This window comes from Sarcophilus harrisii, chromosome 1, assembly GCF_902635505.1.
Source record: "Sarcophilus harrisii chromosome 1, mSarHar1.11, whole genome shotgun sequence".
Lineage (NCBI taxonomy): Eukaryota > Metazoa > Chordata > Mammalia > Dasyuromorphia > Dasyuridae > Sarcophilus > Sarcophilus harrisii.
The window spans coordinates 666,340,646-666,484,490 of NC_045426.1; the positions used below are offsets into that span (position 1 = coordinate 666,340,646).

At 42.9% G+C, this 143,845-nt stretch overlaps 2 protein-coding genes across 4 annotated transcripts; both read left to right on the top strand.

Annotated features, from left to right (window-relative positions):
* The first annotated feature begins 8,568 nt into the window (after positions 1-8,568).
* On the top strand, positions 8,569-10,912 carry LOC116421435 (retinal homeobox protein Rx-like). Its single transcript, XM_031950990.1, has 3 exons — positions 8,569-8,692; positions 9,019-9,188; positions 10,439-10,912. The coding sequence occupies exons 1-3, from the start codon at positions 8,569-8,571 to the stop codon at positions 10,910-10,912; spliced, it is 768 nt and encodes a 255-aa protein (XP_031806850.1).
* Positions 10,913-17,384: 6,472 nt separating this feature from the next.
* Positions 17,385-116,232, top strand: ATP8B3 (ATPase phospholipid transporting 8B3). Of its 3 annotated transcripts, none has more exons than XM_031948135.1 (29): positions 17,600-17,664; positions 29,799-29,953; positions 44,885-44,940; positions 46,329-46,420; positions 47,942-48,055; positions 54,783-54,881; positions 55,890-55,951; positions 59,133-59,205; positions 59,718-59,788; positions 62,581-62,663; positions 66,089-66,247; positions 66,700-66,788; positions 72,334-72,527; positions 75,479-75,687; positions 77,047-77,078; positions 78,991-79,147; positions 81,024-81,212; positions 83,211-83,323; positions 92,164-92,328; positions 92,945-93,056; positions 100,937-101,012; positions 102,067-102,184; positions 102,897-103,179; positions 103,837-104,060; positions 109,059-109,142; positions 109,507-109,746; positions 112,563-112,701; positions 113,759-113,886; positions 114,631-116,232. In XM_031948135.1, the coding sequence occupies exons 3-29, from the start codon at positions 44,886-44,888 to the stop codon at positions 114,859-114,861; spliced, it is 3,591 nt and encodes a 1,196-aa protein (XP_031803995.1). In that variant the 5' UTR covers positions 17,600-17,664; positions 29,799-29,953; position 44,885; the 3' UTR covers positions 114,862-116,232. The 3 variants fall into 3 exon arrangements, with proteins under 3 accessions (XP_031803994.1, XP_031803995.1, XP_031803996.1); XM_031948136.1 differs by lacking the exon at positions 17,600-17,664 and adding an exon at positions 17,685-18,071; XM_031948134.1 differs by lacking the exon at positions 29,799-29,953 and having other exon boundaries at positions 17,385-17,664.
* The last annotated feature ends 27,613 nt before the right edge of the window (positions 116,233-143,845 follow it).

The following is a 143,845-nucleotide window of genomic DNA, read 5'->3' on the forward strand; positions in this document are numbered from 1 at the left end:
ATAATAGATAAAAAGGAAGAAAGAAAAAGGAATTAATAAGGTAAGTAGAACTCCAGAACTAGGGAAAAGAATAGCAAATGGGAAAAAAGAGGACTTGCAAAGAGATCTGAGTAGAGTAAGGTTGCTTTAGGATAAATGAAGTAAAAATAACTGAAGAAACAAGGTAATTTTCTTTCATGGGAAAAGGAATTTTTTTTAAATCCTAATTTTTTTTGGGGAAAAATATTAGAGCCAAATGGTGGAAAATACAAACCTAACTTCCATAAATTTAAATGTGAATGGATTAAACAATCCAATGAAATGAAAAATTGAGAAATTGGATTTTTAAAAAACCCAATAACTCATAATCTATTGTATATAAAAAATACACCTAAAAACATACCTCTTTTTTCAACAGCTGACCTAGTCTTCAGGTATGGAGGGAGAGGAAGAAAACCAGTCTTCAAAAATAGCTTTATTTACCAGTGCTATCTTATTCGATTGCCAAAGAACTGGAAGCGATCAATGATTGTAGCCTCTTGGAGCCCAAGGATTTAGAGACTGATAAACAAGCAATGGTTTTAATTTAAAATTCCCTTCTGCATTACCCCTCATTAAAAGTGTTAGGCAATCATTAAACACTTTAAATCCAGGTTGACTTTTTCCTTTCTTAGAAATGGAAGTTCTAGAAGGCATCCTTTTATAAGAATAAGCCTGTTTTATTAGTATTACAAACTTGTTGATCAACGTATCTACTTTATTCAGTTACTTTCCTCAAAACATCAAGATATTTACCAATTATACTCTTATCTCGTATTGGCTAACTCTGGTAATTTTAACATTATACAAATAAATTTGATTTTTAAAGCAATTGAACCAACTAGTGATTATCTCAAAAGTCCTCTTGCCCCCACTATCCATTTATTTCTATTTTTCTTTCACCATTTTAAATAAACTTGAAACTTTTGAATGAACGTCTATTTGGCTAAGTGGAATATGCTTTCAATTGTAATCTCCATTTCCTTCTCCAGCTCATTTTACAGATCAGGAAACTGAGGGCAATAGCATTAAGTGACTAAGTCACATTGCTAGTATCTGAAGCTGGATTTGAACTCAGGAAGATGAATCCTCCTGATTTCAGGCCCTGCACTTCATTGTATTTCCTAGATGCTTCATAACATTCATACTATCAGTTTTATAAAAAAAAAAAATTTTTTTTTCTTAATTTAGTAATTAGCATCTTTTTTTTTAAGTACTGGCAATGTTTCCTTCTGAGAAGGATTTTGAAATATTCTTCCTTCTGTCCATTTGTTAAAGACTTTTTATAAGAAATTTAACAGAATAGCTGTTAAATGATAGTAGGCAATGGCATGGCATATTACCCACAATAGACAAGGACAGAGTGATGAAGTAATAATTTATTATAGAGTTAGACATGACTGAATGACTGAACAGCTAGCTTGCATTAATTGAATTCTGACATGCTAAAATGCATGCTTTAGCTTATTAGATTTGATTTGCCTTACCTTATTAGAATAGAAGCTTCTTGAGGCCATGGATTGTCTTTCTTTATCACCAATGCTTGACACAGTGTCTGGCACATAGTAAGTGTTTAATAAGAACTTGTTGAGCTTTTGGCTTGATTTGTCATGGCAAATTTGCAAGATTTGAGGTGATGTCTCAGAGTTGTTTTGATTTGCCACAATGGTACAAAAGCAAACAAACACAGTTAACATAGTGTTTGATAAATCTGAAGACTGAATTCACCATTTGACAAAAACTGCAGGGAAAAGTAGAATGCAGTTTGGCAGAAATTAGGTAAAGATCTGTATCTCTTATACATCAAGAAAAATTCCAAATGAGTATATGACTTAAACATAAAAGATGACATCTTAAGGAAATTAGATAAGCAAGGAAGAAATTATCTTTCAGATCTATTAATAGGGAAAGAATTCATGAATAAAAAAAGAGATAGGAAGAATCATAGAAGATAAAATGGATAATTCTGATTATATGAAATTAGATAATTTTTTCCACAAACCTAATGTAGCCAAAATTATAGAAGGGAAAGGTAAAAAGGAGAATTTTTATTACATAAAATGTAAATTTTTTTTTTGTTTTTGCACAAACAAATGCAAGGTAGCTATGATTAGAAAAAAAACAGTTAATTTGAAAAAAAAAGTCTTTACGATAAATTTCTTTTATAAAAGTCTCATTTCCAGGATATATAAAGAACCAATTCAAATTTATAGGAATAAGAATCTTTTAACAATTGATGAATGATCAAAGGATATGAAAAGATAATTATTTCTTAGGGAAGAAATCCTTGCTATCTATAGCCATTATGAAGAAAAATGCTCCAAATCATTAACTAGAGAAATGCAAATTAAAGCAACTCCAAGATCTACTTCATATATATCAGATTTGCAAAACTGACAAAAAAAGGAAAATGACAAATGTTGGAGGGATTATGGGAAAACAGGCACTGTTGGGGCTGTGGATTGGTACAGCTGTTCCAAAGCAATTTGGGACTGTGCCCCAGTTAGTTACCAAACAATATGTATCTTTTGATAGAGCACTACTACTACTAGAACTAAACTCCAATGAGATCAATGAAATTAGAAAAGGATCCAAATGTACAAAAATGCACATAGCAGTTCTTTTCATAACTGGAAACTAAGAAGGTGCCCTTCTATTGGGTAGTGACTAGACAAATTATGGCATATGAATGCAATGGAATGGTATTTATCAATGGAAATGATAAAATGGACAGTTTCAGAGGAAACTTGGAAAAGTTCTATGAATTGATAAAGAGCCAAGTGAGCAGAATTTGTACAATAACAATCACGGTGTAATAATCGTAGCAGAATAGGGAAAAGCAAACTTGAAAGACTATAACTTGGATCAATATGATAATTCCTTAGTCCAAAGGACTGAAGGTGAAACTTGTTACTCCTCTCCCGTCAGAGAAGTAATAGATTTAAACTGCAGAATAAAGTATAACATTTTTGTACATGGTTAAGGTGAGAATTGGTTTTGCTAAATTGCATAATTATTATGAAGGCTTTATTTTCTTTTCTTCATTCTTCAGTGGGTTTAGGGGACAGTGGGAGGGAGAGGTCATAAATGCTTGTAAAATATATATGTATAAAACCTATAATGGCTCTTAGGAATCACTACTTCCCTTTCTAAAGGCCCACATACCATCCCTTTAAAAACAAAGTCTAGAATTTTGCCAGAAATCAAGGTAAAGCTTACTGGTTTGAAACGACTTAGTCTCTTTCCTTTTTTGAAATTCAAAACATTTGCTTGTCTGAAAACCTGCCTATTGCTATTCTCCATAAATTTTTAAAAAATATGTTCTGTGACTGAGCATTCCATTCTTTCAGTAACCTAGAAGCGAATTTGTCTGGGGCTAATTCAGGCTAACTTTTTATTTCTCTTGGCTTTTGACTTCCTGGTAACTATTTCTGTCCTACCTTTCCTAGCCCAGAGATCATTCACCTTGGAAGAGAATACAGAAGAAAAATAAAATGTGAGCACTTTTTTTTCTTCCTCTATTTTGTCGTATCATCTACCCTGAATAATATCCTATCCCTTCTCCAATCTGCCTCTTGCCCCGCAAGGCTTTAAAAAACATTAAATTAAAAAAAAATTATGACCATCTTTGGATGACTGGGCTTTAGTACTATTAACATTATTCTCATAGGACCAAGTCCCACTCCTTCCTCAAATACTTCCTAATTATATGATCCTGGGCAAGTTACTCTTAGCCACTCTTGGTCTCAACTTCCCAGTTTGTAAAATGGAGCATTTACTTCACCGGATTGTACTACTACAATCTAAAACTAAACTAAAAAAGTTTAGAAATTCAGAAGTGCACAAAATATATTTGGTATCTCAAGGTCTTTTTTTAAAGATACTCAACAAATATTCATTCATTGATTCATTAAGCACATGGTGCAATAACCAGAAGGTTGTATTTTTTAAACTTTCAAGACATGTACCAATAACATGCCAAAGTCCTAAATATGCCAGTAGAGTTTACACCAAATTCTTGTGCCTATTGTATATTTTTATTAAAGCTTTTTATTTTTCAAAACATATGCATGGATAATTCTGCAACATTAGCCTCGAGGTCTCTTTTAAGGACTTTGAAGTTGATTGCATGACATGGGAGACACGGGCACAAGATCGCCCAGCATAGCGTGCCCTCATAAAAGTAGGTGCTGTGCTCTAGGAGCAAAGCAGAACCGAATTAGCTCAGAAGAAAAGCGAGATATGCAAAGTTAGAGAAGCTGCCCCAAATGTTCCTATGGACCTGTGGCAGAACATTCCGAGCTGATATCAGGTCTGGTGAGCCACGGTTGGACATGCTGTAATTTAATTCTAAAGCCATTTTGGTTCTCTTCAGAAACGGGCAACAACCATAACCATAGTGAAGGGAATGGGAATTTGGGGGGAGTTTTGTAGAAGCCTCAGACAATAGATGAAGGCTAGCAGCTGTGGCAGGATAGGTTTAGAAACTCAGAAATGTATACAATGTACATGGTGTTATAAAATGTGAACATATTTTAACTTTTAATAGCATCATAATTCAGACTTCTTTTCTGTTAAAGAGGGCCAAGAATTTTCATGTGGATTTTCCAGATCGGGGAGGAAAAGGGGGGCTTTCCTAACCCCTGCGATGTGGAAGGGATAAGTGTACATTTGTGAAGGCTTTGTGAGCCCTAAATCACTTTAGAAGTGCTAGCTAACACAAATCCCATCCAGGTGCTTAGCCTAAGCCTCCAAGTTGCACAGAGAAGGTGCTGACCTGCATTCACAGAGGAGCTCTTTGGAGATCTTAGCTTAAAAAGCCCAAGGTCTCCCCCTGCATCCAGGGCCTCGGCGTTCTGATCTATCTCTGGCCCCCGGACTTCGATGGCTCTGGAGGGGACCTGGCCCGGCCGCCCCTCACTGAGGCTCCGTCTCCCCGAGGTCATGGGCCTTTGGGAAGGAGGACAAATAACCACAATAACCATCCTTGTACTAATGACAGCCGAGGTTCCTCTGTCCCAGGTACTGAGTTCATGCACGGGGAGACCCCCATCCCCTCACCCTCCGCGCCTGGGTTAAGGACCAAGGTCTGCTGCCTCCAAGTCCCTCTTTGCTCACTTACAGAGCCCCCCGTCTTTCTTGTTTTACAGATGGGGAAACTGAGGGGAAGCACAACCGACTGCCTCTGACAGGTGAGCCCGAGCTCCCTCCTCTGGGGGCAAAGGACCGGGCGGCGGGTGGTGGGAAGAATCCGCTCCTGGGGGGAGGGGTGGCGGCCTGCTGATTATCTGCCAAAGGCAGGAGGGGTCGCAGGTCAGTGGGGACGATCGATTGCGGCTTCTAAAGAGCCTTTAACAGGTTTTCTCCGTCCCCAAGCATGCCTGTGAGGGCCCCTGCAGCTCCTTTCTCTGGGGCTCGCCCCAGGCAGGAGGGATGGCAGGCTGGGGCTCGCGGCCTCCACATCCCCCATCGATTGGACCCCTTGGAGGGGGCAGCCTTAAGCTCCTTCTATCATGGCCCCTGCCCATCTGTCCACTAACTCCTCCTGGCCCTGCCCTTGAGAGGAGGTGCTCTGGGAGGACTGTCTGGAGCCGGCCGGGGGAGAAGGTGGTGAGCTGGAACCCAGGCGTTCTGCCTCTCGCCTCTGGCAAAGGTGACTCAGGAATCCCGGGGGTCCCCAGTGTGTCTCTGGGGCACAAACAATGGATTTGGAATCAGGGCCGTAGGTTTGCATCTGTGTTCTGTTACTGTGTGCCACTGAGCAGATCAACTGATCTTTTAGACTCTGGATCCATTTCTGTAAAATGAGAGGGTGGGTTAATGGTCCTCAAAGTCCTTCCAGCACCAAAGCAATGAGCCACGGAAGGCAGATTGGGGTGAGGGGGAAAGGACATTGTGCATTGTTTCTGAGAAAGGGATTCTGGTATAATGGAACCATGAACATCGGGGAGACTTGGGGCTGAAACCTGCCGCAGGTACTTACTAGCAGTGTAATCCTGGATAAGTTTAACTTTCACTAAATCTATTACTTCATCTCAAAATGGAAAAAAAAAAACCAGCTGCTCCTATTTCACAGTTGCAAATGAAATAATGTATGGATTTTGCAAAGCTTGAAAAGCTATATTTTATTTCTTAAACAAACAATTAAACAACCAGAGGTCCATTATGGGCAGGGAAGGAAACAATTCTAAACTGATACAACTGGGGATCATGTCTAGATTTGGGAGGAGAGGAGAGATGGGGCTGGAGGGTCTCTCCAACCTCACAGCCTCTGTTCTACTCCCCTGGGAAGCCCTGGGTTTCTCTCATTCATCCCCTCTTCTCCATCTTTTATAAATACTATGTTAGCTTGAGCTTTTTATACTCCAAACTGGGACACTGCATTAATCTCCTTACTGGACTTCCCAACTTGGATTCCTTCCAGTGCTGAATAGGAGTTCTGAGCCTTTTTTAAATTTTATCACAGCTCTCCCCCACCTTTGACAGTCTGGTTCTGATGCTCAGAGTCATATTTTGAGATGCATAAAATAAAATACATAGAATTAGAATTCTACCAAAATATAGGAAGTGAATGACTATTTTTGAAAATAAGTTCATGGACCGCAGGTTAGAAACTGTAGTCCAACCCCTCATGTCATAGAAAAAGCCCAGAAAGAGGGAATGCTTTGCCTAAAGCCTCACATCTAGCTAAGGAAAGTGACAGGATTTGAACCCATGTTTTTGTTCCTTTTCCCAGGAGCCTTTGAAGGAACTTATCATAGATCTATCTCCTCCACCCTTGACAGTCTAATTCTGATTCTCAGAATCATATTTTGAAATGCATAAAATAAAATCCATAGAATTACAACTATAACAAAATACAAGGAGTGGCTTACTATAGTTCAAAACAAGTTCATGGACTAAAAACTGTAGTCCAACCCCTCATGTCATAGAAAAAGCCCAGAAAGAGGGAATTCTTTGCCTAAAGTCTCACATGAAGCTAATGAAGGTGACAGAATTGGAATCCATGTTTTTGGAGTCCCAACCCAAAACGGGGGTTCTGTGTGGAATAAAGTTGAGAGGGCAAAGGGTACTGAGGGTGGGCCAGGCTGGAAGTGGGAGAGGCCCTAAGAGATGAGTTTCTACTTTTGGAGACTGTGAGAGAACCGGGAGTGATGGAGAGGGCTGTGATCTACTAGCAAGGGTTTTTTTTCTGGAAATCTTTGCTAATCCGCCCCCAGCCAAGCCTGAGGCCTGAGGCCTGAGCCCCCAGGCCCTCTAATCCCCTCCAGGACCTGCCCCAAACTGACTTGTCTTGGCTGGAGGCTGATAGCCTATGACAGCCATGGAGGGCCAGGGGCCAGCTCGCCAAAGGGGAGGAGCTGGGAATGCAGGAAGGCTCCCTGTCCAGGCATTTGCAGCCCGGCCCTGTCCTGCCCTGGTTTGAGAGCTGAGAATGTTGGAGCTAGAAGGAACTTTAGGGATCATCTCTCCCAAGCTCCTTATACAGATGTTGAAGGCCAGTCCCAAAGAAAAGTGACTTAGCTAGGGTCACACCATGGGTAGGGGGCGGGAGTGGGGGTCCTGACATGCTCAGGGAGGTGAGGGATGGGGTCCGGGGGAAGGATATAGGGGGTAGCCTGGGGATACCTCTCTTTCCCTGGGCACTGCATCTGTCTCCTGGAGTGATTCCTGATGGAGGGGGAGCAGAAGGCAGGGAGGGAGTAGCTTTGGTGACATAAGCTAATCCAGGACTGACAGGGGAAGAATAGCCCCCCCTCTGACTCCCTGCTGTGGGGCTGGCCTCGGCTCTGATTGCACCCCCTACATACACACCAAGTTCCAAGTCCCAGAGGGTTTGGGGCCAGGATACTCTTCATTGGCCAGTGGCTCAAAGGAACAGGTGGGGCCCAGTTCTAGGAGCTTAAATAGCCAAGGCAGAGGAGGGTACTTGGGGGCTCATCCTGGCCAAGGCTGCCCAGGAGGAGAAGCTGAGAGACGGTGAGTACTCAGAGCCTGGAGCTGGGTGGGAAGGGGCAGGGCTAGAGGTGCCTCCCTCCAGCCAGGAGCTGGGAGAGCATGGGGTACGGGAGGGACAGAGCTTGGGGGACCTTGCCTCTTGCTTCCCGCTCTGGACCGAAGGTTCTGGTTACTAAGTCCTGCTTCTTTGGGACCATGGACACCCGCCACTTACTCTCTGGGCCTAAAGGAATCAGGAGGTGAAATGCTTTAGAACTGGGAAGGACATTTTACTGCGGCCAAGGGAAGAGAATCAGTGACAGCCTGGAAGTCTTGGGCCTGGGCTGTCTGAGGGGAAAGGATGATTTGGGATTCCCGGAGGACCAGCGCTCCCTCACTCCCAGCCAAAGCTGGGAGTGTGCGCCGGGCTCTATGCTTGGGCTGGAAGGGCAGCTTCTTCCATTGGGGCTCAGCCCGGACTTTCTTCTTCTGGGCTGGCCCATATTTCAGATGGAGATGGTGAGAACCAGAGGCTGAGGAGCAAGACACATGGAAGACAGACACAACTCCCCAAGTCTCACTGCTGAAAGCCTTCACATCCTTCCAGAGGGCATGGCCCAGACTCCCGCCGGTCTGTGGCTGCTGGGCCCAGGGGGGCCTCTCACCCTGCTTTGTGTGTCTCCCCCTCTGCTGCATCCACCTTTCCAGCCCCAACTAGGGGTGGACCACCTGGCAGGTGAGGCAGGCGCTGAGGAGGGAGGGAAGGGGAGGAGCAGGCTGCAGACCAGCCCTCTGCAGGACAAGAAGGAAGAGAAAGTGCCTCCCTCAGCCTCCCTTTCCCGAGGTTAGCCCCCACTCATCTCCCGTGACCTCCTTATCTGGCCATCAGCTTCTGGATCCCCAGAGAGCTTTCCCCCTTTTCCCAACCATGTTCAGCTTCCCACTTTCACCTCTCAGGGACTCGGATTTGAGATGTCTTAAATCCCTCAACTAGGGCTTTAGGCTTTGCCACAGAACCCCCCCCCCCCCACCAAGATCCAGCCTCCCTCTGACCTCTTTCAGCAGAGCCGTGGGGGGCCAACCCGTACCTGCCAGCCCCGCGGAACCGAGTTGCCTTCACCAAGCCGCAGCTGAAAGCCTTGGAATGGGCCTTCCAGCAGAGCCCGTACCCGGACCAGGGAACCCGGCGGCAGCTGGCCGGCCTTCTCCTCCTGCCCGAGGCCCGAGTCCAGGTGAGCAGTGCCCTGCTCCCAGCCCCGGTGGGCTCCATCAGAGCGCGGCCCCTCCTGCAAGAAAGCTGGCTCCTGATGCAGGGCAGGACCCGCTGCCCCCTCCAGCAGTTCTCTGGGACCCTGTACCACCCAGAGTGGGGAGGGTATTCTTGTTAAACTTCATCAGGATTTGCTGAAATCAAAGGCCTCTTGGTTGGACTTAAGAGACAGGATGTTAGAGCAGCAAGGGACTTTGGAGCCCAGAATGTCCCATCCAGGAGAGACCTTACAGAGCTGGGTTTGGAGGCAGAGAAAGACCCAAGTGTGAATCCTGCTTCTGGCACTTACCAGCTGTGTTACTCTGGGGCACTTGCCTCATTTCTCTGTGCTCTGACTTCCTCTGTAAAATGAAGGAATTGGACTTAATGGATCCCAAGGTTTCTTTCAGCTTTTACCCTAAGAACCTAGAATCCTATAGAATATCAGATGTGGGAGAATGTTGGATCTGAGGGGGCCCATAGGACATGGAATGTCAGAGCTGGAAAGGCCTTAGAATGTAGAATATGAGAGACATAAGGTCCTTAGGACTTCAGAGTTACAGGAACTCTTATAGAAGGTCAGAGCTGGGAGGCCCCTTAGAACCCAGGAGGTCAGAGCTGGGAGGGCCCTTAGAACCCAGGAGGTCAGAGCTGGGAGGGCCCTTAGAACCCAGGAGGTCAGAGCTGGGAGGGCCCTTAGAACCCAGGAGGTCAGAGCTGGGAGGGCCCTTAGAACCCAGGAGGTCAGAGCTGGGAGGGCCCTTAGAACCCAGGAGGTCAGAGCTGGGAGGGCCCTTAGAACCCAGGAGGTCAGAGCTGGGAGGGCCCTTAGAACCCAGGAGGTCAGAGCTGGGAGGGCCCTTAGAACCCAGGAGGTCAGAGCTGGGAGGGCCCTTAGAACCCAGGAGGTCAGAGCTGGGAGGGCCCTTAGAACCCAGGAGGTCAGAGCTGGGAGGGCCCTTAGAACCCAGGAGGTCAGAGCTGGGAGGGCCCAGAATGTCAGAGCTAAAATGCTAGATCTGGGAACCTTGTGGCCAGTAAGGGGTTTGGTGACCCGCTGTCCAGGTCTTGGTTGCCTCTATCCTCAGGGGACAACTGGCCTCCTGGGGCTCTGGTTCCAGGTCGGGGTCTGTTAGGAGCCCACAAATGCCACTTGGGAGAGAAAGGGGGAATAACATGAGAATCTTTTCTCCCCTAATTCAAATCTTCTCCCACCTTCTTCTTCTTGCCCAGGTGTGGTTCAAGAACCGGAGAGCTAAACTCCGCCGGGGACAGCGGCTTCAGCAGCCCAAGGAGCAGAGATCCCTGGCCCCGGATGGGACCAAAGTGGCCGCCTGCCCACGTTCAGAGTTTCTGCCCACTGCTTCTGGTACCAGACCCCCAACTCCTGCCCCAGAGCTCTTCCAGAGACCCAAAAGTCAGAGCCAGGGCTGTCAGGGGCCTCCGGGTTCTCCATGGAGTGGAGGTCTAGGCCTGGGCTGGGGCGTCCCCTGGACGTGGATGGTGACTCCCAGATGGGGGACCCTTCCTTCTCACTGGTTCTGCTCACCCCCTGCTCAGTCTTGGTCTGGCCTTCCTGCTACCTACTCCCCCCTCTATGGACTAGCCATGGGTCTGAGACCCAACCTGACCAACCATCCAATCAACAGCTATTTCTTATGTCCCCCCTTCGTGCCTGGGTCTGTGCTCAGTGACATGGTGGGCTAAATAAGAGACAGAGGAAACCAGTGCTCCAGAGAATTCCCAGTGTGCTCGGGGAGTTAAGGCTTAGACACAAGAATACATCCTCCTATAGATTTGAGGGCAATGTCTGATTTTTTTTTTTTTTTTTTTGTGTGCTTTTGTATTTCGGGGTAGAAGATGGTTCGTGGCTCTGGGTAGAACCTTCATAAATGTTTGAGTTGGAGTCCAGGTGCTGGAGAGGGCAGACAGTTATGGTCTGAGCTATCCAGGGCCTTCGAGGCCAGCTTATCCAAGCCCCATGGGGCAATTAATCATCATGAGAACAACCCAAACCTTCACATGCTATGGTTTTCATGGTTCAGTGCAGTCTTGAAATGGCACATTTGGGAGAATTAAGGGGAAGGAAAGAGACAAGAACTGAACCCTGTAAATGGACTGGGGAAGCAATTTCTCAGGGGGTCTAGAATCCAAGGACTTTTCTTCACTCTTCTCTGCACTCTCCCTGTTCTCCATCCTCCCCAAACCCCTGAGACAGCAAATCTCTGAATTGTGGCTCCCTGGAGAGGGACAGAGCTTGCTAAAAGTCCAGGTAGCGAGAGGCAGTTAAGTGGTGGATAGAGGCTGGATCTGAGATCAGGAAGACTTCATTGAATCCTGCCTTAGATCCTTACGACATGAGCAGGTGACTGCCTTAACTTCCTCAACTATAAAATGAGGATAATAAAAACATCTTTACCAAAGGAATGTTGAGGATCAAATGAATTAACAGATGTGCTTTGTATACCCAAAAGCAGATGTTGTTCTTCTTGTTTTTGCTGTTATTATTATCCATAATTTTCTCTTTTGTGGCCAGTTAGTATCTCCAAACTTTTCATAGGTAGGGGGTTGCCTCTGTACCTCAAAGGGCCACTCCCTACTCACTCCCAAGCTCTTAGGACTCTCTTAGGACATTGAACTTTTCCCCTTTGTGCTAGCAAATAATAAGCACTTAATAGTTGCTCAGTTGCTTAGGATCTGGCAGAGGGTGAGGTCAAGAAAGGGAGTCAATGGCCGCATTGGGACGGACACTGCTCAGGAAGCTGAGTTGCCCTAGCCTGGCTCCTTCTAGGCCAGCGTTTCTGGAGGATGTTGCTGTTGGAGCCCTTAGGGGAGAGGGGTTCCTATGCAGGCCCCCCTTGCTCAGGCACTTTGGGGAGAGCAGGGATCAGGAAAGAGCAGGTCTAGGGGCCTGCTGAGCTGAGAAATTGGAAGCTGGACTTGGGAGTTACTATCCAAGGTCCCGGACTCCCCAGTCTGGCCACTTGTCTAGGGAGGAAAGGAGGGGGGTAGGTTGAAGAACTGTATGAGTTCTAGCTTCCCGCAGCCCCCAATCCTGCATGAACACACTTCTCCCTCAGCCTTCTCCAGCTCTTTGGCCTTCCTGGGCAAGGAACCAGTGAATGGGCCCCGGGAGAGCAGCCTGGAGCCACTGGGGGCGGGTGGGTGGTGATCACAGGAGAAGGCGCCCAGCTTGTTCCCAAATCTCTGGACCGTGTTGTTCCGTGACCACCTCCACTGACCCTGAGGCTGATCTTGTAGAACCTGAAACTGTGGGTGTCGAAAGGAGCTAAAACTGCAAAGCAGGATACAGTGCTGAGAGGGGCGCGGGGGCATCCATCAGTCCTCAGAGCTGGGAGGTCCTAAGGACGCTGGACACAAAGAGTTGGGACTGGGAGGGCTCCTGGAACCCTAGTGGGAGTCCGGAGGTCCTCAGAACATAGGTCAGAGTTGGGAGGGGCTCTCTGAGACAAGTGACTGGCCCTCCATAAAAGGGATGAGGTGATCCTCCCTCATCCAGGTCTGGGCTCTTAGGGTCCTTCATCATCCGGATAGTGAAAAAGAGAGGGGACGTGACTTCCAGGCTCACAGACTTTGAGGCCATTGAGTCCAACATTCCCATCCCCATTCCATTTTACAGGTGAGGAAACTGAGGTCCCAAAGAGGGGTGGAGCTGAAGTTCAAACCCAGGGCTTGTGACTCCAAGCCCACATATCCAGTCAGTCTTAGATTTCACTTTTGGGGGATCTTGGAGCCCTTTGATGAGCAGTAAAGTGAAATCTCTACACCCTTTCTTAGAATCCTGTTTTTAAATGCATAAAGTCAAATGCAGAGGGTTTTAAAGAAAATCAATTATATTGAAATATAATCATTAAAATATTTTTTTAAAAAAACAAGGTGGGGATGTGGGAAGGAAGAAAAAACAGAAATTTACATGCTAACTTTGTTGTATGTTTAAAAGGAATAGTAAATTGTACATGGATTTGTATTTTCATGTGCAATTTTTTTATTATACTGTTATGGAAATGCTTCGATAAATTATAAATTAAATAAAAATTTAAAAACCAACAAGATTAAGAACTGGTCTTGACTAGGATGGCAGGTCTTCTTACTTTCAGTCCCAGACTCCATCAATGAGCCACTACTAGAATTTTTAGAGTGCCTACTCTGCATTAGGCATTGTGGGGGTTCTGAGGATACTTCCTTTCACTCTCTGAACTGAACTGACCTGGAACCCTTGGGAAAAGGGAAAGGACTGCTGGAGAATTTGGAGATGGGAGGAGGAAAGATGACAAAATGGGGTGGTATCTCCCCCTTTCTTCCTCCTTACAGAGGAATTACTAAGCTTTCTTCCACTCTAAAATTCTACACGTTTGCTGGCCAATGGTAGGCATTCCATAGCAGTTTGCTTGGTTAAGTGGTGCAGGGGTTAGCTCTTGGAGTAAGGAAGTTGTTATTGTTCAGCCATTTTCAAGCACATCTGACTCTTCGTGATCCTATTTATGGTTTTCTTGGTGGAGATACTTAGTTTGCCATTTCTTTCTTTGGTTCATTTTACACATAAGGAAACTGAGGCAAATGGGGATAAGTAACTTATCCAGAGTCACACAGCTCAGAAAATTAGCTTTTAGATATAATAGTTTTTTTTGCAAAATATATGCAAAATCTGTTTCAACATTCACCCCTAAAAAATCTTGTGTTCCAAATTTTCTCCCTCACTCCCGGCTCTCCCCTCCCCTAGACAGCAAGCAATCCAATAGAGACTAAACATGTGCAATAAAGATGAGTTTTCTTGACTCCAGGTACCACATAGCTGCCACCTGGTTTCCTCAAGATAGTGAGGAAAATAAGTTCAAATCCCGTATCACTCACTAACTATCTGTGTGACCCTGAGCAAATCTTTTCTTTTTTTCCTCCTGAGGCAGTTGGGGTTAAGTGACTTGCCCAAGGTCACACACAGGAAGTATTAAGGGTCTGAAGTCAGATTTGAACTCAGGTCCTCCTGATTTCAGGGTCGGTGCTCTATCCGCTGTGCACCTAGCTGCCCCATGAGCAAATCATTTAAGCCCTGTTTGCCATGGTTCTTAACTATAAAATTGGAATAATGATAGCGTCTCCCAGGGTTGTTGTGAGGGTCAAATGAGATAATATTTTCGAATGCTTAGCACAGTGCTTGGTATATAGTGGTTGCTTAATAAATGCTTGTTTCCTTCCTTTCTAGATTAAATTCCAGAGCCCCTTCCTTCCTTGGTGGGCAGAAATGCTGGGGGTCCTAGGAGACTGGGGATGAGTGGGGAGTGGAGTACAGAGGCAGCCCCTTCCTCTGGGAGGAAAGGGAGCATTGGACTGGATTCAGAAGTCCTGAATGTGAATCTCACTTGTATCCCTCACTCTTTGTGTGAAACTGGAAAAACTCTTTTCCTCCACAGAATCATAGAAGCTGAAGTTTGGAAGGAACCTCAGGGGCTTTCTAGTTGAACCCCTTTAGGAAGGAAATTCCCACCCCAAGTTACCCTACAAATGAAGACAGATCTTTAAGGGAGAGTCCATTGCTCTCAAACTCCATTCCCATGGGGTTGGACTGGCTGATTTCTGAGGTCCTGCCCAGTTCTGGTCATCCACGCACTTGTACATGTGGCGGCTGGGACTAGCACAGGACTACAGAGGGCACTGTTCTCCCAGTCTGGCCCAGAAGGTGCTTAGGAGCTATCTCAACCCCTGTTAGAGGAAGGAGGAAGTTGCAGGTCTCTAGGATGTACTTGGTAGTCAGAGCCCTTTTCCAGTCACGTCCGCACCTTCCTTGTAGCCTTCTTCCTTCTTCCTAAACAAACCAGAGACAGGAGGCTTGGGCTGGAGCTCAATCCAACCTGTGCTACATGGCCCCAGCCTGTAACTTGAGCTCTGAATGTCTGCCTGACTGGGAAGACAGGGTGGAGGAGGTGGGGGCCCAGCTCTTGGACCTGGCCCAAAGAGGGAGATGGGGTCCCCCTGTGCCTGCAGGAGAGCAGGGCCTTACTTCTGGGGTTTTGCCTTCTCCCCAGGTGACCCCTGAATTGAGCTTCCCAAAGGCCGGCCTTGCCTCTGCTCTGAGCCCTGAGAGCAGGTATACATGTGAGACTGGGCAGGTAGAGGTCTGGATGTTCTCATATGTTTGAAAAGTCAGGGCCTGCACCAGGGGCATTTAAGGGTTGGAGATGGAGAGAGAGTTAGTAAAGATGACCAGGAACTTGTAAGGTGAGTCCCCTCTACTTCCAGGAAGTTTGTCCTGGATGGCTCAGGTTAGACTGACCAGAATCCTACTAATCTGCCATGGACTCAAGAAATGTCAGAATGTTAGACTGGGAGGGCTCTTAGAACCCAGGGAGTGAGCTGGGGGTGGGGGGGACTTAGAACCCAGAAAGTCAGAGCTGGGAGGGCCCTTAGAACCCAGGATGTCAAGGCTGGAAGAAACATTTTTAAATGACAAATGGAAAAACGAAGGCCTCAGTGTGAGTGGTCTAATCTGTAGCCTTTGTTTCCATCCTGTGTTGCTTTATTCTTTAATTGTTCCATTTGTAAATCTACAAAGAGGTTCCCCCACAAAAGGAACAGAAGATCCAAGCATGATCCTTAAGCTCCCTCCTCTGTCCACATATTTTGCAGACCTGGGCTTCTTAATTTTTTGTTCCCCCTCCCCCATCGGGGGCCTCTGTGGGAGGGCTCTTCATGTCGGGTAGCCCACCTCAGGCAGTGAGTGTAGGGAGTGGCTTTCCTGTTTCTGTGTCCATAGGTGTATCTCCACGTGTCTGGGGGTAAGGCCGTGTTTGTGGGTCTGTGTCCAGCGTATGAGTGTGTGCATGGCTTGTGTGTGCACTTCTATATATGTGTCTCAGTGTATCTGGTGTTTCTAGGTGTCTGCTGGCACTTGGCAAATATTTATATGTCCATGTCTGAGCGCACAGGCAGTTGCTGCTGCTACTAATACCTCTCTCCTCTCTCTGTCTTTCCTCTTCCTCTCCTTTCTCCCTTTCTTCTCTCCTTTTTTCCTGTCTTCTCTCCTTTCTCACATCTCCTCTCTCTTGTCTTTTTCCCTTTCTTCCTCTTTTTTCTCTCCCCTCTTCTCTTCCTCTCTCTTTTCCTTTTCTCTCTGCCTCCTTTCTTTCTACCTTCTCTCCTTTCTCCCTCTCCTGTCTTCTGTCACTCTCCTTTCTCTCCTCATTCCTCTCCTTTCTTCCTCTATCCTCTTTTCCTATGTTCTTTCCTCTTCCATCTCTCCTAACTGCATCTCTCTCCCCTCTCTTCCCTCATTCATCTCTTCTTTCTATGTTCTCTCTCTTCTCTTTCCCTCAGTTCTCTCCTCCTTTCTTTTCCTCTCTCTGTTTTCTTTGTATCTCTGTTTCTTCTCCCTCCCTCCCTGTTCCATCTTTCTCCATCTCTTTCTCTCCCTGTTTTCCTGTCTCTCCCTCTTCAGTCTCCCTGTTTCATTCTCTCTGTCTCTTTCTCTTTCCTCTTTCTCTGTCTCAGTCTCTCTCTGTCCCTTTCTATCTCTCTCTCTTTGTGATGCTGTTTAGCTATGTCACTGTCTCAATGTCACTGTCTCCCTCTGTCTTTCTCCTTTCCTCTCTTTCACCCCTCTTACCCCCTCCCTCTCCCTTCCTCCTCTTTTTTCCTTCCCTCTCCTTCCCTCCCTCTCCCTTTCCTCTCTCCTTTCCTCTTTGTCTCTCCCTCCCTCTCCGTCTCTGTCTCTGTGTCACTATCTCTCTCCCCCTGTCCCTTTCCCTGTCCCTTCCTTTCTTTTCCTCTCTCCCTCTCCTTCCCTCTCCTTCCCTTCCTCTCCTTCCCTGTCTCTCCTCTCCTCTTTTTCTGTGTCTCTCTATGTCTCTTCCTCTGTCTCTCTGTGTCTATGCCTCTATCTGTCTCTCTGTCTCTGTCTTTCTGTCTGTCTGTGTCCTATCTCTCCCTCTGTGTCTCTCTTCCCTTTCCCCCTGTCTCTGTCCCTCTCCCTGCCTTTCTTTCCTCTCCCCCTCTTCCTCGCTCCCTCTCCCTCCTTTCCTCTTTTCCCTCTCTTTTCCTCTCTGTCAGTGTCTCTTTCTCTGTGTCTCTTCCTCTATGTCTGTGGCTCTGCCTGTCTGTCTCTATCTCTCTGTCTCTGTGTCTCTCTGTCTCTCCGTGTCTGGGTCTCCGTCTCTGTCTCTCTGTCTCCGTCCGTCAGTCCGTTTGTCCATCTCCTCTCTCGCCTCCTCTCCCCCGCCCCTTCTCTCTCTCGCTCGCTCCGGGGCGGAGCCGGAGCTGAGCCATCTCGGAGCTGGTCCGTCCTCCTCCTCTTTCTCCTCCTTCCCCCGCCCCCCCTCCCCATATTTAAAAGTGCACATGCCGCGCGGGCCCCTCCAGATGCTCCCTGGGCGGTGCGGACGCAACCTGCTAGGCACCTCGCCCCCCCCCCCCAACCTGGTGCGGCGCCGGCCGGACCCGGAGAGCAGGTGAGCGCCCGCCCCGCGCTGCCCCTCGCAGGCTGAGCTCCCGGGGCCTCCTTCTGGAAGTGGTGCCGGGAGGAGGACGGAGGGAGGGAAGGAAGGGGCCGTTCCTAAAAGAGTCCCAAGGAAGCCCCTCTCCCCCACCTCTCCGGTCCCAACAGGTGAGGCTCCTTATTCCGGATGGGGATGGAAAAACGGCCGGCCCGGGGAGGGGGGCCGGGGGAGAGGAGCGCCTTCTCCCGTCCCCGCCCCCCTCTTGGCGTGTCTCCCGCGGTCAGCCCGAGTCTCGTCGGACTTCAGTCCCAAGCACTGTCTTCACTCTCCGGGAGCGGGATGGATTTGGGGTAGAAGGACGGGAAGGGCTTCTTTCACTTTTGCGATGGGAACACTGAGTCCGGGAGATGGAGATGCTGGTAAACATTAGGAGCGTCTTTTTGTTTGGCCCTGAGACCTTTCTTTCTCCTGAACTTGGCTTAGAAGGGGGATGCCGGGAATGGTTGCTGGGCTGGCAGACGGGATAGCAGCCCTGCTATCACCACTGATCCAGTATGGGCCCCCAGATAAGTCCTTCCTCGTCCCTCGCCTCGGTTTGCTTATCTCTCAAGGAAATATCTGATAGGAAGTGATCTCTGAGCTCCTTGCTCTGATCCTAAAGGCTCTCTAGCTTTCCCCTGTTTTGAGTATCTCTTTCGGGCTGTAAGATACCCAAGGAAAGTGTGTGGCCCCTCTGCAATCTACTGCTTCTCCCTGGGGAGCTTAAGGAGGCCCTCCAAAGTGTGCAGGCGGGCTGCCAGGCTGAGCCCTGGAAACCCACCGGGCTCCGTGCCAATCAACCCTGCCAGGGCAGAGAGTGTGAAACCCCTTTGACAGATGGAAGAAAACGGGACACACAGGACTCAAGGAATTTAGAATCCCAGGATTTTAAAGCTGGGATGGATCTTCACAATGATCTTGTCTAAATCCTTCCTTTGACAGATGGGGAAACAAGATCAGGGAGATTGAAATGTTCAGAGTGGCTTGTAGCAGAGTGATTGGAGAGGAAGGGGAATAGGGGATGTTATACTTAAGTGTTTGGACTCTAGATCCAGTGCTCTTTCCATTATATGTACCATAGTTCCTTTAAGGGCTTTCTCAGGTCTGAGATCTCAAGTTCTAAGGATATCTTCTGCTCTGATCTTCCATGTTCCAAGAGCCTCCCCAACTCTGACCTCCTATGTTCTAAGAGTCTCCCCAACTCTGATCTCCATGATCCAAGATTCTTCTAGCTCTGATCTCCCATGTTCCAGGAGCCTCTTATAACTCTGACCTCCCTTATTCTAAGAGCTTTCCCGGTTCTGGCCTCCTATGTTCTAAGACTTCCTTACTCTGACCTCTCATGTTCCAAGAGCCTCCCCAGGTCTGACCTCCCATGTTCTAAGACTCTTCCCAGCTCTCACATCTTATAACCAAGGGCATCTCCTAACAGGAACTGAGTATTTCTAAGTCTTTTGGCATCGAGCCCCTTCTTCCTTTCCTCTAACTGTCTCTTTGTCCCTTTTTTGTTCTATCATCTGAGGAATAGCCATCGGAAGTAAAGCTGTGGGGATGCCTAGGGATCACCATTCAGATTGTTGTCTAAGAGCCTGGTTTATAATTCTGTTTCTGGGTTTATAATTCTATAATTTCTTCTGAGTTTGCCTGTGTTTTTTTAATCTTCCCTGCTGCTTCCTCCACCTCTCCTTTTCTCCTCCAGTCCTAAGGTCCCACTCTCAGATCAGGAATCCCACTCATCTCCCCATCAGCCTATCTCCCCTCCTCAAACAAGTTGAACCTCAGGAAACTGGGCAGATTAAGGAGGCTCAGGTAGGAGCAACTTTTGCACAGGTAGCATAAAAGGGAAGATTGGACTGCCACTAAGGAAATAGGGTTTGAGGAGGGGGGACAGTGCTGGCTGGTGGCTCTGGCACTCTCTTTAGGAAGCCTTTTCCTATCTTTGCCTCTTAGGCTCTTCTTCTATAAAAGAAAGGGGTTGGACTAGGTCTTTAAGGCCCCTCAGTCTGGTTGTAACCTTATAAAACACAGCATTCAATCTCTGAGTCTGGCATTTCCTTTTTCTGAGTTATCTATTTCTTCCTTTAAAATAATGAGGAGAAAGCAATGGATGCTCCTGGAGCCCCCAGTGAGGTCCCCTCTCTACCCTGTTTGCCACTCAGATGCAGGCAAACCGATCTCTCTTTCAAGCTAGAATGAGGGTTGGAGGGAAGGAAAATAAACTTTCCTGGAGGACTAGAGGAAGGCTCCTTTGGCAGGAACTTTAGAATTCTGAAGGTCAGAGCTAGAAAAGAACTTAGGACATGGGATGTCAGAACTGGGAGGGTCTTTAGAATACAGAATGTCAGAATTGGTAGTGACCTTTGAACATATGGCATGGATTATGAGAAGTAGAAAGAACTTAAGAGTTCTTTCAATTTACAGGTGAGGAAACTGAGGCTGAATTGCTGAAGGTCACATAGAAAGTCAGTAGCTGAAGTAGCATGAGAACCTAGTCTTCTGATCCCAGTTGAGGACTCCTTTCAGAATACTGACTTTCTTGCTTATTCCCACTTTAACACAGTAGGATCCCAAAGTTCCCAATTTAGGGGCAGCTGTCTGACAGGACTTCTTCAATATTTATTGGCTTGGAGGAACAGTCACCTTTCATCTTAGGGTGGACCTTTCTTTTTGGCTCAGGAGTTGGAAGACTTAGGTATGACTCTCTGTGGGATCATGGGGAAGTCCTTTCACCTCTTTGGGCCTCAACTTCCTCATCTATAAAATTTGTACAATCTAGCTCCTGTGGCTATTGGAGGGAAAGTCCTTTTTTGCAATCCTTAAAAAGTACTACATGAATATAAGTTATTTTTATGTAAAGTGCATTGTCAATCCTAATGTGTTATATGGTTGTTAGTAATGAAAACAATGCTGATGACATTGTCTCCAATAGAGTTAAGGATGAAAAAAGTGATCTGTGAAAGTGTATGTTTTTGGTTGTCTATTAGGTCAACCTAATTGAAGACCAATTAGATCTTCAGCATTTTATTTCTTTTTTTTAAAAATTATATAATATTACTTTATTAAACCAACTTACACCTTCACAAGACCACACTCCTAGCTTTGCAGGTATCAGAATTCCAAGGTAGTAAATGCACCATTGATCATTGAATATGATACAACTCCTGGGTTTTAAGAATTCTACGGTATAATGGAAAGAAGAATGGCCTTAGAGTTGATAGATTTCAGTTTAGATTTCAGTTTTAACACTAGTTTTGCCACACCTAATCGTTTCACAACAGAACTAAACTACCATTCTTCCCTACCTTGGTGTTCTTATCTGTAAAATAGGAATGATAATATTTAAAGTAACTATTGTCTATGGCTGCTGTGAAACAAGTTCTGTGTAAACTGTAAGATGCTATATAAACTCAATTGTTATATTGCAATTATTATTACCATATGAATACTCAAAACACTTAATAATACATTATATGAACTATTTTCTTAGTTTCTGTTCTTCCTTTTAACTGGAAGTTTTTTTTTATTTACAGATTTAAATTATTTTTAATTGTTCTGAACTGAAACATCAAAGTAAAACAGAAATCGCTATTGTTTATAGCTTGCTTTTTCTTTTTGGGGGGAGGGAGGGAAGCAGTATTTTATTTCTTATTTTTCATAGGGAATTCTAGCACCCCATCTCAAACAGGATAGGTACTTAAAGATTTCTTGAGTTTAATTTTCCATCAAACTTCACTCCTCCCACAGAAGTTTGCTCATTTGTAAAACTGTAATAAAATGTCTTCCTTGGTTTATCATAGGCTTCTTATTTACCACCTCTACAAAAAAAAAATAATTATAATAACTACAATAACAAACTATAGCTAACATTTCCAAAGCATTTTAAAGCTTGCATAAAGCTTTACATAGTGGAGTCAGGAAAACCTGAGTTCAAATCCTGCTTCAAACTCTTCCTACTTGTGTGACTCTGGGCAAGTCACTTAATATCTGTTTGCATCAGTTTCCTGAACTGTAAACTGAAGGTGATAATAATAGCATCAGTTTCCCAGAATTATTTTGAAGATCCAATGAGGTAATAATACTTGTAAAGCAATAAGCACATTATAAGGGCCTATAAATGTTACCCATTATCATCCCGTTGGATTTTTACAGCAATCCTGGAAAGCAGGATGTTATTACCATCTCCTCTTTTGCAGATGAGTGAAAACTTTGTCATACCTCTTCTCTGGAACTAGGTCTTTGGTGGGGAATATGGTAGATAATGTCAAGAGTTTTTGATATCTTGAATAGTTTTGCTGAACTAATTTCCCCTCTCCCTGCTTTTCTGAAGAATGACTTTCTAGGGAAAGAGGGATAGACTGGGAAATATAAGTGATTAAACAAAACAAAACAAATAAAAATTATTTTAAAAGAATATCTGCCCTGTTTATTTTGCAGGACTATGGCTGGTCCAAAGAATTCCCAGATCAACTTGATAAGCTTGAGGTGGAAGGATTGGGAGTGTTTGGGACTTTGAGAAGGGAGAGGTTATTTTTGTTAGGCATAGCTGCTTTTGTGTGTGTGTGTGTGTGTGTGTGTGTGTGTGTGTGTGTGTAAATAGGTGGGGAAAACTTATATGGGAAGGGCAAAAAGGGAACAGATTAAATCTGATTTCTTGGTTTTGTACCAACTTTGGCTGCATACCACCTTGTTCACCTGTCATCCTTCTTCCTTCCTCCCATTTATAAATCTGTGCTTACCGGGACCATGGAGAACTTGGCTGTGATCATAGCATGTTAAACTGGGAACAAGGAGGTGGGGAATGAATTGTTTGAAGCAATCAATCAATAAGCATTTATTAAGTATCTATTTTGTGCCAGATACTGTGCTAGGCACTGGATCCCTGCCTTCAAGGTGCTTACATAGCATCCTGGGAAGGGGGTAAAGGAATTCATATATATTTACATTTAAATCATTTGTTTATTAGCATGTTTTCTTTTTAAATTTTGAGTTTTGAATTTCCTTTTTCTCAACCCTCTCCCACCCACCGAATAGGCAAGCAATATGATATCAATTATACATGTGAAATCAGATAAAACATATTTCCATATTAGTCACTTTTCAAACCTCTCCCCCAAATAAAGAAAGAAAATTATATTTCAATTTGCCCTCCCAGTTCTTCAGTTCTCTTTCTGAAGGTGGTTTAACCAAGTCCTTTGGAATTGTCTTGGATCATTGTATTGGTCAGAATAGCCAAGTCTTTCATGGTTGGTCATTACAACACTGCTGTTACTGTGCACAGTGATCTCCTGGTTCTTCTTACTTCACTTTGTATCAATTCATATCCACTTTTCTGACATCATCCCCTTTGTTATTTTTTAATAGCACAATAATACTTTATCACAATCATATACCATATCATAACTTGTTCAGCCATTCCTCAGTTGATGGTCATCCCCTTGATTTCTTGTTCTTTGCCACCACAGAAAGCCACCTACTCTAAGTACTTTTGTACATGTTGGCCCTTTCCCTTTTTCTTTGATCTTTTTTGGGATAAAGATCTAGTTGTGGTATTGTTGGGATATACAGTTTGCCCAGTTTTATAATCTTTGGATCCTAATTCCAAATTGTTCTCCAGAATGGTTGGACTAGTTCACTATTCACCCACAGTTCATCCCTCTTCCCCTTCAGCATTTATCATTGCTGATGGGTCTAAGGTGATATCTCTGAATTGTTTTAATTTGCCTTTTTCTAGTCAATAGTGATTGAGAGCATTTTTTCACATGGCTCTATAGATATTTGAGAAATGAAACCTTTATTTTCCATATTACTTCATTGCCTATGGTGCCTTTTGGCAAAATGTAGTTTCCCTGATTATCTTTTAATTAGGTCTATTTTTACTTTTGCTTTGTCTGAGATCATAATTACTATCTCTGCCTCTTTTACTTTAGCTGAAGCATGTTAGATTCTGTTCCAGCCCTTTCTTCAATTCTATGCCTGTCTTTCTGTTTCAAGTGTGTCTTTTGTAAGCAACATATTGTTGGAATCTGGTTTCTAATCCATTTTGTTGTCCACTTCCTTTTTATGGGTGAGTGCATCCCATTCACATTCATAGTTATGATTACAAACAATGTCTTTCTCTTTATCCCATTTCCCTCTGTTTCTTCTTTCTTTTTATCTTGTCCCTCCTCAAAAGTCTATTTTGGCTTTGATCATTGCTTCCCTTAATCTACCCTCTCTTTTGTCGTCCCTGGTACCTTTCTATTATCCCTTTCCCCTCCTATTTCCCTATTGGGTAAGTTAGATTTCTATACACAACTGAATGTGTTTGTAGTCTTCCCTCTTTCAACTAATTCCATTGAAAGTGAAATTCAAGCATACTCCCTCCTCTGCTTCCCCCTTACCTACCCTATTGTAAAAGTTCCTCCCTTGTATGCTTCTTCTTTATTATTTAGTGTGAGAAAACTTTCCATCTTCTGAGGCAAACTTTTTAAAGATATCCTGTAAAATCTATACACTTTGATTCAAGATATTATAGGCTTGTTATGTGCAAAGCAGTGGTTAGGTTCCAGGGATACAAAGAAACATAATAGTCTATACTTTCAAGAAGCTTATAATCTTGAGGGAACAGAACCAAAAAGAAGCAAGAAAGTAACTATAAATTACAAATTTATATTTATATAGATAACAAAATCATATACAAATTATAAATCATATACAAATGGATATAAAATTTAATGAAGAAGGACAGAAGGTTAATGACTGGAGAAATGAGGAAAGAATTCCAGATGACCTCTGTAATTTATAGCTTTGGATCCACTAACATTTTGCGGGATAGTGGAATCTCTTCATCCAAAGTCTTCCAACAGAGACTATTTTTGAGGTGTATTGTTGGGGAATTTCTGTTCAGGTATAGACTGAGCTGCCAAATTCCTTTCAACTAAGAAAGTCTCTATATGTGTGATGTACAGAAATGGGCTTAAGTTCTCTCTATGTCAGTGAAACTCTGGCTTATGAGATTTCCCTTATAAACAACATTCATTTTCCATCTCTAGCCTTTGACTAGCTTGTGCCCTAATCCTAGAATATTAGCTTTCTTTACCTCTGCTTCTTGGCAATAAAACTGCATTAAGACTTTTGGGACATCCTATATTTTGGTTTCTTTATCTACTGTGTTGTTTCTGCCAGTAGAATATAAATTCTTTGTAGGCAGGGACTGTTGAAGGTTTGTTTTTGTATCCCTAGTGCTTACTTCAGGGCTAGGGAGAGAGTACAACTGTGATTTCACTGAACTAGAGAACTCTCTCGTGGGGAAATTGGCTCTAACAATTCAGATAGGCACTTTCTATGTAATTTATAGTCTTAGAGATTTAATGAATACTTATTGAATTGAAGTTCCCTCCTCATGGCTACTTGCCTAAGGTACACAGATGGTAATGTGAGACACTCCTGATGCTAGAAGGACAACTTCGGATAGAAACTGGGGGCTGCAGGTCTTGTTGAATCCACCTGACTTGTGTTCACTATGTGCCTAACCTTATGCTCTGTATGAATCAAAAGGAAGTGAGATTCCTATTCCCTGTCCTCGAGGTGCTTACATTTAATCAGACAAGTCTTAGATATGAGAACAAGAAAGTAAAGAATGAGAACTGACAGTTCTGTGGGATTACAAGTCAGGGCAAGAGAGGCTCTAGCATCATAGGTAATGGTAAGGGAGTACTTCTTGGAGAAGGAGGGGGTAAGATTTGGAGCAGCTGAAGGGAGAACAAAGAGCATTTCCACTAGTGATGTAAAGGCAAAGGTGTGAGAGCTGGAACTAGGGATTCTGGCAGGTTGAGCAAGGGGGTCTGGGTGAGAGAGACTGTGTAGCCCTGTTACTCATAATTTAGTCTCCATCCCCTCTGCTCTCTAAAAGCAGATCTCTGAACTTAAAAAGGCAAGAGCACTCAGGGTGGATAGGGATAATTATCTGCATTAACTCCTGGATGTGACAAGTAGCAGATATGTCAATGGGCCCATTGCTTCCCTAGTGTGGGACATAACATTATCACCAATGGTGATACTCATGTGGCCCAAGGCAGTCACATGGTAAATTCAGATGTCTGAGTCTTGGAGCCAATGGAGAACCCTTCTAAATGTTGCCTCCCTAAGACAGATTCCCCACTCTACATAGCTCTGTGAGAGCTCTGCCTTTCCTCTCCCACCAAACTTTAAATGCCAAGTTTTTAGTAGATTTTTAGGATTAATTTAGCCTAGTTCAGCTGTCATGATAGAAAGTCAAAGGGACAGTGGATTTGGAATTAGGAGTACCAAGTTAGAAGGTGTTGCCTCTGGCTGCTTCCTATCTCTAGAAGCTTGGGCAATTGGCTTCCCATCTCTGTGACTCAGTTTCTTCATCTGTAAAATGAAAGGATTAGGGTTGATAATCACAGTTATGTCTTCTGGCCCTTTCTGGATCCTCCCCACTTATCCCTAGCTGGGACCACCACCGCCAGCACATTCTCTCTTCTGCAAGAGAGAAACAAAACTTCAGCTTGGACAAATCATTTAACATCCTTTGGCTTCAGTTTCAACATTTGTGAGATGATGGCAGATTCCTAAGGTCTCCTTAGGTTTATGATTCTGGGTGCCTAGAATTCCAGTATCCAATACCTGTGTATTCATGCATCACTTTCAAACACACACACACACACACACACACACAGTCACCTGAGCCTAAGTAGTAGTCTGGTGGCTCCACAGACTTGTTCCAAAGAACCCTTAGAACTCAAAATAACAGAGCTGGGAAGACCCCTAAAACATGGGATGCCAGGGCTGGGAGGGCCCTTAGAACCCAAGAGGTCAGAGCCGGGAGGGCCCTTAGAACCCAGGAGGCCAGAGCCGGGAGGGCCCTTAGAACCCAGGAGGCCAGAGCCGGGAGGGCCCTTAGAACCCAGGAGGTCAGAGCCGGGAGGGCCCTTAGAACCCAGGAGGTCAGAGCCGGGAGGGCCCTTAGAACCCAGGAGGTCAGAGCTGGGAGGGCCCTTAGAACCCAGGAGGTTAGAGCTGGGAGGGCCCTTAGAACCCAGGAGGTCAGGGCTGGAAGGGCCTTTAGAAGATAACTATACCTTAGCAAAGGAAGTCATTTGCCCACGGGTGTAAATAGTCCAGTGAATAGACTATCTTTTCGGTCAATAGATGATTAGTAAGACCAGTCAATGTTTATAGTCAATGCCACATGAGTAGGACACGGTTAAGGAAGCTCAGTGAAAGGAGACAGATCTCTGCAGGGTGTTCCAAGAAGGCTTCCTGTAAGAGGTGAGACTTGACCTGTTTCTGGAAGGATGGCAGGGATTCAGCTATATGGATAGGAGGGAGAAGAAATCCTGGGTGAAAGGGAATAGTATGAGCCAAGGTATACAAAAAGATCATGTAAGGAATGGTGACACCTCTTTGTTCACATCCTGAGCATATGGTGGAAGATAAGGCTGAGAAAATAAGGTAGGGAAGGGCCTTGAATACTAGACAAAGGACATTGGGTGCCTTTGATTGTCCTTGAGTGAAAGAGCCAATCAGAGCTAGGTTTTAGATTTTGCAGGGTGTGTGACTGGGACTGCAGGAAATAGGCCAGTTACATTAGTCCCTAGTGATCCAGGGTACCTTGTCTGAATTTAGGCCCCACAACCTTCCCTGGCCTCTGGTCTCAACCCTTCCTCTGGCCTTCCCAGGAGCTCTTCCAACTAGGTTCATGTTTCTTCATTATCTTGGTGATGAGTGAGAACAGCATAGCCTGTGAATGGAGCTCTGCCTCTCTCCTTGCTCCTGCTTCTTAGTCAGACTCCCCTCTGTCTCCAAGGGGATGGATGTTCTCCCTGCCCCACATTGTCCCAGGTCCTAGCCAAGGCCCAGGGTTCTGTGGGATTGTCACCACCTGGTGAAAAGCCACTATCTCAGCACCCACCTTGTTCCAAGTTTCTTCTGTAGTCATTCCTGATCTCCAGGTAACAAGAATTTGCTTTTATTTTACCGTCTGTCTTAAAGAAAGCTTCCCTGATGCCTTTTTTTTTTTTTTTTTTTTTTAATATCAGAGTCATTCCTGGAAATGCCGCCCTCTTCCCCACCCCACTCCCAAACTAAACCTCCTCTTCTAACAAAGAAAAGCTGTTAAGACAAAATACCCAACTTTAGCAACTTCATCTGTATACAACATTCTGCCCTAATATTTCCCTACTTCCCTGATGAAAGGAAGCTGGCTTCTTTCATTATGTATTCTATAAGATCATTATTGGTTTTTTAGTTATTTAGTGACTCACTTTTCTTGGAGCTTTTAAAATTGGAAACAGTCCTGAGAAGTTAAGGTGCAGGATGATGACCAACCCATATTTTACAGTTTAGCAAACAGAAGTTCATCAGGGTTAAAACAACTCATCTCTGGCCACATACTTAGTAAAGTAGGATCCAAACTTAGATTTTCTGATTCTAAGTCTAGCGCCCTTTTCACCAACTTAGACTACCTCTCAGATGTGGGCGGAGGACTTCATTTTACAATTACAAGCTGCTTAGCCTCCAACTGACTCTGGACTACCCTGGTCTTCTGGGTTAAGGTTCAGACAAGAGCTTGGGCTCATAGCACCACAGATTTAGTCCTGGAAGGAACTTCAGAGAATGTCTAGGCCTGTCTCCTCATTTTATAAAGAAAATTAGTTCCAGAAAAGGCAAGTGACTTGCCTAAGATTATTTAGGTTGTAAGCAACTGAGCTGAGATTTAAACCCGCATCCTCTGTCTTCAAATCTAGCACTTTTCCACTTTAGCACACTGGCCTCCTGTTCTTTTTTTTTTTTTTTATTTAATAGCCTTTAATTTACAGGATATATACATGGGTAACTTTACAGCATTAACAATTGCCAAACCTCTTGTTCCAATTTTTCACCTCTTACCCCCCCCACCCCCTCCCCTAAATGGCAAGATGACCAGTAGATGTTAAATATATTAAAATATAACTTAGATACACAATAAGTATACATGACCAAAACATTATTTTGCTGTACAAAAAGGGCCTCCTGTTCTTAAACCTGGATTCACATAGGCTTGTGGACTTAGTAGGTAATATTAAATAATTGGGGAATTGATTTGAGATCAGCCCAAGGACCTGAATAAAGAGTCTAGCTCTGAAATCTACTGTCTTTTTGACTCTGGGTAGGAGTCCTGGCTCTATAAATTTTCCTTAAAAATGAGGGGATTAGACTAGATTAGGGTCTCTTTTCCTAAGTCCATAAACTTCTTTTAAAAAAAATCTTGAAAACTGCATTTCCATGGAATTTTTATCCTTGGCAACCTCCTTTTTTTTTTTTTTTTTTTTTTTTTAAATACATTTAAAGATGTTATTCTGAGAAAGGATCCTTAGGCTGCACAGGACTGATTGTCCAAGGAGCCAAAGAGGCAAAAAAAAAAAGGAGAAAAATCCCACTCTAATACCCCTTCAGTTTCTTCTAGTTCTTCTCATTAATGGGATGGAATGGAATTCTTTGCTTGTATGAAGAGACAGCTGGAAGGACACTTAGAACATGGAATAGCAGAGCTGGAAAGGTCCTTAGAATATAGAATGTTAGAATTGGGAGAGTCCTTAGTACAAAGAATATCAGAGGTAGAAGGGCCATTAGAATCCAGAATGTCAGAACTGGGAGAAACTTTAGAACATAGAATGTCACAGCTGAGAGTGTCCTTAGAATACAGAATGTCAGAACTAGAAGGGTCTTTAGTACAGAGAATTTTAGCGCTAGAAGGGCCTTGGAACCCAGATTGTCAGAGCTGGGAGGGCCTTAAGAATACTGCATGTGAGAATTGGGAGATCCTTTAGAGACTATTTTTCAAATGAGGAGAAGGGAAGGATCTTGTCCAAAGTCATACAAGATTATTGATCCCAGAATTTGAGCTCCTTAGGTGCCTGGTATTGGGGTCAGTAATTTACATGTCATTCACTGATCCCAGCCCCCATGCCTTTCTCCAGTCCATGAATAGTTTCTTTGTCTCAGTGGAAGCCAGGAAAGCTCCAAAGGAGAGAGAGCTGGAAAAATACTCCTGTTGGCTGTTGGTGGGAAAGTCATTGGAAGATCCCAGTAATAACTGTGATTTCAACTTCAATTCACTTTAGAGCTTCTGTGAGAAGAGGAGAGACCTCATACAATATGAAAAGAGAGACAAAGTGACCATATTGAGTCTGCAACTGAACTCTTAGAGGCCCAGCAAAGCAATATACCAACAGAAAACAGAACTAGACTGCATTAGCAGAAGGCTTCTGAGCCTGAGGTCTGTAAACTTGTGAGTTGTTTAATTTTTTTTAATAACTATAGTTCAATGTAATTAGTTTCCTTTATGATCCTATGCATTAAAGAAAAAACCAAGATTGTGAGAAGAGATTCATACATTGCACCAAAGGTGATCCCCTCAAAAAATAAGAGGACCATTTGTTGTGGAGTTTAAGCTCCTTGAAGGCAGAATCTGTTTCCTTTTTTTATTCTTTTGGTTGTTGTTGTTTCCCTAGCACCGGGAACATAATAGATGCTCTCTAAATTTTTATTTAATTAAATTGTTCTGTAATTCAGTTTCTGAGCAACAAGCTGGAGCATTAGACGTTTTCTCTGATTCCCACGATATCTCAGACTTTTCCAAAACAGAAACTTTGCATCAAAGATAAAGAAACTTCAGTAGTTTTCAAGATCTAACTCCCCAAATTAAAAAAAAAACAAACCCATCAATTGACACTGAGCTCACTCACTTCTTTTACTGGCAACACAGCTTCATTTAACAGACCCAAGCACCTTATACAGGCTCACAAGTCCATTCCAAAGCTTTGTTGCCTTTTTCCAGTACTGTGGAAACTCCAGATCTAGGTTGTGCAAGTTTGCTCAGGTTGCAACAGCCAGCCAGAATAGCTGTAGCTCTTCAGAAGCAAAAGAATGATGGGGGCCGCAGTTCATTCTTTAGCCTTGCCATTGTGCAGACAATAATATCACATGCAGCATCAGGGTAGCAGCAATCTGAGCTTCCAGTGCTGGAGTGCACAGTCCTGGAACACTGGCAGGGTAACTTTCTGAGCTACCAGGGCCAGGTCAGGGAACTAAGGCACAGTGGGAGTGGGACAAGATTCCACCTATGTGGGGGGCTGCGCTGCTGAGGGAAAGAGCATAGCATCCAGCTAAGGTCAGTTCAGATCATCTCAAATCACTTGAGGCAGAGACCTAGGTTAATGATCTGTAAATTACCTGGCACAGGAGAAGGCAAGGACGCTTTGAGCTCTAATTCCCAAAAAAACCACCATCAGAGGAGATAGAGCAAGCAAGTAAACTGGGGAAAATCAGGAAGAAAATAAAGACTGAAATTATCAAAAATCTCAGAAAGAAGAAAACTCCAAGGCCTTGAACATAGGCAGATCAATCATTAGGGAAAACATTAACAAAAGAAATAGATCCTCCAAATCTAATGATTTAATTTAGGCATCTAAGAATAAATGCTGCGCAACAAAATAAAAAATGATTCAATATTCAATAAGGTAGAGGATTCTGTGGAATGTGAGGAGAACATGGAACCACAGCAGACTGTTTCTGAGTGATTCAAAAGAGAAATCAAAGTTATAAGAGCAGAATTTATAAAATGCACAGCAAACATGATGGACAGAATAGAAAATATGAAATCTACAAGGGTAAGTCTCACCTAAAAAATGAGATAATAATAGATTGGGAATGTAAATGCACAGAAGTAAAGAACAATTTAGAAGAAGAAAGCAGAACTCAAACCCAAATCAAAACCAATAATATTAAAAGAAAATATGCTCACAATGAAGAAAAAAATACTGATCTTGAAAACAGGGACGCATAGAAATAATCTAAAAATGATTCAAACTAGTTCCAATTGTCCAGTAATGAAGAGAGCCATCAACACCCAGAGAGAGGACTATGGGGACTTTGTGTGGACCACAACATAGCATTCCTACTCTTTCTGTTATTGTTTGCTTGTACTTCTGTTTTCCTTCTTGTTTTTTTGTTTTGTTTTGTTTTTTGTTTTGTTTTTTTTTTTACTTTCTAGATCCGATTTTTCTTGTGCAGCAAGATAACTGTATAAATATGTATAGATATATTGAATTTAACATATACTTTAACATATTTAAGATGTATTAGACTACCTGCCAGTTAGGTTAGGAGGTGGGGGGAAGGAGGGGAAAATTTGGAACAGAAGGTTTTGCAAGGGTCATTGTTGAAAAAATTGCCCATGTATACATTTTGTAAATAAAAAGATATAATAATAAAAAAAGAAGTAATCTAAAGATTATAGGACACAACAGGACAAAAAATAACCCTAACACTAATAATGCAGAAAATAATAAAAGAGAACTTTGCAGAATTCTTAAAAATAGAAAATGAAATACAATGGAAGCAATCCATAAATCACAGCCAGATAAAATACCTGCATATAGTGGTCAAATTAAACAATGCAATTCAAAAACAAGTTCTGCATGTGATCAATTAAAGTAATTTTAAATACAAAGGAAAGAAATTTTGAATAACACAAAACTAGTTTGTAATCGCCAGAAAACATGAGGCAATGGAATGATTTGTTCCAAAGAGCTCTAAAGAATAAAGCTCAGGAAGCAGCCCAATGTTCAGCTCTGCAGATCTAAGCTTAATTGTAAATGAAAGAAAAATAGAGGCATTTGATTTGAAATATTTGTAGGAAAAAAACCCAAGAAATTATTTGCTTCTTGAATACCCGAAACAATAGAAATACAGTGAATAAATGCGTCAGTTAAGGACAACAACAGCAATGGAATAACAGCAAGAAGACCAGTAAGAGACCTCTTTAAATGTACACAAAGAGATAAGGGTAAAGTCAGGCTTCTGGTGGAGGTGACAGTGAACAGGTGGGCATGGGGCATTATGGTCAGAACTTGGGTGACACCTTGCCTACAAGTGAATAAATTTTTTTTCTAGGACTATATTAGAGCTTGGAAGGGTACATGAAAGAGAGGAGGCTACCGGGAAAGAAAGAAGAATGTGTGATATATATATCAGGGTAAAATCAAAACTAGCAATGAGGGGAATGTGACCTCTATATTTGAAGAAATAGAAGAACCTATAGATGAGTGGGTAAGGAGGAGAGTGTTGAGGACTGAAAAGAGAGGAAAAGGAAGGAGGTCTTGCTTTATTTGGGGGAGGTAGTTCTATTGATAAATTCTATGGTGAAGAGAGATCCTCTGTGAAGAGAGGTGGGTATCTTGTGCTAGGTGGGGCCCAAGGGATCATCCTACAGGAGAGAGGGGAATTAGAACTCCTGGGGGCAACTGACACTTGGGAAAGTGGAAGAACATGGACCCAGAAAGGGTCTAAATCAGTGGTGGGCTGCATAATCAGGAGCTTGGAGGAGGAGAGATCAGGTTCTACTTCTCTGACAGCTATTGTAATCGATATTGTTCTGGGAGTAAGGCAGGATGGAAAAGGAGAATCCATAGGCAAATTCTACTAGGCAGTGGCAGAAACTGCCTGAAGGGCAGGAGAATACAGATAAAAGAGAAAGTGGATAATTATAGGGAACATGAATCAGAGAATGAGGGTCTTGATTAGACAGAAACGATGGATAACAAAAAGAGGAAAATAAATCTCTTTTGGAAAGAAAATTTAAAAGATGAATGAATAGGACTAGTTGAAGGGAGAATCTAACTAATAGGAAAAAAGGGGTGGAAAATGTTATATTTCAATAAAAAAAGGAGAGAAAAAGGAATCAATAAACAAAACCCCAAAGGGAAAGAAGTAATAAATTAAAATAAAAGGTTGAGGTGAGGGGAAGAAGGTCAGGGAAAACAGTACCACCTTAAAAAACAAGTTGAGGTAAGTTGACTTAGGGTACATGGTGATGAGGTCCTGGATAGTTAAGTTTCGGTTGGCAGAGAGAACCTAGAGCATTGATGAAATTGTTCCCTGGGGCAGGCAGAGAAAATGTTCTGATAGAGATCAGTTTAGCTTCATGGTCTTATGCTCTGAGGAGGTAGTCCATTCAGAAATCCAAGCTATGTCAGATCCCTGAGGCCCACTCTCTTTGGGAGTCATGAGCAGTCTCACCTTGCCATGTCCTGTCAGAAATCCCAGTCATGTCCCTGAGGTTAAATTTTCCCTATAATTCCCTATAAAATTTCTCTATAATATTCCCTACTTACTGCCCATGCCATTTTTGCTGCATTCCTTTGGGTCAGTCTAACACGACTCCTCGTGGTGTCTTTCCCTTTACCTCTCTTCCTTGCCATGTGGTATCTCTTCGACCTCCACTATGTCTTATGGTGTCTCTCCTCTCAGATCCCATTTCTCCTTATTGCTAACAAACTCTTTTAGAGTGCTAAATCTCTTTGAGGATTTAGTCTGCCAACTAAGGGCACCCTTCAACCTTATGAGGTATTTCCTTTCTCCTGGCCAGTTGCAAGTTCCATGAGGGACTTGTCTTTTCCATTTGTTAAAAATCCTTTCTTGCTAACTATATGCTCTGCCACTCTATTTCATATTTACCATTCTAGGTATCTATTATATATCTTCATTTTGTCTATAACCTCTTCTCCTAAATAACCCTACCTTTTGCCAAAGAGAATAGTCATTGTGAATTCTTCACATGACTGAACCCCAACATTTGGTGCCTATATCAGCCATAACAATAGTAGTGTGGTTATAGCAAATGAGGGAGGAAAATCTTGGGGAAAAAAAAAACCTCCCAATAACAGAGACAGATGGAAAAATAGAAACTTAACTTTCAAAACTTTATATGTGAATGGATTAAATGATCCAAAAAATGAAAAAGAGTGACAGATTGGCTAAGAAAACAAAACCCTACTTATAAGAAACATTAAAAACACCCAAAGACATACACAAATAGAACCAAAGGAGTGGAAAAAAGTGACTATTAAGTAAATCCAGAAAAGCAGGTGCTGAGATCATGCTATCTGACAAAGCAAAAACATTCAAAAAGTAAAAAAGGGATAACTATGGAAAGTACATTGTGTTAAAAAGGAACCATAGATAATAAACCAATATCAGTAATAAGCTTATATGCTCCAAATTCCTTAGCATCCAAATTCCTAAAGAAAACATTATTTATACATAGAAGAAATACATAGTAGTAGAATAGTGACTGGAGACTTCAATACCCCTCTCTCAGTTTTAGATAAATCTAACAAAGATAAAGAAAAGAGAAAATATGGAATTTAACAAATAGCTGGAAAAACTAGAATTAAAAGACTTAAGACATCTTCTAAATGACAGAGCAAAAGAATATCCATATTTCTTATCACCACGTGAAACAACAAAAACTGACAATGTACTAGGAGTACAGAGATATTGCAAACAGATACAAAAAGACAGCAATAGTTAATACATCCTTTATAGATCATAAAACAATAAAAATAGTCATTAGTTCAGGGATTATAAACAAGAGATACAGACTCATGTAGAAACTTAATAATGAAATCCTAAATAATGACTGGGAAGGGGGGGAACAGATTATAGAAATAATTAAAACTATGTAAAAGAAAATGGTAACGATAAAACAATATACCAAAATCTCTAGTATGCAGCTAACTCAATACTCGAGGGGAAAATCCTTTCCTTACATTAACAAAATAGAAAAATAAAGGATTAGTAAACTGACTATATATTAAAAAAATAGAAAGGCAATAAATAAATTTAAAATAAACCCAAAAAAGAAATATTAAAAAATTTGAGGGAAAATAAATAAATTGGAAACCAAAAATACATAGAAATGATAAATAAACCTAAAAGCTAGTTGTTGTTTTTTTTTTTAAATCACTAATAAAACTGATAAGGCTTTAGACAATCTGATTAACAAGAAGAGAGCAGAAAACAGAATCATTAAAATAGCAAATGTGCAGGGTAAAATCACAGCAAAATCAGAAGAAATTTTTAAAAAATAGAACATATTATGCTAGCAAAACTGAGAACACACAAACACACAAATAAGGAATTTATCACTCGCTTTAAAAGGAAGAAACCTGATCCAAAAAGAGCTAGAACTTGCTTAAGGTTACACATATTAAGAATTTAATAGGGGTGGGGTTCAAACCCAGCTTCCTCATTCTCTGTTTTAGGCTTTGCCCCCCTTATTACCAAACTGTTTCCTGTTGGCATATTCACCCATATCACTTTCAAGACTTCTTCACCTTTTGTATTTTATAAGTCCAACAGGGAAGTCTTTGATTCTGTCTTGAGCCTCTGATTACATAAAGGTAATAAGAAACAAAAATCAAGTCTTTGATTTCCAAAAGTTTTTAATGAAAAGGCATTACAAAAAAAAAAACCAAAAAACAAAAACCTTACCTAAATCTAAGAACTCCAACCCCAATATCCCCAACCAAAAAACACCTGGATCTGCTGGGGTATTTTTGTGGCTACAAGTTCTTAGAGTTATCTTTGGTGACTTCCCTCAACTGTGGTAAGAAAGTCGAGGGACTTAAGGAGAACTAATCACTGAGTCAAGACTTGCTGTCATGCTTTTCCTTAGTTAGCCAACAACCTATGGTTTTGTGGTGGTGGTTGTTTTTAAAGGTGAGAAGGTCCTTTGAGGGTCAGTCTTTTTTTGTGTGGTGTCTCAATTGAGAAAGAGAAGTGCTGGAGCTCTAGGCTAACCCCTTCCAGGTTACTAAAGAAGCTACTGGGCAGGTGCTCAAAGGGGAAAGAGAATGGAGCTCCCAATACTACGAAGAGTTTGTGAGTTGCAGGTGTCCTAGGCTAGCCCCTTTGTTGAGGTTCAGAAGGGATCCCAAAAGGTTTCAGTCCCAGACCAATGTTGTGAGATGTCTCAAAAGAATTTGCAGGCTTGAACCCATCTCCAAGTCAAGGGGCAAAGTTTATTGGAATTGTAACACCAATTGAAGCAGGTTGAGTTCCAAAAGAATTTAGCAAAGGACCCAAAAGAAAAGAGAGATTTATAGGACAAAGTTGATCAGAGCTTCATGTTACTTACTTGCTAATTTTATGGCTTACAAATAGGTTTGAGGGGTGATCTATTCACCATTGTCTCAGGAACTTGGTTATCACTGACCAACAGATTATCTATTTGACAGTCTGTAATGTTTGTAGGACTATTCTAAGGCCAGAAGACTGAAATCATTGACAGACAGATTGTTAGAACAATAACATTCTAAGGTTAGAGGGCCTCAAGATCACTAATATATCTTCCCTAAAATCTAAGGGAAGAAATATTATATTCCTAGGCCAGAAGACTTTTACAATCACAGGTTGCCAGAAGACCTTGGGATCACAGATTTCAAAGCCAGAAGACTTTAGAATCACTAATAGATTGTTAAAACAGAAGTATCCAAGGCCAAGGCCAGGGGAACCTCCCTAGTGCTATCTATCTCCCCTAGAAGCTATATTCCACAAATTTCACTGTGTAGTCTTTAAGGATTTAGAAGGTTGAAATTTGGAAGAGACTTAGAAGATCGATAGTAACAGAAACTGACATTTTTGTGCTTTAAAAATTTTTAAAGTGTTGTAAATACATGATCTCATGGAGAGGCAGCATGTTGGTGTAGGTAGGGCAGTGGACCTTGAGTCAGGAAAACATGGATTAAATTCTGCCTCAGATATTCACAAGCTGGGCAGGTCAGTTTAGGATCTGAGCTCAGGTCCCTCTGTAGAATGAAGGGATTGGACTTGATGGACTGTAAGGTTTCTTTCAGTTCTAAATCTGGGATCCTATGATGGTTTGTCTTCACAATAATACTGTTGATTATCTTGATTTTACAGCTAAGGAAACTGAGGCTCAGAAAAGGTAAGTGACCTGCCTGGAACCACATAGCTATTGGAGGGAAGATTCAAATTCTGCTTTTTCCTGATTCCAAGTCCAGTTCTCTCTGCTATGCTTTGCTATCTCTTCACCATGTTCATTTTACTGTTAGAGAAACTGAAGTCTATAGAGGTTGAGTTCTCAGGGTGACAGACTGAGAATCTCTACCCAGAACCCAGGAAAGCTGGAAGGCATCTGGTGGATGGGGATTTCCTGTGGGCTTTTTTCCCTGCTCCTTAATTACCTGGCTCAGATGTTCCTTAGGAAGAGTGAAGTTATAGGATCAGTTTTAGATTCAGAACTGAAAGGGACTTTCGAGGCCATTAGGTCTATAAGGACCTATATGTGGGGAAACTGAGGCTTTCTCTAGATTGCACAGCTACTAAATGTTTGAGGTTTTTCTCACTCCAAGCCTAGAGCCCTTTCAACAATGGTGCTCTGTGGGCAATCTCAAGTTCATCTTTCCAAGGTTAGTCTTGGTTATGTAGTGTAAACAGCAGGGGCTTTGAGTAGACAATCACCAATAGGGATCTTTATCTGGCCATTTTAGGACGAACACTGGCCAAAAGTAACTGGGGTGTTCATAGGTCTGGTGATCTGCATGGATCCAGAGAGCAGAAGCAGGAGCTGCAGAGGGGACAGATTTCATTAGCTAGAAGGGAAAGCTTCCCCCTCAATCCGTAGTTTAAGAATACAAAGAATTTGCTAGTTTAGGGGGCAATTAAGTGCATTGAAGAGACCGCTGGAGGTCTGGAATCAGGAAAACCTGAGTTTAAATACAGCCTCCAACACTTCCTGGTTGTGTAATTCTGAATAACAAACCGAGTTTGTATTTTATTCATAGGCAATGAGGAAATGTTGAAAAATTTTAAGCAATTAAAAATTTTAAGATGAAATAACATGTATTCATTAAATGGGCTGGAGACACTTCCAGACTGTTGACACTTGAACTAGAAGGAATTTTAAATAAAGAAAGCACACACACACACACACACACATTTAGACATGTAGAGCAATCTTTTGCTAAAGTGTAGAAATGTTGAGGTCTAGATTTAGGGTACCTAAATGAAATTAGGGTTTAGTTGAGGTCTAGTGGCAGGTTTGGGGTACAGGGAGTCAAGCAGAGCTCCCCTGCAACCCCCTTGGATTCAGCGCAAGGATACGGAGGTAAATGCGGTCTAGTAGCGGTGGCGTGAGTTCCCAAGAAAGGACTTTATTGGCCAGAGAGCTAGATTGATAAAAGAGGTTTATTATTGGGTTTGGAAGTAAGGAGATAGGTGAAGGTAGAGATAAGGAGGGCACTGGACAGAGGGTCCAGTGGACAGAGAGTCCTCATATGGCTGGCATGTTTGGAATCTCTGCAAAGAGGGGGGGTCCCAGCGTGGCCCTTTTATAATAGGAGACTTAGCTCGAGGGACTTTTGGGTGCAGCCCCAAAGTTGGCTCAGATCCGGATGGGGCTGGGACAGGTCGGGATCTTCTATTGGAATTCAAAGGGACCAGGATTTGTGAGTTAAAGGGTAATTTACATTATTAACTACGAAGGGGTGGGAATCGAGAAAGGAATCTTTCCCACATCAGAAACATAAATATAGATCTGTCTGAAATAATTAACTTCTGTCTGCCTCAGTTTCCTCATCTGTAAAATGAGGATTGTAATTGTACCTGCCTCACAGGGTTATGGTGAAGATTAAATGAGATATTTGTAAAAATCCCTTAGTACAGCACTTGGCAAATTTTTATTATTTCTAAGTCTTTTTCAGTCCTGTGTAGCTCTTTGTGTGACCCCATTTGGGGTTTTCTTAGCAGTGATACTGGAGTGGTTGGTTATTTCCTTCTCCAGCTCATTTTACAGATAAAGAAACTGAGGCAAACAGGGTGAAGAGAGTCTCACAACTAGTAAGTGTCTGGGGTTAGACTTGAACTCTGGAAGATGAGTCTTACTGACACTTAATACATGTCGGTTCCCTTCCTCTCTTTCCCCCTCATTGGAGAGCTTCAAACTGAGAGGCTGGATAGACCCTTTGGGGGGATGTTATTGAGGGGATTCTTATTCAAGTGTGGGTTAGACTAGGTGCTCTCTGGTCACTTTCCCATTCTAAGATTCTGTGGTTCTGAGAATGAATAGCCAACGGGCCCCCAAGCAGAACGGGTGGCCACCTGCCTGACACATCCTCCTGAGGGCAATCCCACTTGCCTGCGGGTACCTACTTCAAAGATTGCCAGTTTTCGAGCTGGGAAGTCCCTGATATCTGGGTGGATAGGTGCTTTCCTGCTCTTGGCGCTGCTTCCAAGGTGTCTGGTTTCATCAGTGCAGTCGTTTCCTTCAGGATGCAGACCCCAACCTTCTCTGCCCAAGTTGGGCTGTTGTGAGCTGTTGTGGCCCAAACAACTCCTTCCTGGTGGCCACAATCTCCACTCTCAGGCAGGATGGTCTCCTGAAAACAGAGCCAGGTCACTGCTGGCCCGGCTTACAGTGAGCTTGTCCTGCCGGTGGGCTTTGAGAACCCAGGACCGTGTCCCTGCTCCCTGAATCATCAGCGGCAGGCTTAATGTCAGAATCCACTTACTTCTTCATTCCTTCAACAACCAAGGATTATGGTCCCGCTGTGCACTGAGTGATGTGCAGGTGCTGGGGGAGACTTGGGTTTGGATAAAACCCAGCCCTGTTCTTAGGTCTTATAAAGAAGACAAAACATTTCAGGGTACCCATGACAACCATGCTCTCCCCCAAACCTGCCCGGAGCATGACTCTTAACCCACTCTCCACCTCCACCTCATCAGGGTTCTTCTTGCTCTGTAACCACTTCCATATCAAGGACTCCTTCTCTCAGAAGGTGCTTTGGGAAGCATCCTCCCTCAGCAGCCCAGGCCCCCCCAGAAATGCTTCTCCACCCCATGTCCCCAGACTGGTGCCCTCCACCCTCAGCCAGACCCCAGCACAGCTTCCTAGGACTTTCCCATATGGTCCCCCTGGATAGAACATTAGCAGCTTTCTGTTGTCTGACTGTTTGTTTGTGTGGGTATTCTCAGCACTTAGCAGTTACTGACACATACAAGGCATGTGTATGTAAACTAATAGTTTCTCCCTGTCTCTCTGTCTCTGTCTCTGTCTCTCTCTCTCTCTCTCTGTCTCTCTGTCTCTCTCTGTCTCTCTGTCTCTCTCTCTCTGTCTCTGTCTCTCTCTGTGTCTCTCTGTCTCTGTCTGTCTGTCTCTGTCTCTCTCATTTCCTCCCTCCCTCTCCTTTTTCTCTCTTTCCTTCTCTCCTCTCTCTGTCTCTGTCTTTCTCTCTCTCCCTCTACTTCCTCTCTCTCTTCTCCTCTATCTCTGAATCTGTCTCTTTGTCTCTGTCTCTGTCTCCTCTCTCTGTCTCTATCTCTGTCTCTCATCTATCTCCTTATATAGATTCTCTCTCTCTCTCTCTCTCTTTATATATATATATATATATATATATATATATATATATATATATTTACTTCTCCTTCTCCTCCTCTTCCTCTTCACCCTCCTTGTTTTCCTCCTCCTCCTTCTTCCTTTTCTTCTTCTTCTTTTCTTCCTCCTTTTCTTCTTTCTCCTCTATCTTTCCTCCTGTTCTATCTTTTCTCTTCCTCCTCCTCTCTTTCTGAAGAATCTTACTTTTCAGATGACAATTTTTGAATTTTGTTGATTACCCAGTTGTAATCTTCTTCTGAGATCCCAGCAGAAAGAGGCCTGATGTGTCCAGGATTTTAGGTCTTAAAAAAGAATTAGGAGTGAGGTAGGGCCTACAGCCCCCTGAGGTCTGGCCAGCTTGCAAATGGGTTTTCATTTGCTCCTTAGGACAGTTTTCTGAAGGCAATGCTATTATCCTCATTTTAAAGGTGAGAAAAATAAGGTTCAGAAAGGTCAATTCTAGGTACAAGGGATGAAGTGGGCGAGGTTATGAAGGCCTTAAAAACTATATCAATGTTAGTTATTGATATTGTTATTTTATTTTATTCTTTGAATCTCTACTGCCTGACATCTATTAGGCGTTTAATAATAATTGCTTGTTGATTGACTGATTCTTGTGGTCCCACTAGGATTGTGTTCAGAACTCCCTTGCTTCATCTGACTTAGCTTGTAAATATGATAAGCAGGAATCATTCTGGGAATTGCTGAAATGAGAATGAAATTTGTAATTAGCATCCTGACTCTTTGTAAATGAGTGCTCTTGAAGTGGTTGGAATCAAGTTGTTCTCTTAAGAAACCTTCCCTCCTCCTATACACTTTTGTGCATTATGTCCAGTTTCTCATTAACCCATTTGAGATTTTCTTGGCAAAGATACTGAAGTGGTTTGCTATTTTCTTTTCTGGCTATTTTACAGATGAGTGAACGAGATGAAGTGAGATCTTTCAAGACAGTTGTGAAAATCGAGTAAGGCATCCATCTATTTCAGAGTTGGAGTAGGCCTGAAGGACTTTAAGCATCAAGTCAAGGGCATACTTAAGTTCCCTCCCTGCTATCCCCTAAGGGCATTCTTAAGTCCCCTTGCTATCCTCCTATGATATCAGTGTCTTTCTGTTAGGTCAAATATGGGCAACTATGTACTTAACTGGTCAAGTTCAATTTCTTGGGTAGTTCCCGCGTTTAGAATGTAAGATCTTCAGCCAATAAGGATGAGGGTCAGTGGTGGGAGGGGGTATTTGCATTAGGGATAAAAAGTGTTGACCCTGCCCCCTACGGTGTTTCCTCCCTTCGATTGTCTGCTCGATGGGTGGGCACGATTCTCGGAGTTAGATTCTCGAGAATGTATAATAAACTTCGCTTTGCTTCTAGATATCTCTCCAGCTTTTTTTTATTAAATGCTGTACCACACATGAGGAAACTGAGTCAAACAGGGTTATGACTTGCTAAGAGTCACACAAGTAGTAAGTGTCTGAGGCTGGATTTGAACTCACAAGAGGAGCCTTTTTGACTACAGACCCAATGCTCTACCAGTGTACTACTTAGCTGCCCATGTGCTATACTAGGTTTGGACAATTTATGAGAACAGGGTTTGCAAGGCAAATCTCAGAACAATCTCTGCCCCAGGCTTCCCCAATTCTTTAAGGAAGAGACAGAATGATATTAGTGCCTTCTTTCTGTTCATTATCCTGTAGAGATGTTGTTCATAGCTGTTTCCTTGTGGTTCCCTCCATTACACTATTAGACACCTCCATTAGTCCCCAGTTAGTCCTCCAGGGTGGGGCTGTCTTTTATCTATCTTTCTTTGTATCCTCACCAGCATTAAGCACAGTGCTTAGCACATAGAGAATTAATAAATGTTTACTGAATGACTGCTGCCCAAATGATACTCCTAATATGTGAGTTTTCCCATGACACTCCTGTCCTCAATAAACTTCAATATCTCTCAAATAAAAAACAAGTTCAAAGTCCTTTAAACCTGGTTCCAACTGACCTTTCCAACCTTATTATATATTATTCCCCTTCACAGTTGTATATTATTATATATCATTTCTTATTATGTATTACTCCTCTTTACTCAGATCAAACTGACCTTTTTGGTATCTCCCATATATGACTTTTTTTTTTTTTTAAATTTAATAGCCTTTTATTTACAGGATATATACATGGGTAACTTTACAGCATTAACAATTGCCAAACTTCTTGTTCCAATTTTTCACCTCTTACCCCCCCCCCACCCCTCCCCTAGATGGCAGGATGACCAGTAGATGTTAAATATATTAAAATATAACTTAGATACACAATAAGTATACGTGACCAAAACGTTATTTTGCTGTACAAAAAGAATCAGACTCTGAAATATTGTACAATTAGCTTGTGAAGGAAATCAAAAATGCAGGTGTGCATAAATATAGGGATTGGGAATTCAATGTAATGGTTTTTAGTCATCTCCCAGAGTTCTTTTTCTGGGCATAGCTAGTTCAGTTCATTTAGGGTTAGTCCATTAGAAATGATTTGGTTGATCTCGTTGCTGAGGATGGCCTGGTCCATCAGAACTGGTCATCATATAGTATTGTTGTTGAAGTATATAATGATCTCCTGGTCCTGCTCATTTCACTCAGCATCAGTTTGTGTAAGTCTCTCCAGGCCTTTCTGAAATCATCCTGTTGGTCATTTCTTACAGAGCAGTAATATTCCATAATATTCATATACCACAATTTATTCAGCCATTCTCCAACTGATGGACATCCATTCAGTTTCCAGTTTTTAGCCACTACAAAAAGGGCTGCCACAAACATTCGTGCACATACAGGTCCCTTTCCCTTCTTTATAATCTCTTTGGGATATAATCCCAGTAGTAACACTGCTGGATCAAAGGGTATGCACAGTTTGATAATTTTTTGAGCATAGTTCCAAACTACTCTCCAAAATGGTTGGATTCGTTCACAACTCCACCAACAATGCATCAATGTCCCAGTTTTCCGCATCCCTCCAACAATCATCATTATTTTTCCTGTCATCTTAGCCAATCTGACAGGGTGTGTAGTGGTATCTTAGAGTTGTCTTAATTTGCATTTCTCTGATTAATAATGACTTGGAGCATCTTTTCATATGACTGGAAATAGTTTCAATTTCTTCATCTGAGAATTGTCTGTTCATATCCTTTGACCATTTTTCAATTGGAGAATGGCTTGATTTTTTATAAATTAGAGTTAATTCTCTATGTATTTTGGAAATGAGGCCTTTATCAGAACCTTTGACTGTAAAAATATTTTCCCAATTTATTGCTTCCCTTCTAATCTTGTCTGCATTAGTTTTGTTTGTACAAAAACTTTTCAGTTTGGTATAATCGAAATTTTCTATTTTGTGATCAGTAATGATCTCTAGTTCTGCTTTGGTCATAAAGACCTTCCCCTTCCACAGGTCTGAGAGGTAAACTATTCTGTGTTCCTCTAATTTATTAATAATTTCATTCTTTATGCCTAGGTCATGAACCCATTTTGACCTTATCTTGGTGTACGGCGTTAAGTATGGATCAATGCCTAGTTTCTGCCATCCATATATGACTTTTCATTGACTTCCCCCATGCCAGAAATATATTCTTATCTTACTGTCACCTGTGAGAATCCCAAATTGCCTTTAAAGTCAAGAGGTCTTACCTGACCATCCTCTCAGCCCCTACTACTTCTTGCCACCTCAAGTCTCTATTTGCTCACTTGTAAAGTAGGAATAATAATAGGACTTACCTTACTGAATTGTTATTAGGATCAAATGAGGTAACACCTAAAAAGAATGGGGAAAAGTCTAGATACAAGGGAGGAAGGGGACCAGCTTATGAAGGGCTTTAAAAACTATATCAATGCCAGTTATTAATGTTTTATTTTATTTTATTCTTTGTATCTCTGGTGCCTGACATATAGTAGAGACTTAATAATAATTTCTTGTTGATTGACTGATTCTTGTGGTCCCACCAGGATGAGTGTTCAGAACTCCCAGGACAATTTTGGAAATGAAAATGAGAAGGAGCCAGGTGGGTACAGGTTGGGGCTTGAAGTTAGCAGGGAGGTGGGTGGGATTCCAGGGATTGGTAAGATCAGGGAGTCTATAAATATGAACCAATAGACAAAAAATGGGAGCTCTCAGCTTTCATTCAGAGAAGTATCATCCTTGACACTGAGAGGCTGAAATCAGATTGTGGAGAGCTTTGAATGCCAAACTGAGGAGTTTATATTCTGTCCTCCTGGCAGTCACTGAAGCTTTTTGGCTAGGGGAATGGGATTGATTGTTTGGAGGCTAGGAGACACTGAAAGCAGGGTCAGTTGGAAGTAAATAATCCTCTTGTCCCTTATCTGGAGCATTTTTATATATGGTCACTGAGCTTTTCTTCTTTTGAAAAATTACCATTCACATGCTCTGATCATTTATCTATTGGGGAATAGTTCTTGCTCTTATATATGTGATTTAGTTTCTAGGCAACTTTCTAAGACTATAGATTACAAAGAAAGTGCCAGTTTGTGTTGGTAAAGGGACTTTCTCCTTCGAGGACTTCCCTTTACCAGTGAAATCACAAGTTCTGTCCCTATTCCTCCTACACAGAAGGCATGGCACTCTTAAAGCTTCCAGTTTTCTAACTCCCGCATAAGGGGTAAATAGAAGGTAATCTCAGAGGGAAGGTGTGAGCAATGGTGGGAAGATGAAGACCTGCAGAAGACAAGGGAGATTTAAATAGAGCAGGAGGGACAATTAATGAAAAGATATGGAGTTAGAATATAGGGTCTCCCCTCCTATTGAGGAATAGGAAGGCCAGAATCTCTGGACAAGGTGGTCAGAGGGGGATAAAATCTAATAAAAGGTAGGAAGGGGCCAAACAGCCAAAAGCCAAACAGAAGATTTAATGAATTTTTTAAAAGTGAATTTTAGTAAATAAGATGGGGGAAGGAGATAGCAATCCATAGATTATCCATGGTAAGACCATAGCAATCCATGGTAAGCAATCCATAAGCATTTAGTCTGTGCTAGTTTGTGGGGACACAAAGCTGCCCCCAGGGAGTTTATATTCTAATGGAGGAGACGAGTAAATAAATTTGAAGGAGGTTGGGGAAGCTGGGAGGGGAGGAACCCCTGGGAGGGAGCTTGTGCTGGAGGTTGATGTGATGAGAGGAGAAGCTTTAAGGGAGCTCGGCAGGATTCCACTTTGTTTATCCTTGCCATTGAACTTCAGCCAGGGCACACCGCCAGCGCCTTTGCTCAGAGCACCTTCCCTTCCCAGAGGGGATGGCGGCTCGTTGCTCAGAGCATCTTCCCTTCCCAGAGGGGATGGCGGCTTCCCTCCTGGGGTGTAGTTAGGCCGTTTTCTTGTTAGTGAGCCGGGAGCTTCTGGGTGAGAGACAGTAAGAGGGTGCTTTGCTCTCATTTCAGATTTCACTTGGGAAGTGAAAGCCAATGACCGCGCTTACCACAGACAGTTCAAGAAGAAGGTTTTTCTGTGCTGGAACAGAAGGAAGTATGCGGTGAGCCTTGGACTCGGCAGCCCTAGGTCCCAGCTGGGCCTGGAGGGACTTGGGGAAGGGGATTGGGAAACCTGGGCTTAACCTGCGAGCTGAACTGGGTTCACACCTGGGAAAGAGATTGTAGAGGGACCCTATGACCCCTGAATTAATAATAAGAGTGAATCTTGATATAGATGTAAGCTTAGCAAAGGGTTTTCTATATGCTTTCTTTTTGGTCTTCATTTAAGGAAAGTCTCATGACTATTTCCATTTCCCTGATTAAGGTTAGGAGAGAATAATGATTTATCCAAGGTCACACAGCCAATCAGTGTCTGAAATGGGATGTAAACACCAGTCTACTTGACTAGAACCACTAAGTCATCCAAGAGTCCAAAGGGCTGGGTTTAAGATAGCAGTTTTGTCTAAACTTGCATTATGGCATTGGGCAAGTAATTTCCCTTTCCTTGGGTCTCAATTTCCCTCTCTATAAAATGAAAAGGCAGTGAAGGGGACAAGATGATTCCAAAAGTCTCCTCCAAGTCTTTATGGCGCTATGGTGCTGAGAGGGGAGTTCTGGGAACCTTGCAGATGGGAGGCTAGTTTTGCTTCTGTCTGCTCAGATATTCCCCTTTTCCTATTCTTTTATCATTCTCAGTTCCTCACTGTCATTCACCTCCCCTAACCTCCATAGCTAATTAGTTTCTAACTCCTGAGAATTGGTTAACAAGCATTTATTAAGCACTTACCACTGTGTGTCAAGCACCCCTGCCCTCAAGGAACACATATCCAAATAGGGTTGATAACATATTGGATAATATAAATATAATAATATAATATATATTATAAAATATAATAATAAATATAAATATATATAACATATAATAACATAACATAAATAATTAAGAATAAGCAATATAGAGAGAGTCAAAGGTCTCTTACAAGCCTGCTAGGTAGTATGGCGGAGAAAGCATTGTTCTTGGGCTCAGAAAGACTTGAAACCTCAGGAAGACCTGAGTTTTGAATCCTGTTTAGGACACTCTTTAGTCATATGACCCTGAGCAAATCATCTAACCTTTCAGCCTCAGTTTCTTCACCTTAACAGGTGGGATAACTCACCTCACAGGGTTGTTGCATGTAAAATGATCATCAGGAGTGACTGACTGCCAGGCTCTGTAGTAGGAAAAACTGGAACCATGTCTGCCCTCAGGGAGCTTATATTCCATTCGGTCTCACTGTCATCCTGAGAGGTAACGCAGGTATATCTGTTCTTCAGATGAAGGGACCAAGATTAAATGATTGGCCCGTGGTCAGATGGAGGCAAGTTTTCCTGACTCCAAATCTGACACTCTATCTGTGGCACCCTGTGACTCACTAGTCTTAGAATCCCTGATATAAATACCTATATAAATACTAGCTGCCCCTGCTGCTGCTGATGGTTGAGGACATTGACCCGAATCCTGAAAATTCTTTGGACTGGGACAGGCAGGGGGACCCAGTTGCCCTCAGGCACTCTCACCATAATATAGACTATTATTATTTTAGGACAATGCCATCAAGACCTCCAAATACAACATCTTAACCTTCCTGCCCCTGAACCTCTATGAGCAGTTTCATCGAACAGCCAATCTCTACTTCCTCTTTGTTATCCTCCTGCAGGTAAGTCATCCCTTCAGTGATGGAGGAAGGGAGAGTCAGCAACTGAGACAGAGCATAAAATAAGAGCATTGCCTTATCCCCAAGGTGTGGGGCAGGGGAAAAAAGATGCTCGTTTCCAAGTCTGGTTCTGCTGCTGCTAACTTTGGTCAAATCCCTTCCTTGCTTGTGGGCCTCAGTTTCTCCATCTGTAAAACAAAGGATGTTAGACTAACTTAACTGGTCTCTAAGGTCTCTTCCATATTTAGTACAAATAATACCAATTTCTGACATTTCTCTAGTGTTTTAATGTTTGCAAAGGGCTTTAATTCAATTCAATTCAATTCAATTAAGTGTCTGCTATATTTCCTCTCCTGTACTAATGTTCTATGAAAAGCAGAATTGAATCAGCCCAAAAGAAATGTGAAATGTGCACAATTAGAGAAGCCACCTCAAATGTTCATAAGGACTGTTTGTGTCCTACCCGTGGCAGAGCACTCTGAGCTCAGATTGTTCTCATCAGCCACAGTGGGACACTCTGTAACTCGACTCTAACATAGCCATGTCATTTGGGTTCTCTGAGTACAAAGGACCATCACCACCAATATTTCATCCACAATGTAAAGCTCCTATAGGTCCATAGTTATCTGCATATTGTTTTCCCTTTTAGAACATGAGCTTGTTGGGGACACCGTGTGTATTTGCCTTTGTTTGTTATTTCAGTACTTAGTACAGAGCTTGGGATGGTTATTGACTATCAGACTCTGGAACCACATCTGCCCTCAGGGAGCTTAGGAGAGGACTTAATGTCATCTTGAGAGGTAATGCAGCCTTTACTCCCAGAGGTTCAAACCCTCTTCTTAATAAATGTTTACAATTAATCTTCTACTCTATATTATCCCAATTCTCCTAGCAGTAGCTTTCCTAACACTTATTGAACGCAAAATATTAGGCTATATACAATTCCGAAAAGGACCAAATATCGTAGGGCCATTTATTTATTCTGCAGATGAAGGAACCAAGGCTCATCAAGACCAAATGATTGGCCAGTGGTCAGATGGAGGCAGGGTTTGAATCCAGGTCTTCCTGATTTCCAATCTGATCCTCTGTCTGTAACTCCATGTTGCCTCTCTGAGCCAGTGGTGTTAGAGCTGACACAGATGGCTTAGAATCCCTGAGAATGGGTACATGGAGAAGGTGGGGTAGCCCAGTAGGATATTTGGCCAAGGGAAAAAGGGATGAAGTAGCCAGCAGGGTGGGTCTGGGATTCTCGGGGCACAGTTGCCAGATAAGCCTGCTGAGTGTTGGATGAGTGGTTGGAGAAGGAACAACTGGTAGGTTGGGTTGGGTTTCCTGGTGAGTCCTTTGGAAGGCCCTACCCATTGAAGGCATGTACCTGGTGTAACTGAACATGTGGGTACTTTAGATGGCCCCATGGATAGAGAGGAGTAATTTATTCCTTGGCTTTGTTCTGATTTATAGGTCACAATTTCTTTGATATCAAAGAAATATCTAGGCTGGGTGGGTAAGCACAGGAAGGGAGAGAGTGATGAACTTGGCAAGAATGCAGAAGCCACGGAGGCTGTGGGAGGTGAGCCCTGTCAGGCTGAGGCAGGGCTGGAAGCCAGGCTGGCATAAAACTGGGTTTCTTTAAGGGTCATGGTACAGGCAAGGAGGACCAATCATTTTGTCTGTGACGGTGGGGGGACGGGGTGGATATCTTGTATGTGGTATAGGAGAAAGAACTGGGCAAAGTTGTCCGTTAAGCTATTTTTCAGTCCTGTCTGATTCTTGGTGACCCCTTTTGGGGTTTTTTGGGCAACAATACAAGAGTTTGCCATTTCCTTCTCCAGCTTATTTTACAGATGAAAAATGGAGGCAAACAAAATAAAGCAGTGGTCAGAGATGGGCCCCCAGCTAATATCTGAGGCCAGATTTGAACTCAGGAAAATGAACCTTCTTGCCTTCAGACTTAATGCCCTAGCTATTGCTCCATCTAATTTAGATTTCACTTCAAATCTTAGCTTTGACATTAAACTAGCCAGGTGACTTTGGACAACTCATACTGATTCCCTCACCCTCAATTTCCATATATGTAAAACAGAAGTAAAAAAGCTTACACAGGCACTTCATGGGATTACTATGAAGAAAACTCATTTTATAAACCTGAAGGAATTACAGAAATGGGGGCTATGCTTTTTCATCCCATTGACTAATCACCCCTGGGACATTTCATGACTTATGAACCCACCTTTTCCTTTACTTCTTCACTTGTATTTAGTTCTTTCTTCTCTTTTTTTCCTCTCCTTCCCCCATCTCCCTTTCTGTTTGCCCCCTTTCTTCTTTTTATCCTTCCTTTCCCTCTCTCTTTTTTTCTTCCATTTAAAATATTTATTTATTTTAAATTTAAATGCAAAATAGAAAAAGGAAAAACAACCATTGCCATGTGCACAGCAGAACATGAGAGGATTCAAAATATAAAACAATATAATAAGTTCCCATTTCAAGAAAGCCTTTATGTATTCATTGTGTGCAGAGCTGTCATTGCTTCTTTGTAGATTTTCTTTTGTTCTCTGCTGTGTACTTTTAATTTTATTCTTTTCCCCTCTTTTTTCCTTCCCTCTCTCTAGGATGCCACAATTAAGTATGGATACACACACATATATAGACAAACATATATGCACATACATATATAATATACATATCTATACATAGATATCTATAATTGTATACATATATACACATCTACATTCATATGCATTTATGTAAGACCATACTATATTGGTTTGTCATCTGTTTCTCTGAAGGTGGATAACATCTTCCTTCAAAAAGCTAAATTTTTCCATATAGTTCTAAATCCACCAGCTCATTATTTTCCACATCAGTCATATAAACGTATACCGTCTACTTATTTTAATTAGTCTAAAATATTATTGACTCCCATACAGTGTAGTTTCCCTATTTTTCTTTTTGGATTAAATTTATTTTAGCTTTAACTTTGTCTGAGAAAATTACTAACCCTGCTTTTTTTTTTTTTAACACTTTACATTCTTCTCCTGATCTTTATTTTATGTTTGTGTATATCTCATTTCCTATCCCTCTTGACTACTTTGCTTTACTTCTATCCAATACCTTGCTCTCCTACTACTTGACATAACCCCAACCCTTTCCCCTTGCCTCTTGTTTCTATTTAAATTTAGAAGACTGTCATAGCTTTCCAAATATATATGTTCCCTCTTTCTGCAATTTCCATTCATCTATATTCCTTACCTCATTCCTGCTAATCTATATAACCTTCTATATCCCCCCCAAACTATTCCCTTAATCTCTTTATTTTTTTATAAATTTAGAAGACTTTTATTCCCTTCTAAATGTGTATGTTGTTCTTTCTTTAACCCAGATGTGATGAGAGTAGGGTTCCCTCTAAAAGTCCCTCCTTTCCCCTTTCTCCCTCCCTTCCCCTTCCCCTCTTATTTCTTTCTGGATTTAGAAGACTTTTATGTTCTTGATGAGAGTAGGCTTCTAGAACTACTAGCCCTCTTCCTCATCTAATTTCTCTGTGTCAGTTATTCTGGTACCTCATTTATATAGGGTAATTACTTTTTTAAACCTTTTTCTACCATTTTTTTCTATTTTAGAATATTCATCTTTACCCCAGTCTTTCTTTCAAACTATCCAATACTAATGACAATTTTAGATATGTGCTTTACATTTTCACATTTAAAAAGTAAAGTTTGTCCTTATTAAATCCCTTTTAATTATTCTTTAATGTTTAGCTTATATTTCTCTTGGATCTTATGTGTCAAATATTCTATTAAATTTAAGGTTTTTTTTGCAACAAAATAAATCTGGTAGTTTGTTGAATATTTTTTTCTGTTCAGGATTATGCTTAATTTTGCTGGTATGATATTTTCAGCTGCGACCCCAGTGTTTTGATTCTTTGATATTTAGTGTTCTAGGACTTTAGCCTTTTAATATAGTCACTGCTAAGTTTTGTATGATTCTAACTGATTGCTTGTAATATTTTCTCCCTGACCTGGGGGTTTCAGAATTTGGCTAATGCTATCTTTGTAGGTTTTCTTTGTAGACTCTATTTCAGATGGTGATGGGTGGATTTTTTCTATTTCTACTTTTCCCTCTTGTTCTAACACTTCAAGACAATTTTCTTTAACCATTTCTTGTATTTTTGTAGCAAGATTCCTTTTTTATTTTTTTAAATCAGTTTTCATGTAGTCCTTATTTTTCTTATGTATTCTCTTTTTGATCAATGTTCTGGATCAAGTTTTTTATGAGATAACTAACATTGTCTTCTTTTTTCTCAGTCTTTATATTTCATTTTATTATTTCTTGGTCTTTTATAACATCACTGGTTTTCCCATGCCTGGTTCTTATTTTCAAGGAGTTTTTTTCTTCCTTCTCCTTTTCCAGCTGGCTGACTTCCTTTTCATATTCTTCTTGTTTTTCTTGGATTGGTTTGTTTTTTTTTTTTTCAAATTTTCCTTAGGCTCTCCTTTTGATTTTTAGTATTTTTCAAGTTCTTCTATGAATTCTTTTTGGTTAGGTGACCATCTGATGTTACCCTTTGGGATGGGAAAGGCTTTTTTGGGCTTCAGTATCCTCCTCTGAAGGTGAATTTCAGTCTTTTCTATTCCCATTTTCTGTGGTTGGGTCTTTTCTTCTTTGCTGGATTTTTTTTTAAATTTATAACAGCTTAGGTGGTGCAGTGGATACAGCACCAGCCCTAAAGTCAGGAGGACCTGAGTTCAAATCAGATCTCAGACACTTAACACTTCCTAGCTGTGTGATCCTGGGCAAGTCACTTAACCCTGACTGCCTCAGCAAAATATATATAAAACAGCTTCTTATTATAATCGCCTCTAGTCTGAGGTATGGGGGAGTGCTTCTGGCCTCAGTTCCTCCTTCAATTCTCCCTTCTGTTAAGAAATGGAAACCAAGAATTCTGCCCCTCTTTAAGTGTCTGCAGCCATAACACTTCTGCACTTACTGGCCATGCTGGTTCCTTCTTACCCAGAGCCTTATCTCAGCAGCACAGCTGGGCCTGGTATTCATAATCAGCAGAAGTTCCCTCAATTTTCCCTGCTCAGAGCTGGACTCCCTACACGTGGGAAGTGAAAGTTCCTATGGCTGGAGCCAAGGCTACTTCCTAACCCAGCTAGCTGCAGGGCTCATGCTTGCAGTTTCACTGGAGCTACCTGGTGGTATTTACACAGGTCCATCCTGGGGTCTTTCTTCTGATCTTTTCCAGTTGCCCCAGGAAGACCATCATTCTGTCCCAATTCTTGTTTGTAATGGGCCAGAACTCTGGAGAAAGGTGCTAACTCTGTGGAATTGATGAGACAATGGTTACCTAGTTTAGCATGGTGATGAATAATTTGGCTTATACTCAGTATGTTGAATGGACATACTTGTAATAGAATATTTAAGAGACCAGAGTCAGACCTAGAGAGGACTCAGAGACAGGCTCGGAGAAGACAGAGGACTGGAGGCTGGAGCTCAAGGTCTTGGAGCCAAAGAAAGACATTCACTCCATTTCCCACCACCGTGGTGACTGGCCTGATCTCCTGCCTTTCCTACACTGAGACCAAGGCCAGTCTGAAAGGCCTCCAGAAAACTGCCCAGCCCCAGGCAAGGAGACAATAAAGAATTTGGACTTTATCCCTGGCTATTCTTGTGGTGATTACTCTGCCGAAATGAAGGCTGGTCCAGAGACCTCCAGAAAGTTAAACCAGAATATTACACTTGTTTATTTTTAATCCTCTACATTCCTCCTGAGGGCCTCACTATTTTGTCTTGTTTGTGGGGGAAATCTGGAGAGCTTGGAATTTTCTGACCTACTCTGCCATGTTCCCAGAATCCTTTCCTTTTTCTTTCTTTTCTTTTTTATCTTCCTTCCCCTTTCTCTTCTCTTTTCTCCTCTCCCTCCTTTCTCCTTTCTTTTCCCTTTTCCTTCCCTCTTCTGATCCCTTTCTTTTCCTCACTTCATCTCTTTCTCTCTCTGCTTTTCTTTGGATGTTTTTTCTCTCCATCTCTCTCTGTCGCTATCTCTGTCTGTCTCTGTCTCTGTCTGTTTCTATTTCTCACAATGTTGCTCTCTCTCTCTCTCTCTCTCTCTCTCTCTCTTTGTATCTGTGTTTGTCTCTCGATCCATTTGTCTCTCCATCTTTCTTTGTCTCTGTCTGCATTTCTCTCAATGTGTTTCTCTCCATCTTTCTTTTACCTGTCTTTCTACCTCTGTCTCTATCTCTCTTTCTCTCTCTATCTTCCCCTCTCTAATAGAATCAGTCCAAATCAATAACAAACATTTATTAGTCACCTTATTTGAAGAGGGGGAGAAAACCAAAATAACCCATATCTTCAAAGCCCTTATATTCTTCTGGATTCTGTTATAGGTTTGGGTTTAGAAGGCTTTAAATGGCAGGCTTTCTGTGGTGAGCACTGGAGAATTATGGAATGTGTTCACAGGGATGTGACTAGATCTAGATTCTAGTGAGTGATCCACCAGGGACCTGCCATTTAGGGATTTCTTTGGTTCTCCTAGTATCTATTCTTGAGCTTTAGCTGGGACCCCCCTTGGGGACTTCCTCTTATCTCTTGAGATGATTTTCCTTGTTCCAAAGTCACTCAGAAGCCTAGGAGACAGCAAAAGGGAGAGGGGTGCATTGGCTCAGGTCAAGCCCTCGGTAGGTCCTGTGTACTTCAGGTCAGTGACTCTGCTTTGTCTCTTCCTCAGACCATCCCAGAGATTGCTACATTGCCCTGGTTTGCTCTGCTGCTGCCACTGGGTTGTCTCCTCATCATCCGAGGGGCCCGAGACCTGATGGATGACATAGTGAGTTTATCGGGGAGGGTCCTTCAAGATGCATGGTGATGCTGGTGGTGACTGGGGGAGAGGGGCTGACCTAAGCCCTAGAGAAAACTGACTTCTGATCCTGAAGCATGGCTGATGGCCCCTGGTCTTCTAACCCTTAGAGGAATGAGCAGGGAGGTAGGCCCTGGGACAGGGAGATCCTGAAAGTGGTGGCCTAGAGCTAGATTAAAAAGAAAACCACATAGTGTGGAGAAGAACTTCCTGTGAGGAAGAATATTGGGGATGGAGAGTTATGATGGGCTATGATGAGAATAGATTAGATTAGAGAGAATATTGGCGATGAGAAGAGAAGATTGGGAAATAAGTGATCTGAGTTATAAAACAAGTGTATCCCCTATCCTAGATATCAGCACCCTGGAGAAGGGTTCTAGATGTCCCATCCTCATTATGGTTCTCTGAGTCAGCCTTGATGTATGGGCCACTATATTGGATCTGTTGATTCTTTTCATCCTACTCATAGGTATTTCCCCTTTTCCTGGCTCAGACAGTCAAATCTTGGGATTGAGATAAATTAATATTGTACATTTCTATTAATGACTAATTATTTATTTGTGGCTTTATTAACTACAGGACAATGAGATAAAAATTAGGGAATGTTATCATGTGATACAGATATATGCCCCTACTTTAAGCTTAAATTGAGTTGATGGCTTCAGCCAACATGATGGTCTTCAGGCAAGGTTGGACCTTATTCAGGACAATGGGATGGACAGGATGAAGGGAGTAGCAAAGTAGCAAAGAAGGAAGAGAGATGGCACAGTACAGCAGAGAGGGTACCAAGTTTGAATCCTCTGTGACCTTGGACACACCGCTTTACCAGCTTCTCTGGACTGAGTTTCCTTATCTGAAGGAAAATCTGAAAAATGAGGGGGTTAGATTGGATAATTTCTAAGGGCCCTAGAATCTCTAAATCCACGATCCTATGAGGCTTACACAAAAGATATTTTCTTCCTCATTTCTCTGCTCCAGGCCCGACATAGGAGTGACAGGATGATCAATGGCAGATCCTGTGAAATTTTGCTGGGGAAAAGGTGAATCACCCTGCCAGATCAGTTGGAGCTCTACAGAACTTTGGGGTCTTTCTCCCATTTGAGAAACATTTCTACTTATGGAGGGAGGAGGAGAAAGAAGTTGTCAGAGATGATTTTTCTTTTTTTAATTATTATTATTGCTTTTTATTGATAAAACATATGCATGGGTAATTTTTCAACACTGACCCTTGCTTGCAAACACTTCTGTTCCAACTTTTCCCCTCCTTCCCCTAGATGGCAGGTAGTCCCATACATGTTAAACATGTTAAAGTATATGTTAAATACAATATATGTATACATATTTATATAGTTATCTTGTTGCACAAAAAAAAAATCAGATTTAGAAAGAAGGTAAAAATAACCTGGGGAAAAAATGCAAGCAAACAACAACAGAAAGAGTGTAAATGCTATGTTGTGGTCCACACTCATTTCCCAGTGTTCTTATGCTGGGTGTAGCTGGTTCTAATCAATTGGATCTGATTTGGTTCATCTCATTGTTGAAGAGAGCCACTTCCATCAGAATTGATTCTCAGATATTTTGTTGAAGTGTATAATGATCTCCTGGTTCTGCTCATTTCACTTAGCATCAGTTCATGTAAGTCTCTCCAGGCCTTTCTGAAATCATCCTGCTGGTTGTTTCTTACAGAACAGTAATATTCTATAACATTCATATACTATAATTTATTCAGCCATTTTTCAATTGATGGACATCTTTCACTTTCCAGTTTCTGACCACTACAAAGAGGGCCGCCACAACATTTTGCACATACATCCCTTCTTTAAGATCTCTTTGGGATATAAACCCAGTAGTGACCCTTCTGGACCAAAGTTATCAAACCATAGTTTGATAACTTTTTTAGCATAGTTCCAAATTGCTCTCCAGAATGCTTGGATCTGTTCACAACTCCACCAACAATGTATCAGTGTCCCAGTTTTCCCACATCTCCCCAACATTCATTATTATCTTTTCCTGTCATATTAGCCAATCTGACAGGTGTGTGGTGGTATCTCAGAGTTGTCTTAATTTGCATTTCTCTGATCAATAGTGATTTGGAACACCTTTTCATATGACTAAAAATAGTTTCAATTTCTTCATCTGAGAATTGTCTGTTCATATCCTTTGACCATTTATCAATTGGAGAATGGCTTGATTTCTTATAAATTAGAGTTAATTCTCTATATATTTTAGAAATGAGGCCTTTATCAGAACCTTTTACTGTAAAAATGTTTTCTCAGTTTATTGCTTCCCTTCTAATCTTGTCTGCATTAGTTTTGTTTGTACAAAAACTTTTCAGTTTGGTATAATCAAAATTTTCTATTTTGTAATCAATAATGATCTCACAGATGATTTTTCTTCCTGACTCATTGACTCACCAGAGTGGCCTTAAGTAGGACAGTGCAATAGAGTCCTTAATCCTCACCAAACCAAGTGGTCTATATTTAACATCAGGGAGTGTCTGCAATTTGTAAAGAATCTAGCTGAAGTAGGGGTTGGACACCCAATGTTCAAAAGCCTCAGGACAATTTTAAGGTATTAAAAATGGATCACTAGAATGTCAGAGCTGGGAGGGCCCTTAGAACCCAGAATGTCAGAACTGGAAGACTCTTCAAAGGTAGAACGTGGGCTTTAAGACTTGGAATCGATCAAAACCTCTATGAACTGATACAGAGATACATAAGCAATATTTGGAGACCACTTGATACAATGACAACATTATAGAGGAAAACAACTTTGAAAGCCTTTGTTATTCTGATCAGAGCAGTGATCAACCATTCAAGTCCAAAAGCCACTCACCTTCTTCTAGAGAGATGTGGAACTTAGGATGCATAGGAAGGATCTATTTTGGCTGTGACCACTGAGGGAGTTTGTTTTGTGAACTATGGAACTATGACCAGAGCCTTATGATTCTATAAAAATTGCTTAATGGGGAGGGCCTAGTGCAAAGAGCAGACTAGTAAATGTATTTTTTTAAGAGTTAGAAGGGACCCTGGAAATTATCTAGTACACAACTCCTTCACTTTAGAATTAATGAAACCAAGGCCTAGAGGGAGAAATGATTTATTTATTATTCCATAATGAATTGGCAGGAAAATTGGGACCAGAGTCCAAATTCTCCTAACTTGGGCTCTGGGTTCTTTCACATCCTAAGAATTCAGAGCCTGATCATTCCTTTTTTTTTCTTCTCCATTTAATAGTATTTTATTTTCTCCAAAATTGCATGTAAAGATAGTCTTCATTTTTATGAAACTTTGAGTTCCAAATTTCCCTCCTTATCCTTTCTCTCTCCTCAAGACAGCAAATAATCTGATATAGGTTATATATGTACAATCATGTAATGTTGTGAAAGAAAAATTGGAACAAAAGAGAAAAACCACAAGAAAAAACAACAACAAAGGTGAAAATAGTATGCTTCGATTCATATTCGACCGCCATAGCTTTTTCTCTGGCTGTGCATGGAATTTTCCATCCAAAATCCCTTGGAATTGTCTTAAAATCACTGTATTGCTGAAAAGAAGTTAGTCTATCATAGCTGATCATGGCATAATCTTGCTGTTAACTCTGTACAATTTTTTCCTGGTTCTGCTCACTTCACTCAACATCAGTCCATGTGAGTCTTTCCAAGCTTTTCTGAAATCAGCCTTCCAATCATTTCTTAAAGAACAATAATTTTCCATTACATTCATATACATTCTCCAACTGATGGACATCCACTCAGTTTCCAGTTTCTTGCCACTACACAAAGAGCCGCCACAAACATTTTTGCACATGTGGGTCCTTTCCCCATTTTTATGATCTTTTTGAGAGACAGACCCAGTAGTAATACTGTTGGATTAAAGGGTATGTGTAGTTTTACAGTCCTTTGGTCATAGTTCCAAACTGCTGAGCCTGCCTTTTTTCCCTCATTTGACTTACAGTTGGGGGACAGAACAGTGTGGGCCACATTTGGGGGAATAATAAAATCTGTTGGAGGTGGGCATGGGAGATCTAAGGGATGCATTTTAAAAATCATTTTTCATCCTCAAGATGAGGAAAGGCTAATTTCATTGGGGCCACCCAATTGGAATGGGACTAAGACATGAACAAGTTTGTAGAAAGAGATGGAATGGGGGTAGGGTGGAAGGACGTCTATCGTGGACTGTTTCCTAACTACTCATTCCTCTGAGGAATTTCTCTTTGTAGCTTCTGCAAGAAGAGATGGCGGGATATCCAAGTGGGTGATGTTATCTGTTTGCAGAAAGATGATTTTGTGCCGGTAAGTCAGCATTAGGCCATTATAAGTTAGAAGTAATGCCCTGGGTGAACAATCTTAGAAAACAGAGTCTTCTGCCTGGAAAAGATTGCCAAGAGTTATTTTCGCTATCCCCCTGCCTTTTAATCACTCTGTACTCCTTTTGTTGAAGATCATAGTCTACAGGGAGATTTCATGGACTGTTATGCTAGAAAGATTCCTGACCTTTCACTCAGGGCCCCAGGGTTCATACTCTACCTCTGATACAAGGATTCCCTTCCTTTTTGATCCTCACCTATCTTATCTGTGTAAGGAGGATTATAATAATTACTTTTATGACTGACAGGAGGAGAGCGCATAGTAAACCCCTAATTGCATGGAGAAATAGGAAATAAGAGTCAGTCTTCTGAAATCCATATCTCATCTTTCCACTTCCCTCCCCCACCCAGTTTAGTTTTTGTCACCATGCTTCCTCAGATCTAACTTCACTTTCTCTTGCTGTAATTCCCTATAACCTTCTTTGTGGGACACCCAAGGCTGACCTGCTCCTGTTGGCCAGTTCGGAACCTAGCAGCTTGTGCTACGTGGAAACTGCGGACATTGATGGGTGAGGACATCAAGATTTCTAGGATTGAGTGGGAAGGTGGAAGGCCAGCAGCAGCAGGAGCATACCTAGAAATTATGGGCCCTCAGGATATTTGGACAAATGGCTTTTTCCTCTCAACTTCCCCATCTTCAATTACCAAATACTCTTTTATAAGAAAGAAAAACAGATAAACAATATTAAGTGAGAAAACAATGATGACTGAGAGCATATGCAACAATCTGCCGTGGAAGTCCCCCACCTCTTTACCAAGTGATCTGAGCCTTACATCAAAGGAAAGAGATCCTCAGTTTCCAAGGTTTGAGTGTGTGAAACTTAGTGGAGTTAAAATGGACATTTGAAGTCACTTAATTTATGCTCCTCTTTTTGCAGTTGTAAAAACTGAGACTCAGAGAGGGTAAAGAGAAGGTTGATATTTGGGAGGGACACATTTGTTAGCCATCTTCAAATACTTGAAAAATGGTTATATGGAAAAAAGAATTAGATTAATTTTGTTTGGCCATAGAGAACAGAACAGGATCCATGAGTGAAAAGTGTAAAGAAGCAGCGTTAGATGTGAGGCTGGGAGGAAATTAAACCAACCTTCCTAGCAGTTAGAATTATCCTAAAAGTAGAATGGGCTATTTATTTGAGAGGTAGTGAGCTCTCCATCCCTGCAGATCTTGAAGCACAGCTTGAATGACTTCTCATCAGGTGAATTGCAGACATTCTCAGTCAGAAAGGGATTGGACTGAATGTCCTATGAAATTCCTTCCAACTTGGAGATTCTCTAATTCTCTGAGCTTTAGGTGACTTAACCTAAAATCACAAAGATGACATGAAGTGATAGAGAAAGGATCCAAATCCATTCATCCAATAATATTATTTCTCTTTCCTTTTTAAAAGTAAATTTTACATCTTTTATTTTTTATATCAACTCTATTTCCCATTATATCCCTCCTTCTTTCCCAGAGAGCCACTCCTTATAACAAAGAAAAGAAGAAACAAACAAAAAACCAATTTGACAAAACTAACCAATAAAAATCTAATGTTAAAATATGCAGCATACCACACCCATAACCCCTCACCTCTGCAAATTTGTGGGGAGAGGTACCACTTTGGGGCCAAATTAGATGTTATAATTTCTCAGCCTTCAGTTTCAGTTGTTTTGGCATTCTTTACACTGATCTTATTACAATTATTCATATCTCATCTTCCTGATTCTACCCACTTCACTTTGCATCAGCTCATGGAAGTCATCCCATGATTCTTTATGATCACCATTTTCATTGTTTCCTATAGCCACTAATTTCAACAACTTGTTTAACTACCCTTCCCCATCAATGATATTTCCCATCTTTCTGCCTCTTTATAGTCCATGGCTCATATAGTATGGAAGTAAGCTTCCTGAGGTCAGATATGGTTATACTTGTTGTCCTTGTCTTCCCACTGCCTGACACCTAATTAATGTCTGATAGTTGCTTACTGAGTGAATGATTGAATGAATCCTGTAAAGAAGATCAGGCTGGAATGATTATCCTCATTTTTACAGAAAGAGAAGAGAGAAAAAATGATTTAACTAAGGTCACAGAGGTAGTACGTGTCTAAGTCAGAATTCAAACTCTTGATTCTAAGGCTAATGATCTTTACTTTCTGAGCAACGTACGCTACATCTAGATTTGTACTAGGAGAAATAGGGAAGGTGACACAGAAAATAAGACTTAATCTTTGTCCTCATGGGCTCACAATCTGTCTGGGGAGTGAACTAGAGACACAGAAAGAGATAACTAACTAATAACTCCCATTTGTATAAAAATATTTATAAAAATAAAAATATCAACTTTTACAAACCATTTTCCTTTCAAAAATCTTATGGGGGGTATAGTGTGAATGGTATTGTCCCCACTTGACTGATGTGGAAATTGTGGTTCAGCAAGTTGAATGGGATGCCAGGGGTCACTCAGCTGCTAAGAGTCAGAGTTCAAAGGCTAAGTGAGATCTTCCTTTGCTTCCTGGCTCCCATTTGATAGCCCTGGGTGGTTTACAGGGTGCTCTGACAGTCTGCTGAAGCAGATGCTGTGAACATTCTAATCAGCATCACTAAGGTTCAGAGCAGGCACTTACCCTGATCGGTGATTTGGTGATGAGAAAAAAATTCGAGCAGTTTCTCTGACTTCTAGGATTCTTGAACAAATAACAAAGTAAGGGATCCTAGAGTTAGAGCTGGAAGAGAGTTCAAAGATCATTTACTGTAGCCTTTAGCCCCTTTTATATAAATAGAACCAGCTGGTTAAATGACTTGCCCAAGTTCATTTGGTAATAAGTTATTAAGATTTGAGCCCAGGTCCTTTAGCTCTAAATCCATTACTCTGTAGTAGAAAAAGCCTGCTAAAGACCTTAGATTAAAAAGCCAAGGTCTCCCACTGTATCCAGGGCCATCTCCACTCATCCTGACCTATATCTGGCCACCGGACCCAGATGGCTCTAGAAAGGAAAGTGAGGAAAGGGACTTTGCAGAATCCTCCCTCACTTAAATCCAGCTCATTTGCATGCCATGGCATCATCTCCCTGATGCCATGGTCTTCTTCAACAACAAAGGACAGACAACAACAGTAGAAAAAGTCTCCTTTTGGGAGTCACAGGATCTAGGACCTCGTTTCAGTTCTGGTATGTTTCTAAAGAAATGGTTGGTGGATTGTAGATGTGTGTGTGTGTGTGTGTGTGTGTGTGTGTGTGTGTGATATTCTCTGAGATTTAGTGCTTCCCAGTCCTGGGGAACCTGCCTCATGGTTGCCCTATCCCTGTCTTGTTGCCAGAGAAACCAATCTGAAGTTCCGCCAAGCCCCGATCATCACCCATAAAGAGCTGGTCAACACGAACAAGATGGCAGCCTTTGATGGTGAGCTGTTGCTAAAGAACCATAAACATCAGTGGAAGGATTGTGTCTGCTTCTTGTCCCTAGCAAGCATGGCATTCAAGACAGGATTACCAAGGAGAGGAAACTGATCACTCCTACCCTCTCCTAAACTGAATCCCCTTCTTGCTCCTAAACTGAATCCCCTTTTTGCTCTCTGACGTTCTCTCTCCTGTCCACCTACCAAATTCTGGTGTATGATTTTCAAATCCCTTAGCTTCTCCGGACTTCAGATTACTCTTCTATTCAATGGTGGAGTTAGACCAGCTAATCTCCCAACTATTTTCCAGTTTTCATGATCTCTACTCTCTGATCAGCTTTCTGCTCTGCTGTCCTATGTTCAGTACCTTGGGATCCTTCCAGCTTATCTTATCTCTTTCCTTTCATTCTCTGAAAAAGTCTCAGTTCTTCTCTTTTCTCTCTTCATTCACTTCTTAAACCTTTGCATTCTAACCTCAAATCTTATTGTTTAACTGAAAACATTCTCTTCAAAGATATGATTAATTGTCAAATCATGGGATCTTTTATTGGTTCTTATCCCTCTTGACCTCTTGATCGCATTTGGCAACTGTTAATCTTTCTCCCTTTTCTTCCCTTTCTCTTCCTCTTTTCTCAGGCCCAATACTCTTTCCATTGTACCACTATCTACCTAAATAATACCTCTTCACTGCTCTGTCATGAACTCTCTTCTTTCCTTGTAGTCTCTCACAGGATGATCTCCTCAGCTCCCATGGATTCAAATATCATCTCTATGCTGATGCTTCTCATATCTATTTATCCAGTCCTGGTCTTTCTCCTAAGTTCTATTCCTGAATCACCAGCTGCCTCTGGATATTTCTAACGAAGTATCTCAATCTCAAATCTCCAAAACAGGAATTTAGCAATTCCTCCCTCTCCTATCCCAACCCTGACCCTCTCCTAACCTTTCCTAATTTCACCACATCACTGACCCTTTCGATCCTCCCTTTCAATCACCCTGCTCATCCAATGAGTCTCTAAGTCAGCTTGTTGTAGCAGCCTCCTAATTGGTCTCCCTACCTCCATCCTTTTCCTTCCCACCTTTTACATGGTTGCCAAGTTAATATTCCTAACCTGACCAAGCTTCTTTCTTACTCAGTAAACACCACTGTTTCCTTCTTGTCCCTAGGATCAAACTGTTTGACATTTAAATTAATTTTTAATTTGGTTCCAGCCTAGTTTTTTTTTTTTTTTTTTGAGGCATTCTGGGTTAAGTGACTTGTCCAGGGCCACACAGCTATTAAGTATTTTAGGCCACATTTGAACTCAGGTCCTACAGACTCCAGGGCCACTGCATCATCCAGTTGCTGAGACTTCTCTGAGATTCTGTTCAAGTATCCCCTTTTACATGAAGCCTTTTCTGATTCCCCAAGCTACTAATGTGGAATTCCTTCCTGCCCCAAATATATTATATTGGGTTGGTCAATATTTTGTGGATGCTTATAAGCCTGTGCTTTGTTTCTCCAGGTAGGATAAAAGCTGCTTGAGGCCTAGGCAGGGCTTTTTCATTTTTATACCCTCACATTATACAGAGAGGAGTTAACAAACTCTGATTGACTGATTCATCCAATGGAAGTTTCAATCCAACCTTAGATATGCTATGTGATCCTGTACAAGATATTTAAGTTCTGTTTGACTCAGTTTCTTCATCGGTAAAATGGAAATAATAATACTCATCTCTCAGAGTTGTTACAAGGATCAAATGAGATTATAACTGTAATCATTTAGGAAGGTACCTGGCAAGGTACCAGGTGTGCCAGGCACATATTAGGTGCTATGTTAGTGTTAGCTATTATCATTGTTTTTTAAAAATTATTTGTTCAACTTTTTTCTGGTTATACATATACATTAACTTTTTAATACAAATTTCTTTTTTTTTTTGAAGCATACTATTTTTTATTTATATTTTGTGTTTTTAATCATTTTTATTATTTACAGTTATTTTATTTTATTTTAAAATAATAGCTTTTTATTTTCAAAATATATACAAAAGTAATTTTTAACATTCACCCTTGCAACATCTTGTGTTCCAAATTTTTCTCCTTCCCTTCCCCCTACTCCCTCCCTTGATCCAATATATGTTAAATCTGTTCAGTTCTTCTATGCATATTTCCACATTTATCATGCTGCACAAGAAAAATCAGATCAAAAGATAAAAAATGAGAAAAAGAAGAAAAGCAAGCAAATAACAACAAAAATGGTGAAAATACTATATTGTGGTCTACATTCAGTTCCCATGGTCCTCGGGTGCCTGGCTCTCTCTATCATAAGTCTATTGGAATTGACCTGAGTCACCTCATCTTTGAAAAGAGCCATATCCATTAGAGTTGATCATCACATAATCTTGTTCCTGAATACACATCTCTTTATGCATCATATTGGGAGAGAAAAATCAGAACAAAAGGGAAAAAACCATTGGAGAAAAAAACAACAACAGAAAAAAAGAAGTTAACATAGCATGTGTTGATTTACATTTAATCTCCATAGGTTTTTTGGAATTCAGATGATATTTTCTATCCAGAGTTTATTGGGCTTGCCTTGGATATTATTATTGTTGTTAATTGTTTTTCTCTCTCTAATAACTCTTTCAGCACTGGTATTCTGTGCTCTAAGGGCCATGACATTCTAGTTTGGGGGCTTTGGTTTACATTCTGTCATACCTGCCTTCCTCATTTTGAGTGTCTGTGCCTGGATTTGTATCCAGGTTTTCCTGACTCCAGACTCAGAGCTCTTTTCTACTTCCAGACCAACTATCCTCCTTCAGCTCCTCCCTTATCTCTGACTGTCTTGAGGTCAGGACCCTTGGATTCAGATTCCCAGCTGTGGCTCTTTGCCAGATGACCTCAGGCTATTCAAAAATTTTTTATCTCCCTGAACCCAAAAATCTCTAAAATGGGAAGAATGTCTCATACTACTTACCTCATGCAGTCACTGTAAGGATTAAATGTAAACTTTAAAAGGACTATAGAATTAATATTATTAATTATTATTATCATCATATTATCATCATTACTGAGAACATGACATAATGGATAGAAAGCTGGCCTTCACAGCTGGGAAATCATGAATTCAGGTCTCACCTCTGACATACACAGGCTGTGTGACTTTGGACAAGACTTTTTACCTCTCAGGGCTCTAGACAATTCATTAAAAACTTAAATTTCAGAAAGAGTGGTGGCCAGCATTAGTAAAAGGAATTTCCTCCTCTGGAAGTCCTGCATAGCAGGTGGAGGCCTTATCTTATTAATATTGTTGTTGTTAATATAGATTTGGACAGGATAGTTAGAGGATTCCCCAAGGCCCCCAGGAATTAGGACTAATCCAAAACTCACTGAGCTGAGCTGAGCTCAGAGCTTGGCCAGCTTGAAGCTCCATGTATGTTGATACGACAGGGATCGTGGTGTGTGAGGAGCCCAATAGCCGGATGCACACATTTGTGGGGACATTGGAGTGGAAGGGAGAGAAACATTCCCTGGATAGTGAGAAGATTCTCTTGCGAGGTTGCAAGATCCGCAATACTGACATCTGTTATGGCCTGGTCATCTATGCAGGTGAGTCCTGGCAACCTGGGGTCTCTGCTGCGGCCTGGATCCTGCTGAAGGAGACGTGGCACTAGAATCGGGGAGAGAAAGGCAGTGGGGAAAGAGTCCCAGAAGTTTGGGAGGATCTAGTCCTGCCTTAGCCAGGCTCTACCTGTAAACTGAAACAAGGCCCTTCTTCTCTAGGTATGGGCTTCCTAGTTATGGGGTCAGACTAGATGGTCTTGAAGCTGACTATAAAGCTTTCTGTTCTATATTCTAAGGGTCCTCCTGGCTCTGACCTCCTGGGTTCTAGGGGCCCTCCCCGCTCTGACCTCCTGGGTTCTAAGGGCCCTCCCAGCTCTGACCTCCTGGGTTCTAAGGGCCCTCCCAGCTCTGACATTCCATAATTCTATGGCATTAATGCAATAGCTACTTAACAATGTTAGAAACTGGCCAGCTCCTTTCCCATGTTTTCCCACCAGGTTTTGATTCTAAGATCATGAAGAACAGTGGGAAAATCAAGCTGAAGAGGACCAAGCTGGATCGGCTGATGAACAAACTTGTCATTATTGTGAGTGGTGTTAGTTGCTGAGCTGGGCCCCCAACCTTCTTCTCTTACCCCCACCCCTATCCCCATTCCCCAGAGTCATTTGAGGAGTCTCAGAGGGGATGAGAAAAGCCTGAAGAACTGAATTCTAGTTCCCGTTCTCTTACTGACTCATCATGTCCCCTGGGTAGGAAGTAATTTCCCCTCTTGAATTTCCACTTTGACAAAATGTGGAGATTGGGCAAGATGATTTCTAAGGCCCTGTCCAGCATGATTGCACCCCATGATTTTTGATCTTGTCTCCTCTGTAGCCCACTCCTCCCCATCCCCCCAGGGTGAGCCTCATATTTCTTGGGGCCTTGGCTGGGTGACCCTTACCCAGTTGGCCTTGGCACTAAGTGGTGACTCAGATTAGCGACCAGACAGACCTGCTGGGGTGGGGTGGATGATCTGTCACAGCCTTAGATAATAGGAGGAAGTCCAGGAAACCAGGTGGAGCATCAGCACTTTCAGAAAATAGGAAGCAGGTGGGCATTCAAACAAGCAAAGATTTGGTATCCGGCAGGCTCAGGTGTGTCTGACGGGTAGACCGAGCCTGGCACTGGGGCATGTAGGAGCGGGCCAAGGAGGTTGCCTATGAGTCACCCAAGGCTCTCCCACTGAGGTACTTTTTTTTTTTTTTTACCACAATACAAACTCTAATGGAAGTTCAATGGGACCTGTGATTCAAATAAGATGTAGCATTAAATTTGATCTCACAGACTTAGGGATATAGCTCAGGGGAAAGTTCTACTTGGCCAAATTTCTCATGTTATTTTGTATCCAGAGGCGATCCAACTCCTGAAACATTATTTCATGTTTGTTTCCCTCTGGGGCCAACCACCAGGCTTTGCAATTAGTCAGTGATTAAAAGTATTTGTTGAGTTAAAGTTGAAGGAAAGTGGACTGGATAAGAGTAGAACTGAGTGGAGATAATGTAAGATAATAGCGATTTATCTGTTTAACAGTTATCAGAGTAACTGTAGAGTTAAGTCAATTTGGAGCCGTTCAAATGACAAGACCCCAAGATAGGCAATAATGGGTCAATGTCAACTTGGGAGAAAGGGTCTTTTAGGGGATGCCCCAGGGATCTGCCCTCAATCTTGTACTGCCCACATCCAGTGACTTGGATAAAAACTTGGATGGCTTACTTAAAAATAGTTGTTGAAGCTAATTGTACAATATTTCAGCGTCTGGTTCTTTTTGTACAGCAAAATAACGGTTTGGTCATGTATACTTATTGTGTATCTAATTTATATTTTAATATATTTAACATCTACTGGTCATCCTGCCATCTAGGGGAGGGGGTGGGGGGGAAAGAGGTGAAAAATTGGAACAAGAGGTTTGGCAGTTGTCAATGCTGTAAAGTTACCCATGCATATATCCTGTAAATAAAAGGCTATTAAATAAAAAATAAAAATAAAAAAAATAAAAATAGTTGTTGAGTTAAAGTTGAAGACATTTCTAAAATATATAGAGAATTGACTCAAATTTATGAGTCCAAGCTATTCTCCAGTTGATAAATGGTCAAAGGATATGAAGAGACAATTTTCAGAAATGGAAACTATTTCTAATCAGATGAGTTAAAGTTGGAGGAATGTGGACTGGAGAAGAGTAGAATTGAGTGAAGATAATGTAAGATAATAGCAATTTATCTATTTAACATTTTCTTTTATTTTTATTATAGCTTTTTATTTACAAAACATATGCCTGGGTAATTTTTCAACATTGACCTTTGCAAAACTTTCTGTTCCAAATTTTTCCCTCCTTCCCCCATCCCCTCCCCTAGATGGCAAGTAGTCCAATATACATTAAATATGTATTTTACATTTTATCAGAGGAAACTATAAAGTTAAATGAATTTGGAGCTGTTCAAATGAAAAGACCCAAAGATAGGCAATAATGGGTCAATGTCAACTTAAGAGGAAGTGCCTTTTGTGAGGATCTGTCCTCAATCTTGTACTGCCCAACATCCAATGACTTAGATAAAGACTTGGATGGCGTCCTTCTCAAATGGAAAAGTGGGAAAACCAGCTGGCATTATTGAATGATAGTCTGGCTTCCCAAAGACTAGAATAGCAGGTCAAATTTGACCAAATCAAATATGTCTTTATTTAATTCTTTCATTGGGCTTCAGAAAAATCAATTTCACAAGAAGGAAATATGAGACAATAGTTTTTGTGAACAAGATCTGGGGGTTTCAGTGGGCTGCAAGCTTGCTCTGACTCCATAGATCTAGCTGCTAAAAAGTCAGGGTGATCTTGGGCTGAATTAAAGGAGGTATGGTATCCAGATTGAAGAAGGTCTTCTTGTTTATCTGGAGTGATGATTTCAGTCTTGGGTGATACATTTTAGGAAACACTGAGAAGCTAAATGGAGAGAACAGTAATTATCATGGGGTCTAGGAAAAAGGATGCAGGAAAGGGACTGGAGGCTATGCCAGAAGAGGATTGATTAGTTTGAAGAATGGAAAAATTAGGATAGACATCACCACTAATTTCAAGTATTTGAAGCACTCTCATGTGGAAGAGGAATTAGCCTTGTTCTTCTTGGTGCTGGGGGCAGAACAGGTGGCACTGAGTGGAAGATGTAGGATTTTAGGCTCCTGTAAGCCGATAGTTGAGTGGCATCCTAAAGTTCTGGCAGACCCAGATGCAAGTCTCATATTTAATATGTCCTGGCTGTGGGATTCTGGGCACCTAGTGTCTTTGGCAACTCTGTGAGGTGCTATGTATTGCTGGAGGGAGCTTCTTTACTGGAAATTCTCTGACTCAATAAACAGTTCTGGGATGGGGGTGAAATAGAAATACTCAGAGCTATGAAATCTGACTTATAAACCAGTTATTCTCCCAACACAGGCAATTAGAGGTAGTTCTCCAAGCAGAGATTGGAGGATTACATGGTGAACTTCTGTCCCATCTCCCATTTTACATTTTACAAATGAGGAAGCTGTGGTCTGTGGAGGTAGAAATGATTTTGTTGAAGAATACACAGGTGACAGGGTGGGATAGTAGAGGGAATTCCAGTACAGGGGAAAGAGCCCTGATTTTGACAGCAGATTGTGAGTTCAAATCCCTCTTTGGCTAAAATCACTTGTTCATCTCCATGGGACCTAGTTACCTTGGCGGCCAGGTGAATAGCGGATAATGTTGGGCTTGGTACTCCGATTCAACTCCAGCCACTTGCTGGTTGTGTGCACCTGGGAAGGGAGCTTAACCTCTTTCAGCCTTGGTTTTCTCCTCTATAAAATGGGTATTATAATAATAATACTTACCTGCCAAGGGTTGTTGTGAGGATCAAATAAGATAATATATATAACTAAGGCTTTGAAAACCTAAAAAGTGCTTTATAAATGCATTCTTGTTTTTCTTCCTCCTCCTCTTTTTCTATTTCTTCCCTTCCTGGTATTCTGGAATCCTGGGGGGTTCTTCAAACAGCTTGTCAGTGTTGGGGAGGTCTTGACACCAGGGATTGAGACTTCAAAGTCAGAAATTATGTCACTCCAGTTCTGATGGACCTGGCCATCCTCAGCAAGGAGATCAACCAAATCATTTCCAATGCAGCAGTAATGAACTGAACCAGCTACGCCCAGAGAAAGAACTCTGGGAGATGACTAAAAACCATTACATTGAATTCCCAATCCCTATATTTATGCCCACCTGCATTTTTGATTTCCTTCACAAGCTAATTGTACAATATTTCAGAGTCTGATTCTTTTTGTACAGCAAAATAACAGTTTGGTCATGTATACTTATTGTGTATCTAATTTATATTTTAATATATTTAACATCTACTGGTCATCCTGCCATCTGGGGGAGGGGGTGGGGGGGTAAGAGGTGAAAAATTGGAACAAGAGGTTTGGCAATTGTTAATGCTGTAAAGTTACCCATACATATAACCCCTGTAAATAAAAAGCTATTAAATTAAAAAAAAAATAAAAAAAGAAATTATGTCACTCTGGAGCTTGAGCAGGCAGGGAGAACTAATTAACCAGGTCTGACAAGGAAGGAGGGCACTTAGTCAAGGTACCAAAGGGAAAACTTCAGTTACTTGAACTGAGAACACTTTGTAAACCTTGTCGTGCTATCAACATGCCAAGGCCAGCTGGGATGGTGGCTATTCCAAGTGTCCTGGGACAGACCCATGAACTTTTCCCATCCCTCTCCTCCAAGCAATCTAGAACACTGGGGATCTCTTTCCAAAACACCAAACACAGCTTTCTAGAACATCTTGTAGATTCCTTCAGACTATCTAGAATGCCCGTGGTTCCCCTTATTGGACACCTGTGGGTCTCCTTTCTGGATAGCTTTGGGCTCCTCCAAACTGTGGAGAATGCATATGGCTTCCCATTCTTGGAAAGCTGTGAGCCATCTTATAGAATATCCATGGCTCTCTCTTCTAGAACACCTGGGAGTCTTCTCTTAGAACACTCATTCCTCTCCCTTTAAAAATATCAATAGCCCGGGGCAGCTAGTTGGTGCAATGAATAGAGCACCAACTCTGAAATCAGGAGACCCTGAATTCAAATCTGTCCTCAGATATTTACACTTCCTAGCTCTTTGATCCTCGGCAAGTCACTTGACCCCAGTTGCCCCAGTTCCCCCCCCCCCCAAAAAAAAAGAAAAAGAAAAAACTATCAGTGACTCTCCTCAAGAACTCTTGTGGCCTTTCTTTTAGACTTGGCTTTCTTTTTTTTATTAAAGCCTTTTATTTTCAAAACATATGCATGGATAATTTTTTCAACATTGACCTTTGCAAAATCTTGTGTTCCAAATTTTCCCCTCCTTCCCCATACCTCCTCCCCTAGATGGCAGGTAATCCAATACATGTTAAATGTTAAAGTCTATGTTAAATCCAACATATGTATACATATTTATACAATTATCTTGCTGCACAAGAAAAATCAGATCAAAAAAGAAAGAAAATGAGTAAGAAAACAAAATTCAAGCAAACAACATCAAATAGAGTGAGAATGCTATGTTGTGGTCCACACTCAGTTCCCACAGTCCTCTCTCTGGGTGCAGATGGCTCTCTTCAGTGCAAGATTATTGGAACTGTCATCAATCATCTCATTGTTGGAAAGAGCCATGTTCATCAGAATTGATCATCATATAATCTTGTTGCCGTGTATAATGATCTCCTAGTTCTGTAGGGCAGGGTTTCTTTAAAAAGTCGAGTTTTCACTCGACCCCTTTTTGCCCAAGAAATTTTTATGTGACCCTGGGTATGTAGGCATATAAAATAGGTATGCAAATCAAATATTTACTGATAATAAACCATAATTTCATGACCCCCATATTTAGTTATGAGACCCCAAATGGGGTGGTGAACCACAGTATAAGAAACTGGGTTGTAGAGCAACTGTGATTCCCCCTTCCCTTTCTAGAGTACCTATGGCTCTATCCCTTCTAGAATACTCATGACCTCCCTATTTTTAGACTACCTGTGGTCCCCCTTCTAGAACACCTGTTTCTCCCTCTCCCCCACTTCATTCTCTAGCCATCCTGATCCCTGCTGTCTCCTTCCACAGATATTCCTGATGTTGGTGGTAATCTCCTTTTGCATGGCGGTGGCCTATGGCTTCCTAGTGGTGGATTTCCAGAGCAAGCACAGCTACCTGTCTGCCTTCTACAGCAAATCATCTGTAGCAAATGAGGCTTTCCTTATCTTCTGGGGTTTCATGATCCTGCTCAGCATCATTGTGCCAATGTCCCTCTATATCACGTAAGCTAATAAGAGAGGTTGTGGAGGGCTGGGAGGATGACATGTGGGCAGGTGAGGAAGCTGGGGCCTGGGGAAGGAAAGTAGCTGCAGAATGAGACTATTGGGATCATGGAATCTCAGCTTGGGAAGGCTATTTGGAAGACACTTAGTCTAATGTGTGTTTGACTAGGACTTCCCTGTACATCAGCCTAGCAATTGGCTGCCCAGCCTTGATTTGAAGAGCAGAAGAGATCAGAGCTGGGTGGGCCCTTAGAACCCAGGAGGTCAGAGCCGGGAGGGCCCTTAGAACCCAGGAGGTCAGGGCTGGGAGGGCCCTTAGAACCCAGGATATCAGAGCTGGGAGGGCCCTTAGAATCCAGAATGTAAGAGCTGGGAGGGCCCTTAGAACCCAGGATGTCAGACCTGAGAAGGCCCTTCAACTTAGTAGAATGACACAGCTGAGAAAAACTCAAGAGAGAAGTGATTTGAGCAGTAAGGAACCTCAGAACACAGAATGTCAGAATTGGGAGGGTCCTTAGAACAGAGAATGTCAGAGGTAGAAAGACCTTAGAACACAGAATGTCAGAATTGGGAGAACCTTAGAACATTGAATGTCAGAGCTCAGAGGGCTTTTAAAACATATAATATCAGATCTGGGAGGGCTCTTAGAACAGGAAATGTCAGAGACAGGAGAGAATTGAGAAAACAATCAGAGTTGGAAAAGCATGTTATATCTGAGATGAATCTTAATATATAGTAAGAATACCATAGCTGAAAAGAACTTAGGACATGAAATTTCTGGGCTGGAAGGGATCTTAGAACATGGGATATCAAAGATAGAAGGACTTTGTTAGACCTGAGTGTTATTAGACATAGAATGACTTTAGACGTAGATGATCTTAGAAGTCGTGTGGTTCACTCTCTTAATTCAAGGTCCAGAGTGGGATAGTTAATAATAATAGCTAATTAATAGGTTAGAACATGTCACTTCCTTGCTCAAAAATCTTTAGTGCATTCCTTCTGGTTCCAGAATAAAATGTAATCTGTTTAAATCCTCATTTCAAGCCCTCCATCATCTGGCTCCCACTTATTTTTTCAAACTTTTTACTTCTTTTCATTCATTCTGCATTCTGGCCACACTGCCCTTGACCTTGCCGTGCCATTTCCCACCTCTGTACCTTTGTAAAGTGTGTCTCCTCCATCTGGGATGCTTTCGCTTCTCCACTTATCTCTTGATCATCCACAAAGGGGTGTTTTTGAGTTGAAATGAATCAGGCCAGAATGAGTCTCTGGGATTAGTTTCCTGATTTTTCAGACCCCTGGTTTTCCCTCTACAATGTTACAGAAAAACTAGCCCTGTACCTGGCACATAGTAATGACTATATGAATGCTTAAAATAACAATTGTCATCATTATTATTATATCCTCATAATACTCCTGGAAGGTATAACTTGTATGGCTGCAACTTTATAGTTAAGGAAATGGGATCACACAGCTTTTAAGTGTCTGAGTCCAAATTTGAATTCACGTCTTAGTGACTCCAGGCCCGGTGCCTTATTCATCTATATAAGCCTTTAAAACAACAATAACAATATTATCACAATAATATTATGTATAATTATATAGTATATTTTACTAATATACTATATAATTATACATAATATTATTGTTAATATAAATAAAATAGATGTTCTAATATTGTATATCATATTAATATTATAATAGTAACATAATAATATTTATATATATAAATACACATACATACATATAGTTTACTATGTGCCAAGCACTTTACAATTATCATTTCATTTGATCCTCACAACAATCCTGGGAGGTTGGTGCTGTAATTATCCTCATTTTACAGAGGAAAAAATGGAGGCAAATAGTGATTAAGTGACTTGCCCAGGATCTCACAGCAAATGTCTGAGCCTTTATTTAAACTCAGCTTCCCTTGACTCCAAACCTAAAATAAGTATTTGAACAAGCTTGTTTAATGTTCTAATAACTTTTTGGTAGGGTATAATGGGTGTCCTATTGTTTGCTTTCTCAATGGGTGGTTGCTTTCTCAAATAAATGTCTGAAATTAATTAACTAATTAAAATTGGTGGGGAGAGTGTTATGGACCCATGTTTTTATTAATGTAAGGAACTCTGGGTATGGAAGATTCTACCAGGGAGGGGGATCTTAAGTGACCCTGGGAAATTTTTAAAATACATGCAAAAACTATCTAGTTTTCAACATTCACCTTTGCAAAATCTTGTGCTTCAAATTTTTCTCCCCCCCTTCCCCCTGTCCCCCTTCCCTATGCAGCAAGTAATTCAATATCGCTTAAACATGTCCAGTTCTACTAAATACATTTCTACATTTACCATAAGACACAAGAAAAATCAGATCAAAAATGAAAAAAAAAGAGGAAAGGGAAAAAAGCCAAGCAAACAACAACCAAAAATGGCCTCTAGTTTTGAGAGTGCCCATGCATGTATGAGTCTCTCCTTCTGCCCCATTGGATACCTCTGTGGTTCTGCCCTGTCCTATCAGGGCACAAGACTAGTGTGAGGGAGGCATGAGAACACCAAGCTTGGAATCAGAAAACTTAAGTTCCAGTTCTTGTATTTATATCTTTATGAACAGCAGGGTAGATTTGAAGTATTTTTGCAAGCTTCAAAGTACTATATAAATGCCATTATTATGGCTAATAATTATTATCCATCTCAAATATCTTTTTGATATCTTTGATATCTTGATATCGTCTTTTTGTTGTGAGAAAAGTACTTTGTAAACCTTGAAATGCTATAGCAATGAAGACATTCATTATTTATAAGAATACTAATTATTATTATTCTTCCAAGACATGTGGGGTAGAGATATGCCTCTAACTTTTTCTTCCTGAGGCACGGCTCCAGACACTGTGCCATCAAGTTCATTCCCTTCCCAGGCTTTTAGTAGTTGTCCCTTATCTCATCCTCTTGCAGTTTTGAGTTTATCTACCTGGTGAATAGCTGCTTCATCAACTGGGACCTGGAGATGTACTATCCCCCCCGGAACATGCCAGCCAACGCCCGGAGTACCAGTCTCAATGACCAGCTGGGACAGATTGAGTACATCTTCTCCGACAAGACAGGGACCCTGACCCAGAACATCATGACCTTCAAGAAATGCTGCATCAATGGGCTGACTTATGGTGACTGCCCTACAGGGATACCACTTCCTCTCCCCCTCTTCCAGCCTGAGTTAGGCCCTCCTAACATTCTCACCTAGCACCCCAGACTCTATTGCCTGCCCTGCCTAGACCCTCCAGGATATATGAGGGTCCAGGCCCCATTGGGAACCTTAGACCCTATCCTTAGAAGCAGTAAAATAGCCCGGGTGAGTACTCTTATAGGATCTAAATTCAGCAAGACCTTGTGTTCAAACATTTTCTCAGTTATTAGTTAATCTTGTGACTGTAAGTAAATTCTTCACTTCTTCCTGCCTCAGTTTCCTCATCTGTAAAATAAGGATAATAATTGCATGCCTCTCAGGTTTGTTGTGAGGATTAAATGAGATGCTATATGTAAAGGGATTTGCAAACCTGTAAGCTATATATAAACGTTACCTTTCAGTAATATTAGAGAAGAGGCTATTCTAGATCTGTCTTACAGGGATCGCTGGATCTCTGACCACTCCACAGTTATCTTATGTTCCTCTCCACACACCAGACCTATCCACTCCCTGCCCACCCTAGAGCACTTGAGGCTCCCCATAACTTCTCAAGTTGATTGTACTGAACCACATCCCTTCTTCTGCCACATTGACTTAGGAAATCAAACTCTTAGAGCCAGAAGGAATGGTCAAATTAAAAGGTCTGTGAATTCGGATGGAGGAAAAATGACATCTTTCTTTCAATATAATTGGTTTTCTTTGTAATGTATTGATTTTTATCCTGTGCATTTGAAGCTATTGCACCAAGAAGGAGTTCAGAGGCTTCAAGAAGCCTGCCAAAGGGTTCCCAGAAGGGAAAAAGCATTTATTAAGCACCTCCTGTGCATCAGGCATTGTGCTAGGCATTTTACAAATAGCTCATTTGATCCTCACAGTAGCCCTGGAAGATAGGTGCTATTATGATCATCATTTTACAGCTGAGGAAAAAGAGGGTAATGGCAGTTGAATTGACTTGTTCAAGCTCACAAAGCTATTAAGTATCTGAGGTAAAATTTGAACTCAGGACTTCCTGACTCCAGACCAGTACTCTGTGTGCTATGGTGCCCCCTCAGACACTTTGATCTAGGTCAGGCCTTAATTTCCCGGAGAAGAAAATGGAAATACCAACTAGGGACGTGTCCAAGGTCATACACTGAGTCAGTGGCAAATCCCAGCATCTAAATCTGATCAATTCTGGTATAGAGTCTTTTAAGCTCCTCCCATCTGGCTAAAGGTTGTTTTTCCTTATCACCTACCTAGCTCCTTTAAGAAAGGGAATGAGGGGGTAAGACTCCCCACCACAGATCTGAGTCCTATCTTTGAAAGCAAAGGACTGACTGAAGCTGTATTTCTTGTTTAGGTACAGATGGAAGTAGTGAGGAAGGCCTGAAGGTAAGTCTGATCTTGGTCTGGGCCCAGAACCAAGGGTTGTGATCAGGAGTAGGAGGTGGGATTTCCAAGATGGGGAAATGTTCACCCAGCCATAGCATCCTAGAATATCAGTTGGAAGGATCCTTAGGACACAGAATGTCAGAGTTAGAAGTGCCCTTAGAACATAGGATGTCAGAGCTTGAAAGGTCCTTAGAACCCAGGAAGTCAAAATGAGAAGTGCTCTTAGAACCCAGGATGTCAGAGCTGGGAGGGCCCTTAAAACATGGGTTGTTAGAGATAAAAGGAGACATACAATAAAATATCAGAGCTGGGAAGAAATTTAGAACCCAATTAAATGTCAGAGTTGGTAGTGGCTCTTAGCATATAAAATATTAGAGCTGAGAGGATGCTCAGAACACAAAATATCACACGAATGGACCGTTAGAATCTTGGACATCAGAGCAGGGAGTAACCTTAGAACAGACCTTAGAACTTAAAACATAGAATGTTAGATCTAAGAGAGTTTTTAGAATATATAACACCAAATTTCAGAACCAAAAGGGCTCTTTAAGAATCACATAGAGCAGGGGTCCTCAAACTACGGCCTGCGGGCCAGATGCAGCAGCTGAGGACGTTTATGCTCCTCACCCAGGGCTATGAAATTTCTTTATTTAAAGGCCCACAAAACAAAGTTTTTGTTTTTACTATAGTCCGGCCCTCCAACAGTCTGAGGGACAGTGAACTGCCCCCCTATTTAAAAAGTTTGAGAACTCTTGATAGAGAATAGCATGGATAAAAGGAGAGGGCATGGAGATGGATAAGCACCAGCCATGTCTGGAAGATAGTCTTGTCTAGTGGGACCTGAGAGTTCTTGTTCAAATATAAAGCCATGCTAAATTTCTTCACCTTTCCCATTCTTTGGTCAATAATAGATAGATGACATCAATTCTCCTTTAGGTAATCGCCACTAATGGGAAATGTCTTGTCCTGAAACCAAAAAGTATTTTCCTTTAAAAAATATTCTTTACTTCAGGTTGATCTGCCCTGTTGGGCTTTTTGGGTGAAGTGTTCTTGTTTTTCTGCATTTTCTCCCTTTTCCTGGGCTCTTTGGCTTATCAAATTTATTATTGGCTATGAAAGTTATAGAATAAAGTAAATAAAAGGGAATATGTTGTGTTAGCAAAGAATTTGCCAATCCAATTCGTTCTATTTTGCAGATAGTTTTAGACACCTGAACTCTCTGTGACCAGAAAAGTATCCTGGGTACTTAGTGAGGTACAGAGGAAAGAGAGCTGGCTGGGGGATAGAGGGCTTGAGTTCAAATTCTACCTTAGCCTCTTACTAGGGGGTGACCTAGTTGGGCAATTCACTTGGCCTCTCAGGACCTCAAATTCTTCCTCTGGAAAATGAGGTAATTGAACTAAAATGACCCCAGGTTCTTCTCTGGTCCTCTAAACCAGGGCAACCCCATCATTTTATAGACAGGTGAACATTAAACAACTTGTCTTGGTAATTCGGGAAGATGTCTCTGATGAGAATCAAGGTACGACTTTTGATTGAAGAGAGTCTTTAGAACACAGGATGTCAGAGCTGAGAAGGTCCTTAGAATTTAAGATTTTTTTTCCACTTTATCATCAGAAGCCAGATATCTACTGGGGTCTCTCTCTTTCCCCCCTCCCTCCTTCTCTCTTTCTCTTTCTCTATCTGTCTCTCTGTCTCTTTCTCTGTGTTTCTGTGTCCCTTTTCCTCTTTCCCTTCCCTTTTCCTCTTCTCCCTTCCCCTCCCTTTCCTGTCTCCCTTCCCTCTCTCTTCTCTTCCTCCTTTCCCTCTTTTCTCTTTCTCTCCCCTCTTCCTCCGCCCCTTCTTCTCTCTTCCTCACCTCCTCTTCCTTCCTTCCTCCTTCCCTCCCCTCAAATTCTTATTTCAATTCCAGGCTGTCTCTTTGAGCTGGAACAAATATGCTGATGGGAATATGGTATTCTATGACTCCAAGCTCCTGACAGCCATCCGAAATGATGAGGACGAGGTGGTCCGGGAGTTCTGGAGGCTGCTGGCTCTGTGTCATACTGTCATGGTGGAGGAGAAGGATGGTGAGTGGGGCCTGTCCAGGGACTGGCCAGTATGGGGGAAAGGCAGCCATTATCCCAGAACCCTGGGAAGAAATGAAGGAAAGGAGACTGGGCTCTTGTTTCACTGGGAGACACAGGGAAGTGGCTTTGTTTCTATTTTATTTCATTGAGGAAAGGAAGGCATACTTTTCACTTTACCAACCAGTCTATCCTATTTGAAATCTTATAGTCTGGGATACTCTGATTTGATTTGAAGACACTGGCTCTTGTGATCCTGGACAAGCTCTGTCCCTTCCAGCTCTGAGTCTATAATTCTATGATCCAAATGAAGAAAATAGTTCTTTTTGCATCTTCAATGACTAGTATACAGCTAATGCTTAATTAATGTTTTTATATAACTATTTACTCAAACTACCCATTAATTTGAGACAGACTCAGAGATGAACATTAGTTAGATATTCACTGGTCATTGGAATGGTCAGGGAGTAAGATACCCTTGAAAACCCCATCACCATTGTTTTAGGGGTGATAAAAGGGGCAAAGAATAAGCATTTACTGATATCTCATTGGAAAAGGCAGTAAAGTAGCTTCCTTGGGAGGGAAGGGAGCACCTTTGAATGAACTGTGCAGAGCAGAAATCTGAAACTGGAAGGACTATGAAAAGCCATGGGCTCCAACCTCTTCCTTTTAAGCATGAGGAGACTGATACCTGGAAAGGTCAAAGCACATGACCAATGTCATACAGCTCATTAATAGCAAGGACCTAGTGCCTTTCCATGGCACTGGGAGGTTCCTTCAAGTGTAGAAACTCAATGTGAAGGAAGGCTTAGAATAGAGGATGTCAGAGCTGGGAGAGCCCTTAGAACCCAGAATGTCAGAGTTGAAAGGCCTTTAGAACCCAAGATATCAGCACTGGGAAGGCTTTTGGAACTCAGGATGTAAAGACTGGAGGGCCCTTAGAACATGAAATATGAGAACTAGAAGGACCCTTGGAGTGTGGAACCCCAGAACAAGAAAGGTTCTTAGCCTGTATAATGTTCATTGGAAAGCTTTTTCCGAATCCCTCGATTGCCAGGCACTGGTGGGTTTCCATCTTGATATCTCAGCACAGTGCCCGACATCCTGTAGTTACTTAATGAAGACTTGTCAGTTCTTCCAGTTCTTCTACATCATGAGTCACAAATATGTTGAATTACGATCTCTGACATGAAGGCAGCACTTTCAGGTTTGCAAAGTGCTTTGTACATTCCATCTCATGTATGTCCCACAAGAAATTGGTGAAATGGGTAGTGGGGACCTAAGTAAATCCTGTGTTCTCTCTCCCCAAACTGCTCTGGGCTTCCTGAATGAGGGTGCTGCCAGGATGCCGCGAGCCCCAAACCCTGCCCGTGTGGGCCTTGGCCTGTCTGACCAGAGCAGCTCTGGGCTGCGGGCTCCTCTCTGGGCCCTTCCCCGTGGGAGGTTGTCACCTGAGCCCTTGAGCTTGGCACAGGACGCCCTAGGACATCCTGTTCTTCCTTCTGAAGTGTTAAAGCCTCCCTGGGGGTCATATGCCTGTGGTGAAGTGGCCACTCCAGGTTTCTCTGAGTCAGCACACGTTGGTTCTTGAGTTTCTACTGGATTGGAAAGCTCCATTTTGGGTGTGTGTGTGTGAGTTTTCTTGTCAGAGATACTCAAGCCGTTTGCCATTTTCATCTCCAGCCCATTTGATAGATGAGAAAACTGAGGTACGCAGCAGTAAGTGACTTGCCAGGGCTCATACAGTCAAGTGTCCGAGACTGGATTTGAATTTGAGAAGAGTTTTTTTGGCTTCAGTCCCAATGCTCAACCCAACCCACTGTGCTGGGCCCTTAATAAATCCTTCCAACTCTCCCCTCTCCATGTGCTCTCTTTTTAGGCCAACTGGTCTACCAGGCGGCTTCTCCAGATGAGGAGGCTCTGGTGACGGCCGCGAGGAACTTTGGCTACGTGTTTCTGTCCCGGACTCAGGACACCATTACCACCAATGAGCTCGGGGTGGAGAGGACCTACCAGCTGCTGGCCATGATGGACTTTAACAGCGTCCGGAAGAGGATGTCTGTGCTCTGTAAGCAGGGAAGGCCCTACCCTTCTTCTATCTGGCCCAGAAATTGCTTCCTTCTATCCCCACCTTCAGCAATCCAACCTTCAACCCCCAACACAGCATTTATTCTTTCTTATCATCTAATCCTCCTCCCAACAGCTTGCCCAGCATAGGAATAACTGCAAAAGGGTTAGAGAGAGCCCAGAGAAGGGGATTCCTGGGATTGTCTTTATACCTCGTCTCTGGTTAAGTGTTTTCATATATAGGGAAAGTATTTCCCCTTAGTAGGAGGCATGGAAACTCCCTCCACTGATCCAGAATGATCTGTAGCTTATCTGTAGTTTAGAGTCTGGAAGAGTTGCCAAGGGCAGTTGAGTGGCTTGCCCCGGATCCCGGCGCCATTTTATCGAAAGGTAGGGCCCAAACTTCCCCCTGCTTACTTCCTGCCTCTTTCTCCACTAGGTTGATCTATGAAGTCAGCTCCATCATAAAACCAAAATTAGTGTTTTCCTCACTGTTACATCATTTTGCAAGTCCTCATCCTTTTCTCAAGTAAAAAAAAAATTTAAAAAGAGGCTCCTGATCTTATACTGGGCTGATCGGCCACAGTTAGACACATTGTACTTTGACACCAACATACTGATGTCATTTTGGACCTCTTGGTGAACAAAAGATAATAACCAAGTCAAAAATAACTATCTAAAAATATTGGAATCATGACAAAGGATTGTGCCATTTATCATTAGTATCATTATTTTTAAAAAATTAATATTTTAAAAATTTATATTCATTTCCCCCCTAAATTATTAGTATCAGTATTATCTGTGATTTCATTAGTATGGTACTTTCTTCCACCAGTAAAGACTATTATTTTCATTTCCCTCCCTATTAGTATCAGTATTATCTGTGATTCCACTAGTTTCCACTACTTTCCAATTCTACCAATGAAAACTGTCACATTCTATCTGTCCCAGACTATCATCTTCATGAGTGGCTTAAGAAAAAAATCATTCCCGGTTGATAAAACTGGTGATGAGAAGCTTATATATAGCTGGGAGGTGTGTCTTGGGCACCCACTGTCCATAAGACCTGGAAGACATCTCAAAGACTATCCAGTCCCATTTTTCAGATAAAGAAACTGAGGTCTAGAGAGATTAAGGGATTTGCTCTTGGCCACATAGGAAGTAGGGGTTAGGTGGAATTTGTAGGAATTAGACTGATTTTTTCCAACTCTAACTTCAGTGTTCTTTCCATCATACCAGCCCACTGCTGGGTTTAGCCACATCTTGGAAGTCAGTAAAGTTGGCTAACATTGCCATTCAAAGAGGAGATGTCAAAGGGCTTCTCCTGGGAAGGATTGGACAGATGGGGCATCCTCAGACAAAACTTGTCCCAGTTTACATCACAACATGTTGGAGGGTGGGGAAAGGTCAATATATGTATGTCAAAAGATTGTTCTTCTTTCTCTGTTCCCAGGTTTGTGGAGAAGTAATTAGATTTGTTCTGCTTGATTCCAGTGGGCAAAACTAACAGGAGGGAGGGTGGTGACAGACAAAGATAACGATAGATACACTTTATTAGGAAAAATATCCTGACAGTTGTCACAACTGTCCATGTGAAATGGGCTGCTTGGGAGGTATTGAGTTCCCTATCCCTGTGGATCTCTAAGCATACTTTATTGAGGGTGTGAAAGAGGGTAAGGATCAGATCTTGGGAGGCCCTGGGAGGGTTCTTCCCATACTGAGATTCTGGGGTTCTCTTCTCTACTGCAGCTGCAGCTGGTGGTCATACTGGTCACTCCATTATACCAAAAGTTCCAGTTTCTTCCTCTAGGAGTTGGGAACAATCGTGGAAGAGATGAAAAGGGCAAGGAGGAAAGGTCTGTCAAGCTGGCTGTAGCATTGAGGATGTCAGCAGCCCTGGGTCAAAGAAGGGGAACTCTCCTAAATCCAAAGTTCTTAATATTTCTGGTGTTATTCCATGGGGACCCATTAAAGACAAGTAAATTCTTTTCTCCTGTAGTGAGAGATCCTGAAGGCACCATCCGACTGTACACCAAAGGAGCAGACACCGTGATATTTGAACGGCTTCGGCCAGGATGTCCTAATGAGCTTGCTACTGAGAAGGCCCTGGATGTGAGTCCTGGGGATAGGGAGGAGGAAGGAATGTGTCTCATGCTGTTCGGTCCCTGATCTTTCCTGGGTGGCTAATCCATTATCTAACCATGAAATGCAAAGAGTACTGGATTGAGAGTTGGGTGGCCTGGTTTATAGTCCTGTCTTTTCCACTGATTTGATATGCAATCTTAGGAAAGCATTTCTCTGTGGCTCAGCTTCCTCACCCTTCAAATAAGAAGCTGGACCAGATGATCCCTAAAATCTATTTTAATTTTCACATTCTATATTTTGAGAAATTTTTAGCTTTAATGATTTGTGTTCTATATTCTAAGGACTCAGCTCTGACATTCCATGTTCTCTGTTCGCTCTCAGATTTGACATTCTAGACTTTAGGCCTCTTAGAGCTTTGACATTCTGTGTTTAAGGCCCCTTCCTAATTTCCCTACCTTAGTGTCCTTTGCTGGATCTTCATCAAGGTCACTCTTACTAACTCTGGATATCTTCCCAAAGCTTTCTCCTGGGCTCCTTTGCCTTGATATGAGAGTTTCTTAACCATTTTTGTGTCCTATAATCTTTGGAAGTCTGATGACGCTTAGGAACTCTTTCTTTTTTTTTTTATTTTTAATAGCTTTTTATTTACAAGTTATATGCATGGGTAATTTTATAGCACTGACAATCGCCAAACCTTTTGTTCCAATTTTTCCCCTCCTTCCTCCTCCCCCTTCCTCCAGATGTCAGGATGACCAATACATGTTAAATATGTTAAAGTATAAATTAAATACAAAATAAGTATACATGTCCAAACAGTTATTTTGCTGTACAAAAAGAATTAGATTTTGAAATAGTGTACAATTAGACTGAGAAGGAAATCAAAAATTCAGGGGGGCAAAAATATAGGGATTGAGAATTCCACGTAATGATTCTTAGTCATCTCCCAGAGTTCTTTCGCTGGGTGTAGCTAGTTCAGTTCATTACTGCTCCATTGGAACTGATTTGGTTCATCTCATTGCTGGAGATGGCCATGTCCATCAGAGCTGATCATCATATAGTATTGTTGTTGAAGTATATGATGATCTCCTGGCCCTGCTCATTTCGCTCAGTATCAGTTCATGTAAGTCTCTCCAGGCCTTTCTGAAATTATCCTGTTGGTCATTTCTTACAGAACAATAATATTCCATAACATTCATATACCACAATTTATTTAGCCATTCTCCAATTAATGGGCATCCTCTCATTTTCCAGTTTCTGGCCACTACAAAGAGACCTGCCACAAACATTCTTGCACAGACAGGTCTCTTTCCCTTCTATAAGATCTCTTTGGGATATAAGCCCAGTAGTAACACTGCTGGATCAAAGGGTGTGCATAGTTTGATAATCCTTTGGTCAGAGTTCCAAATTGCTCTCCAGAATGGCTGGATTCATTCACAACTCCACCAACAATGTATCAGTGTCCCAGTTTTCCCACATCCCCTCCAACATTCTATGTTATCTTTCCCTGTCATTCTAGCCAGTCTGACAGGTGTGTAGTGGTATCTTAGAGTTGTCTTAATTCGCATTTCTCTGATTAATAATGACTTGGAGCATCTTTTCATATGGCTAAAAATAGTTTCAATTTCTTCGTCTGAGAATTGTCTGTTCATATCCTTTGACCATTTATCAATTGGAGAATGGCTTGATTTCATATGAATTAGAGTCAATTCTCTATATATTTTGGAAATGAGGCCTTTATCGGAATCTTTGACTGTAAAAATGTTTTCCCAGTTTATTGCTTTCCTTCTAATCCTGTTTGCATTAGTTTTGTTTGTACAAAAACTTTTCAATTTGATATAATCAAAATTTTCTATTTTGTGATCAATAATGATCTCCAGTTCTTCTTTGGTCATAAATTCCTTTCTCTTCCACAGGTCTGAGAGGTAAACTATCCTATGCTCCTTTAATTTATTTATAATCTCATTCTTTATGCCTAGGCCATGAACCCATTTTGACCTTATCTTGGTGTACGGTGTTAAGTGTGTGTCAGTGCCTAGTTTCTGCCAGACTAGTTTCCAATTTTCCCAGCAATTTTTGTCAAACAGTGAGTTCTTATCCCAAAAGCTGGGGTCTTTGGGTTTGTCAAACACTAGAATATTAAAGTTATTGACTGTTTTGTCCTTTGAACCTAACCTATTCCCCTGATCAACTAATCTATTTCTTAGCCAATACCAAATGGTTTTGGTAACTGCTGCTTTATAATATAATTTTAGATCTGGTACACCTAGGCCACCTTCATTTGATTTTTTTTCATTAATTCGTAGGGACCCTTTCTAAAAATAATGCTTTTAAATGCATTAAAATACATTATATTATTAAAGGAAGTTTTTCTGGAGGATATGGGAAAGCATAAGACTCACCAGCTATCAGTAACCCGATAGTCTAATTGAACAAACAAAATAAAGAGATATGAACAGGGTGAGCCATATAGTTAAATGCTGAATGATATAATACTATAAGGGTTGGTTCAAGGATGGGAGCTTAATGTGGAATGGAATGGTTAAGGAGGGCTTCTTAGGGCCTTAATCAATCAATAAACAAACATTAATTAAGCACCTATAAGTGCCAGGTACCATGCTAAGCACTAGAGCCACAAAAAGACAAATGTCCCTGTCTTCAAGGAGCTTACATTCTTTTTTTAAAATATTAAACATGTTAAAATATATCCAATATATATATACATAGTTATACAATTATCTTTCTGTACAAGAAAAATCAGATCAAAAGGGGAAAATACGAGAAAGAAAACAAAATGAAAGCAAACAACAAAAAGAGTGAGAATATTACATTGTGGCCCACACTGAGTTTCCACTCTCTGGGTGCTGATGGCTCTCTCCATCACAAGATCATTGGAACTGGCCTGAATCATCTCATTGTTGGAAAGAGTCACATCTATGAGAATTGACCATCATATAATTTTATTGTTGCCATGTATAAGGATCTCCTGGTTCTGCTCATTTCACTCAGCATCAGTTCGTGTAAGTCTCTCCAGGCCACTCTAAAATCATTCTGCTGGTCATTTCTTGTAGAACAGTAATAATCCATAATATCCATGTACAATAACTTATTCAGCCATTCCATTCAGCTGATGGGCATCCTCTCAGTTTCCAGTTTCTGGCCACTACAAATAGGGCTGCCACAAACATTCATGCACATGTGGGTCCCTTTCCTAAGGAGCTTACATTCTAATGGAAAAGGTAACCTGCAAACAAACATACACAAACAAGCTGCATACAGGATAATGGGGAAACCATTAAGAGAATGGGAAGCCCTAGAATTAAGCAAGGCTTACTTTTAAATAACTTGTATTTATTGAGCTTTTTTTTCCCCATGATTTCCCCGGCATAGGAAAGTCTGAATGAGGAAGTGCCCGTTCCCCCTGCAGATCAGCACCTGCTCTGCAGCTTAGAGAGCCCCACTCCTCTGCACAGGTGCTTGTGAGCTTCCTGGCAAGAGAAAAAACAAAAGTGCCAGAACTGGTTCGTGGTGGCTGGATTTCTGACTTAACTCCTAGCTCTCTCCCGGCCTTCAGAGTCTCAGGAATGCAGGAGTGGGAGAGAATTAGTCATGGCTTGGGGCTTTGGGTCCCGAGGTGTCCCAGAGGCTCTGTGTCTCCCATCAGGGTCCACCAGGGGCTACAAGGGGTAATGCAGGGAGGCAGGACAGGCCTTCTGGTGGAGCTGTGGTTGTTTACCTTTTTACAACTGAAGAACTTGAGACTCAGAGGATTAAAGTGACTTCCCTAAGATCAGATGGATGGTGAAGGAGCAGTTAGAGCAAAACAAAATACGTTAAGTACCTGTGTGGGCAAGCTTCCGGGGAGCAGATGAAGTGCCGGCAGGCCTTTGGGGGTAGCAGCGAGCCCTAGAGGCCTTCAGGGTGTATGGCTAATGAGACCAGCTGGCCTTCCTCCTCCAGGCCCAAACACCGGCATGGGAAGTCTCTAGGCCTCCTGTTGCCCAGTGACGGTCCCTAAGAGTTTCTTCCAGGGCTCGGGACACATTGCGGCCTCCTAAACAAGAGCCCGAGCACCAGGGGCTACAGAGCTGCCCAGGAGGACCCTGGACTCCATTCCAGTGGCCTGAGCGGAGATTCACGCTCTGTGACTCCAGGCTGTGGCCCTGGCCCGCTCGCATCCAAATCCCAACTGGGCTGTTCGCTTGTGTCTGACTCTTTCTGGACCCCTGAACCAAACTGGCGAACGTGGCAAAAATCCTGACTGAATGAGTAAATGAATGAATTAAAAAAGCAATGATTAAACACTTATTATTTGCCGGCCATAAACAAAATGAAAGATTCTTGCTCTCAATGAATTTATTATATTCGAAGAGAAAATGGTTCATTTAGGAAAATAGCTTTTTTTTCAAAAAAATTTTTTTAATGATATGTATTATGTGCATATGTACACACGTGTATATTGTATATGTATATATATTTGGGTGTGTGTATAAAAAATCCCATTTGACCCGCACAATAGAAGCAGTTGTTATCACTATTTACAGATGAGGAAAGTGAGACTGACTAAGAGATTAGGGGACTTGCCGGGGGTCCCACAGATACACCCACTGAACTCTGACTCCGGCTCTAAAGCTCTGACCCACTGATTCTTTGAGCATGGGGAGGTGGGGTCTGGAGGTTCGAGGGGGCACAGGTGGAGGGGGAGAATGAGGCTGGGTTTGTTCTGATCTGGGCACTGAGCAGGGGGCTGGTTGGAGACTGGTGGGAGAGTCAGGTCCGAAGGCCCCGGACAAGAGCAGTTTGGGCCATGGGGAGGCCTGTTCGGCGTCTGAGCAGGGTCGGAAGGGGCCCCTGGTGCTGAGGTGACTGTTGTAAGGAGGAGGAAATGAGAGACTGGGGACCCAGGGAGGAGGGGGCTTGTGCTGTGAGTCAGGCTGCAAGAGGAGGGGAGGACGGGACTAGCCAGGAGTCTGTGGGGATGGAGACAGGGAGGTCACTTGCAAGATCCTGAAGAGAGTTTGGGTCCTAAAGGCTTAAAGGCTGCTGGGTCTGTACCATCACAGGCCCTGCAAGTGGGATGCAGAGGCGATCGATGATGGCTTTGGGGAAATTATTGTTTCATTCAGGTTCAAAGATTTAGAATCAGGAGGGATCTCAGAGGTCAGCTAGTCCAAGTTCTCCAATGCTTCCTTAGCTGTTGTGACTCTCTCAGCCTCGATTTCCTCATCTGTGAAATGGGGATAATAATAGCACCCCCCTCCCAGGATTGTTTGGAAGGTCAGATGATAATACCCGTAAAGTGCTTTTGTCAACCTTAAGGCTTTACAGAGGCACTGGGCTAAGAGCTGAGAATACAAAGAAAGGCAAAAGGTGGTCCCTGCCCTCAAGTCTGATGAAGGGGAGACAACATCCAAACAGAAGTGAGCACATGAGAGACAGAGATGTGATAACCTGGGCACAGTCCCGCAGGGAAAGCACTGAGATTATTACTCTGGGTTACAAAAAGCACTTTCATATCTGTGTCTCAGTAGATCCTCACAATCCTGGAAGGGAGGCAGGGCAGGGATTCTCCTCCCAGTTATTATGGGCAAAGGCCCAGAGGGGAGCAGCTCATTGCTCAAGGTCCCACAGCAAGCAGCTAGTTTTCAGATTACAAATCTTGGGATTTAGAGCTGATAGGAATCTAAGCTTACCTCACTTTGTACAAAAGGGAAACCTGAGATTCTGGGAACTTGAAACAATTTATTCAGGGTCATACTAACCAGTGCCCAATAAAAAAAGCCATCCCAAATCCCCAGTGACTTCCCGTTGTCTTCAGGATAAAGAGCAAACTCCTCTGCCCGGCATTCAAGGCTTTCCATAACCTGATATCACTTTATCCTTCCAGCCTTATTATAGATAGACTCCTTTCCATGTCCTGAAGAGAGAGGAGGGAATAAGCATTTATAGAGCACCTACTATGCCCCAGGCACTGTGCTAATTGCTTGGATTGCCACATGTGCTGTTATCATTATTCCTTCTTGTTATTATTATTATATTATAATATATTATTATTATTTTACAGTTGAGGAAACTGAGGCAAATAGAAGTGAAGTGATTTGCCCAGATCCCATAGTCAGTAAGCATCCGAAGTCTGATTTGGATTCAAGTTTCAGGATTTGTTTTTACTGTCCTGGTTCTCCTCCTACCTCTCTGACTACTCTTTCTCTGTCTTTTTTTTTCTGGCTCCTCCTCCATCACACTGAAGGTGTCCCTCAGAGTTCTGTCCCGGGCCCTCTTCTCCCTCTACACTACTTCACCTGGTGGTCAGTGCCTATGAATTTAATTACGGGCTATGCTGATGATTCTCGTGTTTGTCTTTCCAGCCCCACAATATGTACCTAATAAATATTGATTGACTGACTCAAAGCCCAGCCCTCTGCTCACTGAACCACCAAGGGCTGACCTCCAATCTCTCATCTCTAGCTGGATGTACGATAGACATTTGAATCCTACTGTGTCTGAAATAGAACTTATTTCCCGCCCCCCCCCCCCAAGCTCCCTTCCCTATTAATGTAGAGAACAATACAGCCACCCAATCCCTCAGAATGACCCAGTAACCAAGTTGGATTCCTCATTCTCTCTCTCCTACTCCCCCAACCCCCACAACCAAATTTTTTTTTAACAATTTAAAGCTTTTTATTTTCAAAACATATGCACAGATAATTTGTCAGCATTGACCTTGCATAGCCTCTCCTTCCCTCCACCCCCTGCCCTAGATGGCAAGCAATCCAATCATATCCAATTTCTTACCAGCATCTCCGGAATATCCCCCCTTCTCTCCTTTGACCCCCCCTCACCACCTTACTCTTGGATTGTTGCAGTAGCTTCTGGAGGGTCTGCCTGCTTCAAATTCCCCTCCTCCCCCACTAGTCCATCTGCCATTCAGCCACCAAAGTGATTTTCCTAAGATTCAACCTTGCGATTACCCTTTCCCCACATTCAGTAAACTCTAGTGGCTCCCTATTGCCTCCAGAATCCAATATAAAGCCCTTCATCATCTAGCCCCCTCCCCTACTGTGGGTCTTTGACCCTCGCCTCTGAGACCCTCCATCTCTCAGCTCTGGACGTTCTCTCTGGCTGTCCCTCAGGCCTAGAACACTCTCCTTTCACCACCCAACCACCGTCCGGGCTTCATTTAAATCCCAGTTAAAATCCCACCTTCCCCAACTTCATTCTTTTTTTTTTTTATTTAATAGCCTTTTATTTACAGGATACATACATGGGTAACTTTACAGCATTAACAATTGCCAAACCTCTTGTTCCGATTTTTCACCTCTTACCCCCCCCACCTCCTCCCCCAAATGGCAGGATGACCAGTAGATGTTAAATATATTAAAATATAACTTAGATACACAATAAGTATACATGACCAAAACATTATTTTGCTGTACAAAAAGAATCAGACTCTGAATTATTGTACAATTAGCTTGTGAAGGAAATCAAAGATGCAGGTGTGCATAAATATAGGGATTGGTAATTCAATGTAATGGTTTTTAGTCATCTCCCAGAGTTCTTTTTCTGGGTATAGCTAGTTCAGTTCATTACTGCTCCATTAGAAATGATTTGGTTGATCTCGTTGCTGAGGATGGCCTGATCCATCAGAACTGGTCATCATCTAGTATTGTTGTTGAAGTATATAATGATCTCCTGGTCCTGCTCATTTCACTCAGCATCAGTTCGTGTAAGTCTCTCCAGGCCTTTCTGAAATCATCCTGCCCAACTTCATTCTAATCCCTTCTCCCATTTATCCTGTATCTAGCTTGTTTTGTAGAGATTTCTTTGCATCTTGTCTCCCCCAGTAGACCATAAGCTCCTTTAGGGCAGGGACTGACTTTCGCCTTTTTCTGTATCTCCAGCACTTAGCACAGCCCCTGGCTCCCAGTATTTACTTAATAAAAGCCCAGCTCTCACTACTGCTCACTGCATTACAAGCTGCCTGAACCTCAGTGTACTGGAACATGGCCTGTGCTTTCTCATTGTTGTTCAGTCTTTTCAGTCTTGCCCAATTTTTCATGACTCATTTAGGGTTTTCTGGGCAGAGATACTGAAGTGATTTGTCATTTCCTTCTCCACCCCATTTTACAGATGAGCCAACTGAGGCAAACAGGGTGACCTGACTTGCTCAGGGTCTATCCTCTTCAGCACTTAGCTGCCTGTATTTTCCTACCTCCCTTCCTTTGTCCATGCTGATCCCCATGCCTGGAGTGCTCTCCCTTCCACTCTCCACCTGCTGAATTTATTTCTAGTCTTTGAATTCCAGCTCATTTGCCACTTCCTTATCCAGGGACTCTTTTCTCCTCTTTTTTCTCACCTCCATTTTCTAGCAGAGTGCTTGGTAAATACGGGCAACCAGTGGTACAGGCCTGTGTTCCCTTAATTAACCTTGTTTGCCTCGTTTGCTCATCTGTATAAAGCTAGAAAATGCAAAGCAAATCCCTCCAGTGTCTCTGCTGACAAAACCCCAGGATTCTTGGAGATTTGGACACGACTGAAATGACTTGAACAATAAGTGCTTAATAAATGCTTTTTCATTGATCCGCTGATTCATTCACACATCCTAATGAACTCTAATGAATATTGTGTATAACAGGTTGTTTCTTATTTCTTGAGCTCCATGAGGCAAGGACAAGGTCTTCCTAAAGCTCCTCTCCCCCAGCATGAAGGAGTAAGGTGGCAAAGTCAGGATTTGAGACCAGGGCCTCTGACATTGAATCCAGTCCCCTTCATGCTATATGAACTACCTCTCCATCTCCCCCTTGCACCTTGATATAACCAGGATAGGGGCGTTAGGACCCCCGACAGATCGACTTTTACTCTTGCCCTTTCAGACCTTTGCCGAAGAGACGCTCCGGACCCTCTGCTTAGCCAGCAAGGAAGTGGAGGAGGAAGTCTACCAAGAATGGAACAAGAGACACCACGAGGCCAGTGTCCAGCTGCAGAACCGGGCCCAAGCCATGGATAAAGTGTATGAGGAGATGGAGAAGGACCTTAGGGTAAGCTTGGGGGCCTGTGAAGACCAACATCGGGACAGAGGCTCAGGCATCTCCCCCCAAGAATAGGGTGAGCAGAGAGCAGGGAATGCCAGGGCTGGAAGGGATGTCAGAACGTGGAACACAGTACTGGAAGCTGGAGCTGGGATGGACCTTAGATCACAGAACGTCCAGGGCAGGAGGGATCTTAGAACACGGAATGAGCTAAATGGGCAGAGGCTTAGAAAACCGCAATTTAGCAGTATCTCCATCTCCAATAGAGATATGTATATTTATTTTGTTAAACATTTCCCAACTATGTTTTAATCTGATTTGGGAAATAAACTTGAGAGTTTTTCTGGTCACTTTGAATGACACTTCTGCCTTAGAACAAAAAACACAAAATAACAGAGATGAGAGGGCTCTTAGAACCCAAAATGTCAGAGCCCTTAAAGCTTATCTTGCCGACCCTGTATATTTTGGTGATGAGGAAACTCAGTTCCAGGAGCATCAAGGAACCTTAATTCCTCCTGTTTCCTTTCCTCTTTGCCCAGCCTAGGTTTGTGGAAGACTGGGGGGGAGGCATCTTGCCAGGGGAACAATTAGAACTCAGAGCTCCTTTCTTTCCTCTGTCTTCCAGCTCTTGGGAGCCACAGCCATTGAGGACAAGCTGCAGGATGGTGTACCTGACACCATCCACCTCCTCAAGAAAGGGAATATAAAAGTGTGGGTATTGACTGGAGACAAACAAGGTGAGTCCTCATGGGTGTCAGGCCCAAAGGCGGGGCTGCTTGTCCCTGGAAGCTTGGGAATGATGCTCTCTCCTCGGGGTATAGTGAGGTGTGTTGGAAAAGCTTTTCCTCTGCCCATCTCCCAAATCTTCAGAAGCAGTGGGGTTAATCCTGCCCTCCTCGGGGGTGCTTTGCCCCTTTGGGTTGGGCATTGCCCTCTCTGGCAGAGAGACTAAAAGGCTTGGTGTCCCACTGGGGGAGCTGAGACTATAAGAATGAACACTTTTAGTGGAAATGACTTTAGCAGAGGATTTTTTTTTTATCTGATGGGATAAACTTGGGGCAGCTTAGATCCTTCAAAATAGGTTCAGATTACCTAAAATAGGTTAGATTCTTAGATGCCTTAGGAATGTAGGCGTTTAGCTCTGTAAATGATTAAAATCATAGAGCCTTATGGCTTTATAACCAGATAATGTTAGAACTTTTGAGACCTAGAATAGTAAACTCTGTGAACCCTAGACCTCCTTAATATCCCATTTGACTATTAGAAAACCCCTGGAATCAACTGATTGCTAGAAGTCTTGGAACCATCTGGCTGCTTGAACCTTTGGAACCTTTTGATGCTAGGAAACACTTGGAGCCATCTGACTGCTAGAATTCTTAGAAATATTTGCTAAAAAAAACCCTTGGAACCATTTGACTGCTAAAAAATCCTTGAAACCATTTGACTGCTAGAACCCATTGAAACCATTTAATTGCTAGAACCCTTGCAATGTTTTGATGCTAGAAAACTCTTGGAACTACCTGACTGCTAGAACTCTTGGAATCATTGATCCTTGGAACACTTATCATCCTTGAAATTGTTAAGCTTCTAGGACCTTTATACTTCTCTTGGCTCTTGGAACCCTTAGGCCCTTAAAACTTTACAAACCATTAGGCCTTTAGATTCACAGAATATTTGAATCTTAGAGATAGAAGAGACCTCTGACTTCATTTAATCACAGAATATCAGTTGGAAGGGATGGCAATCTGTATCTGAACAGGAATCCCATCTATTACCCATCCGACAGGTGGCCATCCATAATAAATACTCTGCTTCAAAACTTTCGGCCACAGGGAGCTCATTATCTCCCAAGGAAACCCATTCCATCTTGGGATAGCTCAAATTGTTAGGAGGTTTTCCTTTACTCCAGGTTGATATTTGTCTGCCTCTGCAGACCCTCCAAGATAAACCTGAACTCTAATCCTTCAAATATTGGAAGACAGCTATTATGTCTGTCCCTTTTCCCTTCACTAGATTAAACACATCCAGTTCTTTCAACTAATTTTTGTAAGAACAACTTTCCAATTTGGCAGCTGAATAATGCAGTCTGGATAGAATGCTGGGTCTGGAGTCAAGAAGATTTAAATTCAAATCCATCCTCAAATAATGGTGTGACTCTGGGCACTTAATCTCTATTTGCCTCAGTTTCTTTATCTTTAAAATGAGGATAATAATGGCACTTACTTCACCTGTGAGGATCAAATGAGATAATATTTGTAAAGAGATTAGTACAATGCCTGACACATAAAAGATGCTTAGTAAATAAATATTTGTTCCCTCTCTTTCTATGCTGGGCATTCTTCCAAACTTAACCATGTCCTTCCTAAAATGTATCATCTGGAATTGAGCACAAGAACCTGAATTGATCTGACCAGGACCAAGTGACCAGGGTCACTCTCTTTATTCTAAGTCCTTCATCTCTTCTGCTAAAGTCTGCAATTCTCAGAATTGAAAGCTAACTTTTCTGGCTGTCCTGCCAAGTGATCTGACCCTGTTCGAATGAGAAACAGGGAAAGGGAAGTGATTTTCTTAAGGCTATCATCAAGTCAGGAACAATCCTGGAACTGGAAATCCACTTGGATTCCAAGTCCCAGGTTCTTTCCATTTCATGTTCTCATCTCTCACCTTCCAGACCTCCATGGTCTTTGGATCCCAAGATCTCCTGTTTGGGAAGATTTCAATATATGAAATCTGTATCTCTAAGTGAACTCTGGGCAGCTGGGTAACAACATAGTGGAAAAGAATCCCAATCCTGAAATCAGGAAGACCTGAATTCAAATGTGGCCTTAGACACTTACTAGATGTGTGACTCTAGGCAAGTTACTTAACTCTGTCTGCCTCAGTTTCCTCATCTGTAAAATGAACTGGAGAAGGAAATGGCAAACCACTCCAGTGTCTCTGTCAAGAAAACCCCCAAGAACCAGACACTGACCCAATTGAACAGCAACAAGAAGTGAAATCTTGGCCTTAGGCTTCCTCTTAATCGCATTTGCATTTAAAGCTATGTCAATAATGGAAAGAAGAAATTCTGGTAAAGCATTTCTGGCTTCAGTGAGCAGGTAAGACTTTTGTGGGAATGGGGACTTAACTTGGGTCTCTGAAGTCTCCAATAAAGGTCTCCAAATTTTAGACAGTGAAATGAAGAACAGAATAATGATGGAACCATGTGAGATAGAACCATACACTCATCACCAGAAAGGACCTTGGAGGAAATCTAGAATAACTCCTACTCCATTGCCTCAACTATTCCCCAACAATCTTATCTTCTAGCATCTTCTTGAACAGCTCCAAATGAGGAGATCATTCTGTTGACTTTTGTATTTGTATTTTATATTGTATTTACTACATTCGAAGACTCCAGTGCAGCTCCTTCAATTGATGAACATCTCTGACTCATAAGAAGTACTTCCTGAGGTTGAAATAAAATCTTATCCTGGTCAAAGGCTTAGAGTATTCTAGTATTTGGAGCTAGAAGGAGCCTTTTGTTGTTGTTTTGTTCAGTTGTACCTACCTCTTTGTAACCCCATTTGGGCTTTTCTTGGAAAAACATTAAGAGTGCTTTGCCATTTCCTTCTCCAGCTGATTTTACAATTGAGAAAACTGAGGCAAATAAAGTGAAATAATTGACTCATAGTCACCTCAAATTTGAATTCAGGCCTCCCTGACTGATTCCAGGTGGTGCTCTATCAGCTTTTTCATCCAGCTTCCCCAGAAAGAATCTTAGAAATTACTTAATTCAGCAATTCTAGTTTATTGATAAAGAAGGTTGAATAATTTGCCTGAAGTCATATAGGGAGTAAATAGCAGAGCTTGGAAATCAGTCTAGATTTTGTTTGTTTGTTTTTTCCTGAATCCAAATTTCCTTTTATTACATCAAGCTGCCCTTTGGGGCCAAACAGAATAAACAGAATATCTCTTCCATGTGATAGTTCTTTTCAGAATACAATATGGTGATCATGGCTTCTTTAACTTTTCTCCCAGACAAACATGCTCAATTTCTTTAACTGATCCTTGTAGAGCCTGGTTAAATGTTGTGTCTTCATTCTGCTCTTCTTCCTCCTGACATACTCTGGGAGGGCTCAAAGATTCAGTGACATCCATTAGAGTTTCAGTGTTAAAGATGTGGAATTGTCTTTTCATTGATCAAAAAAACCTTAATTTAATATAACTTTATTATACACCTCCGCTGTACAATTGTTGTTTAGTCATGTCTGAATCTTTAGTGACTATTTGGGCTTTTCTTGGCAAGGATACTGAAGTGTGAAGTCCAGGTTAGCACCGTGGATGCCTTAGAATCAGCCAGAGTCGGGATAAGCAAAAGTCCTTGGTCTTTATTCTTGGTCTTTAGGGGAGAAGTGAAGGGGATGGACACAAACTCTCCACAACCTCTCTTCTCTTTGTCCACCACCAAAGTGACCCTGGCTTGTCTTACTCCATCCCCTAATCCCTCCCACAATTCTCTGTATACACCAAAAGATCAAGCCAGCACAGACTAGTGGGAAGGGCCATTTCCACGCAAGGGCCATTATGATAATAGAGTATTGTCCAATGGCTAATTAGCCTTAAGTGCTCAGTTGTCTGATTCCAGTGCACCTACTCAGAGTTTCAGCCCTTTACACTGGAGGAATTTGTACTATCCTTCTCTAGCTGAATTTACAGATGAAGCAACTGAGGCAGACAGGATGAAGTGACTTGTCTACTCATTCACAGCCAGTTATTATCCAAGGCCATATTTGAACTCAGAAAGATGAGTCTTCCTAACTTCAGGCTCAGAACTAAGACCCATAACAACATGTCAGGCTTCTTGCTAGACACTAGAAATACAAGGACAAAAAAGTGGAAGGATCTGAGATCAACCCCATGTAGATATTGATTAAATATATCCAAAATGAGTCCAAAATAAATGCCAAGTGGTTTGGGAGAGTGGGCAGAAGGTGATGTTTAGCTGAATCTTGAAGGAAGAAGGGAGATTTGGGAGGTGAAGTCTAAACATAGTAATTTTAGAAAATGTTTATGTTAATATGGTCTAGAGTCTAGGATTAGGGTCCAGCACATCCTCTACAACACTGATGGTCAATGTTAGTGGTGGAACCCAGGTTGAAAGGCAAGATCTTCAAGTGACAAGGTAGTCAGTGAAGACTTCCTGGAGGGTGGTGGGTGTTAATGGATGGATAGGACTAGCAAGGAGTGGAGAATGAGCACTTACTCTGGGCTAAGTTCTAGGGATACTAAAAGAGGCAATAACTAGTCCTTGTCCTCAAGGAGCTTACAATCTAATGGGGGAGGGGCTACAAGTAAACTAAATGTATGAACAGGTTGTATAAAGAATAAATAGGAAACAAGAGAGAAAAGGCAACAGTCTTTTTTTTTTTTAATAATAGCATTTTGTTTTCAAAATACATGCAAAAATAATTTTCAACATTTATCCTTGCAAAACCTTGTGGTTCAAATTTTTCTCCCTCCCTTTCCCTGATCCCCTCCCCTGGACAGTAAATAATCCAATATATATATAAGGTTAAACAAGAAGGCACCAGTCTTAAGAGAGTTGGGGAAGGCTTCCTGTAGAAAATGAAATTTTAATTGTGACTTAAAGGAAGTCAGGAGGTGGAGTGTTCCAGGCTGGGGTAACTAGGATTTGAACCTAGGACCTTTGTTTTTTCTATTATACTACATTATCTCCATGTTAGGGATATGGGGAAATGGAAGAGACTTATTGGGAACAGGATGCATCTAGACAGGCAGAGTGGGACAAGATCTTAGAGAACCTCAAATGTCAAAGTAAGAAATTGGGACTTTATCCAGCAGCCCTTGGGAGCTATGGGAAGCTGTTTGAGTGAGACGCTTCCCATTTCCACCAGCCCAAGACCATTCTCCAAGGGCTGCCCTGCTCCCAGCTTGAGAAACACTGGTCTCCAAGGGAGGCAGCCTCGTGTCATGGAAAGTCTCTGGGACTTAGGAGTCAAGAGGTTTGCATTTCAAATCCCAGCTCTGACAATGACTTGGCCAGCAAAGGGAGAAGGCTGAGCCGAATGATCTCTGAGACCCCTCTGGCTCTGATGTTCTGGGATTCCGTGATCAGGCTGAGCCCTATCTCAGAAAATGGCCAGGGGGTTCTCCCTCCTTTACAGATGAGGGAACTGAGGTCTAGAGAAGAAATCTGTGACTTCCTTTGAAGGCACACAATCACAGCAGGATCAAAGATCCTGGGTTCAAATTTGGCTTTTCTACTAGTTCCCTTAATTCTCTGAGCCCCATTTTCCTCATTTGTGGCATAAAGGGGTTATACTAAGATAATCTCCATAATCTTAAGGGCAGAAGGTTTGGGGTGGAATTCTGGGGCTTCCCAGAAGGCTCTTTTGTGCCCCTGGTCCAATATCTTTCTCCTCCTATTCTTCCCCTGTTGGCTGATGCCTGGAAGGAAGGAAAGAAAGAAAGAAAGAAAGAAGGAAGGAAGGAAGGAAGGAAGGAGGGAAGGAGGGAAGGAAGGAAGAAACTTTGGAATATTATTGAAAGGTGTGCTGGATGTGGAATCAGGAAGTTTATGTGGAGTCTCAGCACTCTCCAGGCCTCAGTTTGCCCATTTTTGCTCAGACCCCTTCTACCTGTGCCAAAGACCATGGATTCAGGTACTTAGTGTAGGCCTGAGGGAAGCAGTCGTGTGTGTATGTTTGCTGAGTGTTTTCTGAGGAATTTTAGATTAATACAGCTTTTATTTTCTTAGTAAAAACCCAGCCTCTTGGGTGTGTATTTGGACAGAAAATGTCTCCTTGTTCTGGGAAATATAGCCATTCTAGGGTAGGGCTCAAGGCAGGACAATATGCTGGGGCTGTGTAGGAATGACACTGCTAATTTCTAACAGGGCGTTTAGGCTCATAGAGGCTCATAGAGCTTTTTCTCACCATAGCCCTGTAAGGTGGGTGGTACAATGGAAAGGGCACTGGATCTGGACTGCAATCCCAGCTCTCCTCTTCCAAGAGTCCTTGGGTGATCCTGGACAAGTCATTCCCTTTCTAGGCCACAGTTTCCTCATCTAATAAAGTGAGAGTTTTAAATAATGGTTCTAGAAAATTGATAGTGAAATAGATCTATTTCCTGTTGGCAGAGAGGTGGGGGGATACTTCAGCAGAATGGTGTATACATTGTCAGATGAAGTCACTGTATTGAACCGTCACTCAACTGTGTCAGGAAAAGCTAGACTCTGTGAGAAGTTCCACAGTCCAGCAGATCACTCCTATTAATTTTATAGGGAGAAGAGGCTGAGACATTTTTCCCAGAAGTAACTGAGATATGCCCAAAATAACTCATTGGCTTAGGGAAAAGCCACTTGTTAAGTTTTCGATTTGATTTTTTTCACCTTGAAATTAATACACAAAATCAGGACTTATTTTATTATCTTGTTGTTTGTCTGTACTTTACAAAAGTAGTGGAGAAAATGTTTAAAATGTTCACTAAACTTTTTTTTTTGTTTTTAGCAATAAAGTATTTTTTAATTAAAACAGGTACATTTTTAGACATAATACTATTATATATTAGACTATAGTATCAAGTAAATATACTCGATAGATAAGGATAGACAAATGTCAGCATTATATATAAAATCACAGAACTGTTGATTTGAAAAAGAAATGTTCACTAAACTTAAAAAGTTTACTTTTAAAACCTAAAAACTTAAGTTTTTTTTAACTTTTAAACTTAAAAGTGGGTCCTCCCCACCCCAGAGTTGATTGTTAAACATTTACCAGCAGACCCCTAGGGCTTAGAATATTTCCAACTTCTATTTTAACTTTAAATCCTAAGAACCTTTGAGAGAGGATTATTGTCCCCATTTTACAGATGTAGAAACTTAGGTTCAGAGTAGAGGGAATTTAGAATCAAAGGACCTGAAACAGCTCTGCAGTATTGCAATAGCTGAGTGATCTGAGGCAAATTTCTTCCATTCCCTCCTCTCAGTTTTGTCATCTGTAAAATGAATGGGTTAGATTAGATATAAAGGATCGTCCATTCCAGCTTTAAATCTCTGATCTCAAGTGAATTTTCCTGTGTTACACAGCTTGTCATTGGAAAGATGATCGTGAAAATGAATAATGAAATAATCGTGGATGTTATTATTAACAAGAATGATTTAATTATGAAGCAGTTCTATAGTTGCTTATTAGTAGACAAAGATGATTATTGCTAATAGCAATAATAGCCATAATATCCAGATAGCATCTGTAGAAAGCATTATTTATCATGCACATTAGAGCACAAATATGTATTACAGGTTGCAGTTTACAATGCACCTTCCAGGTATTAAATCTTCATTTGAACTCACAGCTGCCCTGCGGGGCCGATGCTGTTCTAGTCATACAGCTGGTGAGTGTCCCGGGTCGGAGATGAGCAAAGCCAGTAGCATTTGCCATAGTTCTTCACGCCTTGTCTGACTCCAAGTCCACTTCTTATGATGGGATGACTGCCATCCCTTCCACACTGCCAGCCACCACTACTACAAGGGAGGGCCTAAAGCCGGAAGGGCCTGAGATGGGAAATATTTCAGAGCAGGAAATGGCCCGATCCAATGGAGCCCTTTCTTTTGCAGAGACTGCTGTGAACATTGGGTTTGCCTGCCGACTGTTATCTGATGATATGGAGATTCTGGAGGAGAAGGAAATCTAGTAAGGAGTGGGGCAGGAAGGGGAGAGGGATGGGAGCAAATGATCTTTGGGAACAAAGAATGGCCAGCCAAGGCAGGCACTGTCAGGGCGGACACTGCTAGGATGGGCACTGTTAGGGCAGACACTGCCAGGAGGGCACTGCCAGGGTGCCAATAATGACAAGAAAGTCCTTCCTCCTGGGTGGAGGGGAATTTTACACCTTCCAAATGCTTTCACACCTTGGATCCAAACATTACTCCTGGGAGGCAGGCAGGGCAGGGGCTATTAGGTTTCAGGGGCCCTTTCTACTCTGTTCTTAAAATCCTATAATTCAATTTTAAATCTCGATTCTGCAGAGAAGGAAGACTAAAGAATAGTAGGACTGAGAAGGTTAAGTGATTTGTCCAGTCATACAGGAAGAAGTGATGACCAGCCCCAAGGCTGCTTTTGTTGAACTCCATGACTTCTCAACAGATGTATTTTAAATAGAAATCATAGAATGCCCGGGCTGAGAGGGACCTAGAAGCTAGAGACTGTTAGAACTGCAAGGGACCTTAGAACATAGAATGTCCAAGCTGGAAGCTGTCTTAGAACAGAGAGTGTTATAACTTGGAGGGCTTAGAACACAGAAGGTCACAGCTAGAAGGGAAATTAGAAGAAATGGCAGAGCTGAAAAAAGGGACTTAGAAGCCAGGATGTCAGGGCTGGGAGGGTCCTTAGAACCCAGGAGGTCAGAGCTGGGAGGGCCCTTAGAACCCAGGAGGTCAGAGCTGGGAGGGCCCTTAGAACCCAGGAGGTCAGGGCTGGGAGGGCCCTTAGAACGTAGAATGTTGGGGCTGGGAGAGCTACCGTAGAGGCAATTTTTTACTCTAATCTCTCATTTTACAACAGAGAAATGTGACCCAAGACCATCCATTGAACAATGGGCTTCCCCAGAATTTTGAGGCCATGATATTCTGGGGTGGGAGGGGGCTGTAGTTGTGTCTGGGCCTCTGACACTGGCTGTATCTGGTACTATCTGGGATGATTCAGTCCCATTTGACCGGTGAGGAAGGGGTGCAATCTGTCCCTGCAGTGGAATGCTTGAGGCATATTGGGAGAGCAATAACAACCTGAGAGATGCCCAAGACTCTGGTCCAAGATTCCAGAGACAACAGAGCAAGATGGCCCTGGTGGTCACTGGAGACTTCTTGGTAAGTGTCAATCCCTATTTCCCGTCATGAAAGACTCTGGAAATAGGAAGCTGAATGGACCATCCATTCACTGTCTTAAAGCCCTCAAGCTATAGCAGAGATATTTGGGGCAAAGAGTACTTATCAATGAACAAAATGATGGGTGAGACAGTGGAAGGAAGCCCTGCATTCAAATTTTGCCTTTGCCTTACTACCCGCAGACCTTTTAGTGAAATGCTTTGTCTCTCAAGCCTCAGTTTCCTTATCTGTGAAGTGAGGAGCTTGAACTAGCTGCTCTTTGGATTTCTTCTAGATCTATGATCCTGTATTTTTCTATGGTGATATGTCATTTTTAAAGTTAATTTTTTTTTATTAAAGCTTTCATTTTCAAAATACATGCATGAATACTTTTCCAACACTGACCCTTGCAAAACTCTGTGTTCCAAATTTAGATGCGCACAACTGTCTGTATGTGAGTGTGTTGGGTGTACGGGAGTGGGCAAGTGCAGACTGGGAGGGCAGATACTCTCCTCCACCCCCGTTTCCCCTCCACAATATGAGGAGCATGGGCCGGTCTGAGTCCGCAGTGCGGGGACTTGTTCCACCGGCCTGTCCTCCCGGGAGGAGCCATTTCCCGTCCATCCTGCGGAGGACTCCGGGGCCCAGAGCGGGCAGCTGGCTGGACTAAAGCCGGCTGGTGATGGCAGGCGCCCCCTCTCTCGGCTCCCTCCAGGACAAGCTGCTGCTCCGGACCGGGGAGGAGCAGCCCCAGACCACTAGGAAGCATAGCTGGCTGGCTCGCCTGCTCAGGCCCAGGGGGGTCCAGAGTGCCCGGGAGGACCCGGCGAGCCGACGCGAGCGAGCCTTCGTGGACCTGGCCTCCCAGTGCCAGGCTGTCATCTGCTGCCGCGTGACCCCCAAGCAGAAGGCCCTTATCGTCCAGCTGGTCAAGAAGTACCAGCGAGTGATCACGCTGGCCATCGGGGATGGCGCCAATGATGTCAACATGATCAAGAGTGAGCGCCCTACGGTCAGGGGAGCTTTGGAATGATGGGGGAAGGAGTCGAGGGCAGCCCCTAGGGGAGCCCTGGGGCCTGGCAGTCCCACGTGGGGCTCTCGCTGGGGTGGGGGGTGGACCCGGGGACTGAGTGCAGGTGGTCTTTGAGTCCTGGCTGTGAAGTTGGGAGAGGGAAGAGATGGTTGCTACCAGTGGTCCCGGGTTCCAGCCATGGCTCAAGGTGGAGGAGACTCTAGCTATTGTCTAGGGTACCTCATGGATGACGACCTGAGTTTGAATCCTCCCTGGGCATATTTACTCCCTATGTGACTCTGGACAAGTCACTTAACCTGTGTGCCTCATTTTCCTCATCTAATTAATCTGTGAAATGGGGATAACGGCATCTCACTTCTAGGGTTGTTGTAAAGATCAAATCAGGTGACATATTATAGGCAAACCTTCAGGAATGATACAGAGGCTAATGACGCTGCTGCTGATGGGTGGGGGCCGGCTGGCCCGAGCAAAGCTAGCTAGTGGGTAGACAGCAGAGCTAGAGAGACGGATGCACGAGTTTTAGTTGAGAGGTCCTGGGGAAGGGGGAGAGGAATGGGGGCTCCAGCTGTGGTCATTGGGGCGGGTCCCCCATCCCCCCTGACGCTCCTTCTATATCGGACAGCCGCTGACATCGGGGTGGGGATCAGTGGGCAGGAGGGCATGCAAGCGGTCCAGTGCAGCGACTACGCCCTGGCCCAGTTCTGCTACCTGCAGCGGCTGCTTCTGGTGCACGGCCGCTGGTCTTACCTGCGCATCTCCAAGTTTCTCCGCTACTTTTTCTATAAGACCTTTGCCAGCATGATGGTCCAGATCTGGTTCGCTTTCTACAGCGGCTTCTCGGCTCAGGTGCGCGGGGGGATGGGGGCAACCCTGTGGGGCGTCCTTCCTGCTCTCTTCCTACTCCACTGCTCCTCCCCCTTTTCCCCCAGCTACTTCTTCCTCCCCTGCCCTGGGATTTTAGCTCTCCACCGGAAAGGTGAGCCCAGGCATCCAGTACCTTGAGGAATATCCAGTATGGGAAGTTTCAGTGATGTTCTAGTCCCTCCCTCCCATTTTATAGAGGGGAAGACAAAGTCCCTGACAGAGAAACTGTCTGACTCAAGGCAACAAATAGCTGAGATTCTAGCCTGGAGCCGCTAGCTCTGAATCTGTTCCCTTCTCTAGCAGCTTCATCCCTGTATCCCTGTCCTCTCAGACAACCCAGTTGGGTGGGGGCTGAGGAGAAGCCGATTCACCTTGGACCTAACAAAGAACCACCCATGCCTTAGTTCCTTAGGACACCATGCCCAGGTCCTGGAAAACAAAAGTGGGCTAGAGTCGGGACAATCCCAGCCCTCCGAGGTCCCACGCCCCAGCTGTGTCTCTACTGCCTTCTTATCCCTTCTCTCTTATTGTTTTCATTTCCTTTTCTTTTTTTATCTCCTTCCTCCCCTCCTCCCCCCCATAATTGGGGTTAAGTGATTTGCCCAGGGTCACCCAGCCAGGAAGTGTTAAGTGCCTGAGGTCGGATTTGAACTCAGGTCCTTCTGACTTCAGGGCCCGTTCTCTGTCCACTTTTTCCATCCTCTTTCTCCCTCTCCCCTCTCTATGATGTTTGCCATTACTCTATAACTTTTAATAACAAGACAGGTTCCCTACCCCCACCTTCTTTGTTTTTGTAAGTAAACTCAATAGTCCTTCAGATATCCAGTTCCTCTTCCTCCTGCTTCCAGCATCTCTTCTAAGTCCTTTAATTACTCTTGGTTTTAGGTCAAGGAGTCTTTTAGAACCTTTTTTAACTTTCAAAGTATACTTCTGTTGTGGTGCAACCATGCCAATTTAGCCAAGTTAAGGAGAATTGAAAGGGACCGATGGGATCATTTTAATATGACTCTCATTTTACAAATGAGACAGAGAGTTCCAGGAAAAAAAAAATCGACCTGGCTGAAGGTCATCCAGGTTGCAAACAGGAGAGCCAGGATTGGAACTTGTGTCTTTGAGGGGGTGTTCTTCCCCATGCACCATGATGTCTTCATCAACTCCTCTATCATTTCCTTCATGTGCTTACTCCATTCACGTGAATGTTGTGATTTAAGAATTAATTTTAAATTTTCCTTAATAGTACTTTATGTTTCCAAATACATGTAAAAATAGTTTTCAACATTCATTTTTGTAAGATTTTGTGATCCAAGTTTTCTCCTCTCTCCCTTATCTCCTCCTCCCCCAAGATAGTAAGTAATGTGATTAAACATGTGCGATTTTTAAAAATGTATTTCCATATTTGTCATGTTATGCAAAAAAAAAAACAAAAAAAAAAACCCGGACCAAAAGGGAAAAAAATCCTACTCTGGTGATCTCTTTTCTTGGTGAGAAGCAGCTGTGCATCATTTGAAAGCTGGATGCAAAGTCCATCATCAGCAAAGCTGGATGTGTTCCTTTGAAGCTTTTCCTGTTTGATAGGGCCCAAGGCAGAACTGGTCATCTCCATACTTCTTTATTAAAACACTGAAATGTGGGAATCAGTTACAGTCCTGGAATGCAAAGATTCCTGGGACATCCAGGACAGTCCAGACTTACCTGCCCAGGAATCTCGTTCCAATAATTTCTATACTCTTTTTTTTTCCCCCCATTTAATTATTTATTTACTATCCTCCCTGCTCCCTCCCAGTTACATTTACATTTTTTTAAACTTTTGAGTTTTAGATTCTCTCCCTTATCCCCATCCTCAGGCCTCATTAAGAAACCACATGTGAAATTATACAAAACATTTCTATAAAAGTCATGTTGTGGAAAAAAACATAGACTTCTCACCCTAATTAAAAAAAAAAAACCTCAAGAAAAATAAAGTTAAAAGGTGGGGCAGGAAGAGAGAGACAGAGAGAGTGAGGAAGAAGGAGAGGGGAAGAAGAAGAGGGAGAAAGGAACAGGGAGAGGGAGAGAGGGACAAGAAGAGGGAGAGGGAGAGTGCTTCAATCTGTATTCAGAGAATTTCTCCTCTGGGTCTTAATAGGATTTTTCAATATAAGTCCTTCAGAGTAGTTCTGGATCATTGTACTGCTGAGAATAGCAAAGTCGTTTATAATTGGCCATCCCAGAGCATTGCTATTACTTTGTATACAGCACATTTCACTTTGCTTGAGCTTCTGGAGGACTTTCCAGGTTTTTTCTGAGAGCATCCTGCTCATCATTTCCCAGAGAACAATAATATTCCATAAACATCTACACTCTTGATAAGGACTCTTTCCCTTTTAAGCTTGCTCAGATCAATTCATAAGATCATAGATTTAGAGCTGGGAATGATCTTGGAGGTCATTAAGTCCAATCTCTTTATTTAATAGAAGTGGACACTAATGCCCAAGGGGTAAAGTAACATACCCAAAGTTACATAGGTGATTAAGTGGCAGAATTAGGATTGGAACTCAGATCCCTTTCCATTACATCATACTATTACTTTGGGATAACTTTCATTGTTAGAACAATACTATATGATGACCAGTTCTGATGGACCTGGCCATCCTCAGCAATGAGATCAACCAAATCATTTCCAATGGAGCAGTAATGAACTGAACCAGCTATGCCCAGAGAAAGAACTCTGGGAGATGACTAAGAACCATTACATTGAATTCCCAATCCCTCTATTTTTGCCCACCTGCATTTTTGATTTCCTTCACAAACTAATTGTACAATATTTCAGAGTCTGATTCTTTTTGTGCAGCAAAATAACGTTTTGGTCATGTATACTTCTTGTGTATCTAATTTATATTTTAATATATTTAACATCTACTGGTCATCCTGCCATCTGGGGGAGGGGGTGGGGGGGGTAAGAGGTGAAAAATTGGAACAAGAGGTTTGGCAATTGTTAATGCTGTAAAGTTACCCATACATATAACCTGTAAATAAAAGGCTATTAAATTAAAAAAAAAACTTTCATTGTTAGGAAGAATTTCTCTTATACCAAGCCCCACTTACATTGCCCTTTGGGGATAAAGTTTAGTTTTTGTTGTTGTTCAATTGGATTTGACTCTTCATACTGGAGTGGTTTGCTGTTTCCTTCTCCAGCTCATTCTACAGATGGGGAAATCGGAGCGGGTTTAAGTGGCTTGCCTATCACACAGCTAGTATCTGAGGTCAGATTTCAATTCCTGAAAATGAGTCTTCCTGATTCCAAGCCCAGCATTCTCTCCACAGTGCCATCTAGTTGCCCCAAACTATAAATAGTCCTTTAAATACTTGAAAACAGCCATCTTGTACATCCTTCCCATTTCTCCATCCGGCTCTTCTAGCTAAACAGACTCATTTTCTTTTTTAAGAAATTTATATCAATAATTTATTTTTTCAACTGTTTTGAGTTCCAAATTCTCTCCCTCTCTAGCCCCTTCTCTACCCACTGAGAAGGCAAGTATTATGACATTACTCTTATTTTCTTTAACTGAGTCTTATAGGGCTTAGTCTTCAGTGCCTTTTCCAATTTTGGCTTTCTTTTGGACCTGTTCACCTTTATCAATGTCCTTTTTAAAATATGGCGCCCAGGACTAAGCATCATAAATACTCTAGGGCAGAGTATCATATCCAGAATGAAAGATGTGATACTTTCTTTTCTGGACTTTCTGACTTTCTGGACTTACTTTCTTTCATTCTAGACTCCATGCATCTCAGGGTATCTTAGGGCCACAAAGCTTATTTGATTGCCTTAGCACACCATTGATTCATTCATCCCTAACATTCATTCATCACTAACATCCCTAGATTTTCCCTCAAGTGATCTGTCCAGCATGCCTCTTTTATCATATACTTGTGATATGGCCATTCAGGATCCAAGACTGGGATTTTATTAGATCTTGACCCATTGTTCTGATCTGTTAAAACTTGTCTGGATTCAGATTCTGACACTGATCATGATAGCAACCCCTCCCGGTTTTGTGTCACCTCCAAACTTAATAAGCAATTTATTTTTCCTTTTATCCAAGTTATTGATAAAAATGTTGAATAGGACAGGACCAAGGATTATTTCTTATGTTGGCTGTTCACTCTAAGCGGCAGCTTTCCTCCAGTTTGACACTGACACATTAAATATCATTTTGGAGCTCTGGTCTAAGTCCTAAATATACTATCAACTAGCCCAGCTTGTCCTAAAAGAGATCATGAAAAAAATCCCTTAATTCTTTCCTGAAATCCAAGGATCCAGAGGCTTTTTCTGATGTACCAGCAACAGAACAACAAGGAGTTTTTTCTTCCATGATGCGCTCTTGATGAGCCTATGCTGTATCATGATGGTTGCTTCCTTTTTCAAGTGTTCAAAAACCATCCCTTTAATAACACATTCTAGAATCTTTCCAAGATTCCTCTACCTTGGTGAATTGTTCTTCAAGCTGTCTTTAGAACCAACCTTTGAAGTCATAAAGATGTAAGATAAAATGAGAAACATTTTTATCTGTAATCAACTGTGTTTTCAACCAAGATCTTATCCTTAGATAGCTTTCCATTAGGACATTCCTTTTCTAATCTGACTCATTTGCAAAGCAAATTTAGAAGCAAAGTACATAGCTCTAGGATTCTAAGTCAGCTTGGAGTAAAAATATGGAAGCTTTTGTTTTTTGTTTTTTTTTTTTTAGCATAAATAAGACTAGTTAATTTAAGCAAAAAGAATAAACATCAGTTGCTACTGGCTTTCTATTCATGAATGTCAACTCTCAGCAGAATGAACAATTTGGAATATGTTTGAGTGTATATTGAATATTTTTATATTGTGTATATTGAATATATTTAATGACACACACCCCTTCCTTTTCCCTTCTTCCCTCCTCCATCTTTTCTTTTTGACTTCTCTGCTTGTCCCTTGTGCTAACTTTCTCTTTCCTTCTGCAGCCACTATATGAGGGTTGGTTCCTGGCTCTCTACAATATCTTCTATACAGCTTATCCTGTGCTCTCCATGGGTCTTCTAGAGCAGGTAAACCTTCTCACTCCAGACACTTTCCTCTCAACCCTTAGGGTTTCAGGGGATCCATGGAAAAGGGATGGGTATTAGCAAGAAGATTCCATATGGGTTTTCTGCTTAAAGTTAGTGTCATGGGTAAAAGGAGTCCCAGACAAATCGGCCCAATTCCAGCACAATGTAAAGTGATAGGGAGGGTGGTTCCCAATTGTTCTTTACCAGAGTTGTTGCTGGTGTCTTAGCCTATTTCCAGGAGTTAACATTTTGTAAGTTGTTACTAAACAGACCCTTTGATCTCCAACATTCATGGGTGCTGGTACTGGAGGGGGGCTCCATCTAGTACTAAGAATAAAAAAGCTTCTTCACCTCCCTTTCCAAGGACATGAGTGCTAAGAAGTGCTTGGAGTTCCCTGAGCTCTACAGTGTGGGGCAGAAGGACCAACTTTTCAACTACTGGGTCTTCTTTGTGGCCCTGGCCCACGGCACTGCCACATCACTGGTGAATTTCTATGTTGCCCTGTGGGCCTTTGATGACATAGCTGGCCCTGGAGGCATCTGTGATTATCAGTCCTTTGCTATCACTGTGGCCACATCTGCCCTACTCTCGGTCATTGCTGAGGTGAGCCCTTCTCTCTGCTTTATTGGGGGTGGTATCCCAAAGTAGCTCACTAGATCTCCATCTTGCCCACAATTCCAACCCTCAATCCTGGTCCCACTTTCCCCAGAGAATTTGGGAATTGGAAGAGCTTCAGTGGTCATGTAGTCCAACCACCCCACTATAAAATTCTTAACAAGTGTTAAGTCTCACAAGTCAGGGAAGGACACAGTTGATACTCTCCCCTTCCTTATCATGTATGTTCCTCAGAGGTTTCCTCTTCTCTCCACATCCATGCATCCATGCATCCATGCATTCGTCTATCCATCCATCTATCCATCTAACAGACAGCTGTTGAGCATGGATGGTATTTACAGACATTGTGCTACATGCTAGAGATTTAGTTTAGATTTTACTTTCAAGTAGCTTACGGTCTAAGGGGGAGGGGGAGATACATATACAAGTAACTCTGATCCAAAAGATTAGGGAGATATCATTCAAGAGGATGGAACCAAGCAAGTTGCTATGGTAAATTTGAAGAGAGAAAGATCATTTTTTATCAATGATTTGGGAAAAGGTATAGATGACACTTTTTATCAGATTTGTTTCAGCCTTAAATGCTGGCAGAGGAAACTAACACAATGGATGGTAAAGTCAGGATCCAGTAAGATCTTGACAGACTAGCATATTTTTTTTCCCCAGATCTAATGTCCTTAAATTCAGGAGGGATAAATGAAAAGGTTTTAGGTTCAAAAAAGCAACTCTAGCCCTAAATCTTGGGACAGGGCATTTTTACCTGGAGATGAGAGGACTCTAGGAGTACAAAAGGATTGTTTTTAGTATCTGAAGAACAAGTCATATGGAAGAGCAATTTGATTGGTTTGGTTTGGTCCTGGATGGCAGGAGGAGAAACAATGGGTACAAATTGCAAAGAAGTAGATTTAGACAGAACTTCCTGACTATTAGAACCATCTAAAAGATGCCTTGATAGTACTGCAGGTCTTCAAGCAAAAGATCTTTTGGCAGGTTTTGTAGTATTGAAGAAAGGAAATTTTTTTTGGGGGGGGGGGGAGAGAAAAGTTGCATTAGATGATCTCTGAAATCCATTACTGCCCAGATTGTCTAATTTTCATCTGGGAAATTCAGAAGTAGTGTTATCTGGGGAAGCTTTGTGGAGGAGAGGGCATTGGAGTTGGATCTTGAAGGAAAGGAAAGTATTCATCAGAAGGAAATGGAGGAGAGAATGGAGAGTATTTCAGTTGTGAGGGATGGTGAAAGCAAAGTCAGGGAAGCAGGAGAAGGCAGGAGGAAAATGGAGGATTGAGAGCTAGCTCCTGATTAGTGTCAACAATGAATCCCCTGAAGTAGCTGAATTGTTTGAATTTGTACCACATATTTCCATGAGATGGAACCAAATACCATATTTTGTGTAATTATAATTTTAAATAGTGAAAATTTTCACATGTGCAACCACTTCAGAGGATCCATTTAATTGGGCTGGAACCAAGATTATACGAATATATTATAACTATATTAATATAGTTATATTAATAATTATATTAATAATATATTATATTTATTATATATTATTTCATAATATATAATTATATACTATATTTTAAAATAATATATAGTATGTATTAATATATATAACTATATTAATATAATTTCTATATTACTTGAAAGGTAGCAAAAAACCTGATCATAGAGGGCCTTGAAAGCCAGGAACAGGGCTGTCTATTTGCCTGTTAGGCAATGGGGACAGGGGAAAAGAGATTTTTCAATAAAGAACTGATCTCATCAGGGGGGTGAATTAAGATAATAATTCATTTAATCTATGAAGGATGGATTGGAGAAGGAAGAGAATGGAAGCAGAGTGACCAGTTAGGGAGCGATACAACAATGTTGGTGGGAGTTAGAGAGCCTGAACTAAGCTGGCAACAGGAGATTGGAGGAAGGGAACTGATGTATGGGACATTATAAAGGCAGACCCAACAAGGCTTGACAATTGAAGGGATTTGATTTTGAAAAAAATTGTAGGCACATCCCTTAGAATGTAGTAAATGAAATATCAGGAGGGAGCTTAGAACTTAGAAAATCAGAGCTGGGAGGAAACATTAGAATGTATACTGTCTTAGCTGAGAAAGTCCTAAGAATCCAAAACCAAATGTCAGAGCTGGGAGGAACCTTAGAACCTTAGTATTTCAGACAGAATATCAAAGCTGGGAAAGGCTTTAGAACCTGGAATATTAAAGCTGGGAAGAACCTTAGTACCTAGAAATATTAGAACTTAGAATGTCAGAGGCAGGAAGAGCCTCAGAACCTGGAATGTTAGATCTGGGAAGAACCAAAAACCTGGAATGTCAGAGACAGGAATTTATCTAGTTCAGTCTTCAACCCAGAGCATGAAGTCAAGTTCATTAAAGTTCCATACACTTTCATGTAACAGGGAACTGCCTCTCTATTGAGTCAACCCTTTTGGCGTTAGATAGCTCTAACTGGTGACTTTGTTCCTATTAAATGGAGAAGAAATCTGCCATTTTAGAAGTCGTCCCTTCTCCTCTCTGTCCATTTCCCCAAGCTTCCCAGCTTCACTCCCTGGGCAGGTTGATAATCCCAGTTCCCTCGGAGGTTCCTCTTTGGAATGGAAGCCCCTCCCCACCATCTCCCCAGGTTAGAGGACCCTATATCTGCTGAAATACAGAGGGCTAAAAAAAATTCTCACTCCTGTTTTGCGAAGACTGTCAGTCTGCTAGATGCCATATAAGCCACATCCACAGGAGATTGTCCCCAAGGCTATTCCAAGACCCCCAAGGATTAATGGCTTTTTCTCCGGTCAGATTGCCATGCAAATCAAGTTCTGGACCATCCTGTCCATCGTGGCTGTTTCTTCCAGTGTGGTCCTCTATTGTTTGATGTCTTTCCTCACTCAGAACTTCACCGCCTTCCGAGTGGCCCCCACCATTTTCCGGTTTCCTTGTAAGAGCTGTTCCACCATCCCTTACTAAGGTCTTGACCTCTGAGGGGGAAGGATATTAGACTTTTCCTCAGAAGAGGTTCCTAGGTACCTATTGCTCAGAGGTCGAGTAACAACATCAAGAAGAGAGGAGTTTCCTCTTCTTTCCTTCATTCTCTTCTTCCCCCTCTTTTTTTCTTCTCTTTCTCTTTCTGGGTGTCTTTCTCCCTCTCTTTTTCTGTGAGTCTGTCTCTTCCCTTTCCTTTATCAGTCTATCTCTTCCTCCTTTATCTCTTCTCTCTTCCTTCCTATCTCTTTCTAGGTGTTTTTCCCCTCCATCTTTCTTCTGTGTGTCTCCTTTTCTTTTTCAATCTCTCGCCCTCCTTCATCTCTTCTCTTTTTTCTTCCTCTTTTATCTCCCTTCCTCTTTTTCCTCCCCCTCTATTTCTTCTCCCATTATCTTTCCTTGTCTCTCTCCCTTTCTTATTTTTTTCTTTCTTCTTCCTCTTCTCTCTTCCTTCCTCTTTCATTTTTCTTTCCCCCCTCTATTTCTTCTCCCACTCTTTCCTTGTCTCTCCCCCTTTCTTCTTTTTCTTTCTTCTTCCTCTTTTTTATCTTTCCTTCCTCTTTCATTTTTCCTCCTCCCCCTCTATTTCTTCTCCCATTATCTTTCCTTGTCTTTCTCCCTTTCTTTTTTTCCTTTTTCTTCCTCTTTTATCTCTCTTCCTTGCTCTTTTTCCTTTGTTTCATTTTTCCTTTTCTCCTCCATTTCTTCTCCCATTATCTTGTTTCTCTCCCTTCTTCTTTTTTCTCTCTTTTCTTCTTTCCTGTCTCCTTCTCTTCTTCCCCTTTTTTCTTCACTCTTCCTTTTTGACTCTTCTCCCTTCCCTTCCTTTCTAGTGCCCTCTTTCTCCTGGGATGGGATGGAGAGGGGGGAAGGCAAGAGGAAGAGATAAGTTAGAATGCAGAGTGATTTCCCCCTCTGTTTAAGAGAAACATCCCCAGGGCCAAGGGCCAGATTGTCCCTCCTGGAACTCAATTTTTGGCACTGATTTGGGTTCGTATTTTTCTGTCTCCTAGATGCCAACCAAAATGCCCTGACAGAACCATATATTCTGCTGGTGGTGCTGCTGACTGTGGTCATAAATACCATGCCCTCCCTGGCCGTCCGTCTCCTGTGCCACATCACTGCTGGGCCTGAACCTGGGGTAAGTTAGTCACCCTAAGTGATTCTCAAAGAAACCCTGAAGTCCTGCTGTATCTACCCAACTTTCTGGGGAAAGTCTTTCAGTTTTCCAAAACAAGCAGAGCATTTTCTTTCTTATTGTGGATAATTCTCCCCATTTTGGGGGGAGTGAGAGAATAACTGAGAACCTAAGAGTAAAGAGGGTCCCCCTTCCCCCGTACACACACCTTCTTGGACTTCTAACTTTTCAAAGCATTTTCCCAGATATTATCTAATTGAATCTTCCAAATCATGTTACTGAATCCTGGCTGGGATAGTTATTAGTTGTTTGGCTTTGGTTGTCTTAATTAAGCCATGTAACTTTGTTGGCCTGTGAGCTCAGTGCTCCAGGGATTATTTTTGTAGACAGGTAATCTGAGGTAAGCAAGCAATATACTGGGTCGTATAGTTGTTATCAGGGAGAGGATCAGAACTTGGGTATATTCTTCCTCAGTCCAAGCTTCCTTTACTACTCTACTCACCTAACTCACCTTCTCACCCTTCCTGGGAAACTGGGAGGACTTGGGTGGGGAGAGGGGCTCTTTCTGGAAATGAGACTGGTGGCTTCTGGTCCCAAGGCATGGATGCTCTGGTCCCTTATTCATCAAAGGCATCCTTGCCTCTCTTTCCAATGAATTCCTTGGCCCCCGCTCCCCTTGTACTCCCCAGCCCCTGCTTCCTCTGTGCTTCCCAGATTCTCAGAACTTCTCATTTTCCTCCGGCATAGAAATCTTACCAAGACACTCGAGTGAAAGTCAGCACAGTGGAACTCAAGGGCCACTTCCAGAGGAACTCGGTCCGCCGCCGCTCTAGCTATGCCTTCTCCCACAAGGAGGGCTACGCCGACCTCATCGTTCGGGGAGCCAGCATTTGTGGCAAGACCCCTCGAGGACCCCACCCCAAACAGGACACCTCACTTTGCCCACGGACAAACATAAAAGTCAAAGAATCACCCTGACACCATTCTGCTCCCCTTCTGTTTTATATAAGACTTTTTAGCCTACCAACTCTGGGATCCTTTTAAGAATCCCCCATTTAAAAAAGAAGATTTTGGGGGGATGGCCCCCACTACAAAACTACTGCTTTATTGCTCTTAATGCAACAGTGACCTCTCTTGGCAAGATGGGGAATGGCAAGAAGGTGAAAGAATACCTCGATGCTTAAAGGGGGAGAGGGTACAGTCCCACACAAGCCTCTTTCTGTGGCCCACCCTCAGTCTAGCCCCTGCCTCCACTGCCAGTTCGATGGTTGCCAAGATGACTGGCTTTGGTCAAAGCCCCATTTATAACTTCTCTCGGACATGGGAGCAGGGAGGGATTTTCTACTTCCCTCTGGGTTAAACTTTATCTCACTTTTGTACCTGGTAGTCTCCTTTGGAGGAGTGGGTTGGGTCCCCTTGCTCCATTTACCTTTGTCCTTAGGGGATCTATAGCAGACTGATATCCAGATAGAAGAGAATCCTGAAGATCATGGAGGAACCAGGAATGCTGCCCATATGGTCTTTTTATAGGAGGGTAGCAGGCTACTCCAACATTAAGTAAGAATTAAGTCTTGGAAAAACACTTAAGCATTTCCAGATCTCACCCTTTCCCACTTGCAGATGAGGAAACAGACTCCGGAAGTAAAAAGAGCTTTATTCAGACACACAACTGCAAGGAGAATTCAGATCTTTCAGGATTTGAGGGGATCTTTTGCTATAGTACTCTTCCCTCATAGTATAGGAAAAGAGCCTTGGCTTTGGGACTCCAGGGGTCTGGATTATAGTTCCTACTCTGGCCACCTGAGGCCCCTGTCCCTTCCCTTCCTTGAGGTCTCAGTTTCCTTATCTGGAAATTGAGAAGTTTGCAGCAAACGGCTTCTGAGGGGCCCCTTCCTACCCAAAGTCGATGTTGGTATGACATACCAGAATGACCCCTCTCTCTATCCAAGTTCTTGGATACCATAGAATTTGGATCCGGAAAGGATTTGGGGGTGGTTATCTTAGTCCCCTTCATTTTTCTTATGGGGAAGCTGACGCACAGAAAGAAGCAACGAGTTAGTGTCAGAGTTAGAATTTTAATCCAGATCATCAGACGCCAAAACCACATGACCTTATCTCTCAGTGACAGAGTCTACTTGAAATTGGATATGTCAGCCTACAAGGGCCCTACTCCTTGCCTCAATCCTGATCCCCATGGGAGGCTCTCAGGACTTTACTGGACAGCTGCCTTTTCTCCTCAACTCCCTTCTTAGTGCTACATACCTACCCAGAAAAGCCCTAGAAGGCCAGGGCTTGGGTGTCCTCAAATTCAGGGCCCCAGGGATGGAGGGGCTTTAAGCTGGAGATTAAAGTACAGATGCTGCAAATGTCAAACAGCAGCTAGTGATTCTTTGGGCTCAAGGAATGGGGGACGCGCCAAGGAAGAATTGAACCTGGGGTGACAGACTACCCCTCCTGCTGTGGGAACCCGAAGAAATAACCTCTGGGACCTAGGACCATGGAGAACAAAACCCTCTCATTTCCCCTGGGGGTGGGATGGGAGAGATTATTAGAGAAGAGCCAGATAAATAGAAGGGAATCCCACTGAAGACAATGTCACTCTTGGTGATCCATCAGGGTCTTAGCTAAGAAATGCTGGCTGGTTTATAAATCCCTTCTTCACAAGAGTCCTGTGAGATGGGAAGCTGGAACATTATTATCTTCATTATATAAAAAAGGCAATGGGCTCAGACAGTTTAAGTGACAACTTGGTTTATTGGTGGCCAGATTTGGACACCAAATCTCTTAAGTCCACAGAGCTTTCCATTAGACTCCAGGGACATTTCTAAGTACAGCTCACTTCCAGCCTTCCCGCTAGTTATTATTATTTTTGTCAAGAGGTACATTTATTTATGAGAAGGTTGCAGACAAAATTAAAAGGTAAAATAGATACCAGGAATGGTAAATATGAAATAAATTTGGGAGAGCAATAGGATTAGCAAAGGAGTTTGGAAGAATTCATTAAAATAATATATCATGAGATGTAAGTATGCCATGGACTGGCAAGGGAAATCCACAGAGGAGTGTAACAGACTAACTAGAGTTAGCTATAATTAGGAGAAAGACGCAACTAAAGGGAAGACTCTATAAAGTGGGAAAGAGCACCTCATATCAGGATTAGTCCTAAAAAGGACTTAGCAAAGATCTTCATCAAAGCACATCTTTTATAGGGGAAATATAACTTTGCTTCCCAGCTAGTCATGTCTGATGCGAGGCTGGAGAAGAGCTTTCCCCTTTTCATGCTGAGTCCATCCCATCCTGATCACCTCCCCTGGAGGAGATAGCCCCCCTCAGGCTGCTTCCATTTGGGGACTTCTCTGTTTGCATTCAGGGATGGGGGATACCTCTTCTTCACCTTATCCAACCTAGCCAAAATCCAGACACCAGGGTGAGTGACTAGAAAATAATTTATTGAAGAAAACAGAAATGACAAAACCCAACAGAGCAGTGAACAGCAAAAATGAACCCACCGAGGACGGTTGTTTGTGTTTTTTTTCTTTTTAAAAAAATTTAAGCCTGTCACCCAGGGTTGGGGAAAGAGGGACCTAGTTTTCTTCTCTAGAAATGGGGCTGGCTCCGTGTTTCTCCCCAGCTCCTTCTGCTGTCCCTCCCTTGTCACAGGATCCAGAGCTGTCAGGGATGTCAGAGGCCAGCTAGCCCAAGCCCCTCATTAGACTGATGAAGTCACTTGCCTGAGGTCATGTAGGTAGTATGTGGTAGAGCAGGAATCCTAAACTCAAAATCCCCTGACTCCAAATGAGAAGCCCCTGCCCCTGGGCTCCTTCTGACATAGCTGGGATTCCAGTTTCTAGGAATAAAAATTTACCCACGTTCCCCTGGTGGAGTTAGGTCTGAGTGAACTAAGGTTATCTGGGAGAGTGGAGAGCTCTGATTCCAAAGGCTAATCCTTCCCTCAGAAATGGGAACCAAAAGGAGTTGGGAGAGGTGGTGGCTCAAAGACAGGGTTTCCCTGGGAGAGGGTGAAGGCCCATCCAGCCTCCCCAGGGTCTGACTCCGGCCCCACCCATTTGTGCTTTACTTGGTTACTAGCTTGGCTGTCTTCCATCCAGCTATTTAGTCTGGAAATGACTCAGAAGGACAGAGCTAATAACTTGACTCCCAGCCACTGGTCTGGAGTTTTGGGAGGTTGGACCTAGTACTGTACTGTTCACAAGACTCAAGTTTGAATCCTGGGTCAAACAATAACTGTTCAGCTTGGGGCAACCAACCTCTCTAGGGCTGTTTGCTCATTTTATAAAATGAGCAGGTCTCTCTTAACTGACATCTATCTATGTTCCCTCACTCAAGACTAAGGTGGGTTACTCCAAAGAACATAGATTTAGAGCTAGCAGAGGACCCTTAAAGATCATTTTGCCTCCTGAGGAAACTGAGGTTCAAGTAGGGGAAGAGTCTCGGCAAAGGTCAGACAGCTGTTAAATAGCAGAGTTGATCTTTGGGCCAGGGCAGGAGGGCTTTGAACCTGAAAGCCATTTCCTAGTCTGACGGGAATGCCCTGAACACTCAGCCTCTCATTTCATACCATGGGTATCACTAAGAGTTATTTTCACCCTCTTCTGGGTCCTGGCCCTGCTGGGTTCTTTGTCCTCCCTGGATGTTCTTTATGGTGGCCTGGAGGTTGGCAGCAATAACCCTCACCCTGTTTTTTCTCTTCCTCTGCCCACCAGGCACTTCACATACCCAAAGCTTCTGAGAACTTGGCCCCCCCTCCCTAGAAACTGGGTACTTTTCAATCAGCCCTCAATGAATTACCCAGCTCAAAGGGTTTCCCCTAGTCCCGAAAGCCTTCTTTGGGGACTAAGAACTCTCTCTGAAAAAGGATACTAAGATTGTCATAACCAGTAGGAAAAATCTTTGCTTTCTGGTTGGTTAAGAGCCACAGGCACATGGAGAACTGGGGGGTCCAAAGGTAGAGAGGTTGGGGATAGTGAGAAGCAATGCTGTCTCCAGCTCCAGATAAGCCCTTCCTTTCCTTTTGGAGAGGGGGCTCATGTCCTGGAAGTTGTGCTGTGAACTCAAGAACCGTCCCTTCCCCTAGAGGAGGTGACTAGGCAAAGACTCAAGATTTGTTCTCAGAAAGGCCTTTCACAAGGCTTTTCCCCTTTCTCTCCCTTTTTTTTTTTTTTTTTTTTTTTTTTTTACAAGAGATCATCTTAAGGATCTCTTCTATTCCAACCCTAAATTTATATGCACTTAGTCCCCACTAATGGAGTTCTCTTGTTTTTTTAACTCTCCCTAAAATCCTGAATGAAGTTGGTCTCTAGGGGTGGATTAAAGGGAGTGGGGAGAAGAAATGAGCCTCAAAGGAAAAAGACTTGGAGAGCAGAAGCTAGAGGAAGGGCCTTCAAGCTCCCCAGGCCCTGTCCTATTAAATGTAGCCAGAATTTCCTAAGCATATCCTGTAGATCAGATATCCCTAGAGAGCAGCTTCCAGTTCTGTGATCTCTCTACATAGTGGGAGTGCCAGAAGGGTCCTGTTGCCTCAGAAAGGAGCTGCTTTGTCTCAGGCCTGAGATGAAGGGGCGGAGGGAGCACCTCCAGTTGCCCTTGGAAAGGGAAGTCCTGGCCATCTCTTGAGAAACTCCAAGGAGGGCAGAGAGCAAGATCAGGGTGAGCTGGGTGGCCCCGAGCATTGGGAAAGGTGACAATAGATCACTCCCATCCAGTGGGATGATTATCCCTCTGCTCACTGAGGCCCAAATTCCTTGGAATTCCTTACTCGAAGGAAGGCCTCTTAGGCCATTGTCAGAGCCAGGAAAAGCCTAAAAGGTCCTTTGATCTACCTCTTTGCCTTGCCCCCTCCACATACAACTTTGATAAGTGGGCCTCCGATTCCATCAGAGACCTGCCATGATGAAACACCTACTTCCTCCTGAGGCAGCCCATTCTTATTCTGGGATCCTTCTGCACTTCTGGGCCTTTAGGATAGCACCCAACTCATTCATTTTAAAGGAAGGAACTAAATTACATAAAGTGGTTTAGTGAATGACTCACAACCATAAAGTGGGATTAGCACCCAGCGCTGCACAAAGCTGCCCCAGAATAGACCAAGAAGGTACTGATGAGAAAAACCTAATGAAGACAAGATTTTCTTATTGAAAGTCATACTTGGCCAGGGCTGGATACTGATTTGTGAAATCTTGTTTTTTTTGATTGAATTATAGGCAACAAAATTGAGTTTTAGAAGGTGACAAAGTGGGCATTTTCTCCAACTCTTTGAGAGAGGCTGGGGGGAAGAAGACCCTTCTCAATGGCTATATTACTTTGAGAGAAACACTTCACCTTTTCAGCTACATTTCTTTTTCTATCAACTGAAAATCGCATAAGATCTTGGATAGGAAAAAAATTGCTGTGGAGGACAAAGTGCAGAAAGAATGTGATGGGCTGCCTGACTCTGGGCAAAGCTGTCTCTCAGGCTGATGCGGGAAGTGCCTTAGGAGTCACTTTTTTCTATCCCAGATAGAACTGAATATAGTTCCTAGACTGTGACTTTTGGGAGCTGGGAAGAGATGGAAAACCAAACCCTGGAACTGGATAATGATAGAGGGAGCTCTTAGAATTCCTCAAGATCCTGGCTCAGAGCTGGGGATGTCATCTGCTTGAAACCAGGGTGGGCAAGACAAGTGGCCCCTGGAGATGCCTTCCAGACTGAGGGAACTGGGTAGTCAGGAAGGAGACAAGGGGAACTTTTGAGACTGTCTGGTTAATCTCCACCTCAATTTTATGGGTGAAGAAAATGAAGCCGAGTTTTAGGGGAAATGACTCACCTAACGTCACATAGGAAGTCATTAGTAGAACTAAGTCTGTTGGTCTCCTTTCCTACACTCTAATGTCTCTGATCCATTGGGCCAATTTCATCCCCTTGAGCAATGGGCCAGGCTGAACCTGGATATTCCTTGATGAAAAAGAGGGAATAACTTGCTCTCCAATAAAGGTCACATTCTAACTTTTCCATCTCTCCACACCTCCATCCCAGGGCAGAGCTTTGAAGGAAGGGATGGGGTGAGGTGGAACATCCCAAATAACAGGAACAAAGGATAATCATGAAGAGATCTCGCTGGGCTGGGGATGACTCCAGCTGTGGCTACCCTCCTCTCATTCCTGGGTGACAGGACTCCAATTATCTGATTGTCTCTCTCCTTGGAACAAGACACTTGTGAATTGATAATAAAGCGAAAAAACCAACCACAGTCCAACAGGTAAAGTAGTAAATACATACATACAAATGACCCAACTCAGACCTGGTTCTCAAGTCCAAAGTGTGGAGACTTCCATGGGGGCACAGTGCCATGGCTGCAGCTGAGGCAGGGAGGTGGATGAAATGGCTGATCTTTGATCCTGACCTGATCATCCCCACCCCACCTCCCACTCTTCTCCAGAGACTCTTCCTTCTCCCCAGCTTGCCTTTTGTCCTTCCTGGCCACTTCATCCACTTCCCTGGTTATTATGACAACCATATTTGATAAGAGAGGAAAAAGGAAAAAAAGAAAACGGGAGGAAAACCATACATCAACTTGCTTGTAATCATGTAACTTGGGAAACACGGTCCATGATGGATCCAGGGTGAAACAGAATTGGAATCTCTGTTGGTTGAGCTTGGACTTGGAACCTCCATGGAAGGAACACATAATCGGCACCTCTGTGGAATGGAAACCTCTGTTGGATGGAACAGGCATTGGAGCTTGGAACCTCCGTGGAAGGAACATGAACTTGGAGCTTCCGAAGATGGGACACCAAATGGGAACCTCCATAGAACCAGACCCTCTGCTGACGGAACATTATTGTTCCCTCAACCCCCCTCCCCCCACCCTCCCCACCCGCACAATTTTATTACATTAGTTTCAAGAAAGCGTACATTGGTCATGCATAAATCAAATTTCCATTTTGTCTTTTTTTCTTTTTTTTTCTTAAATTACATTTGAACACAGAACACTTAGAATAGTAATAAATACTCTCAAAAGACGTGACTCAGAAAAAAAGTAACACATCAGAAAACAAAAAGATACTTTCTTGCTTGCTTTCTCTCTCTCTCTCTTTTTTAAAGGACTTGTTTAAATATGAAATCTGTAAACTCCTTCTGTCCTTTCTCTCTTGCTTTCTCTTGCTCAATCTCTCTCTCTCTCATTCATTCTCTCTCTCTCTCTCTCACTCTCACTCTCTCTTTCTCTCTCTTGGTTTTCAACTAACCAGCTTACGCTCTGTTAACATTCAATATGTCTCCCACCTAACTCTTCAAAGAAATAAGAACATGCCATCTGCAAAATTATAATTTAACAGTATAAAGCTTCAGGTCACATATTCCAAAAACTAGCTAAGTAATTTTTTTTTTTATCACATAAACTATACATTAAATATTTTGAGGTATTTCAGAGAAAATTGTCAAAGGCTTGGAGGAGCTGTGCTGGATTTCTTTTTTCCCTTGTGTGGAGAATGTCTTTGGTATCTCACAAACCATTTAGGTATTGGGAAGAAGGAGGAAGTAGGATTTAGGGAGGCAGAAGAAGAAATCGGTCTTTTGAAGAACACAGAGTAGGACATCAGGGAGAAGGATTCTGGATCCGAAGATGATCAAATCCATAGGTATAACATTATTAATGGAATTAAGGACATGGAATTAGGAACAAAGAAGAAAGGGAAGATCTATATAGGTCTTGTGCTAATGGGGTCTGGCCCAGATAGTAAAAACTGAAGAGTGAAACTGAATATAAAGTGACCAGTGTCTTTCAATTTCACTGCCTCCTTTAAGAGAAAAGACTTCCTCAAAACATACAAAGTGTCGGGGAAAGTAGACCCAATTTAATTACTGGATAGTCTGACCATGCTGGCTCAGGGATCTAGCTAACATAAGCTAATTTCTTTTCATCTTAATTGAATGTTTAGTATCATAGTAAGTTTTGGATACAGAGTATCAGAGCTGGAATCATCTAGACCAATATTCTCATTTTACAGAGTAAAAAAAGAAATGAAATGCAGAGAGGGAAATGATTTGCCCAATATTATACTATCTGAAAAATAAGAGGCTGAGGGAAGAACTAGATTTAAGACTGATATCTCTTTCTGGTTTAGATTTTGGCCAAAAAAGCTGAAGGAGGCAGGGAAGAAAGAGAGAGCAGAGGGGCCTAGAGGGTAAATTTACTCTCTGAATAATGAAAATTTAGGATACATGTGTTTAAGGGATCCATATAATACCACTTAACTGTTTTAAAAATGCTTTCCCCAAACATTTCCATTTTGAATTTCCTATTTGATTATTCTAATCTTACAATATAACAGAATATGTTAACTCATTTTATAGAATGCAAAGTATTTTCAGTGAGTCTCAGAAAAATTAAGCAAGTTGCCCATGTCACACAGCAGAGGGCCTATCTTCACTAAACTAATCCTAGGGGTTATTAAACCTCAGAGATGCCCATTTCCTAAAAGGGATGGGAAGGTAGGTTGAGAAGGATAAAATGGAACTATGAAGGGGAAAGTGGTTTGGGCCTGGGTACCTGGCCCTTGGGGATGGAGGTTGGAAGGAATGAGATCCAGAATCCAGTTTATAGGGTAGGGAGATTTGGACTGATTGATTGGCTGGTGGCAAGGGAAGGGATGAGAAAGGAGAAATTTTGTTTTCTGTCCCAACACCCAAAGGTTCATCTCTCAAATCCGCTTGCTTAAAAAGCTGAGGTAACAGTGAATCGATTAGGATGAAAAAACACAGACGTCAAGAATTGGCCACACACACCTTTGGTACAAGAAGGCACTCAATCGAACTCGCTTCTCATCCTCTCTCTCTCTCTCTCTCTCTCTCTCTCTCTCTCTCTCTCTCTCTCTCTCTCTCTCTCTCTCTCTCTCTCTCTCTCTCTCTCTCTTTCTCTCTGGGAATAGGGGCCCTAAGGGCAAAAGCAGGACCCCAGGAAGGGGGTACAGATGCATCTGTTACAAAGGCAGAGGGAAATAGGTCTATCCAGCACAGCTCCTGCGAGGGGAACAAAATCTTTGGTATCAGACGTGATTTCTCCAATCACAGAAGTGAGAACGCAGTGAGGTAGCCTTAACCTTGGGGAGTAAGGGGAAAAGGAAGGGGGCACAGGGCAGGAGGATCTCATTAGAAATGTCTTTTGCATTCTCAGGGAGTTTGGGGCTGGGGCACCCCCTCCCTGGGTCTGGAAAGGGGGGTGGGGGAAACATAGGGTTGGGGGGAGTCTCTTTCTGGCCTCAAAGCCCTTGAACCCGTAGAGGTGATGCTGGCCACCAGAGCGCAGCTTTGTCGCCACCACAAGACAAGATCATATGGTGGGGGGGGGGGGGGGCAGAGAAGGAGAGAGAACAGCTCAAAGTGGGTCGAGTAGCTTTTCCCTCCATTTCAATCCCTTCTCTCCCACCTTTCCTTCCCCAGCCCCTATTCACAATTTTGGCAAAACAAACCTAGTGGATTCTACCAACTTCAGTCAGTTTCCTCCTCGATGTAGGGAAGGAGGGAAGGGGAGAGAAAAAATTAGCCTTGTTGGGGAAGAGGAGAGAGCTTCCATCTCCAGCCAAATCCCTCTGCCTCTCTCTGACCCCTCACCCTGGCTGCACCCACCATTGCCACTTCATCCCATCCTCCAGGGATGGGCGTGGGGAAAGGGCCCCTAAGGTCTAGGGGAGCCCCTTGAATTTGAGGATTCAGACCTAGTAGATAGATTTTATTTTTGTCTCTGATTCTCCCTTTTCCTCCCCCCATCAATGCCTAAATAGGGGAGAAAGACTGGGACCGGGAGATGGGGCTGGGAGGGGGGGGGTGTTGGGGAGTGGGAAAGGGGGCACCTGGAATATACCTGTTTCAGTTTGGCCAGACACTCCCTCCTTCCCCTAACCTAGTCCTTTTTTCTAGAGCCCTCCAGGGGTTCCCAGCCTGGGTAGGACTGGGAGCTAAGGAGCCAGACCTCCCTTTTTCTAGGAGCTGGGGAGTCCAGGGGAGGGGGTGGGGGAGAGCTGGGGCCTGGGAGCCCTGGGGGAGGGGAGGGTGGGGGCCTTTCGGGATGTGGAAGGAGGGAATGGGAAACCCCCAGGGGGCCCCTCCTGCCCAGGTGCCAAGGAGGATCTTGGTACATCGAACTGGGCTGAAAGGGGTGCCTGCAGGTGGGGGCCAGTTCTCCTTCTTGGGGGGGCTGCGGTGAGGGGAGGCTGCCGTTCGAGTTTTGTTTTTCTTTCTTGGTGGGGTTGGGAGATCTTTCCCCCTGGCTTTGGCCCTGGGAACCAGGTGGGGGTTTAACCACCGGGTTTAAGGGGATGAGAGGGTGGGGCTGTCGGCCCCGGGGGGTGAGGGGAGAGGGAGGTTGCCCCAGGGAGGCTTTCCCACCTTCCTTGATCTAGGAAGGCGACGGATGGCAGAAGGAGGGGGGGGTATCAATTTTTAAAGTTCTTTTTTTTTTTAAATACCCGGTTTGTATTCCTATTATGTGCTTTTTGACCCGCTTTTGGGGGGAGGGGCGCCGTGAGATGTGTCTGCCTCAGTGTCCCCGGACACCCTGACTGGGGGGGGTCGGGGACCCCCGATCCTTCCACGCAGAGAGGGAGGGACGCCTGCTCCCTTTGGTTAGGGAGGTTTCTCTGGAAGAAGTCCCGGGGCTGGGGGAGGCTTCGCCCCCGGGAAGGGCCCCCCATTTTGGCACGGGGGGCCGGGGCACCCCTTTCGGCCCCCCCGGGGGGGCTCGACCCCGCTCCCCCATCCCCAGCCTGCTTTCCGCGGGCTCCGCACGCCGGCCTCCCCGGCGTCCCAGCCAGGAGGAGGAAGGCAGGGCCCTCCCCCGCGGCCCATCCGTCCCGCCCTCCGGGCCGTGCTACCGGGGGGGGGGGGTCTCGGGGGGCCTGGTTGGGCGGCCCTCCTCCCCCGCTGCTGGGGCCCCGGGAGGGGGGGAGGGGGGACCCGGCTCCGGCCCGGGGGGGCCCGAGGGGAAGTCCCTGACCCGGGCGGCGAGGGAGGGGCCCCAGGGGAGGGGGGGGGCGGGGGGGATGCCTTTTCGGTTCCCCTCACCCCGGGAAGGAGGAGGATGGTATCGTCCACCCCGGGGGTGGGGCAAGGTCGCTCGGGGCGGTGGGGGGGGCCGTTCGGGGCGGAGGGGGGGGGCTATGTTTTGAGAAGGTGCCGGTGGGCGGCGGGGCGGAGGGAGGGAGGCGGGCCGCTGGCCTCCTGCCGCGGTTCTGGGGCCGCGCGTTCTGGAAGTTGTTACGGTGTTGAGTGAGGCCGAGTTGGAGATGGTGACCGTTCTTTTGACGGCGCTTGTTCTCCTTGAAGATGGCGATCAGCGTGCGGCGCTGCGGTTAAGACCAGGGCTGCTTTTTGCGCGTCGTTTCTGTGCTCCGTTTGCGGGTTGGGGGGGGGGGGGGGACAGGAGGAGCAAGGGCGAGGGGAAGGAAAAAGGGGGGGGGAGGGGGGGGGGGGCGGGGGGGGAAAGGGCGGGGCAGGGAAAGGGCCGGGGCGGGGCGAGGGGGGAGCGGGGGCGGGCGGGAAGGGGGGCAAAAGGCAGAAAAGGAAACGGTAGGAGGAAAGGGAAAAGGGAATGACGAGGGGGAAAGGGGAAGGGGGGGCGGCGGAAGAAAGGGCGGGGGAAGGGGGCGGGGGGGGGGGGGGGGGGGGGGGACAGGAAGGGGAAGGGGGGCGGGGAAGGGGGAGGGAGGGAAGGGGGGAAAGAAAAAAAGAAGGAAAGAGGGCAAAGAAGAGAAGAAAGAAAAGAAGGAAAAAGAAGAGAGAAAGAAGAAGGAAGAAGAGAAAAGAAAAGAAAAGAAAGAGAGAGAAGAAAAGGAAAGAAAGAAAGAAGAGAGAAGAGAAGACAGAGACAGAGAAAGAGATAGAAGAGAAGAAGAAAGAGAAAAGGGGAAGAGAAGGGGGAAAAAGGAAGAAGAGGAAAAAGAGAGGAAAAAAAGAAAAAGAAGAGAAGAGAGACAAGAAAGAATAAAAAGAAAAAAAGGGAAAAAATAAGAAAAAAAAGGAAAAAAAAACCAAAAAATAAGAAAAACAAAAAACAAGAAAAAGTTAAAAAAAATAAAAAAAAACAAAAAAGAAAACGAAAAAAAAAAGACAAAAAAAAAAGGCAAAAAAAAAAAATTAAAAAAAAAGGAGTTAAAGGAAGGGGAAAAATAAAAAGAAAAAAAAAAAAAGAAAAAAAAAAAAGAGACAAGGGGAAGGGGGAAAAGAATAAATTTAAGAGAAGGAAAAAGAAAAAGAAAGGGGGAAAAAACAGAGAGACAGTGAGAGACAGAGACAGAGAGAGAGACAGAGATAGACACCGACAAACACAGTTAATAGTCAAAGGAGAGAAAGGGATGCAGGGACGAGATAGAGAGATAAAGATAGGCAGATATGAAAAGAGGCAACGAGAGCATCACATAGCACAGATAAAGAGATCAGACATCAAAGTAACAGCAACGTGGAGTAAGAGCATAAAATAAAAAGAGATAGAGGAGGGAAACAGAGATGTAGAGACAGAAACAGGCAGAGAGACAAAGGGGAAAGGGAAGAATGGAGGGAGGGAGGAGGGGGAGATGGGTTGAGGCCATGGTGTAGGGAGACACACAGAGGAGAGAAAGAGAACAAGGACAGTAGAGTAAACTTCCCCTTCAGGGCCCCCCATCCTTCCTCTTCTTTTGCCCATTCCAGGTGCCCTTCCAACATGTTGTTGGCCCCTTCCTCAGATTGACATGCCTTCTTCTGGGCCCCCAGGGCTGGCTCTCAAAAGCAAGGGCAGGACTGAGGGTAGGGTTTAAAGTTCAAGAAAAGCGCCCTCACCCCATCCCACCCTCCTGAATCCCCCACTAGCCTGAAGTAGTGAGCTTCCTTCCTGGATTTTTGGTCTCAGAGCCCTCAGCTCTCTGGCTGACCCTGGCCAAGGCCGGATGAGGGTCCTTTTTTAGACTGGGTGGTCTGGCAGAGCTAGGAGAGAGGAAACTACTTCTCCCCTCCCCAATACCAAGCCTTTTCCTAGGGCTGGCTGGGACCCAACCACATTCAAGAGAACATTCTTCTCTAGTCCCTGAGAATTTCCCTCTTTTACAAGGCATAAAATTGGAGCCTCAGTGTGACTCCCAACCCCTCAGAGACACGCTGGGGTTTTTCAGAATAAGACTCAATCTAATGGGAGCCCAGTGAGATGGCTTAGGTGAGACCTCTTCATTATTCCTGCTAAAGGGTAGGGACGGACCCAGAATCTCTCCTCCACCCCCAGATCTCCTGTGGGACTGACTATTCAGGGACTGTTGAGGAAAGATCTTCTAACCAGGTCTTGTCATCATAGAATCAAAGAACACTAAATTTGCAAGTCAGAAGACTTGAGTTTGAATCCCACTTAGTAGCTGTGTGCATCTTCAGCAAGTCATTTTATGAGCCTCGGTTTCCCTAGCTAGAAAATCTGGAGACTGGAATAAAATCCAAAAGTTTATGATTCTGTGATTACTCCGGAGGCCGTATGTTGCAATGGAGACTATACTGATTTGGAGTCAAGAATATGGGTCTGAATTAGGGTTCATAGTGATGTCATTTTGGGCCTCTTTGAGTACAAAGGACAACCACCAACTAATCATGTAATCTTAGGGAAGTCACTTCCTGTCCCAGGATTTATTTCCTTATATACAAAATAAGACTTGATGGATGGTCTTCAATGACTTTTCCAGCTCTGACCTTCTGTCATCACTACTGAACTGGAAAGGTTCCCAGAGATGATTTAAACCGACCTCTTCTTTTTTACAAATGGGGAAACTGAGGCCTAGGCAGTCTCAGTTGACAGAGCTGGGACTATCACCCTTGTCTAATGACTCTCAGTCCAGGGCTCTTTCAAGACCAAATCTTAATAGAAACTGGAACCTAAGATGAGTTTCGCATTATAGCCTGGCTATAGCCCTCTTTGCCATCCTCCTTCCTGGAAAAAATATATGTCAGCAGTGAGGAGGGTGGAGGAATCTTGCCAGCCTTGGGAACAATGTCCCTAGCTGGGAGAAAAATCTGCTTGGAATGAGATGTCCTGCCCTTAAATCTAACCTACTCCCACTCTTGACCTCAATGCCTGATCCCAAAGATTGCCTGAAAACTTGATCTGTACCTTTTTTCCATTCCATGTCCCTTGAGATAAGGGCCAGACCTAGGACCTTCTCTCCCTCTTATGAGGTCTCCTGAGCTAAGGCCTAATATTGGCATTTCCCTTTTGTCCCCAAAGGTCCCCTGAACTGAGGCCCCAAGTCTATGAACTCCTCTTTATCTCCTCTTTATCCTTTGAACTTATAACCAAGGATAAGTCTTCCCCCATGGAGTCCCTGAGCTGGGACCCAGGAATGAGACCACCCCTTTTCCCCCCATGGGGTCCCCTGAGCTGACAGCCACAGGATGGACACATTTTGGGAAGGTTTGGGCCTGAATCCCTTGTCCCAGGGACCCACCCCTCCATGGGGGAGGGTCTTCTCCTTTTGAGTGTGAACCTCCCCACAGGGACCAGGGATTTGGGGAAGGGCAATGAGGGAGAGAGGGCACAGGGCAAAACCTACCCTATGGGCATCAGATGCTTGCAAAAGAAACAAACAAAAGGAATGTTGTGATTGGATTTTGGTGGTATTTATGGGCTTGTGTTCCCCACCCCACTCCATCCCTCCCAAATGCTTCCCCTCCTCCCTTCTCTGCCCTGCTCTTCCAGCCCTCCTCCCTCAATTCCCCAGTTTTTTTTCAGAAGTTCCTCTATGTCCCACCCCCATCTCCCACCATATTCAGAGAGAAAATATGGGCATTGTCTCCACAAGACCCCTATGAAAACACCTAGTTTGTGCCAAGGAGGGCTGTTAGGTTAGCTTTTCCTCACTGAGAACAGAAACATTTGACATATCTATATGTAACAATAATTACAATGACTATAGAAAATAATAACGACGACATATTTTTATAATGCTTTGAGTTTGACAAAAACCTTTCCTCATAATTACCAAAGGTGGGTAGTGATCCAAGAAGAAGTAACCCGCTAATATTGTGTCATAACAGAGACTTAGAGGCAGTTTTCCGTCTGTGACATACTTACTGGGTTAGGGGGAGAGACGATTTAAGGGTGGAGGGGGTTAGGTTATTGTACAAGAAGAACTTATACCCTAAGGGCAATGGAAAAGAAGTGGAATGGAGTCTTAGGTCATCAGGGGGCTTGGGAGGATAGGAGATGAGGATATTGGAGAGAAGTATCCCTTGTTCTGTCCTTCTCAGCCACTGTTCTGTAGATGGATACGACTGGGGCCCTGACTACAAAATTAGGGGAGAAAGGAAGCCGTCTTATGGTCACAGCACTGCAAAGATACCCTCTTCCCTGATTAGCTGCCAGCTGGAAGGTTGGCATGCTTTCTCAGCTCAGGCCGGCTGGGATGCTGAGTAGATGTCTATGTCATTGACCTGGCATTGCACCAAATTCCGATATGATGACTCTTGTTCGATGCAGATACTATACCTCACAGCCCTCCCATTCTCTCCATTCAATGGGCTATGACACTAATTTAGGTCTTTATCACATCTAACGTAGACCATGGCAGTAACCTCCTAATTGGATTCCCTTCTTCAAATTTCTTCTTTCTCTGATCCACGTCCCGTTCCCCAATAGCTTCCAAGCAGCTTTTTCTGAAGCACAGATCTGACTATGCTACTTGCCTGCTCTAGAAGCTCCAGTTTCTATTGCTTCTAAAATTAATTACAAACTCATCGGATTGGTGCTTAGATATTTTCACAAGCCTGGCTCTGCTCCTCCTTTCCAGGTTGATTACACACCATTTCTGTTTATACACTCTTGGCCCTAACCAAATGCACCCCACATTGTTATCATCACCATCATTTTTTACGTGGTATTTTATCTTATTTTACCCTCGCAATGACCCTAAAAATAGGTACTATTCTCATCTTCACTTACAGATGGGGAAACTGAGGCAGGTAGCAGTTAAGCCACTTGGAGTTATTAAGTGTGTGAGGCTGGATTTGAGCTTGTTTTCCTTCTACATTCCACCCTCTAATTGTTTGCCAGGCCTGGGATGCTTCCCCTCACATTTGATCTCAGCCTTCCTCGGGGCTCAGAACAAGGGCACCTTCTCATCACCATTACCCTTTCCATCACCTTTCTCCATCATCTTACTACCTCCATTCCTACCTTGGTCACCATCATCTCCACTAGCATCCTCATCATTACCCTTGTCATCACTACTACCACTGGCATATCATCACTGTCTTTCCAACCACTGATATGGTATGATGCTAAAGCCAATGGAGTAACATCCGTGCCCCAGTGCCAGTACCAGTGTGCTGATGCCATGGCATTGATAACGCCAAATTGATCAGCAATCATCCCCCACAATGACCTCAGTCAATCCAGTCCCAATTCTAAATAACAAACACAGGTGCCATGCCACCTGGACACCAAAATGCCATGATCTTGGGTACTGATGGGATGGAGCTCATGTCATAATATCCAATGAAGCTTTGTGGTGAGGATGGCTCTTGAGGGTTAATGGGCTGTAAGTTTAATATGAGCCAACAGTGTAACGTGCAGTAGGTAAAGAAGCAAATGGGACCTTAGGCGTCACTGAGGGGCAGAACATCCCAGGATTCAGACTGACTCTGCCATGGCCAAACTCCAACCAAAGGGCTATGTTTAGCTCAGAAGAAAGTAAAGAAGCAAAGAAAAAGAAAACCCACCAAAGTAGCCTTGAAATTGGGGGGAAGGGGGACATTATGCTGGCAGGTAGGTCCAAGGTGGGGTCGCTCAGAATCACAAAGGACCTCAGCCATCAACTAGTTGCCTCCATCCCTCCCTCACCATCTCCACGTCTATGGGTGTTTCCCCTATATAACACTCCACAACACACCTAAGCACTGGGTTGTTCATCCTCTCAGCTGAATATCCTCAGAAAGGAGGAATGGGCTGTCCTAGTTAAATGTCAACTGGAGTACTGGGTTTAGCTCAGAAGGAAGTAAAAAGCTAAGAAAGGATGAAAGTGTATCAAGAAGAAAATGACCAGAATATGAAGAGTTTCTAAGTTAGGCCATAGGAAAACTAGCATAAATTTAGTGTGGAGGAGAGATTTAGAGGAACTATGATCAGTATCCTGGAAAATTTGGAAGGGCTGCCAAGTGGAAGGTGCCATCAGTCACATTCTTTTTGATCCCATGGGATCCCAGGAGCAGTGAGTCGAAGTTGCAAACACACACACATATATACACACATACATACACACACAAACACACAAACAAAGTTAAGTTTGATAGGAAAATAAGTCATTAGAGCTGTTAATAGGTGGAATGGGCTGATTTGGGAGACTCCTCCTCCCTGAGGGTTTTTGCTCAAGAGAATGGACAACCAAGATGTGTTGTGCTGTGCTGAATAGTGGAGACACCTGTATTTGTGGAGATGAGAGAGGGGATAGAAGTGACAGTGATGATGTGTTGATGGTCTTTCTAAATGAAATCTTGTGCTTCTGAGTAAACCCACCCTGGGTCTGCTTTGCCAGTATAGTGACCCCTCACCCTCCACTTCAAGACTTCATTGGTGGGCTTCCTAGGAGCTGCAGGCACTCAGTGGGGGACCTTAGCAAACCAGAGGCATAAAAAACTTCTTTTCCTGCTGAGGCAGCTAAATCTGTCCATTTCCCCCCCCTTCCCCCCATTCCTCCCGTTCAATCTAATTACAGCTCCTTGGAACCAAAATCAATACTGGCTCAAGTCAGAGCTATTTACAAGAGGGAGCGAATGCCCAGCTTGAGGGAGCCTTTTCATCTTGGCCATCACCCATGCCTCTCTGCAGCAGCCTAGATGTCCCTAGCCCCCAGGGACTGGAAGTATAGAGATCTGTGGGAGGAAGTTCTGTCTAGGGTTATCTTCAGCGTTAGGATGATCCTCTTCCCAGTGGCACTACATGACTCCCACCTTCCTTGATCTCTTCCTTTTTTGCAATAGACTGCATTTTCTAATGTGTTTTCCTAGATCCAAGACCTTTTTACAAACTGCCCTAGTCTCTCCCTCACTTACCCTTAGCCTGCAACCTATCAGTTAATAAATATTTATTACATTCCTACTATGTGTCAAGATACCAAAAAAGCAAGATAGTCCTTGCCTTCAAGGAGTTTACAATCTAATGAGAGAGACAATATGTAAACATATGTATACAAAGCAAGCCCTATACAGAATAAATAGGAAATAATCATCAGAAAGAAGGCACTAGAATTAGAAGGGGTAGAGGGTCCTTGAATCCTAGAATACTAAAGGTTTTTTGGTCCAACCCCACCAACCATTCACCTAAGTCACCCTGGATAATGACAATATTCAAATCTTTCCCAATCACTTTATTCTAATGTTTTATCCCACTGGTTGTGTGGAAGTTTTTCTTTGTGTCTGACTAAATCTTTTTTTTTTTTTTTTTGCTTTCATTTCCCTTCATTCTGGCTTATGCACACTTTCAATTGAAGATGTCCTTCAACAAAACCCCTTATGTACTTGAAATCTGTAATCATGGTCATCCTTTAGCTTCCTTTTAGGAGTAAACAGGTTTTTTTTTTTTTAATCACCAATATCATGTCATCATACCATCATCTAGCTTGATCCCTAACCCCATTTCTTTCACCACCACCATCACCACTGGCACCATCACCACAATGTTGGTGATCTCCATTCCCACCCCCATTTCCATGACCACCATCACCATCATTATCCTCCACCCTATCACAATATCACTATTGAGCTGTAACCAGGAATTCTGTCACCTGGGACAAATTCAGTTGATTTGAAGGTGGGAGAAATGGAAGAGTGAAAGGTAGGGCTACTTCTGTTCATGACTGAAGTGACCCAGAGACAGAAATCATGGAAATTAAATGGTCAGAGTTAGATTTGGATTGAAAGAGAACAGTGCAGTCTTATTGGGGAAGAGGGAAAGTAGCCAGGTTAGCCATAGTTGCTCACAACAAGGAGCTAGACAAAATGAAATGAAGTTTTAAGAAAGAAAAGCCATAAGGCTTTAGGAACATAGATTTAGATCTAGAAGGGACCCCAGAGGTTATTGAATCCGATCTCATTTTACAGATAAGGAAGTCTGGGGTATTGATAGACTATGTCAGTATGTATGAGGAATTCCTTTCTTATTAAAATTTGCTTAATAGGGAGATAGTAGGAATAGCAAATTCATTAAAAAAAACTTTGTTACTAAAAAAGCATTTTTTAATTAAAAAAAAAAGATTCACACACACACACACACACACACACACACGCAATATAAAAAAGGAAAAAAAAGTTGAGGCCCAGAATGCTTTGCCCTAAATCACTCAACTCTTAAATTGTCATGTCATTAAATGCCATTCACCCAAGTACAGCAGCTCTTTTCAATATGCCATGCTGTCAAGCATAATTCCAATGCTGTAATTGTTGAATTCTATGAAAAATTAGTTCCAACTTTCTTTGATTATTTAATATTAATAGTCTATATGCCAAAGCTCCTGAAAAAATAGCTAAGGGGTAAAGGGATGAAGGCAGATGGAAGCTGGTAGTCGGGTATGATTTCAGGGATTAAATCTTTTATCCAGACTAAAAGCACTCAGATTAGTTTATAGGATAAAAGGTAAGTTTTCCTGAGTGGATACTTGACTGCTAATTAATTACTTCTCCCGGTGCAGGTGAATCATTTACATCTGGAAATAGAAGCTTTCCCTCAGATCTGGGTTCCATGCTGGACAGAGACAGAGCTCAGGAAGAAAAGTCCCAGCCCTTGGGAGAAGCCCCAGAGTGGGCAAAAGGTCATATCCCTCCGCTGATCTCCAGGCTCCGACTTACAGCCCTGATCCCTTGTGTGGAGGCCCTGTTGTCTATCACACACACACACACACACACAGGAATTTCTGGTCCATTGGGGTCTTTTTCCCCTTAATGGTAGGGATGTAGAAATAGACTATTTACACGAGTTTAAAGAGACTCCAGAATAAGTAAATTTATGATCCCAAGGATTACTGGGACAAATAATATCAGGATTCAAAGCCTTTTATTGCATAGAGAAGAAAACTTAGTACCAGGGAATAAAAGTGACTTAGCCAGTCACAATTCATTTTGGAAAATCCAGAGGAGAATTCTGAGGTTGTCATTCCCAGCCCAGTTCTTTTTTCAATTGGCTCATGCTGTATATGCTCAGTAGAATTGGATGGATGAGCCCCAAGCTCTAAGTAGTCTCAAGTGCCTCAGGCTGGAGCATAGCATGAGAACTTGGGGCCCTGAGTTCTAATTTTGGTTTTGCCTCCTGCCTTGTTTTCTATCTTGAATAAGTTAGCTCCATCCACACTGGATTTCCTCATCGGTAGAATGAGCCCTTATGGATTGCTCTCGAAGCCTCCTTTTAGCTCTGGGGGCCTCTAGTAATCAGAGTTCAGGTGCCTCCAACGCTTGCGTTGAAGCCTTCATTAGGTAGCGGGGACGAATCCCACAGTCCAGAGCGGACTGCTTCTTTTCGCCACTGAGAGATCGCAGACCTGTCCCCCTCCCTACCCCAATCCCGAGAACAACAGAAAGGATGGCAGGTCGAGGTAAACTAGACATGACCTTCTGCGTCTCTGGTCACACCCCATTCCCAGCCCCAAGGAGCACCCAAGGGTGGGGACAGGGAAGCGGAGCCCAGCTCCAGAAACCTCAGTTCTCCGTCCTCACTCCTCCCCTTCCTCCACAAACTCCCCCCCCCCCCAACTTCCCACGCCTCCAGTCTTGTCCGGGTCCTAGCTTCAGCACAACCTACAATTTTCTACCCACTTTTCTTAAGTGGCTGCGATTTGGTTGAATTACAAAAGACGGCTTTCAACTTTAGCTGAGAAGTGAGCATAGGGCAAGTGAGAAGGGAAAGGGAAAGAGAGAAGGAAAGGGAGAGAGAAAAGAGAAAGGGAAGAGGGAGGAGGGAGAAACAGAGGGAAAGCGAAGGGGCTGAAGGGCAAAGACGCGGACTCTGTTTCCTTTCTCTCTCTCTCACCAGTGGAAGGTGAAACTAGAATTTGAGCGTGGGGGCGTGAGCTGTGGGGGAATCACAGGGAGAGGAGCTTGGGAGGAAGCAGCATTTGCAGAGTGTTTCCTCAGGGCTTCTCTGTCTGGCTAGGAGTCTCTGCTTCTGCCCGATTCTGCCCTCAACTACTCGGCCACCCTCCCTGGCTTGGTTTGAGCTCGTGGAAGGAGGCGGGAGGTGGGAGGTTTAGCAGAGATGCACCTAGCTGAGGTGAGAAGTCACCTCCAATTTAGGCTAAACGGTTAAGAGAAACACAGCTGAAGACGCCTGAGGACACAGAATGGCACAGTCTTTAAAGGACGCGCACACACACACACACACCTTTTTTGTGTTGGGAGGACTCAACATAGAATGATAGAACAGAGATGGGGTGTTTTGGGTTTGTTTTAGAACATACAATATCTGAAGTGTGAAGGCCTTTAGAACATAAAATAGGTTCTGGGAGCAGCTTTAGAAGATGGAATGATCCAGTTCGATGGAGAACCTAAATCTCCTGACTCCCGATTTTCTTCTTCCACTCATCCCACCCAAAAGGTGCACACGTTCTGAGGGTCCTTCTGGAGCTAGTGGTTGGCTTTTGTGTGGACTCAATAAGAAGCTTCTGGACAGTTTTAGGTTTAGGGATGGGAGAATTTTTTTATTTTTTTGGAAGGAGGAGGTGTCCAGAACCCAAAATTTAAGCCACCAGAATAGACTTTTTAAAAAAGGTTTTAAAAGTTCTAGAACCACTGGTCCTGAAACCCTGAGTTCTAATTTGCCCTCAGACACTTGCTGTGTGACCCTAAGTAAATTTTGTTTGCCTCAGTTTTCTTATGTGTAAAATGATCTGGAGAAGGAAATGCCAAACCATTTCAGTATCTTTATCAAGAAAACCCAAAATGGAGTCAATAAGGACCAGACAGACTGAGCCACGAAAATTTCTATTGAAATGTTCCCAAAAGTAAAAAATTGTGAAACAAAACAAAAACAAAAACAAAAAAAACTTCCATAGTTTCTTTGGGGAATACATTCAAGCCTTCTCTGCCCTTTCTGTTTTGGCACCTCCATTTTATAATAGCTAATAATAATGACATTTTACATACTGCTTTAAAGTTTGCAAAGTGCTTTTACAAATACCTCATTTGAGTCACACAACCTTGAAAGAGATGTGCTATGGTAATCCAAGTTTTATGGCTAAAGAAATTGAAGCAAAAAAAAAAATTAACTGACTCAAATAAGAAAACACAGCTAGTAAGTTCAGGATTTGAATTCAGGTCTTTGTGATTTAAACTCCTAGGCTCTGTCCTACTATACTGTGTCACCTAGTGACACCTGTTTCTTCCCTTCTCTGGAACTCAGGTTCCTCCTCTGTAAATTTCAAGGACTAAACCAGATGATCTTTGAGTTCCCTTCCTACCCCAATATTCTGTGCTCCATGAATTCTGGATGGCTTTGCTCAATTGCAGCCCAGTTTGGCAATATCCATTCCCAGCTTCCCCATGCAAATCACTGAAGAGAAAGCACAGGGGCAGCTCTTATATCAGCACAGTCCTTTCATATCTGTTCTCTCGTTTGATCCTCACCAGAACTCTGTGAAAAGAGGCAGTGCAGGAATCACCACACTTCTATTTTATGAGTGAGAAAAACAGTCCCAGAGAGAGGAATGTATATACCTAATATTGCACAGCAAATTAATGGTGGACCTGGAGATACCACTCAAGCCTTCTGATTCCCAGACTTAGAACTCTCTCCTCTGAAATAATCTACTTGCAAACCAAAATGAGCTTAGACTCAGTCTCCCCTGTCCCCAGACTTGTACTATTTATCCCTGATTGCCCTGGCTTGGGAGATTCCCTGCTCTTGGCAGGCTCTTTGGTTAGTAGAGACTTTACTTTTCAGCAAAAGTGTGATGTCATAAAATTCCGAACTGACCTTTGAGGATCGTCTTGTCCTCGAATCACTGAATCTCCAAGTCACAGAAGGGACCTCAAAGATCATCGGTGCCTGAACTGGAATTCCCTCTACAATAAGATTTGTCTGGTTTTTGACTGCAGACCCTCCAGTGTGGGAATCCCACATATTAGTTGGGGCAATTCATTTCACTGTAAGAGGGTTTTTATCTTGGGATTTTTTTCTTCACATGCATGTTAAGTTAACCTTTCTGAAGCTTCTTCTAATAATGATTTCTAGTTTTGCCCTCTCAAAGTTTCTTCCCCCTATTTTTAAAAAATCTTTTTTTCTCTTACCAATCTTCTCTTCTTTAGGTCCCTCAACTACTGCCCTCTACCTTGACCACCCTCTAGTTTCTTGTTTTTGTTGATGTCCAGAGAGGAGAAAGCATACACTTTACCCATCTTAAGACAGATACTCTAGATTTGATGCCAGAAGGAGGAAAATAGAAAGAAGAAAGGGAATGAAGAAAGGTATAGACTATACACACAAAATAAGTGGGATATGATACAGGTAAAAAATGATACCTCATACTGTCTCCCCATTAGCAACCAGACTATTGAAGCAAGTGCTTCCTTATTCTGGCAAACTACTTTGGTTTGAGCTGTCTGGATGATTGTTTTTCACAGCCATCTGTGTCACCATATCTATGGCTACACGTATTATTGTCCTCATGGCTGTTATCAACTGTCCCTGTGACCCCCTCTATAACCATCTTCATAGCTGCTTAAATCACAGCTTCTGTAGCCATATGTTTCATCGTTGATTCTATGACCATCATTGTCCCTTACACTAATTCTATTCCATATTTTTGCCTATATATTTGTTCCTTTGGCCGCCTATAGGACTGCTCCCATAGTTACCTGGAATATTGTTTTCCAAGCTATCTGCATCAAGACCTCCCAAATTATTATTTTGTTGTCTCCATGACTGCCTTTGCTATCATTCCCATGGATGCTGCAGCATTAGCCTTATGGTTGTGTACAACATCACTGGCCCAATGACCACATTATTGTTCCTTTGGCCGCTTCTCTCCCCATTCCCTTGCTTACTTGTACCACAGCCCTTGAAGCTGTTTTTGTTACTATCCCTTTACTTGCCTATATCACAATCTCAACAGTTGCCTGTATCCCGATTGCCCCAGTAACAATCATTGTTCCAGTCATTAACTATATCACCATCCCTGAGATACCCAGTATCACTATTTATATAGCTGTTTGTATCCACATCACCACATGACACTGTCATTGTTCTCATAATAACTGTATCATTAATCATATCATTAATCATGGTGTCATTATTGTTGCTGACTTGTTTCAGTCACATCTCTACTCTTTGTCACCTCTTGTGTTTTCTTGGCAAAGATACTGGGATTGTTTGCCATTTCCAGCGAAGAAATAGGTAATAGCTAGTAATATCTGAGGTCAGATTTGAATTCAGTTCTTCCTGACTCCAGACAGCGATCTATCCATGGTACCACCTTGAAGTCCCACTGATCATGTGGTTGTCCATAATTCTGATCTTTGAGCCATTTCTGTAACTGTCTGCATCATTGTTCTCAAAGTTGTTTGTATCAAAATTATACAAAAGATTATATCACAATCCCAACAAATCCTGTGTCTTTATTCTTGTGGCTTTCTGAGTCACTGTTCTCACTCTCTTCAGCCCTATTTGATACTGTTAGAATTAGTATTAGAAATGCTAAAAGAAGGTCCTTTGCTTACTCCACATCATCATCTGATGACTTCAGATGATGACAGTCCCTAGTCCTGGGTCCCATCTCATCAACCCCAAAAAGCTGCTTCCATCTAGGGCATTTCATTGTGCGTAGGAAACTGAGCCTCCAACATTTGTCAGTAATGAAAATTCCATTTGATTAATTTTCTATAACAAATGGGAGTGGTCATCATTGGCCGGAGGCAGCAGAACCAAGTTTATTTGTTTTATTTTCCAACATATTAAAACAGGCTTAGCTTGGCTGAGCTGGAGGTGTCTGACTCCAATCAGGGCAATGGAAAAGAATTGGATCAGAACGATAATGTCAGAGTTGGGAGGACCCTTTGAGCATAGGATGTCAGGGCTAGAGTGGCCTATACAGATAATTTAATCCATCCTCTTAATTGTACAGAAGAGGAAACTGAGACGAATCAAAGAAAAATATTTACTTAAGGTCACATCTTGAGTCAGTGTCAGAGAAAACTGCAAATAAAAATTGTCTAATGCCTTAATGTGAATAATAGTTTTAGATTTTCAAGCTGTTTTCATATCTTTCTTAGTTTTCTAGTTCATTATAACTCTGGGGAGATAAAAGAACATATCATCATTTGGAATACATGAATTTGAGACTTGCTAGGGGTCACAGAGGACTGGAACTCAGCTGACAGCCCCATCCCCGCTTCTCTTTTCACTAACTGCCTGCCTGAGTCTCCCATGAACTTCCTGGCTCTTGTCCCTCAATAAAAAGGTCCCTTCAAGCCCACAGCCTAGACAAGCATTGTAATTTGCTGGGGGAGGGGTTTGGTTCAGGGATGGGGCATCAGTGGACTTGAACCACTGAGATAGCCAAAGGAAGGAGAGTAGTTTTAAGGAGGAGTTTTGGGGGCCTATGTGTATGAGCTTTCTTTCTCTCTTCTCTTTCTTTTCTTTTCTCCTGTCTTCTCTCCTTTCCTCTTTCTCATACCCCCCTCTCTCCTCTTTTTCTTTCCTTCTTCCCCCTATATTATCTTCTCTGTTTCTCTGTCTCGATCTCTTTCTTTCTTTCAAGAGAGCTTGTATGAGGTAAAGGGTTTAAAATTCTTTTGCTTCACCTCAGAGGGAAGAACTTAGGGTAATGCAGAGGTGTGGAGCAGGAAAATTTGAAGGGGTAGACTTTGGTTCAGACCTGAGAACCCTTAACTTGATAATCTATGAACTTATATTTTTGAGAACATATTTTGAGAAATGTCATACATTGTATGTAATACATTGTAATCTTATTGTTTTATGCATTAAAAATATTATCCCACTAAGCTCCAGAGTAACCCATTACCTACAAGCTTAAGAATTCTTGCTCTGGAGGTAGTGAGCTGCCTGTCACTGGAAGTATTCAAGCACAACCCAGCTCTTCCCCTGTCAGCGAGGGCATCGAGGGCAGGAGCACCGTGTGAGAGGTTGGACTTGGTGGCCTCCGAGGTCACTTCTTGTTCTGAGAGTCCATGATTTGATGAGGTAGTATCCCCTTCCCTCCCTCCCTCCTAGCAGGACAGCAGTCCAGCCAGGTACCAGGACCTTTCCCCTGATTGAATGTGGCAGTCGGTAGTTAACTGGTTCAGATGTCAAGGGCTTTAGCCTCCCCTTGATGCGTTTAGGTCAAAAGGGGGAATCAATACACTCAATATCTGGTAGAAGATGGCCCAGGATGCTGTGGGTACCATTCCTGGGGAGGAGGTGGGGGAGGCAGGGAAGAAGCACGACTAGGTCCAAACTCCCTGGATCCTCCAGGGCCTTGTGGTTAAGAATGGTAGGAAAAGGCAATTCTGAGACCACTATGCCGAACATTGGTCTCCTGCCCCCTGGAGAGATTTTTTTGGTCCAAACTCTCCTCTCCCAGTTCTGGACTGCTGGCCACTAGAGGGGGTGTGTGCGCCATAGAGAAGAAATTCATGTATTCATAGACTGAGAGGATGTCAGGGCTGGGAATGCTCTTAGAACACAGGATGTTAGAACTGAGAAAGTTTTTAGAATAGAGAATGTCAAAGCCCTTAGAACTAAGGATGTCTGAGCCAGGATGGCCCTTAGAACATGGAATATCAGATCTGGGAGTGGCATTAGAACACAGAATGCAGGAGTTGGAAAGTCTGGGGTGGGAGGAACTTTAGAATGCAAAACATGGAAATTTCTATGTCCCTCAGGACACAGAAAATCACATCGGTAAGGAGTCTTAGAACACAGAATACTGGGGAGGCATCTCCAATCGCCTTGGTTTATATCTGTCCACTGGATTCAGATGACTCCAGAGGAAAAAGTAAGGCAGGTGATTTTGTACAGCTCTCCCTCACTTAAATTCAATTCAACCTCCCTGATGTCATGGTCTGCTTCAAAAATGAAGAGTGAATGGGGCAGCTAGTTGGTGTAGTTCGGAGAACCTGAGTTCAAATCTGACACTTAACATTTCCTAGCTGTGTGACCCTGGAAAGTCACTTAATTCCAATTGCCCCAGCAAAAAATGTGAAGGACAAACAATGACAATTAGAGCAGGGAAGGATACCTTAGAGCACAAAACATAAATGTTAGTACTGGAAAAGACCTTTGAACATAAAAGATAGAAGATAGAACATTTGCATTGGTATCAGGAAGACATGAGTTCATGTCTGGCCTCAGACACTTCCTGGCCATGTGATCCTGGCCATTAGCCTCTGTGGATTTCAGTTTTCTTAACTCTAAAATAAAGCTAATAATCTACTTCAAAGACTTGATGTGAGGAGATAAATTTGAAAAGTGCTTAACACTGTGCCTGACATGTAGTAGGCACTATATAAATGCTCATCCCCGCTCCTGTCCCTCTGAAAATATAAAACGTGAAAATTCAGAAATGGATGTATGTTAGAGTAAATGGTCAGAACTGAGAAGGATTTTAGAACACAAGATCAGGGCTGGAAGGGACCTGGAACACAAGTTCAGAAACGGAAGGGACCTCTGAAACCAAAATCAGGGCTAGGAGGGACTTGGAGCACAAGATCAAAGCTGGGAGGGATTCTAGAACATAAATTCAGAACTGGGAGAGACCTACAACACAAGATCAGAGTTAAGGGGGCTAGAATACAAATGCAGGGCTAGAAGGACTTATAACACAAAATCAAGATTAGGATGGACCTCAGACCACAAGATCAGGACTAGGAGATTTCTAGAACACTAGATCTCAGACTACAACATCAGAGATGGGAGGGACCTGGGACATGGATCAGGGATAAGAAGGACCTGGAACACAAAATCAGGACTGGGAGGGAGCTAGAGCACAAATTCAGAGCTGGGAGGGATATCAGAACATAAGGTTAGAACTGACAAAATCAGGATTAGGATAAACGTCAGAACATAAAACATGGAAGACCAGGATGTGCAATGAAAAGGATTCAGGATTTGTGGTTAGCAGATTCGTTTCCCCCCCAAATCTGAGCTCTCTCATTACCCATATGAGCTTGGGTCAGTCACTAAGCCTTCTTTTCCTCACCTTTAAAACGATGAGATCAGACTGGATGACCTTGAATACCTCTGGAGCTGGGAGTCAGAACACGGGTAGGGGAGAGGAAAGGGTCCTTGGGCATCCAGGCTAGAATGTCAGAACTGCAAGGCTCCTGCTCTCTTTAGCCAAGATCTGTGGCTACAAAAGGCCTCTTCCATGCACAGAGGGCCCTCCCCTCCCAATCAAGGCAGAGTGAGCTGAGAGGCTGTTCCTCTCTGCTCTCTCCCCTCCCCCAAGGCAAGGCTGAGGAGGGGCCCCCAGGGGCTGGGGGAGGAGAGGAGCAGCTCAACTCAGCTCAGCTCCGCATTGATCTTGGGGGCTGTCGATTGCATTGGAACAGTCAGGGGCAACTTTGGCTCCAGGCTGGATTCTGCAGATACAGCTTGTGCTCGTGTGTGTGTGTGTGTGTGTCTGTCTGTCTGTGTACTGTATATGTTGCACATTGGGGGTATGTTTTTACTTGATCTCTGTACATGTGACTAACAAATGTCCGTCACATGACATCATGCATGTATCACACCTGTGCACTACATGTGCACATTATGCATGTGTTTATTGTGTGTACCCAGGAGATGTGATTATAGAAATGAAAACTAATTTGAAATCAACTGACATTGTATGCTTGGGAGTTTTCTCCCAACCACATCCCCCTCTCTAGGTCCTGCAGGATTCTGGATAATCCAGGTCAATGACAGAACCATGGAGCTGCAAGGGACCATGGCCACCATGTAGTCTAAATCCCTCATTCTGTATTTGGGGAAACTGAGGC

What these genes read in the sequence shown, in the direction of transcription:
- ATP8B3 (XM_031948134.1), top strand. Translation starts at nt 17,555, where the DNA reads ATGCCGCGCGGGCCCCTCCAGATGCTCCCTGGGCGGTGCGGACGCAAC. An exon ending in TCTTTGTTATCCTCCTGCAG is followed by an intron (nt 48,056 to 54,782) that starts GTAAGTCATCCC and finishes TCTCTTCCTCAG; the next exon opens with ACCATCCCAGAGATTGCTAC. An exon ending in AGAAAGATGATTTTGTGCCG is followed by an intron (nt 59,206 to 59,717) that starts GTAAGTCAGCAT and finishes GGGACACCCAAG; the next exon opens with GCTGACCTGCTCCTGTTGGC.
- LOC116421435 (XM_031950990.1), top strand. Translation starts at nt 8,569, where the DNA reads ATGGCCCAGACTCCCGCCGGTCTGTGGCTGCTGGGCCCAGGGGGGCCT. An exon ending in AGGGGTGGACCACCTGGCAG is followed by an intron (nt 8,693 to 9,018) that starts GTGAGGCAGGCG and finishes GACCTCTTTCAG; the next exon opens with CAGAGCCGTGGGGGGCCAAC. An exon ending in TGCCCGAGGCCCGAGTCCAG is followed by an intron (nt 9,189 to 10,438) that starts GTGAGCAGTGCC and finishes CTTCTTGCCCAG; the next exon opens with GTGTGGTTCAAGAACCGGAG.